At 49.0% G+C, this 144,179-nt stretch overlaps 2 protein-coding genes across 2 annotated transcripts; one reads left to right on the top strand and one right to left on the bottom strand.

Moving 5' to 3' along the window:
- The first annotated feature begins 37,637 nt into the window (after window positions 1–37,637).
- LOC138493111 (ankyrin repeat domain-containing protein 36A-like) lies at window positions 37,638–45,158 on the top strand. The gene is made up of 8 exons (XM_069620322.1): window positions 37,638–38,140; window positions 38,287–39,934; window positions 40,487–41,047; window positions 41,252–41,668; window positions 41,813–42,781; window positions 42,986–43,491; window positions 43,877–44,499; window positions 45,052–45,158. Exons 1-8 carry the CDS (start codon window positions 37,638–37,640, stop codon window positions 45,156–45,158), a joined length of 5,334 nt encoding a protein of 1,777 aa, XP_069476423.1.
- Window positions 45,159–55,781: 10,623 nt separating this feature from the next.
- LOC138493110 (prisilkin-39-like) lies at window positions 55,782–90,878 on the bottom strand. Its single transcript, XM_069620321.1, has 2 exons — window positions 90,744–90,878; window positions 55,782–56,768 (listed from the first exon to the last, which is right to left on the bottom strand). Exons 1-2 carry the CDS (start codon window positions 90,876–90,878, stop codon window positions 55,782–55,784), a joined length of 1,122 nt encoding a protein of 373 aa, XP_069476422.1.
- Window positions 90,879–144,179: the final 53,301 nt, after the last annotated feature.

The following is a 144,179-nucleotide window of genomic DNA, read 5'->3' as shown; positions in this document are numbered from 1 at the left end:
TAGAGATGGTGTTGACGGAGTTTCTCCAATACGGATCGGACGTGCTTAACGTGGTCCTGCTTTGATGCGGAATATACTAGCATATCGTCAATGTACACTAGAGCACAGACATCAATCAATTCCCGTAGGACAACGTTCATGAAGTATTGAAATGCAGAAGGTGCGTTGCAAAGGCCAAAGGGCATTACTTGATATTCGTACAAGCCGTATTTGGTGCGAAAAGCGGTTTTCCATTTGTTCCCCCTGTTTTACGCGAACAAGGTGATATGCCCCTCTCAGGTCTAGGTTGGTGTAGATTTGGGCATCTTTGACTTGATCAAGCAATTCAGGGTTCAGTGGCAGGGGGTAGCGATTTTTTACAGTAATCTGGTTCAGTGCGCGATAGTCGATGCACGTTCTCAAGTTCCCCTCCTTTTTCAGTACGAAGAATAGAGGACTGGCTGCTGGAGACTAAGAGGGACGGATGAACACGTTGGCCAGGTATTGGTCAAGATAGGCCTCCAGGTGCTGGTTTTCTGGTTCTGTGAGTGCGTAAATTCGCCCGCAAGGGATTTGTGCGCCGGGTATTAGGTCGATTTGGCAATCATGTGGTCTATGCGCTGGCAGGTTATTAGCCTGTTCTTTCTGAAAGACATCTTGAAAGTCCTGGTTTTCTCTTGGTAGGGTGCCGCTTGCCACAGTCGCAAGCGTGGAGGTTCTGGTGTCTATTGGTTGTTTCTCTTGGCGATAACATGTGTGGGTGCAAGTCTCGGGAAAGGCCAATTCTTTTGCTCGCCAATCGATTCAAGGATTATGAGCTACCAACCATGGCATTCCCAAAATCAACCGGAACTGTGGTGCCTTAATGAGGTCGAAAACGATAGATTCTTGGTGTCCATCCTGGCACAGAAGGGTTAAAGCTGCAGTGCATTGGGATACTGGACCAGAAGCTATTTCCATGCCGTCGACAGTGGTAACAGTGTCGGTGGTTGATTTAGGGCGTAACGGGAGCCCCATCTTTGCCGCAAGATCCTGGTCGATGTAATTCCCAATGGCTCCACTGTCTATGTACGCGCTTACTGCATGCATCCGAGATGGTTGTTGGTGATTGATCAAGACCACAGATAGTGCAAAATGGGAGGCCTGTAGTTCACTTTCTTCGCTCGACAAGTGGTCCCTACACTTGCCGGGCTGGGGAGTTTTCCGATTCCTTGATGGTATCTTCCTTCTCCATGACCCCTACCGTCCTCCTTGGTTACTTCACAGGACACTCTTTAAGGAAATGACCTGACCTTCCACAGTGCAGACATAACTGCTACTGTCTCCTTTTATCCATTTCCGCTTTAGTCAAGGGGGATCTGACCCCCCCCGATTTGCATTGGTTCTCTTGAACCTTCCGTTGTTCGGGCAGTATTGTCCTTTGAACGCACATACATAGGGCATACATAGGTCCGGTCTGGTTCGATCTGCTCTTCGGTCCTGCAACCTGTGATCCAGTTGAACAACAAGGTCAATGAATTCTGAGCAGTCTTTTGGGGGTTTTACAACTTGTGCAAGATCATCCTTGAGATCCCCCCGCAACCCCTGATGAAATAACGTGGTTCTCTTCTCCATTGGCCATTCTGCTTCAACTACGGGTCTATTGAACGTGGCTATGTATGTTAATAGCTCTTGATTCCCTTGGCGTAGGGACAGAAGTTTGTTGTCTAATGCCTCCCCATAAGTACGACGGGCAAACAGCTTTTCCATCTCCTGCTGAAAGCCCCTGAAGTCATGCAGCAAAGGATCGTCTTGGGCCACAAAGGGTACAGACTAGTCCGCAGCGCTACCACTCAGGTAGGATAGCACAAAAGCGACCCGTGATTGGTCATTCGGAAAGGCCCCTGGCCGAAAAAGGAAGTGCAGGCGGCACTGGTTCATGAACGTTGCAAACCTCTTGGGATCCCCGTAAATCATTCGGGCGGGGCCAAGGGAACTGCCCCAGGAAGGGTTATCTGAACGGGATTGGCTGATGGCGCTGGCATCGAGGGCATGCTTCCCGGCAATGGTGCATGCCCTGCTTGTGACTGGAGAAGTTGCCGGCTTAAATCATCAGTGCGTTCTTTGGCTACTATCAGCTCTCTCCTCAGGGTGTTGGTCTCCTGCCTGGCTGCATGTACTTCGGAACGTAGCTGCCCCAACATGTGGGCTAACTGGTCGTTTTCTGACGTTTCCATGACGCCCAGGTTGATTTTGATGTGAGGCTTTGAGTTCTGTAACACTCACCTGGTATCCACCACGGGGATGTCACTCAGCCTGTTCTGACCTCTTACGACCTCAAACCCTTCCCTGGAGGCTATTTGACTGGAGACTGGGCCTGAAACACAGGATTGGTAGCGTTTAACTCCCTATTGTCTTTGTGTGCTTGTATCCCTTCTTCCCAGAGGTGCAACCTTTCCCTTTGATCCACAGCTCACCTTGTTTTCTTGGATAGTGTGCTCTCCGTCCTCTTTTCAGCGCAGGGGCGCGTTTATTGATGCAGGCTCATTGCTGCCTAGTTACTTCGCTGGCAAGAGTCCGACAGGTAAGTATAATGACTCTTTTGAACAGTTCTATAACTTCATTCCTTTCCTTCCTTAGATGATGGCCGGCGTTCGGGGATGGTGGCGTGCTGCTGAGATGAGTAGCGCTGAAGGTGAGTGAGAGCATGATGCGCGATGCACCCCTTTCGTATTTGTATTGAACTGAGTTCTTTTTCTGTGTCTTTTATGTGCCGCAACGTTTTCAGTGTGGATGCCGGTTATGAAGAACAAATGCGGCGGGTAAGTGCGGAATGCGGCGCCTCTAGATGTTTCCACACTAACCTGGAGTGTCTTTTCCCTCTTGCAGATGGATGAGAAGTTCCGGAGACATAGTTCCCCCAGAGCGGCTGGGATTCAGGTAAGCGTTTGAAGCTCGTACAGTATTTAAAAATAAGCGAAGATTTGCAGAATGCTTAATAATGCCTTTTATCTGTTCTTTCCCCTTTTCCTTAGGAAGCGGCGTGCCGGGATGGGAATGACACCGCCGAAGATGTCCACAGAACAGAAGGAGCGATGAATGATGGGCAGAAGCGCTGCAAGGTAAGGCTGTTCCTAACGGTGTTCTTGTTCTTGCAGGAGCTGAGCGCAGAAGAAAGATGCAGTCCTACTGGAGACGGATCCGAACACGGTGAGTGTCACACTGCAGGTGCAGAAACCGCAAAGCATGTTTCTCAGCCTGGGTGTGGCTTAAATAGTCTCTGGGTATCCCAGGTGTCTCTGGGCTAAACCACACCCAAAAGACTAGACCGCACATGCAGTTCTGGGAACCGAAATATGTGGGGGCATCCATCTTGTCCCCATCAATGCACTACAAGTCCAATCCCCAATGTTATCCTATGGGAGTGAGTGAGTCTGGTGCCACAAGCACCAAGTCTGACACCAAGTGGGTCTTTGGAAGGATGGAGAGGCCCTTGAGGGCCATGTAGGTGATCGTGGCCTGGCTCCAGCCTGACATCTTGGACAGCAGGTTGGTAGGCGGGTTGTGGAGGGAGGTAAAGGCCGCAGAAACCAGGAAATTAGGATCACATGGGCGGGATAGCAGGCGAGGTGGAGGGAGGAAAAGGCAGTGGAAACCGGGAAGTTGGGATCACGGCAGTACTCTAGTGATGGAGAGCGCAGCATGGCCAGAGGTGATGGTCTGGCACTGCTCAGGCCCAGTGATGTAGAGCGCAGCATGGCCAGAGGTGATATCTGGCACTGCTCAGGCCCAGCGATGGAGAGTGCAGCATGGTCAGAGGTGATGACCTGGCACTGCTCAGGCCCAGCAATGGAGAGTGCTGAATGGCCAGAGCTGATGGTCTGGCACTGCTCAGGCCCAGTGATGTAGAGCGCAGCATGGCCAGAGGTGATGACCTGGCACTGCTCAGGCCCAGCGATGGAGAGTGCAGCATGGTCAGAGGTGATGACCTGGCACTGCTCAGGCCCAGCGATGGAGAGTGCTGCATTGCCAGAGGTGATGGTCTGGCACTGCTCAGGCTTAGTGATGGAGAGTGCAGCATGGCCAGAGGTGATGACCTGGCACTGCTCAGGCCTAGTGATGGAGAGCGCAGCATGGCCAGAGGCGATGGTCTGGCACTGCTCAGGCCTAGTGATGGAGAGCAAATCATGGCCAAAGTTGATGACCTGGCACTGCTCAGGCCCAGTGATGGAGAGCGAAGCATGGCCAGAGGTGATGGTCTGACACTGCTCAGGCCCAGTGATGGCTGTACAGCATGGCCAGAGGTGATGACCTGGCACTGTTCAGGCCCAGCGTTGGAGAGTGCAGCATGGCCAGAGGTGATGGTCTGACACTGCTCAGGCACAGCGGTGGAGAGCGCAGCATGGCCAGAGGTGATGACCTGGCACTGCTCAGGCCTAGTGATGGAGAGCGCTGTATGGCCAGAGGTGATGGTCTGGCATTGCTAAGGCCTAGTGATGGAGAGCGCAGCATGGCCAGAGGTGATGGTCTGGCACTGTTCAGGCCTAGTGATGGAGAGCGCAGCATGGCCAGAGGTGATGACCTGGCACTGATCAGTCCCAGTGATGGAGAGTACAGCATGGCCAGAGGTGATGACCTGGCACTGCTCAGGCCTAGTGATGGAGAGCGCAGCATGGCCAGAGGTGATGGTCTGGCACTGCTCAGGCCCAGTGATGGAGAGCGCAGCATTGCCAGAGGTGATGGTCTGACACTGCTCAGGCCCAGCGATGGAGAGCGCAGCATCACCAGAGGTGATGGTCTGGCACTGCTCAGGCCTAGTGATGGAGAGCGCAGCATGGCCAGAGGTGATGGTCTGGCACTGTTCAGGCCCAGTGATGGAGAGTGCAGCATGGCCAGAGGTGATGACCTGGCACTGATCAGTCCCAGTGATGAAGAGTACAGCATGGCCAGAGGTGATGACCTGGTACTGCTCAGGCCTAGTGATGGAGAGCCCAGCATGGCCAGAGGTGATGGTCTGACACTGCTCAGGCCCGGTGATGGAGAGTGCAGCATGGGCAGAGGTGATGGTCTGGCACTGCTCAGGCCTAGTGATGGAGAGCGCAGCATGGCAAGAGGTGATGACCTGGCACTGCTCAGGTGCAGCGGTGGAGAGCGCAGCATGGCCAGAGGTGATGACCTGGCACTGCTCAGGCCCAGTGATGGAGAGTGCTGCATGGCCAGAGGTGATGGTCTGCCACTGCTCAGGCCCAGTGATGGAGAATGCAGCATGGCCAGAGGTGATGGTCTGGCACGGCTCAGGCCTAGTGATGGAGAGCGCAGCATGGCCAGAGGTGATGGTCTGGCACTACTCAGGCCCAGTGATGGAGAGTGCAGCATACCCAGGGGTGATGCTCTGACACTGCTCATGCCCAGCGATGGAGAGTGCAACATGGCCAGAGGTGATGGTCTGGCACTGCTCAGGCGCTGCGATGGAGAGCGCAGCATGGCCAGAGGTGATGAACTGGCACTGCTCAGGCCCAGTGATGGAGAGCACAGCATGGCCAGAGGTGATGGTCTGGCACTGCTCAGGCCTAGCGATGTAGAGCGCAGCATGGCCAGAGGTGATGGTCTCGCTCTGTAGAGGGCCAGCGTGCAGCCTGGTCAGCTGTGATAGTCTGAGAGGCCCACAGATGGAATGGGCAGTACGGGGAGCAGTGGGCAGCAGAGTCAGTGTGACTCTCGTCTGATTCTCTGCGGGCCAGGCTTGCTGATGCTATCGGCGGGTGTAACCCCCACACCGCGCGTAATGTCCATGAGACGTCTTACTGGGGCCCCCGGCTTCCTCGCCCCCGCGTGAGGCACAGCCTGTGCGGAAGGATGTTTTGTGATTAGAGCTGCGGGTGCCTTTTGGAATGCATAGAGACAGGCAGCGCTACCCCCTGCCGGGGAGTTTCCCTTTTGCTGGGTCTTCGGGAGATGGGGACGGATTCCAGGCTATTTTCATATCCTGTCATTTGGCTAAGACGCGGTGGAAACGAATTCACGGAAATCCATAAGTCTAGAATAACAACGTTCCCACCGATCTGCGATATCCTGCACGATGTGTGCCCACCCCCACGGTATGATGCGTCGCCTAGGGGGGCACTTACACACGAAACCAGAGCTCTCCTCCTAAAACGGTGTATTTCCACGTGCATGCCAAGAGTGACCTCCTCTCGGCCAATCAGAATCTTTCGAATACAGTCAATTTTGAATGCTTGAATATCAGCAGTTATTGGGCCTCATTACATGGTAGGCGGTAAGGGTTTACCAATACCGGTATTTTACCGGTACCGGTAAACCCTTACCGCCTTACTACGAGGTCCCTTTGCGGGTTGGTGAATTGCCTCATTACAACCCTGGAGTTAAGGGGTTAACGGTGCTGTAAAAGGCTGCGCCGTTAATCCCTTAACGCCGGATTCACACTTTAACGCCTGCTTTTTGCAGGCATTAAAGTCCAAGGCGCTAAACGACCTTGGTGCTAATTACGGCACCGTAATTTACGGTGCCGTAATTAGCGCCTTCCCCATTCCCATTGTGCCCTATGGGCCAAAAATGGGAATGGGGAAGGGGCCATGGTGAATGGGGAATTACCGCCCCGCCAACCTTGTAATGGGGCGGTAATTCCGCCATCCACCATGGCGGAATCCGGCATGGACCATGGTGCTAATAGCACCATGGTCCAACGCCAGGGTTGTAATGAGGCACTGCCTGCTTTTTGCAGGCGTTAAAAACCAACCCGCAAAGGGACCCAGGGAGCTAATTACGGTACCGCAATTTGCGGCACCGTAATTAGCGCCTTCCCCATTCCCATAGAGCCCTATGGGGCAAAAATGGGAATGGGGAAGGGCAATGGGGGAAAGGGGAATTACCGCCCCGCCAACCTTGGAATAGGGCGGTAATTCGCCTTTCCACCAAGGTGGTGGCAGTATTTTACCGGCATGGACCAAGGTGCTAAAAGCACCTTGGTCCACCGCCTACCGTGTAATGAGGCCCAATAACTGCTGATATTCATGCATTCAAGACATTTTGGCCCTCATTACAACCCAGGCGGTAAGCGAAAAACGATGCCGGTAAATGAATACCGGCATCGTTTTCCGCTAGGTCCGATCATGACCCGTGAAAGTGCTATTAGCGGCATCGCAGTTAACGGTGCCGCTAACAGCACCAAGTTTGCGCGCATGCGACCTTCCACGCCGTAAATACCGGCATCGCGCAAAGGTAGGCAAATCACGAACCAAGCGGACATACTCTTAACGCCATCGCAAAGGCCGTTAAGTACCTTACCGCCATGGTGCTAATTCCGCCATCGCAAACCAACCGTAAATGGCCATTTGCAGTGTTCCCCGCTGCCACAGGTGCACAGAATCAGCACAGGTGGAGGCAATACAGACTCACCAAGTACAAAAAGAGCACACCCCACCCCTTCCCACACCCAGTCACACTCCACAATGATTCCAATACGACTAGCAATGTTGGGGCTGGAGGACCTGATTGCAGTGGAATTGCTACAACAACAACAACAACAACAACAACAACAACAACAGGCAGCACAGAGGAGACGCAGGAGGAGAAGGAGGGCAGGGCAGGGCCAGCAAGCCCCACCAGCACAGCCAGTGGCACCACGCAGGCAGCCCCCGATCCCACGCATCAGAGCCAGTCCATTCAACCACACCGCTGAGCAGATCCACACCTTGTACCGTTTGGACCGGGACACCATCACCACCATCGTTCACATGATACATGATGACATTGTCAGCCTGATTGAAACACCCACCGCCACCCCCCACCCCCCCTACTGAAGGTAGTCTCCTAGCTCCACTTCCTGGCCACAGGCACCTACCAGCACACAGTGGGGCACTTGCATGGCATTTCACAACCATTAATCTCACGTACGCTGATCCAAGTGCTCGATGCCCTCCTCAAGCACACAGACAACCACATTTCCTTACCACGGTCTGCCCAGGAGATCGGAAACACCAAAGTGGGTTTCCATGCACTCGCCGGCATACCTGGTTGCATTGGTGCCATCGACTGCACCCATGTGGAATTGGTGGTCCCACATGCCATGGAGGTACCGTACCTCAACCGTAAACTATTTCACTCTATCAACGTGCAAATGGTCTGTGACTCCAACAGGATCATCACACATTGTTGTGCTTGGTTCCCCGGATCAACCCATGATTCAATGATCCTAAGGAACTCCACAATACCACGCTACATGGAGCGACATGCAGGCCCAAGATCCTGGCTACTCGGTGAGTCTCATGGCATGGCCATGGAAATGTGAAGTGGGTAGGTGATTGACGTAGCAATGCATACTTTACCTGGCTGAAAGGGGGGGGAATGATGCATACTTTACCTGGCTGAAAGGGGGGGGGTGATGCATACTTTACCTGGCTGAAAGGGGGGGGGGATGATGCATACTTTACCTGGCTGAAAGGGGGGGGGGATGATGCATACTTTACCTGGCTGAAAGGGGGGGGGGATGATGCATACTTTACCTGGCTGAAAGGTGGGGGGATGATGCATACTTTACCTGGCTGCGAGTAGCAGAGGCAATGGAGCCAGCTCATACCCTAAAGCAGCACAAACGTCAGCTGACACCTGTACATATAAGGCCCGATGTAAGCAGCCCTACCATGTGAATGAAGGTGTGTCCCAACCATGACCCAACCATCTGCAAGTGCATTGTACCGATTCGGACCACATTGACTTCAACGAAATGCACCTACATGCAATGACTTCAGCCAATACACGGCACCAAACACCATCAACTGAAAGGCCAGTCCCCCATAACTGCGCACAAAGGAGGCACATGACAGACAAAAACATCAATACACCACTACACAGACACCGAGGCCCCAAAAAATTCCCTATCAACATTAGTAGTGCTCAGTGGGGGGCATAATGAGGCTGACAGCAATGTGGCCATGATGAGAGCGTTGATATCACAGGACACCTGCCAGGTCACCAAAACAAACACCATGAACTAACACAGTGGATGGGCACTCACAAGGCACTGGACCCCCCTGCATACACTGGTGGATGGCATGCAAAACAGTCCATGAGAGGAATACACATATACCGGTCACATAGTGTGAATCCATTTGTGCATGTAAATGTGGTACAAAGTAAGAGATGAATGCATGCCATGGTGGCACGTCATGATTTGAGATTTGATGTCATGACTGACACATACATTGTTGCCCACATACATGTGATGCAGGCAATCCCCTGAAGAGGTGGCTCCTTACACCAGTCCGGAACCCACAGAACAGGCATGAGGAGGACTTCAATCGTGCACATACACGAACCTGTGTGGTAATTGAGCAGGCATTCGGCCTACTGAAGGCACGGTTTCGCTGCCTCAGCAGGTCTGGTGGGGCACTCCTGTACCGCCATGAGAAGGTGGCAAAGATCATCATGGCATGTGTCATGCTACACAATATGTGCATCAGACGAAATGTGCCCCTGCCCCCTGACGCAGAACTGCAACCACCTGACGATGAGGATGAGGAGGGTGGGGATGGGGCAGCACCTCAGGGAGGCAGCGATGCACAGGAGGGGCGTGAAATGCGTCAGACTCTGATCAACCAATGTTTCTAGCACACACGGATGGGGGTTGTCACATGGAGATGGCAATTGGGGCACTGTGTGTGTCTGGGATATGGACACTGTGGACTGTTCACCAATAAATCACACATACGCAATGAGCAATGTCCACACATGTGATTTGTGATCAAGAAAAAATATATTGTAAATGTGAATTCAATTAACACACCCACTCCCCCCTCCACTCCCCAACACACCCACTCCCCCCTCAACTCCCCAACACACCCACTCCTCCCTCCCCCTCAACTCCCCAACACACCCACTCCCCCCTCCCCCCTCAACTCCCAGCAAAAGTGCGTGGATCCCTGTGCCGCAGTGCCTAATGTGGAATTGATCCACTGGGTGGCCTCTACTGGCAGCCCCCTCTGCCGGCCCCCGGGGCACCCCTGCCTGTACTCCGCAGGTTCCAGTGGGGGGACATTCTATGTCATCCTCATCATTCCCCACATCACTATCAGAGCAGGCTGCAATGGCAGCAGTCTCCCCAATTGTACTGCTTCCTGCAGACACATCCCCTTCAGTGGCCACCAGTTGTTGTATGTCTGTCGCTGGTGGTACCATGCTGCTTGCCTTGGGGATCATCGCTGCCCTGGGCTGTGTTGTAGCAGTCAATTTTGGCTGCTGTGGTTTTTTTTTGGGTCCAGCAAGGCGGAGGGTTGGTGTGTTGATGCCTCTGCCCTGGCCTTCTTGGCAGGTGTGGTGCCAGTCTCGTCCTCGCCGGGGTCCGAATGGGAACCTGTAGTGGAGCAAAGGAGGGAAAGTGTTATTGATGGGTCTGCGAACATTGAGCAGGCATTGTTATGACTGCCATGAATTTGATGCATAGATGGTGCACTTTGGAGGTAGTGACATACAGGTTGTCTCCCTTTAGGGTGGGTTAAGCATGCAGGAATGTGGGTGCCTACAGTGGAGTATGCATACTGCATGTGTACAGGGTGTAGGTCAATGATGCCTGTTGGCAGTCTTCTGCTGATGTGTTGCGTTAACCCTATTGGGCAACAGTGTGATTCCCATGTAAGTGGACTTCAGGGAGTTTAGCATGGCTTAATTTGAGGCACCTACCTGTGTCACCTGATGTCGGGGCTTCTCTCTCCATTCCACCGACCCCCTCGATGCTCTCGATGCCAATCGTTGTGGCACATATCTCCTCCCACGGCTCCATTTTAATAGGTGAGTCTGCTCCTCCGCCAGTTGCCATGCCCATGTTTCGGTTGGCTGACAGTATGCTCCTTACTCGGAGCCGGAGGTCGTCCCACCTTTTCCGGCACTGTTTGGTGGTGCGGGGTGTTGTTCCTACTGCACTGACCCGTTGTGCAACTAGTTCCCATATGGCCTTTTTCCGTCCTATTGCCGGTCTGGTCATTTCAGTGGAGAATACGATGTCTGCGTTTTCCTGGAGCGTTTCTGCCAACATTGTAAGCTCTTCCCGACTGAAGCGCTCCTTCCGCTGCCGATCGCATGATTTTTTTACAACTTTCGGCATTGTGGGGATGCGTGGATGTGGGTGAAGTTTTGTGCCAGGTCTCGGGGTCAGATGTGCACTGGTTGTGGAGGATTGCAATGGATTGTGTTTTTAAAGATGGCCGCCGTGCTCTTTCCCGTTCCGGTGCGATGGCGTAAGTTCCGGATCCGCTTCTTTATGGTCACCGCTAATAGCGATGACCGCTAATAGCGGTCACTGCTATTTGCGGTTCTCGCTAATATCGGTGGATAGGGTGGCGGTGGTGCAGCTTGCACGGCATACGATAACGTTTTTGGGACGTTACCGGCATGGCGCAGATTACATTACCGGCATGGCGCAATGCTCGTGCCCGAGAGGTCGTAATTTACCGCTTTTAACGGTTCCAGACCAGCAAGGACATGTTAGTTGCGCCATGCCGGTAATGTCCATTACTTACCGCCGGGGTCGTAATGAGGGCCTTTGACTTCTTTGCATTCAAGAAACAGCAAAGCGATTGCACAGCAAAATGTCTTTGAACAAGGCACCCCTGCTAACACGGAACAATGCTTTCACTTTTGTGAAAAAACAAACCTTCACTTTAACATTGCACCTAAAGGTAGATAGGTAGAGCACTTTATTTCAACAAATAATATTGGGCCTCATTACACGGTAGGCGGTGGACCAAGGTGCTATTAGCACCTTGGTCCATGCCGGTAAAATACCGGTACCGCCTTGGAGGAAAGGGGAATTACCGGCCTATTCCAAGGTTGGCGGGGCGGTAATTCCCCCTTCCCCCATTTCCCTTCCCCATTCCCATTTTTGCCCCATAGGGCTCTATGGGAATGGGGAAGGCGCTAATTATGGTGCCGCAAATTGCGGTACCGTAATTAGCACCCTGGTCCCTTTGCGGGTTGGTTTTTAACGCCTGCTAAACAGCAGGCGTTAAAGTACCAACCCGCAAAGGGACCTCGTAGTAAGGCGGTAAGGGTTTACTGGTACCGGTGCCCTTACCGGTACTGGTAAACCCTTAAGCACTACGTGTAATGAGGCCCATTGGGCCTCATTACACGGACGGCGATGGACCAAGGTGCTATTGGCACCTTGGTCCATGCCGGTAAAATACCGGCACCGCCTTGGTGGAAAGGGGAATTACCGCCCTATTCCAAGGTTGGTGGGGCGGTAATTCCCCCTTACCCCATTGCCCTCCCCATTCCCATTTTCGCCCCATAGGGCATAATGGGAATGGGGAAGGTGCTAATTACGGCACCGCAAATTGCGGTACCGTAATTAGCTCCCTGGTCCCTTTGCGGGTTGGTTTTTAACGCCTGCAAAAAGCAGGGTTTAACGGTGCCGACACCTTTTACGGCGCTGTTAACCCCTTAACGCCTGGGTTGTAATGAGGGCCATTGGGCCTCATTACACGGAAGGCGGTAATGGTTAACGGCCACCGTTAATGGTAACGGTGACCGTTAACCATTACCGCCTTACTACGAGGTCCCTTAGCGGGTTGGTGCTTTAACGCCTGCTTTTTGCAGGCGTTAAAAACCAACCCGCTAAGGGACCTCGGAGCTAATTACGGCACCGCAAAATTGCGGTGCCGTAATTAGCACCTTCCCCATTCCCATAGAGCCCTATGGGGCAGAAATGGGAATGGGGAAGGGCAATGGCGGAAGGGGGATTTACCGCCCCACCAACCTTGGAATGGGGCGGTAAATCCCCTTTCCGCCAAGGCGGTGCCGGTATTTTACCGGCATGAGCCATGGCGCTAATAGCGCCATGGCTCACCGCCTTCCGTGTAATGAGGCCCATTGTCTTAAAAAGTGTCACAATTCACAATAATAATAATCAATAAAGAAATGTAACAAACATAAGCACTTTTTAAACATAAAGGGTCTGATTCATGGAGTTAAAAGTGCGGAAAATAGGGACTTTGCGCGCCAAACTGCGTGCAAAATCCTGTTTGTTGATTCATGGAATCAACTGCACAGAACATTTTTTTGTACTTTGTGGGCACTTTGTGGAGGCTCGGCACGTCCGTGCGAGCAGCCGAGTGCCTTGTGCGAGACACCCTGCAGAGCATGGGCGTGGCTTGCCCAGAGGGCAAAGAAGGGGTCAAAACACAGATAATGAGGATGAACATGGGAAAATTTGGCCATTACTTGGGACATCCCGCAGGCATTCCATCGCAAGCCCACTATTGTGTGGAACAATACGTATTCATGGATCTGACTGTGCAACCACTTGGTGGCGAATTGCACAAGCAAAGCCCTCATACTATCCGCCACCTGAAGGCAGGCGTAGAGGTACATTTCCATAGGATTCACTGTGTAGAGGTAAGATCGGGTGTTGGATATGTACACGCAATGGTTCTGATCTAACTTAGGGGTGCGGTGTTACGGGGGTACACCGTCAGATTTTCAGAGTTTATCCCGAGTTACGATAAATCAAACGCATGTTGTTGTGGTGCTTGTAATAGTTATGAGGGAACCTGCGCAGGGTCCCTGTGATGCAGGCCTGCTTGCGAGTGACCCCACATACTGTTTGATACGAGTATGTATTTACACCTGTCGGAGCAAGCAAAGGTGGCTGTTCTGGTGTTTTTGCTTTGTGTGGGGACATGTCGGGGGAATTCCGATCACAACTTGTGTATAGGGTTATTTTGTGCAAACAATTCCATGAATACGTGGAGCGTGCATTTTTCATCCAGGATACCAGGTGGGCTGAGGGACATGAGAAACACACATGTCTGACTTGAGATAGAAATGCCTGACGGAAGCCACTGCAGCACTTTGATTAAGTGTGAGGACGCCAAGAGCTCACACGCGTATGAGGGTGAGGGGAAACATTAATTATTGGCCTCTTTTACCCTCAAAAGACCTACCTCAGGGATCTTCCAGAGCCCACATTCATTACTTACATTGTGCCAGAACTAAGCTTTAACCCATGTGTCTCCATGCAAGTGGCGTGTTAGGCCATAGAGTTTGCCAGGGTCCCAGAACCATCTCCTCTAGTAAGGTACAAGGTGCTAAAATCAGGCCTCCGGCCCACCGGAGTAGGCACTGTCCTACGCAGCAGTTTACCTGGCCTTCTTGGCTCCCGTACAGGTGATGCCATGCCATGGGGGCTTTCACCCTCAATAAGTGGACCCCTTCCCTGACTATAGCACATTTTTAAAATACATCTTCTCATGCAAGTAATCCCAGGCTGAGTCCTTTTGCATCCATAGACAGCGTAGCTTTCACCCAATCAGCATGAACACAAGGATGTGTAAGGCATTTACTGTTAAATGTGCTTATGGACTGAAGTGTACCAGAATGGGGAATGGGTTTCTAGTGGCCATCTTGGGAAGGTTACACATGATGGGTGCTGGGGTTAGACCCTCCTCAAACTGAATGCACATAACTTGTCAGCCTGATCAATGGTTCTAGTATTGCGAAAATCAGAACTGTAGTGCTTTTAAGACAAAAAAGCTCATTTAATATTTAATGGTGATGTATACTTTTAGGGTCAGAATGCCTTACGCAGCGGAAGGCATTTCAAGTAGTACACATATATCATGGATACCAAAAATCTAGGCTGAAAACTGAACAGGAAATGAGTGCTGCTTAAAAGAAGAGCCATCAGCCATTTTGATTGGGACAAGGTCAGGATGATTTTAAAATGGTTGCTAGAAATACATAATGGTCGAATTTCACATAGTCATGCTGAAATAAATAATTCTCTCAGAAGTTCATTAAGAGTTCATTGAAGAAAGACATATCTGGACATTTTGTTCAGACTTCTTGGCAGCAATGTTGTCATCTTGGGAAAGTTACACATGATGGGTGGGAACAAAGAAGGAGTGTGAATAATGATGGATGCAAAAAAAATTAAGCACCATTAAACATAAAAGGCATGAAGCTCGGCCCAAGATACTGACACATGGACAGTTACATGTGCAGATTTATGTTAACATAGAATGATGCCAATCTGTTGTTTATGGTGTGTAATCCAACAGTGAGTTGCATTATGTGTAGAGATATCATATCCTGCTTAAGAGCAGGAAAAGTCCATAAAACATGGGCATGTCCATGTTTATACACCAGTGAAAGACTCATATGTCGTAAATGCATATTATTATAACAAGGCCTTAGGGTATCAGCACATTTCAGTTATTTTGTTTGCGTTATAGTTTTTTGATTTATTACAATTTGTACTTTCTAAGTGAACTTCAAAGGTTAACATTGCCTCTTGCGTATGCACTGAGGTTTCGTCTTAGAGGTATTATGCTTTAACACTGATACCAGCCACTACCACAAGGACGGGTGGATTATTTTATAACAATACCTTCTTGTTACAGGCTCGTCCTGCTCCACACAACACACACTCCAGGTACCCAGACACAAATAATATACAGTGATGAGAAGTAGAGAGAAATGAGAGTAATGCAAAGACACCAGTGCATGGAAGGGCTGCTCACTGTTCTGCCCCTCCCAGGCCTGGCTCTTCCTTATATTCAAACGCAGTGGCTTGATCCATTCTACACCCATGAAACGATACGTATAAGCACGTATAATAACAAAACAGTCAATTTCAGAGCTCAAGGGGAAGCAGTATCCTGCAGTTGCGAAGTGAACTGTCACATCTGTGTAGCAGCCGCTGGCAGCCTCTGGCCTTGGGATCAGAGCCAGCAGTGTCCTCAGCTGTGTACTCAGGAGGGCTCATGCATTGTCCCAGGGCAGCATGAGGCATCACGCATTCCACAGCTCACCTCAGCTCTGGGACCTGGCTTGGCATGGGTGTTCAGCTGTAGGCCAGTCTGTAGGCCAGTCTCAGAGTTGGTAACACTTCCCTCTTGGTAAAGAATTATTCCTGCACAATTTAGCAGGAGAGCAAACCTAGTGCATGCTACGTCTAGTCCATATCACCTATTTAGTGAATGCTGGCATACATGCAGTGCCTGCTGTTTCCAGCCCTTCAGCCAGTAATACTGTGTGACTGGACTCCTGGTGTTACTCGTGCACTGGTTTCAGTCTAGCCCCTCCAGGACCCCGGCCAACACCTAACTATAAATACATGTAAGGTTTCCCTGATGCACAGCTTTCTGAATGCTGCTCACCGCAGGGCCTGAGACTCACATGTAGGTGTCGCTGCTGCACCAGTATTTGCCCAGTCCTTCCTTGCTATACCCTGAATGTCCCCCAGGTGTCACTGTTACACGAGTAAAGCTCACTCCAGAGCCTCCACGTCTGCCTTTTCACAACTTGCCATAAGTGGCCCCAGAATCTGGAGGGGTTATAAGAATATGACCCAATATGGTGCCAGGCCATCAGGGTGCAGTGCAACTGTGCACACATATGCACCCGGAATGTCTTCCAACATGTGGCTGCTTGTACTGAAAGGTTCTCTCACGACTCTGCCAAAGATGGAAGAGAGAGGTGTCATTGGGAGGACAACCTTCTCTTCCATGGTGGAATTAACCCCTCGTGCACATCTGGCCAGCGAAGATATATGCAGGAGTGTGGAGGGTCTGCCGCATCATTGGAGGGACTGCGGATGACGCGTCAGGAAGGCGCGCCGAGTACACGGGTGCTCCCGGCCCGGACCACCCGGAGAAAGGCATCTGTGCTAAATGTCCCTATACTTACAATGGAACTTCCTAACAATCTGTCCATCGGCGCCCCCGAGAATATGAAAAGTCAGCTCTCCTGGCATCGGGGAGACCATCTACTCGGGAACGGGGAGAGGAAGCCAGCATGGCTGACTTTTGCCTGTACAGTCACTGGGGCGAAGCAATATTTGGCGTCCCCCACAAAAAATGAAACACCAACCCTGGTGCACATCTGTATGCAACAATGTAGAGCAACATGACACATCATGGCGTGTCTTCATGTTCCTTCCCTTTGCTGTATTTCATGCAAACAAACCTACAAGCATCAACTTCAAGAAAACACCAGCAAACACATTCATTAAAATGGGAATAAACCCCAAAGGCGATCACAAAGAAAAAGTAGGTGAAATATAACGTCTTTGATTAAAATGCACTTTGAAGGTGCACAGAGAGAGCACTTTGAACCATACGTCTGTTCCGTGTTTAATGAACAAAATGTGCATGTTACATATTTCACACAATTATTTTCTGACAGTGCATGAAAAGGGTACCTATTTCTTTTCTGCAATGTGTGCAGGTTGCCTGCTTTCCAAATAAAGTACGTGTCAGCAACTGGCTCCAGTAGAAGCTAACGGAGATATCAACCTTTGCTGCAAGTAGCCTCTGCTGCTTCATGCTCTATACCTGAAGGCAGGGTTCCTGGCTATAGGGTTCCTGGCTATAGATGTCAGATGACTATTTCCTAATGGTTTCTACAGCATCACTTACCATCTACACATCTCCTGAATCTCTGTCTTGAAAGGTCCAGTGGTGATTTTATTTCATCAGGTCAATTTCATTATTAAAATCCCTATGTCAGACCTGGGTTCAGTAGAAACCATGCACGAGATGTCAATTGAAATGTTCGCTAGCGTGTGCTGCTCACATGGGGCAACAATGGCTCCCCCACCCCTGGCATCACCAGCCTTTGTCGCATCAGGTTCTTCACTTAAAGGTTCTGACAAATCAACTTCCGGGCACCAGTGCTCCGGGGATGAGTATCGGGTTCTAAACCATCAGTTATGTGAAAAAGCCCACAAATGAATTGAAATGGAAAAGGTATTAGAAGCTCCATGTGCCCCCTCAGACCTGGTGCCCTGGGCCACTGCCCAGACTGCCTGTGCCTAAGCAGGAGTGACAGAGAAGACTACCAGCAGTAGATGATGGCAGGGTCATTCCCACTGAACACCCGAAGCCCTCGGATGATGGGCAAGTTCCTGTGCCAGTTCCCATTGACAAACAATTTGCGATTGGTAAAGAACATTGCTCAATGTGTTCTTTCGGGTCTGCATGAATGCTCCTGCAGGAATGTCTGTGGGGGCATGTGGATGGATGTGCCTGATATGCTAGTATGAGAGTTTGCATGAGTGTTCCATGTTTGCTATCTGGAGTGAAAGCTGGCATGGTATGGATGGACCGGTGGGCCTCCATCATGCCAGCTGATGTACATGTGACTGGAACCAAGCTATTAAACTTTCCTTAGTAGTAATTGGTGGGTTCCAAGTCTTGAGGCAGCTTCTGTTACTACAGACATGCAGCAGGTGCTCAAGGCAAGCGAGGATGCAGCTTCCGATACTACAGACATGCAGCAGGTGCTCAAGGCAAGCGAGGATGCAGCTTCCGATCAGACATGCAGCAGTTGCACAAGGCAAGCGAGGATGCAGCTTCTGATACTACAGACATGCAGCAGGTGCTCAAGGCAAGCGAGGATGCAGCTTCTGATACTACAGACATGCAGCAGGTGCTCAAGGCAAGCGAGGATGCAGCTTCCGATACTACAGACATGCAGCAGGTGATCAAGGCAAGCGAGGATGCAGCTTCTGATACTACAGACATGCAGCAGGTACTCAAGGCAAGCGAGGATGCAGCTTCTGATACTACAGACATGCAGCAGGTACTCAAGGCAAGCAATGATGCAGCTTCCGTTACTACAGACATGCAGAAGGTGCTCAAGGCAAGCGAGGATGCATCTTCCGATACTACAGACATACAGCAGGTGCTCAAGGCAAGCGAGGATGCATCTTCCGATACTACAGACATGGAGCAGGTGCTCAAGGCAAGCGAGGATGCAGCTTCCGTTACTAAAGACATGCAGAAGGTGCTCAAGACAAGCGAGGATGCAGCTTCCGATACTACGGACATGCAGCAGCTGCTCAAGGCAAACGAGGATGCAGCTTCCGATACTACGGACATGCAGCAGGTGCTCAAGGCAAACGAGGATGCAGTTTCCGTTACTACGGACATGCAGCAGGTGATCAAGGGAAACGAGGATGCAGCCTCTGTTACTACAGAAATGCAGCAGGTGCTCAAGGCAAGCGAGGATGCAGCTTCCGTTACTACAGACATGCAGAAGGTGCTCAAGGCAAGCAAGGATGCAGCTTCCGTTACTACAGACATGCAGCAGGTGCTCAAGGCAAGCGAGTATGCAGCTTCCGATACTACAGACATGCAGCAGGTGCTCAAGGCAAGCGAGGATGCAGCTTCCGATACTACAGACATGCAGCAGGTGCTCAAGGCAAGCGAGGATGCAGCTACCGTTACTACAAACATGCAGCAGGTGCTCAAGGCAAGCGAGGATGCAGCTTCTGATACTACAGACATGCAGCAGGTGCTCAAGGCAAGCGAGGATACAGCTTCTGATACTACAGACATGTAGCAGGTGCTCAAGGCAAGCGAGGATGCAGCTTCCGATACTACGGACATGCAGCAGGTGCTCAAGGCAAACGAGGATGCAGCTTCCGTTACTACGGACATGCAGCAGGTGATCAAGGGAAGCGAGGATGCAGCCTCTGTTACTACAGACATGCAGCAGGTGCTCAAGGCAAGCGAGGATGCAGCTTCCGATACTACAGACATGCAGAAGGTGCTCAAGGCAAGCAAGGATGCAGCTTCTGTTACTACAGACATGCAGCAGGTGCTCAAGGCAAGCGAGGATGCAGCTTCTGTTACTACAGACATGCAGGAGGTGCTCAAGGCAAGCGAGGATGCAGCTTCCGATACTACAGACATGCAGAAGGTGCTCAAGGCAAGCGAGTATGCAGCTTCCGATACTACAGACATGCATCAGGAGCTCAAGGCAAGCGAGGATGCAGCTTCTGATACTACAGTCATGCAGCAGGTGCTCAAGGCAAGCGAGGATGCAGCTACCGTTACTACAGACATGCAGCAGGTGCTCAAGGCAAGCGAGGATGCAGCTTCTGATACTATAGACATACAGCAGGTGCTCAAGGCAAGCGAGGATACAGCTTCTGATACTACAGACATGCAGCAGGTGCTCAAGGCAAGCGAGGATGCAGCTTCTGATACTACAGACATGCAGCAGATGCTCAAGGCAAGCGAGGATGCAGCTTCTGATAATACAGACATGCATCAGGAGCTCAAGGCAAGCGAGGATGCAGCTTCTGATACTACAGACATGCAGCAGGTGCTCAAGGCAAGCGAGGATGCAGCTACCGTTACTACAGACATGCAGCAGGTGCTCAAGGCAAGCCAGGATGCAGCTTCCGATACTACAGACATGCAGCAGGTGCTCAAGGCAAGCCAGTATGCAGCTTCTGTTACTACAGACATGCAGCAGGTGCTCAAGGCAAGCGAGGATGCAGCTTCTGATACTACAGACATGCAGCAGGTGCTCAAGGCAAGCGAGGATGCAGCTTCTGATAATACAGACATGCAGCAGGTGCTCAAGGCAAGCGAGGATGAAGCTTCTGTTACTACAAACATGCAGCAGGTGCTCAAGGCAAGCGAGGATGCAGCTTCCGATACTACAGACATGTAGCAGGTGCTCAAGGCATGCGAGGAAGCAGCTTCTGATACTACAGACATGCAGCAGGTGCTCAGGGGAGGTGAGGATGCAGCTTCCATTACTACAGACATTCAGAAGGTGCTCAAGGCAAGCCAGGATGCAGCTACCATTACTACAGACATGCAGCAGGTGCTCAAGGCAAGCGAGGATGCAGCTTCTGTTACTACAGAAATGCAGGAGGTGCTCAAGGCAAGCAAGGATGCAGCTTCCGAAACTACAGACATGCAGCAGGTGCTCAAGGCAAGAGAAGATGCAGCTTCTGATACTACAGACATGCAGCAGGTGCTCAAAGCAAGCGAAGATGCAGCTTCCGATACTACAGACATGCAGCAGGTGCTCAAGGCAAGCCAGGATGCAGCTACCATTACTACAGACATGCAGCAGGTGCTCAAGGCAAGCGAGGATGCAGCTTCTGTTACTACAGACATGCAGGAGGTGCTCAAGGCAAGCGAGGATGCAGCTTCCGATACTACAGACATGCAGCAGGTGCTCAAGGCAAGCGAGGATGCAGCTTCTGATACTACAGACATGCATCCGGTGCTCAAGGCATGCGAGGATGTAGCTTCTGTTACTACAGACATGCAGCAGGTGCTCAAGGCAAGCGAGGATGCAGCTTCCGATACTACAGACATGCAGCAGTTGCTCAAGGCAAGCGAGGATGCAGCTTCTGTTACTACAGATATGCAGAAGGTGCTCAAGGCAAACGAGGATGCAGCTTCTGATACTACAAACATGCGGCAGGTGCTCAAGGAAGGCGAGGATGCAGCTTCTGATACTACAGACATACAGAAGGTGCTCAAGGCAAGCGAGGATGCAGCTACCGTTACTACAGACATGCAGCAGGTGATCAAGGCAAGCGAGGATGCAGCTCCCGTTACTACAGACATGCAGCAGGTGCTCAAGGCAAGCGAGGATGCAGGTTCCGATACTACAGACATGCAGCAGGTGCTCAAGACAAGCGAGGATGCAGCTTCTGTTACTACAGACATGCAGAAGGTGCTCAAGGCACGTGCTGTTACTACAGACATGCAGCAGGTGCTCAAGGCAAGCGAGAATGCAGCTTCTGATACTACAGACATGCAGCAGGTGCTTAAGGCAAGCGAGGATGCAGCTTCTGATACTACAGACATGCAGCAGGTGCTCAAGGCAAGCGAGGATGCAGTTTCTGATACTACAGACATGCAGCAGGTGCTCAAGGCAAGCGAGGATGCAGCTACCATTACTAAGGACATGCAGCAGGTTCTCAAGGCAAGCGAGGATGCAGCTACCGTTACTACAGACATGCAGCAGGTGCTCGAGGCAAGCGAGGATGCAGCTTCCATTACTACAGACATACAGCAGGTGCTCAAGGCAAGCGAGGATGCAGCTTCTAATACTACAGACATGCAGCAGGTGCTCAATGCAAGTGAGGATGCAGCTTCGGATATTACAGACATGCAGCAGGTGCTCAAGGCAAGCGAGGATGCAGCTTCTGATACTACAGACATGCAGCAGGTGCTCAAGGCAAGCGAGGATGCAGCTACCGTTACTACAGACATGCAGCAGGTGCTCAAGGCAAGCCAGGATGCAGCTACCGATACTACAGACATGCAGCAGGTGCTCAAGGCAAGCGAGGATGCAGCTTCCGATCAGACATGCAGCAGTTGCACAAGGCAAGCGAGGATGCAGATTCTGATACTACAGACATGCAGCAGGTGCTCAAGGCAAGCGAGGATGCAGCTTCGGATACTACAGACATGCAGCAGGTGCTCAAGGCAAGCGAGGATGCAGCTTTCGATACTACAGACATGCAGCAGGTGATCAAGGCAAGCCAGGATGCAGCCTCTGTTACTACAGCCATGCAGCAGGTGCTCAAGGCAAGCGACGATGCAGCCTCTGTTACTACAGACATGCAGCAGGTGCTCAAGGCAAGCGAGGATACAGCTTCTGATACTACAGACATGCAGCAGGTACTCATGGCAAGCAATGATGCAGCTTCCGTTACTACAGACATGCAGAAGGTGCTCAAGGCAAGCGAGGATGCATCTTCCGATACTACAGACATACAGCAGGTGCTCAAGGCAAGCGAGGATGCATCTTCCGATACTATAGACATGGAGCAGGTGCTCAAGGCAAGCGAGGATGCAGCTTCCGTTACTAAAGACATGCAGAAGGTGCTCAAGACAAGCGAGGATGCAGCTTCCGATACTACGGACATGCAGCAGGTGCTCAAGGCAAACGAGGATGCAGCTTCCGATACTACGGACATGCAATAGGTGCTCAAGGCAAACGAGGATGCAGTTTCTGTTACTATGGACATGCAGCAGGTGATCAAGGGAAACGAGGATGCAGCCTCTGTTACTACAGACATGCAGCAGGTGCTCAAGGCAAGCGAGGATGCAGCTTCCGATACTACAGACATGCAGCAGGTGCTCAAGGCAAGCGAGGATGCAGCTTCCGTTACTACAAACATGCAGAAGGTGCTCAAGGCAAGCAAGGATGCAGCTTCTGATACTACAGACATGCAGCAGGTACTCAAGGCAAGCAATGATGCAGCTTCCGTTACTACAGACATGCAGAAGGTGCTCAAGGCAAGCGAGGATGCATCTTCCGATACTACAGACATGCAGCAGGTGCTCAAGGCAAGCGAGGATGCAGCTTCGGATACTACAGACATGCAGCAGGTGCTCAAGGCAAGCGAGGATGCAGCTTTCGATACTACAGACATGCAGCAGGTGATCAAGGCAAGCCAGGATGCAGCCTCTGTTACTACAGCCATGCAGCAGGTGCTCAAGGCAAGCGACGATGCAGCCTCTGTTACTACAGACATGCAGCAGGTGCTCAAGGCAAGCGAGGATACAGCTTCTGATACTACAGACATGCAGCAGGTACTCAAGGCAAGCAATGATGCAGCTTCCGTTACTACAGACATGCAGAAGGTGCTCAAGGCAAGCGAGGATGCATCTTCCAATACTACAGACATACAGCAGGTGCTCAAGGCAAGCGAGGATGCATCTTCCGAAACTATAGACATGGAGCAGGTGCTCAAGGCAAGCGAGGATGCAGCTTCCGTTACTAAAGAAATGCAGAAGTTGCTCAAGGCAAGCGAGGATGCAGCTTCCGATACTACAGACATGCAGCAGGTGCTCAAGGCAAGCAAGGATGCAGCTTCCGTTACTACAAACATGCAGAAGGTGCTCAAGGCAAGCAAGGATGCAGCTTCCGTTACTACAGACATGCAGCAGGTGCTCAAGGCAAGCGAGTATGCAGCTTCCGATACTACAGACATGCAGCAGGTGCTCAAGGCAAGCGAGGATGCAGCTTCCGAAACTACAGACATGCAGCAGGTGCTCAAGGCAAGCGAGGATGCAGCTACCGTTACTACAGACATGCAGCAGGTGCTCAAGGCAAGCGAGGATGCAGCTTCTGATACTACAGACATGCAGCAGGTGATCAAGGCAAGCAGAGATGCAGCTTCTGATACTACAGACATGCAGCAGGTGCTCAAGGCAAGCAAGGATGCAGCTTCCGTTACTACAGACATGCAGACGCTGCTCAAGGCAAACGAGGATGCAGCTTCCGATACTACAGACATGCAGCAGGTACTCAAGGCAAACGAGGATGCAGCTTCCGTTACTACGGACATGCAGCAGGTGATCAAGGGAAGCGAGGATGCAGCCTCTGTTACTACAGACATGAAGCAGGTGCTCAAGGCAAGCGAGGATGCAGCTTCCGATACTACAGACATGCAGAAGGTGCTCAAGGCAAGCAAGGATGCAGCTTCCGTTACTACAGACATGCAGAAGGTGCTCAAGGCAAGCGAGTATGCAGCTTCCGATACTACAGACATGCATCAGGAGCTCAAGGCAAGCGAGGATGCAGCTTCTGATACTACAGACATGCAGCAGGTGCTCAAGGCAAGCGAGGATGCAGCTACCGTTACTACAGACATGCAGCAGGTGCTCAAGGCAAGCGAGGATGCAGCTTCTGATACTATAGACATGCAGCAGGTGCTCAAGGCAAGCGAGGATACAGCTTCTGATACTACAGACATGCAGCAGGTGCTCAAGGCAAGCGAGGATGCAGCTTCTGATACTACAGACATGCAGCAGGTGCTCAAGGTAAGCCAGGATGCAGCTTCCGATACTACAGACATGCAGCAGGTGCTCAAGGCAAGCCAGGATGCAGCTTCCATTACTACAGACATGCAGCAGGTGCTCAAGGCAAGCGAGGATGCAGCTTCTGATACTACAGACATGCAGCAGGTGCTCAAGGCAAGCGAGGATGCAGCTTCTGATAATACAGACATGCAGCAGGTGCTCAAGGCAAGCGAGGATGCAGCTTCTGTTACTACAGACATGCAGCAGGTGCTCAAGGCAAGCGAGGATGCAGCTTCCGATACTACAGACGTGCAGCAGGTGCTCAAGGCAAGCGAGGAATCAGCTTCTGATACTACAGACATGCAGCAGGTGCTCAGGGGAGGCGAGGATGCAGCTTCCATTACTACAGACATTCAGAAGGTGCTCAAGGCAAGCCAGGATGCAGCTACCATTACCACAGACATGCAGCAGGTGCTCAAGGCAAGCGAGGATGCAGCTTCTGTTACTACAGACATGCAGGAGGTGCTCAAGGCAAGCGAGGATGCATCTTCCGATACTACAGACATGCAGCAGGTGCTCAAGACAAGCGAGGATGCAGCTTCTGATACTACAGACATGCATCAGGTGCTCAAGGATTGCGAGGATGCAGCTTCTGTTACTACAGACATGCAGCAGGTGCTCAAGGCAAGCGAGGATGCAGCTTCCGATACTACAGACATGCAGCAGTTGCTCAAGGCAAGCGAGGATGCAGCTTCTGTTACTACAGATATGCAGAAGGTGCTCAAGGCAAACGAGGATGCAGCTTCTGATACTACAGACATGCAGCAGGTGCTCAAGGCAAGCGAGGATGCAGCTTCTGATACTACAGACATACAGCAGGTGCTCAAGGCAAGCGAGGATGCAGCTTCCGATACTACAGACATGCAGCAGTTGCTCAAGGCAAGCGAGGATGCAGCTTCCATTACTGCAGACATACAGCAGGTGCTCAAGGCAAGCGAGGATGCAGCTTCTAATACTACAGACATGCAGCAGGTGCTCAAGGCAAGCGAGGATGCAGCTTCGGATATTACAGACATGCAGCAGGTGCTCAAGGCAAGCGAGGATGCAGCTTCTGATACTACAGACATGCAGAAGGTGCTCAAGGCAAGCAAGGATGCAGCTTCCGATACTACAGACATGCAGCAGGTGCTCAAGGCAAGCAAGGATGCAGTTTCCGTTACTACAGACATGCAGCAGGTGCTCAAGGCACGTGCTGTTACTACAGACATGCAGCAGGTGCTCAAGGCAAGCGAGGATGCAGCTTCTGATACTACAGACATGCATCAGGTGCTCAAGGCATGCGAGGATGCAGCTTCTGTTACTACAGACATGCAGCAGGTGCTCAAGGCAAGCGAGGATGCAGCTTCCGATACTACAGACATGCAGCAGTTGCTCAAGGCAAGCGAGGATGCAGCTTCTGTTACTACAGATAAGAAGAAGGTGCTCAAGGCAAACTAGGATGCAGCTTCTGATACTACAAACATGCGGCAGGTGCTCAAGGAAGGCGAGGATGCAGCTTCTGATACTACAGACATACAGCAGGTGCTCAAGGCAAGCGAGGATGCAGCTACCGTTACTACAGACATGCAGCAGGTGATCAAGGCAAGCGAGGATGCAGCTACCGTTACTACAGACATGCAGCAGGTGCTCAAGGCAAGCGAGGATGCAGGTTCCGATACTACAGACATGCAGCAGGTGCTCAAGACAAGTGAGGATGCAGCTTCTGTTACTACAGACATGCAGAAGGTGCTCAAGGCACGTGCTGTTACTACAGACATGCAGCAGGTGCTCAAGGCAAGCGAGAATGCAGCTTCTGATACTACAGACATGCAGCAGGTGCTTAAGGCAAGCAAGGATGCAGCTTCTGATACTACAGACATGCAGCAGGTGCTCAAGGCAAGCGAGGATGCAAATTCTGTTACTACAGACATGCAGAAGGTGCTCAAGGCAAGTGAGGATGCAGCTTCTGATACTACAGACATGCAGCAGGTGCTCAAGGCAAGCGAGGATGCAGTTTCTGATACTACAGACATGCAGCAGGTGCTCAAGGCAAGCGAGGATGCAGCTGCCATTACTAAGGACATGCAGCAGGTTCTCAAGGCAAGCGAGGATGCAGCTACCGTTTCTACAGACATGCAGCAGGTGCTCGAGGCAAGCGAGGATGCAGCTTCCATTACTACAGACATACAGCAGGTGCTCAAGGCAAGCGAGGATGCAGCTTCTAATACTACAGACATGCAGCAGGTGCTCAAGGCAAGCGAGGATGCAGCTTCGGATATTACAGACATGCAGCAGGTGCTCAAGGCAAGCGAGGATGCAGCTTCTGATACTACAGACATGCAGCAGGTGCTCATGGCAAGTGAGGATGCAGCTTCTGATACTACAGACATGCAGCAGGTGCTCAAGGCAAGCGAGGATGCAGCTTCCGATACTACAGACATGCAGCAGGTGCTCAAGGCAAGCGAGGATGCAGCTTCCGATCAGACATGCAGCAGTTGCACAAGGCAAGCGAGGATGCAGATTCTGATACTACAGACATGCAGCAGGTGCTTAAGGCAAGCGAGGATGCAGCTTCGGATACTACAGACATGCAGCAGGTGCTCAAGGCAAGCGAAAATGCAGCTTTCGATACTACAGACTTGCAGCAGGTGATCAAGGCAAGCCAGGATGCAGCCTCTGTTACTACAGCCATGCAGCAGGTGCTCAAGGCAAGCAATGATGCAGCTTCCGGTACTACAGACATGCAGAAGGTGCTCAAGGCAAGCGAGGATGCATCTTCCGATACTACAGACATACAGCAGGTGCTCAAGGCAAGCGAGGATGCATCTTCCGATACTATAGACATGGAGCAGGTGCTCAAGGCAAGCGAGGATGCAGCTTCCGTTACTAAAGACATGCAGAAGGTGCTCAAGACAAGCGAGGATGCAGCTTCCGATACTACGGACATGCAGCAGGTGCTCAAGGCAAACGAGGATGCAGCTTCCGATACTACGGACATGCAGCAGGTGCTCAAGGCAAACGAGGATGCAGTTTCTGTTACTATGGACATGCAGCAGGTGATCAAGGGAAACGAGGATGCAGCCTCTGTTACTACAGACATGCAGCAGGTGCTCAAGGCAAGCGAGGATGCAGCTTCCGATACTACAGACATGCAGCAGGTGCTCAAGGCAAGCGAGGATGCAGCTTCCGTTACTACAAACAAGCAGAAGGTGCTCAAGGCAAGCAAGGATGAAGCTTCCGTTACTACAGACATGCAGCAGGTGCTCAAGGCAAGCGAGTATGCAGCTTCCGATACTACAGACATGCAGCAGGTGCTCAAGGCAAGCGAGGATGCAGCTACCATTACTACAGACATGCAGCAGGTGCTCAAGGCAAGCGAGGATGCAGCTTCTGATACTACAGACATGCAGCAGGTGATCAAGGCAAGCAGAGATGCAGCTTCTGATACTATAGACATGCAGCAGGTGCTCAAGGCAAGCGAGGATACAGCTTCTGATACTACAGACATGCAGCAGGTGCTCAAGGCAAGCGAGGATGCAGCTTCTGATACTACAGACATGCAGAAGGTGCTCAAGGCAAGCAAGGATGCAGCTTCCGATACTACAGACATGCAGCAGGTGCTCAAGGCAAACGAGGATGCAGCTTCCGTTACTAAGGACATGCAGCAGGTGATCAAGGGAAGCGAGGATGCAGCCTCTGTTACTACAGACATGCAGCAGGTGCTCAAGGCAAGCGAGGATGCAGCTTCCGATACTACAGACATGCAGAAGGTGCTCAAGGCAAGCAAGGATGCAGCTTCCGTTACTACAGACATGCAGAAGGTGCTCAAGGCAAGCGAGTATGCAGCTTCCGATACTACAGACATGCATCAGGAGCTCAAGGCAAGCGAGGATGCAGCTTCTGATACTACAGACATGCAGCAGGTGCTCAAGGCAAGCGAGGATGCAGCTACCGTTACTACAGACATGCAGCAGGTGCTCAAGGCAAGCGAGGATGCAGCTTCTGATACTATAGACATGCAGCAGGTGCTCAAGGCAAGCGAGGATACAGCTTCTGATACTACAGACATGCAGCAGGTGCTCAAGGCAAGCGAGGATGCAGCTTCTGATACTACAGACATGCAGCAGGTGCTCAAGGTAAGCCAGGATGCAGCTTCTGATACTACAGACATGCAGCAGGTGCTCAAGGCAAGCCAGGATGCAGCTTACGATACTACAGACATGCAGCAGGTGCTCAAGGCAAGCCAGGATGCAGCTTCCATTACTACAGACATGCAGCAGGTGCTCAAGGCAAGCGAGGATGCAGCTTCTGATACTACAGACATGCAGCAGGTGTTCAAGGCAAGCGAGGATGCAGCTTCTGATAATACAGACATGCAGCAGGTGCTCAAGGCAAGCGAGGATGCAGCTTCTGTTACTACAGACATGCAGCAGGTGCTCAAGGCAAGCGAGGATGCAGCTTCCGATACTACAGACATGCAGCAGGTGCTCAAGGCAAGCGAGGAAGCAGCTTCTGATACTACAGACATGCAGCAGGTGCTCAGGGGAGGCAAGGATGCAGCTTCCATTACTACAGACATTCAGAAGGTGCTCAAGGCAAGCCAGGATGCAGCTACCATTACCACAGACATGCAGCAGGTGCTCAAGGCAAGCGAGGATGCAGCTTCTGTTACTACAGACATGCAGGAGGTGCTCAAGGCAAGCGAGGATGCAGCTTCCGATACTACAGACATGCAGCAGGTGCTCAAGGCAAACGAGGATGCAGCTTCTGATACTACAGACATGCATCAGGTGCTCAAGGCATGCGAGGATGCAGCTTCTGTTACTACAGACATGCAGCAGGTGCTCAAGGCAAGCGAGGATGCAGCTTCCGATACTACAGACATGCAGCAGTTGCTCAAGGCAAGCGAGGATGCAGCTTCTGTTACTACAGATATGCAGAAGGTGCTCAAGGCAAACGAGGATGCAGCTTCTGATACTACAGACATGCAGCAGGTGCTCAAGGCAAGCGAGGATGCAGCTTCTGATACTACAGACATACAGCAGGTGCTCAAGGCAAGCGAGGATGCAGCTTCCGATACTACAGACATGCAGCAGTTGCTCAAGGCAAGCGAGGATACAGCTTCTGATACTACAGACATGCAGCAGGTGCTCAAGGCAAGCGAGGATGCAGCTTCTGATACTACAGACATGCAGCAGGTGCTCAAGGCAAGCGAGGATGCAGCTTCGGATATTACAGACATGCAGCAGGTGCTCAAGGAAAGCGAGGATGCAGCTTCTGATACTACAGACATGCAGAAGATGCTCAAGGCAAGCAAGGATGCAGCTTCCGATACTACAGACATGCAGCAGGTGCTCAAGGCAAACGAGGATGCAGCTTCCGTTACTACGGACATGCAGCAGGTGATCAAGGGAAGCGAGGATGCAGCCTCTGTTACTACAGACATGCAGCAGGTGCTCAAGGCAAGCGAGGATGCAGCTTCCGATACTACAGACATGCAGAAGGTGCTCAAGGCAAGCAAGGATGCAGCTTCCGTTACTACAGACATGCAGAAGGTGCTCAAGGCAAGCGAGTATGCAGCTTCCGATACTACAGACATGCATCAGGAGCTCAAGGCAAGCGAGGATGCAGCTTCTGATACTACAGACATGCAGCAGGTGCTCAAGGCAAGCGAGGATGCAGCTACCGTTACTACAGACATGCAGCAGGTGCTCAAGGCAAGCGAGGATGCAGCTTCTGATACTATAGACATGCAGCAGGTGCTCAAGGCAAGCGAGGATACAGCTTCTGATACTACAGACATGCAGCAGGTGCTCAAGGCAAGCGAGGATGCAGCTTCTGATACTACAGACATGCAGCAGGTGCTCAAGGTAAGCCAGGATGCAGCTTCTGATACTACAGACATGCAGCAGGTGCTCAAGGCAAGCCAGGATGCAGCTTCCGATACTACAGACATGCAGCAGGTGCTCAAGACAAGCCAGGATGCAGCTTCCATTACTACAGACATGCAGCAGGTGCTCAAGGCAAGCGAGGATGCAGCTTCTGATACTACAGACATGCAGCAGGTGCTCAAGGCAAGCGAGGATGCAGCTTCTGATAATACAGACATGCAGCAGGTGCTCAAGGCAAGCGAGGATGCAGCTTCTGTTACTACAGACATGCAGCAGGTGCTCAAGGCAAGCAAGGATGCAGCTTCCGATACTACAGACATGCAGCAGGTGCTCAAGGCAAGCGAGGAAGCAGCTTCTGATACTACAGACATGCAGCAGGTGCTCAGGGGAGGCAAGGATGCAGCTTCCATTACTACAGACATTCAGAAGGTGCTCAAGGCAAGCCAGGATGCAGCTACCATTACCACAGACATGCAGCAGGTGCTCAAGGCAAGCGAGGATGCAGCTTCTGTTACTACAGACATGCAGGAGGTGCTCAAGGCAAGCGAGGATGCATCTTCCGATACTACAGACATGCAGCAGGTGCTCAAGACAAGCGAGGATGCAGCTTCTGATACTACAGACATGCATCAGGTGCTCAAGGATTGCGAGGATGCAGCTTCTGTTACTACAGACATGCAGCAGGTGCTCAAGGCAAGCGAGGATGCAGCTTCCGATACTACAGACATGCAGCAGTTGCTCAAGGCAAGCGAGGATGCAGCTTCTGTTACTACAGATATGCAGAAGGTGCTCAAGGCAAACGAGGATGCAGCTTCTGATACTACAGACATGCAGCAGGTGCTCAAGGCAAGCGAGGATGCAGCTTCTGATACTACAGACATACAGCAGGTGCTCAAGGCAAGCGAGGATGCAGCTTCCGATACTACAGACATGCAGCAGTTGCTCAAGGCAAGCGAGGATGCAGCTTCCATTACTGCAGACATACAGCAGGTGCTCAAGGCAAGCAAGGATGCAGCTTCTAATACTACAGACATGCAGCAGGTGCTCAAGGCAAGCGAGGATGCAGCTTCGGATATTACAGACATGCAGCAGGTGCTCAAGGCAAGCGAGGATGCAGCTTCTGATACTACAGACATGCAGAAGGTGCTCAAGGCAAGCAAGGATGCAGCTTCCGATACTACAGACATGCAGCAGGTGCTCAAGGCAAGCAAGGATGCAGTTTCCGTTACTACAGACATGCAGCAGGTGCTCAAGGCACGTGCTGTTACTACAGACATGCAGCAGGTGCTCAAGGCAAGCGAGGATGCAGCTTCTGATACTACAGACATGCATCAGGTGCTCAAGGCATGCGAGGATGCAGCTTCTGTTACTACAGACATGCAGCAGGTGCTCAAGGCAAGCGAGGATGCAGCTTCCGATACTACAGACATGCAGCAGTTGCTCAAGGCAAGCGAGGATGCAGCTTCTGTTACTACAGATAAGAAGAAGGTGCTCAAGGCAAACTAGGATGCAGCTTCTGATACTACAAACATGCGGCAGGTGCTCAAGGAAGGCGAGGATGCAGCTTCTGATACTACAGACATACAGCAGGTGCTCAAGGCAAGCGAGGATGCAGCTACCGTTACTACAGACATGCAGCAGGTGATCAAGGCAAGCGAGGATGCAGCTACCGTTACTACAGACATGCAGCAGGTGCTCAAGGCAAGCGAGGATGCAGGTTCCGATACTACAGACATGCAGCAGGTGCTCAAGACAAGTGAGGATGCAGCTTCTGTTACTACAGACATGCAGAAGGTGCTCAAGGCACGTGCTGTTACTACAGACATGCAGCAGGTGCTCAAGGCAAGCGAGAATGCAGCTTCTGATACTACAGACATGCAGCAGGTGCTTAAGGCAAGCAAGGATGCAGCTTCTGATACTACAGACATGCAGCAGGTGCTCAAGGCAAGCGAGGATGCAGATTCTGTTACTACAGACATGCAGAAGGTGCTCAAGGCAAGTGAGGATGCAGCTTCTGATACTACAGACATGCAGCAGGTGCTCAAGGCAAGCGAGGATGCAGTTTCTGATACTACAGACATGCAGCAGGTGCTCAAGGCAAGCGAGGATGCAGCTGCCATTACTAAGGACATGCAGCAGGTTCTCAAGGCAAGCGAGGATGCAGCTACCGTTTCTACAGACATGCAGCAGGTGCTCGAGGCAAGCGAGGATGCAGCTTCCATTACTACAGACATACAGCAGGTGCTCAAGGCAAGCGAGGATGCAGCTTCTAATACTACAGACATGCAGCAGGTGCTCAAGGCAAGCGAGGATGCAGCTTCGGATATTACAGACATGCAGCAGGTGCTCAAGGCAAGCGAGGATGCAGCTTCTGATACTACAGACATGCAGCAGGTGCTCATGGCAAGTGAGGATGCAGCTTCTGATACTACAGACATGCAGCAGGTGCTCAAGGCAAGCGAGGATGCAGCTTCCGATACTACAGACATGCAGCAGGTGCTCAAGGCAAGCGAGGATGCAGCTTCCGATCAGACATGCAGCAGTTGCACAAGGCAAGCGAGGATGCAGATTCTGATACTACAGACATGCAGCAGGTGCTCAAGGCAAGCGAGGATGCAGCTTCGGATACTACAGACATGCAGCAGGTGCTCAAGGCAAGCGAAAATGCAGCTTTCGATACTACAGACTTGCAGCAGGTGATCAAGGCAAGCCAGGATGCAGCCTCTGTTACTACAGCCATGCAGCAGGTGCTCAAGGCAAACGACGATGCAGCCTCTGTTACTACAGACATGCAGCAGGTGCTCAAGGCAAGCGAGGATACAGCTTCTGATACTACAGACATGCAGCAGGTACTCAAGGCAAGCAATGATGCAGCTTCCGGTACTACAGACATGCAGAAGGTGCTCAAGGCAAGCGAGGATGCATCTTCCGATACTACAGACATACAGCAGGTGCTCAAGGCAAGCGAGGATGCATCTTCCGATACTATAGACATGGAGCAGGTGCTCAAGGCAAGCGAGGATGCAGCTTCCGTTACTAAAGACATGCAGAAGGTGCTCAAGACAAGCGAGGATGCAGCTTCCGATACTACGGACATGCAGCAGGTGCTCAAGGCAAACGAGGATGCAGCTTCCGATACTACGGACATGCAGCAGGTGATCAAGGGAAGCGAGGATGCAGCCTCTGTTACTACAGACATGCAGCAGGTGCTCAAGGCAAGCGAGGATGCAGCTTCCGATACTACAGACATGCAGAAGGTGCTCAAGGCAAGCAAGGATGCAGCTTCCGTTACTACAGACATGCAGAAGGTGCTCAAGGCAAGCGAGTATGCAGCTTCCGATACTACAGACATGCATCAGGAGCTCAAGGCAAGCGAGGATGCAGCTTCTGATACTACAGACATGCAGCAGGTGCTCAAGGCAAGCGAGGATGCAGCTACCGTTACTACAGACATGCAGCAGGTGCTCAAGGCAAGCGAGGATGCAGCTTCTGATACTATAGACATGCAGCAGGTGCTCAAGGCAAGCGAGGATACAGCTTCTGATACTACAGACATGCAGCAGGTGCTCAAGGCAAGCGAGGATGCAGCTTCTGATACTACAGACATGCAGCAGGTGCTCAAGGTAAGCCAGGATGCAGCTTCTGATACTACAGACATGCAGCAGGTGCTCAAGGCAAGCCAGGATGCAGCTTACGATACTACAGACATGCAGCAGGTGCTCAAGGCAAGCCAGGATGCAGCTTCCATTACTACAGACATGCAGCAGGTGCTCAAGGCAAGCGAGGATGCAGCTTCTGATACTACAGACATGCAGCAGGTGTTCAAGGCAAGCGAGGATGCAGCTTCTGATAATACAGACATGCAGCAGGTGCTCAAGGCAAGCGAGGATGCAGCTTCTGTTACTACAGACATGCAGCAGGTGCTCAAGGCAAGCGAGGATGCAGCTTCCGATACTACAGACATGCAGCAGGTGCTCAAGGCAAGCGAGGAAGCAGCTTCTGATACTACAGACATGCAGCAGGTGCTCAGGGGAGGCAAGGATGCAGCTTCCATTACTACAGACATTCAGAAGGTGCTCAAGGCAAGCCAGGATGCAGCTACCATTACCACAGACATGCAGCAGGTGCTCAAGGCAAGCGAGGATGCAGCTTCTGTTACTACAGACATGCAGGAGGTGCTCAAGGCAAGCGAGGATGCAGCTTCCGATACTACAGACATGCAGCAGGTGCTCAAGGCAAACGAGGATGCAGCTTCTGATACTACAGACATGCATCAGGTGCTCAAGGCATGTGAGGATGCAGCTTCTGTTACTACAGACATGCAGCAGGTGCTCAAGGCAAGCGAGGATGCAGCTTCCGATACTACAGACATGCAGCAGTTGCTCAAGGCAAGCGAGGATGCAGCTTCTGTTACTACAGATATGCAGAAGGTGCTCAAGGCAAACGAGGATGCAGCTTCTGATACTACAGACATGCAGCAGGTGCTCAAGGCAAGCGAGGATGCAGCTTCTGATACTACAGACATACAGCAGGTGCTCAAGGCAAGCGAGGATGCAGCTTCCGATACTACAGACATGCAGCAGTTGCTCAAGGCAAGCGAGGATACAGCTTCTGATACTACAGACATGCAGCAGGTGCTCAAGGCAAGCGAGGATGCAGCTTCTGATACTACAGACATGCAGCAGGTGCTCAAGGCAAGCGAGGATGCAGCTTCGGATATTACAGACATGCAGCAGGTGCTCAAGGAAAGCGAGGATGCAGCTTCTGATACTACAGACATGCAGAAGATGCTCAAGGCAAGCAAGGATGCAGCTTCCGATACTACAGACATGCAGCAGGTGCTCAAGGCAAACGAGGATGCAGCTTCCGTTACTACGGACATGCAGCAGGTGATCAAGGGAAGCGAGGATGCAGCCTCTGTTACTACAGACATGCAGCAGGTGCTCAAGGCAAGCGAGGATGCAGCTTCCGATACTACAGACATGCAGAAGGTGCTCAAGGCAAGCAAGGATGCAGCTTCCGTTACTACAGACATGCAGAAGGTGCTCAAGGCAAGCGAGTATGCAGCTTCCGATACTACAGACATGCATCAGGAGCTCAAGGCAAGCGAGGATGCAGCTTCTGATACTACAGACATGCAGCAGGTGCTCAAGGCAAGCGAGGATGCAGCTACCGTTACTACAGACATGCAGCAGGTGCTCAAGGCAAGCGAGGATGCAGCTTCTGATACTATAGACATGCAGCAGGTGCTCAAGGCAAGCGAGGATACAGCTTCTGATACTACAGACATGCAGCAGGTGCTCAAGGCAAGCGAGGATGCAGCTTCTGATACTACAGACATGCAGCAGGTGCTCAAGGTAAGCCAGGATGCAGCTTCTGATACTACAGACATGCAGCAGGTGCTCAAGGCAAGCCAGGATGCAGCTTCCGATACTACAGACATGCAGCAGGTGCTCAAGACAAGCCAGGATGCAGCTTCCATTACTACAGACATGCAGCAGGTGCTCAAGGCAAGCGAGGATGCAGCTTCTGATACTACAGACATGCAGCAGGTGCTCAAGGCAAGCGAGGATGCAGCTTCTGATAATACAGACATGCAGCAGGTGCTCAAGGCAAGCGAGGATGCAGCTTCTGTTACTACAGACATGCAGCAGGTGCTCAAGGCAAGCAAGGATGCAGCTTCCGATACTACAGACATGCAGCAGGTGCTCAAGGCAAGCGAGGAAGCAGCTTCTGATACTACAGACATGCAGCAGGTGCTCAGGGGAGGCAAGGATGCAGCTTCCATTACTACAGACATTCAGAAGGTGCTCAAGGCAAGCCAGGATGCAGCTACCATTACCACAGACATGCAGCAGGTGCTCAAGGCAAGCGAGGATGCAGCTTCTGTTACTACAGACATGCAGGAGGTGCTCAAGGCAAGCGAGGATGCATCTTCCGATACTACAGACATGCAGCAGGTGCTCAAGACAAGCGAGGATGCAGCTTCTGATACTACAGACATGCATCAGGTGCTCAAGGATTGCGAGGATGCAGCTTCTGTTACTACAGACATGCAGCAGGTGCTCAAGGCAAGCGAGGATGCAGCTTCCGATACTACAGACATGCAGCAGTTGCTCAAGGCAAGCGAGGATGCAGCTTCTGTTACTACAGATATGCAGAAGGTGCTCAAGGCAAACGAGGATGCAGCTTCTGATACTACAGACATGCAGCAGGTGCTCAAGGCAAGCGAGGATGCAGCTTCTGATACTACAGACATACAGCAGGTGCTCAAGGCAAGCGAGGATGCAGCTTCCGATACTACAGACATGCAGCAGTTGCTCAAGGCAAGCGAGGATGCAGCTTCCATTACTGCAGACATACAGCAGGTGCTCAAGGCAAGCGAGGATGCAGCTTCTAATACTACAGACATGCAGCAGGTGCTCAAGGCAAGCGAGGATGCAGCTTCGGATATTACAGACATGCAGCAGGTGCTCAAGGCAAGCGAGGATGCAGCTTCTGATACTACAGACATGCAGAAGGTGCTCAAGGCAAGCAAGGATGCAGCTTCCGATACTACAGACATGCAGCAGGTGCTCAAGGCAAGCAAGGATGCAGTTTCCGTTACTACAGACATGCAGCAGGTGCTCAAGGCACGTGCTGTTACTACAGACATGCAGCAGGTGCTCAAGGCAAGCGAGGATGCAGCTTCTGATACTACAGACATGCATCAGGTGCTCAAGGCATGCGAGGATGCAGCTTCTGTTACTACAGACATGCAGCAGGTGCTCAAGGCAAGCGAGGATGCAGCTTCCGATACTACAGACATGCAGCAGTTGCTCAAGGCAAGCGAGGATGCAGCTTCTGTTACTACAGATAAGAAGAAGGTGCTCAAGGCAAACTAGGATGCAGCTTCTGATACTACAAACATGCGGCAGGTGCTCAAGGAAGGCGAGGATGCAGCTTCTGATACTACAGACATACAGCAGGTGCTCAAGGCAAGCGAGGATGCAGCTACCGTTACTACAGACATGCAGCAGGTGATCAAGGCAAGCGAGGATGCAGCTACCGTTACTACAGACATGCAGCAGGTGCTCAAGGCAAGCGAGGATGCAGGTTCCGATACTACAGACATGCAGCAGGTGCTCAAGACAAGTGAGGATGCAGCTTCTGTACTACAGACATGCAGAAGGTGCTCAAGGCACGTGCTGTTACTACAGACATGCAGCAGGTGCTCAAGGCAAGCGAGAATGCAGCTTCTGATACTACAGACATGCAGCAGGTGCTTAAGGCAAGCAAGGATGCAGCTTCTGATACTACAGACATGCAGCAGGTGCTCAAGGCAAGCGAGGATGCAGATTCTGTTACTAAAGACATGCAGAAGGTGCTCAAGGCAAGTGAGGATGCAGCTTCTGATACTACAGACATGCAGCAGGTGCTCAAGGCAAGCGAGGATGCAGTTTCTGATACTACAGACATGCAGCAGGTGCTCAAGGCAAGCGAGGATGCAGCTGCCATTACTAAGGACATGCAGCAGGTTCTCAAGGCAAGCGAGGATGCAGCTACCGTTTCTACAGACATGCAGCAGGTGCTCGAGGCAAGCGAGGATGCAGCTTCCATTACTACAGACATACAGCAGGTGCTCAAGGCAAGCGAGGATGCAGCTTCTAATACTACAGACATGCAGCAGGTGCTCAAGGCAAGCGAGGATGCAGCTTCGGATATTACAGACATGCAGCAGGTGCTCAAGGCAAGCGAGGATGCAGCTTCTGATACTACAGACATGCAGCAGGTGCTCATGGCAAGTGAGGATGCAGCTTCTGATACTACAGACATGCAGCAGGTGCTCAAGGCAAGCGAGGATGCAGCTTCCGATACTACAGACATGCAGCAGGTGCTCAAGGCAAGCGAGGATGCAGCTTCCGATCAGACATGCAGCAGTTGCACAAGGCAAGCGAGGATGCAGATTCTGATACTACAGACATGCAGCAGGTGCTCAAGGCAAGCGAGGATGCAGCTTCGGATACTACAGACATGCAGCAGGTGCTCAAGGCAAGCGAAAATGCAGCTTTCGATACTACAGACTTGCAGCAGGTGATCAAGGCAAGCCAGGATGCAGCCTCTGTTACTACAGCCATGCAGCAGGTGCTCAAGGCAAACGACGATGCAGCCTCTGTTACTACAGACATGCAGCAGGTGCTCAAGGCAAGCGAGGATACAGCTTCTGATACTACAGACATGCAGCAGGTACTCAAGGCAAGCAATGATGCAGCTTCCGGTACTACAGACATGCAGAAGGTGCTCAAGGCAAGCGAGGATGCATCTTCCGATACTACAGACATACAGCAGGTGCTCAAGGCAAGCGAGGATGCATCTTCCGATACTATAGACATGGAGCAGGTGCTCAAGGCAAGCGAGGATGCAGCTTCCGTTACTAAAGACATGCAGAAGGTGCTCAAGACAAGCGAGGATGCAGCTTCCGATACTACGGACATGCAGCAGGTGCTCAAGGCAAACGAGGATGCAGCTTCCGATACTACGGACATGCAGCAGGTGCTCAAGGCAAACGAGGATGCAGTTTCTGTTACTATGGACATGCAGCAGGTGATCAAGGGAAACGAGGATGCAGCCTCTGTTACTACAGACATGCAGCAGGTGCTCAAGGCAAGCGAGGATGCAGCTTCCGATACTACAGACATGCAGCAGGTGCTCAAGGCAAGCGAGGATGCAGCTTCCGTTACTACAAACAAGCAGAAGGTGCTCAAGGCAAGCAAGGATGAAGCTTCCGTTACTACAGACATGCAGCAGGTGCTCAAGGCAAGCGAGTATGCAGCTTCCGATACTACAGACATGCAGCAGGTGCTCAAGGCAAGCGAGGATGCAGCTACCATTACTACAGACATGCAGCAGGTGCTCAAGGCAAGCGAGGATGCAGCTTCTGATACTACAGACATGCAGCAGGTGATCAAGGCAAGCAGAGATGCAGCTTCTGATACTATAGACATGCAGCAGGTGCTCAAGGCAAGCGAGGATACAGCTTCTGATACTACAGACATGCAGCAGGTGCTCAAGGCAAGCGAGGATGCAGCTTCTGATACTACAGACATGCAGAAGGTGCTCAAGGCAAGCAAGGATGCAGCTTCCGATACTACAGACATGCAGCAGGTGCTCAAGGCAAACGAGGATGCAGCTTCCGTTACTAAGGACATGCAGCAGGTGATCAAGGGAAGCGAGGATGCAGCCTCTGTTACTACAGACATGCAGCAGGTGCTCAAGGCAAGCGAGGATGCAGCTTCCGATACTACAGACATGCAGAAGGTGCTCAAGGCAAGCAAGGATGCAGCTTCCGTTACTACAGACATGCAGAAGGTGCTCAAGGCAAGCGAGTATGCAGCTTCCGATACTACAGACATGCATCAGGAGCTCAAGGCAAGCGAGGATGCAGCTTCTGATACTACAGACATGCAGCAGGTGCTCAAGGCAAGCGAGGATGCAGCTACCGTTACTACAGACATGCAGCAGGTGCTCAAGGCAAGCGAGGATGCAGCTTCTGATACTATAGACATGCAGCAGGTGCTCAAGGCAAGCGAGGATACAGCTTCTGATACTACAGACATGCAGCAGGTGCTCAAGGCAAGCGAGGATGCAGCTTCTGATACTACAGACATGCAGCAGGTGCTCAAGGTAAGCCAGGATGCAGCTTCTGATACTACAGACATGCAGCAGGTGCTCAAGGCAAGCCAGGATGCAGCTTACGATACTACAGACATGCAGCAGGTGCTCAAGGCAAGCCAGGATGCAGCTTCCATTACTACAGACATGCAGCAGGTGCTCAAGGCAAGCGAGGATGCAGCTTCTGATACTACAGACATGCAGCAGGTGTTCAAGGCAAGCGAGGATGCAGCTTCTGATAATACAGACATGCAGCAGGTGCTCAAGGCAAGCGAGGATGCAGCTTCTGTTACTACAGACATGCAGCAGGTGCTCAAGGCAAGCGAGGATGCAGCTTCCGATACTACAGACATGCAGCAGGTGCTCAAGGCAAGCGAGGAAGCAGCTTCTGATACTACAGACATGCAGCAGGTGCTCAGGGGAGGCAAGGATGCAGCTTCCATTACTACAGACATTCAGAAGGTGCTCAAGGCAAGCCAGGATGCAGCTACCATTACCACAGACATGCAGCAGGTGCTCAAGGCAAGCGAGGATGCAGCTTCTGTTACTACAGACATGCAGGAGGTGCTCAAGGCAAGCGAGGATGCAGCTTCCGATACTACAGACATGCAGCAGGTGCTCAAGGCAAACGAGGATGCAGCTTCTGATACTACAGACATGCATCAGGTGCTCAAGGCATGCGAGGATGCAGCTTCTGTTACTACAGACATGCAGCAGGTGCTCAAGGCAAGCGAGGATGCAGCTTCCGATACTACAGACATGCAGCAGTTGCTCAAGGCAAGCGAGGATGCAGCTTCTGTTACTACAGATATGCAGAAGGTGCTCAAGGCAAACGAGGATGCAGCTTCTGATACTACAGACATGCAGCAGGTGCTCAAGGCAAGCGAGGATGCAGCTTCTGATACTACAGACATACAGCAGGTGCTCAAGGCAAGCGAGGATGCAGCTTCCGATACTACAGACATGCAGCAGTTGCTCAAGGCAAGCGAGGATACAGCTTCTGATACTACAGACATGCAGCAGGTGCTCAAGGCAAGCGAGGATGCAGCTTCTGATACTACAGACATGCAGCAGGTGCTCAAGGCAAGCGAGGATGCAGCTTCGGATATTACAGACATGCAGCAGGTGCTCAAGGCAAGCGAGGATGCAGCTTCTGATACTACAGACATGCAGAAGATGCTCAAGGCAAGCAAGGATGCAGCTTCCGATACTACAGACATGCAGCAGGTGCTCAAGGCAAACGAGGATGCAGCTTCCGTTACTACGGACATGCAGCAGGTGATCAAGGGAAGCGAGGATGCAGCCTCTGTTACTACAGACATGCAGCAGGTGCTCAAGGCAAGCGAGGATGCAGCTTCCGATACTACAGACATGCAGAAGGTGCTCAAGGCAAGCAAGGATGCAGCTTCCGTTACTACAGACATGCAGAAGGTGCTCAAGGCAAGCGAGTATGCAGCTTCCGATACTACAGACATGCATCAGGAGCTCAAGGCAAGCGAGGATGCAGCTTCTGATACTACAGACATGCAGCAGGTGCTCAAGGCAAGCGAGGATGCAGCTACCGTTACTACAGACATGCAGCAGGTGCTCAAGGCAAGCGAGGATGCAGCTTCTGATACTATAGACATGCAGCAGGTGCTCAAGGCAAGCGAGGATACAGCTTCTGATACTACAGACATGCAGCAGGTGCTCAAGGCAAGCGAGGATGCAGCTTCTGATACTACAGACATGCAGCAGGTGCTCAAGGTAAGCCAGGATGCAGCTTCTGATACTACAGACATGCAGCAGGTGCTCAAGGCAAGCCAGGATGCAGCTTCCGATACTACAGACATGCAGCAGGTGCTCAAGACAAGCCAGGATGCAGCTTCCATTACTACAGACATGCAGCAGGTGCTCAAGGCAAGCGAGGATGCAGCTTCTGATACTACAGACATGCAGCAGGTGCTCAAGGCAAGCGAGGATGCTGCTTCTGATAATACAGACATGCAGCAGGTGCTCAAGGCAAGCGAGGATGCAGCTTCTGTTACTACAGACATGCAGCAGGTGCTCAAGGCAAGCAAGGATGCAGCTTCCGATACTACAGACATGCAGCAGGTGCTCAAGGCAAGCGAGGAAACAGCTTCTGATACTACAGACATGCAGCAGGTGCTCAGGGGAGGCAAGGATGCAGCTTCCATTACTACAGACATTCAGAAGGTGCTCAAGGCAAGCCAGGATGCAGCTACCATTACCACAGACATGCAGCAGGTGCTCAAGGCAAGCGAGGATGCAGCTTCTGTTACTACAGACATGCAGGAGGTGCTCAAGGCAAGCGAGGATGCAGCTTCTGATACTACAGACATGCAGCAGGTGCTCAAGGCAAGCGAGGATGCAGCTTCTGATACTACAGACATGCATCAGGTGCTCAAGGCATGCGAGGATGCAGCTTCTGTTACTACAGACATGCAGCAGGTGCTCAAGGCAAGCGAGGATGCAGCTTCCGATACTACAGACATGCAGCAGTTGCTCAAGGCAAGCGAGGATGCAGCTTCTGTTACTACAGATATGCAGAAGGTGCTCAAGGCAAACGAGGATGCAGCTTCTGATACTACAGACATGCAGCAGGTGCTCAAGGCAAGCGAGGATGCAGCTTCTGATACTACAGACATACAGCAGGTGCTCAAGGCAAGCGAGGATGCAGCTTCCGATAATACAGACATGCAGCAGTTGCTCAAGGCAAGCGAGGATGCAGCTTCCATTACTGCAGACATACAGCAGGTGCTCAAGGCAAGCGAGGATGCAGCTTCTAATACTACAGACATGCAGCAGGTGCTCAAGGCAAGCGAGGATGCAGCTTCGGATATTACAGACATGCAGCAGGTGCTCAAGGCAAGCGAGGATGCAGCTTCTGATACTACAGACATGCAGAAGATGCTCAAGGCAAGCAAGGATGCAGCTTCCGATACTACAGACATGCAGCAGGTGCTCAAGGCAAGCAAGGATGCAGTTTCCGTTACTACAGACATGCAGCAGGTGCTCAAGGCACGTGCTGTTACTACAGACATGCAGCAGGTGCTCGAGGCAAGCGAGGATGCAGCTTCCGTTACTACAGACATGCAGCAGGTGCTCAAGGCAAGCGAGGATGCAGCTTCTGTTACTGCAAACATGCAGCAGGTGCTCAAGGCAAGTGAGGATGCAGCTTCCGTTACTACAGACATGCAGAAGGTGCTCAAGGCAAGCGAGGATGCAGCTTCCGTTACTACAGACATGCAGCAGGTGCTCAAGGCAAGCGAGGATGCAGCTTCTGTTACTACAGACATGCAGCAGGTGCTCAAGGCAAGTGAGGATGCAGCTTCCGTTACTACAGACATGCAGAGGTGCTCAAGGCAAGCGAGGATGCAGCTTCAGTTACTACAGACATGCAGCAGGGGCTCAAGGCTAGTGAGGATGCAGCTTCTGATACTACAGACATGCAGCGGGTGCTCAAGGCAAGCACGATGCAGCTTCTGATACTACAGACATGCAGCAGGTGCTCAAGGCAAGCGAGGATGCAGCTTCTGATACTACAGACATGCAGCAGGTGCTCAAGCAAGCGAGGATGCAGCTTCTGGTACTACAGACATGCAGCAGGTGCTCAAGGCAAGCGAGGATGCAGCTTCTGATACTACAGACATGCAGCAGGTGCTCAAGGCAAGCAAGGATGCAGCTTCCGATACTACAGACATGCAGCAGGTGCTCAAGGCAAGCACGATGCAGCTTCTGATACTACAGACATGCAGCGGGTGCTCAAGGCAAGCACGATGCAGCTTCTGATACTACAGACATGCAGCAGGTGCTCAAGGCAAGCGAGGATGCAGCTTCTGATACTACAGACATGCAGCAGATGCTCAAGGCAAGCAAGGATGCAGCTTCCGATACTACAGACATGCAGCAGGTGCTCAAGGCAAGCGAGGATGCAGCTTCCGTTACTACAGACATGCAGAAGGTGCTCAAGGCAAGCAAGGATGCAGCTTCCAATACTACAGACATGCAGCAGGTGCTCAAGGCAAGCGAGGATGCAGTTTTCATTACTACAGACATGCAGCAGTTGCTCAAGGCACGCGCTGTTATTACAGACATGCAGCAGGTGCTCAAGGCAAGCGAGGATGCAGCTTCCGTTACTACAGACATGCAGCAGGTGCTCAAGGCAAGCGAGGATGCAGCTTCTGTTACTACAGACATGCAGCAGGTGCTCAAGGCAAGTGAGGATTCAGCTTCCGTTACTACAGACATGCAGAAGGTGCTCAAGGCAAGCGCGGATGCAGCTTCCGTTACTACAGACATGCAGCAGGTGCTCAAGGCAAGCGAGGATGCAGCTTCTGTTACTACAGACATGCAGCAGGTGCTCAAGGCAAGTGAGAATGCAGCTTCCGTTACTACAGACATGCAGAGGTGCTCAAGGCAAACAAGGATGCAGCTTCTGATACTACAGACATGCAGCAGGGGCTCAAGGCTAGTGAGGATGCAGCTTCTGATACTACAGACATGCAGCGGGTGCTCAAGGCAACCACGATGCAGCTTCTGATACTACAGACATGCAGCAGGTGCTCAAGGCAAGCGAGGATGCAGCTTCTGATACTACAGACATGCAGCAGGTGCTCAAGGCAAGCGAGGATGCAGCTTCTGATACTACAGACATGCAGCAGGTGCTCAAGGCAAGCGAGGATGCAGCTTCTGGTACTACAGACATGCAGCAGGTGCTCAAGGCAAGCGAGGATACAGCTTCCGATACTACAGACATGCAGCAGGTGCTCAAGGCAACGTTTGTGAAAGATATTCCGCTTGGTAAAGTGGCAGGAACAGTTTCAGGCTGGCTTTTGATGGATTACAATGTGTGGCCCCCAAGACCCCAAGAAAGCAGGTGGGGAGTTCAAAGCTATTCATCAATTCACTTTCCTGTAACATAGGCTTCATCCGAATCGTCAGGGAGGCTAGTCATGAAGAAGGGGCTGGGGCCCTTGTTGAGCAAAGCAGATATCAGGTCTGCATTGTGGTTCCTGATACTCACCACTGACCTTTGCATTGGAAGGCAATCGCTTCAGGGTTTGTAAGGTTATGAAATGGTAAGAAGTATGCATTGATACTCAACCAATTGCCTACACAGTGCTCTCCCGGCCTCGTTTGCTGTCCTCGGTGAACGCATTGTGGCCATGCCTGGGTTCTCCAGTCTACAGAGAGAGAAGGAAGTGGCAGGTGGTAGAGGCTTAGCTGCAGAGGGGAAAGGACAGCCCTCGGGGTAGAGGGTAGAGGGTAAGGATAGACTTTATGAGATGTCAGTAGACTGAGTGCATAATAAGAACAGGACAGGCTCATGGAACCAGTCACAGTGCAAGGGCAAATGAAAGAAAGGTTCGAGAAGCACTCATGGGCCTAATTTTAGACGGGGACAGGGGTGTTTGTCCCCCCCAACTTTCATGGCACACCATTTTGTCCCCATTCATTTGGCTGGGGCACCTTTTCTTCACATGTCTTGTCCCCCCCAACATTTTCAGCAAAGTTACTCCACTGGAAGCAGTGAATTATCAAAACAAAAACAAATGCTTTTCATATTGTTGATAGCGTCCAGGTGGACCTATGCCATGTGCTACTTTTAACCCGTCCTGGCATTTTTGTCAAAAGTGCTTTTTTATGCTGGGAGTAGCCACATGCCTTTTAGAGAACAACTGAACTGCAAGTCCCAGAATGCAAATGGTGTGGGTTAAAAAGTAAGACATGTCTCAATGTTGGCCACTTTTCAGCTTTATCCCTTGTCTGCAGAATTGGATAGTTTGCCACTGTGGAAGTACCAACACATGTAGAACACTAGCACTAAAGCTGAAAGAGGGAAGCTACATGCATACCGTGATCACACACGTGTCCCCAGGCGCTATAGACCCCAAGGAGAAGTGCCGATGATGAGCACTTCACAAGCACTTGCCTCTCTTGTTTTTAAATTGCTGTGTCTGTCCTTAACGAAACTCTTCATATTTTATTTATAATGTATTAATTAATTTATTTTTCATTTAGAGTGCATATTTGGTTTACAATTGACAATGTACAAACTATATAATATATATATATATATATATATATATATTATATATATATATATATATATATATATATATATATATATATATATATATATATATATATATATATATATATATATATATATATTACACTGCCCGCAGTAGCACATGCAAATGGCATTTCTTTGACTGCCATTGGCAATGCTATTTTCTTTTACACTGTGCAAGAAATGTTGACCAGAATTCGGTAAAAAATGTAAGGAGGAGAAGAAAACAGCAACTCATATAAAGAGAAAAAATTAAAAAGGTTCTTTGCAAGCACATTAAAAAAACAACAAAACAACACTGTTTTCAGAGTCACCACTAAAGACCAAATCCCAGTCATTTCAGGATTACACATGTCACTTCCGGACCTCCTCAGGATGGCAGCCATGGCAATGGGACTGTGAAGTCTAAGGCATTTCTCTATAAGGTTTCAGGTTGTTGTGTGTAATTGTAAAGACTGGTAGGGGGTGTCTGTACTTCCGCTCTCTATATGGTAGAGGCGAGGCACAGAGGACCCCAGCCAAGATTCTCTATTTGGTAGCAATGGGCGAGCAGTCAAGGCCTAGCTTCTCAGGAGGTGATGCGGGCTGGTTCTTAAGTACAGTGTAGTCCCCAAACCCCCACAAAGGAATGTCCACACATTGTATTACTGAAAAACAGTCTTTATATAATTAATATTCAAAGGTATGTACACAATCACAATAATGCACTTTGTACTCGGAAGTCAACAATGATAAATATATACAATTCTAAAGTGGTACCACCAATGTTATCGAATCTCATTAAAGTGCATCAACAATATGGTTAAAATGTCACACAGATCAATAACGAGGAAACCAGCAATAGAGATAGGCAGGAACGTAAGATGGTTGAAACGGAAGTCTTATTTCCTCCTATTAAGGTTTTACCCCCCCAATGTACCTGGTGGAGTAGAGTTCTCCGAAGATTCGTCGACCGATCCTTCTTGAGTGACTCCCTGTAAAGCAGGAGCCATGGATCGTCGAGAGGTGTCGAGGAACACACCGTTCGGTGTCGGGGAATCGACGGCCATTCTTGAGTGCCCTCCCTTTAAGGCAGGAGTCACAGGTCATCGAATGTCCGACAGCGAACAGGTTGAACTACCCCCATGAAGCGGCAGCTTCGTTCCTAGCGGTGCTCGTCGACGACAGAGCGTTGGCGTCCTGCAAGGAAGAGGCGTGCGAGGCACCTCGGTGATGATAGTTCTGGACCGCAAAGAGATGATGAAGAACTGCGGCCCAGCAAAGGCGTCGGGTCGTCGGCATCTCTGTGGTCCTCAGGTGGCGGGAAACCCACCGGTGGATGCTCCTCGGCGCGTCGACAGTCGGGCCTTCTCCAGCGGGATAAAGTGGGCGACGATGCAGACAAGAGCGTCCGATGATCAAATGAAGTTCTTAGGCAAACAGGAGCATGGCGGCTCCGCTCGGCGCGGCGTTCCTCGACAGTGGCAGACAACAGTCCGAGTGCTTCTCTTTGAGATTCCGTGGCAGTCCTCGTCTCGGGTCGGCAGCCTGTCGAAGGTCTGTCTAACAGGGAGCTTTGGCAAAGATCAGCTGTGCACGATGGTCCTCCGTAGCTCGGGAAGAGGGCGCCTTACCAGGTCCTCTCTGGGTCAGTCCTTGGAGACAAAGCAACTTTCAGATTGTGAAGGAGAGCAACAGCACTTCTTCTCGTCCAGCGGGGCTTCAAGGTCAAGCTTCAGTTACTCCAGTTACTCGTTGTAGTGGACTTCAGCTTCTGAACACGATTCCTAGCAGTGGGAGGTGCCCAGATATACTGTTGATCTCCCATTCATTCCGCTGGGTCACACACAAGCATCCAATCACGACTAAGGGCATTCATGCAGGCAGGCAGCCAATCAGGCACACAAGGTATTCAGGCCATTCACTTCTCTCCAGACACTCACAACAAGTTATGTGTATTGGGACAAGTACCGAGCCATTCAACACTCCAAACTGCATTCCTACCGGTATCGGGCAGGGCTGTCTCAGTCATTGTGTCAACCACCAGATACTAGACATCCACAACACAGAATGCATATTCGTCACACACTCTATTCACCCGGGTCCCACCCACAGGAGGTACCCACAACATACATAACCGGGAAGGCTCCAGCTAGTCTGGCCGGGCCTTCACAACAACACCATATATGGCATTTCCACCCAATAGCCAGTCAGGGGGAAGGGACAGAGTCAGGGCTTCCCAGGACTTTGGGTAAACAAGGTAATAGGTAATAGAAAGCAAGAGGCCAAAGGGGCCATCTTCTTTTCCATCAGGAATCAACTGATCCCAATGGCAGGGCCGGGGTATCCCCAAAATGGAGGATACTTCGCGCACCTGTCAAATTCAGCATGGAGCTGCCACCAGCCCATACCTTGCTCTGCGGGCCACCCACAGGTGCCCAAAAACATACACTAGGGGCACAGGGTTCTACCCCCACCAATGGGTGCCATAAGGGTATCCCACGGGTCCGTTCACCAAACCAAAAGAGAGAGAGCTACACCACCAGGAGTCCTACATGACCTCCTGCACGGAAAACACGACAGAATACACGATAAAAAGCAGTAAAGGACATGGATACGGAGGCCCTGTCACTCCGATGCATTTCCAGCATCACAGTAATCAAAAAATGTGGCAGAAGGTATATTTGTATAGAGAAATGCAGAAGTCTACGTTTGAAGTGTGCAAGGTAAGGGACGGGCATCCTGTTTGTATGCATGCACTGTATGTACTTGTTTTACGTTGCTAAGATAAATTCAGTGTTGCTTTTGTGCGATATTTTTACGAATTTTGTAGGAAATGGGTTAGTGCGGCAAAACATTCTGTGAAGTGTGCACAGTAAGTGACAGGCATCCTGTTTTCATGCATGCAATGTGTGCACTTGGTTTAAGTTGCTAAGATACATTCAGTGCTGCTTTTGTGCAATATTTTTACGATTATGTAGAAGATGGGTTAGTGCAGAAGAAATGTTGTAGCATTGTCGGAAGGAAAGAAGAGAGTTCTTGATGGATATTACTTCTGTTCAAGAGGTGCTTCTTCTGATGCATTGCTTTCCTTCCCAGTATTTCCTGGTACAGATAAACATATCTGTTAGGTGTATATGAAGCAATACATATTAACTCTCCTACTTTTCAGACTGTGCTGCTTACCAATGGTGTTACTATCATTACTCATTGTGTAAAGAGAGAAATTCTCTTCCAGCCATATTAGGGTGCTTTGCATTGCTGCGTACAAAAAAAAGCTGTGCAATTATAGGAGAATGTTTTGTGTACTTACCACATTGTAGTTACGTGTTGTTCTCAATACTTTGCAGTCCTTACTCTGCCATTTCCTTCCTCATTTCCATATAAAGCAGAAGTGCAGTGATATTGTTGGACGCAGACGTCACTTTGCCTGTTGGTGCATTCTATTATGGTGCACACTCTATGCTTTTGCTCTGTTTCTTTCACAAGTACAGACTTTCCAGACCTACTCCAATTTTCCTTGCAATGCACATACATGGGCACTTTGTACATGTGCCTTCTCCTTGCTTGATGCTATCACTATGTAAGAGAACCCCTGCCTTTTTCATCAATTTGCATGCTAGCCGCTATCTGCAAAGAGACACACAGTCTGCGGTTAGTGTTCCCATCGGCATGCAGAAATCCATTTGGTAGGCTGTATGGTACATCTATACAAACTAAGGGTATCCTGGTAAAAACCTATGAAATTCAGTGAAAAAACGTTGTTAAAGGGACGTTATGGTTAAGTTGTGCTACTAAAAACATATCAAATTCTGTGAAAAAATTTTGTTAAAGGGACGTTATGGTTCAGTTGCCCTAAGAAAAACCTATCAAATTTCGTGCAAAACGTTTTTTAAAGGGACATTGCAGTTACTCTGTAGTAATACCAACCGATCATATTATGGTTACACGTAAAACTGAAAAACCCCAGAAATTGGCTAGTTATGGTAAGCTAAGCAACCATAACTCGTGCCACCACTATACACTGCTCAAACTAACACCCAGGACATGAATGATGACATCACAAATGGTTGCTTCAGGCCCCTGCTCCGGCAGCATTGCCTCCAGATTATGATTGCCAGAGTGATGGTGTAAATCCCCATTCATGTAGTCCCTTAGGACTCTATGAGGGGATTTGCCATCATTATCAGCAGCGGCAATGTCGGTACTGTGTATCCACTATTGAAGGGTGGTATAGAATGCACAGGTGAGCAGCGTAAGCCACAGATACACAAATATGGAGCCGCAGGGCCTTCGTGTTGAGACTGTGCTTAAAAGGAAGAATGGAACAGGCTACTCTGGCATGATGGACAAGCGCGATGCCCCCACTGACCCGTGGGGAGGGCTGATAGCAAAATACGATAATCAGGCAGCAAGGCCTGGACCAAACAATGGCCAGAACTCTTACTAAGCCAGGTTTTGGTAACAACACAAGATCAGGCTTCTGCTCGTGCAGCGGTTCATGGAAAGAAAGAGTATGGGCCCTTGATGATCGTACGTTCAATGAAAAACATTTCACGTGGCCAGGCACCGCCTGTGGAGATACAGAGGTGAAAGGAGCCGGGGGGTCAGGTGTGCAAGCCATGGGGCCAACTAGTAGTGGGGGGAGCCAGATGAATCAAGACATCATGCGAAAAGCCCCCCTGCTTACACGAGGAATCTGCAGGCACAGATGGGCCAGACTTTGGCTTGACTTAGTGCAGAGGAGCGTTTTGCGCTGCGCACGTCCACTGCGCTGCTGGGAGGGTCCTCCACTAAATAGACACATACTGTGAGCCTGAGCCAATTGGGTGTGCTCGCATAGTAGACAGTGAGATAAGATTCGCAGTGCGCGTGGGTAAGAAAAGAAAGACCTGTGAAGTCAGGCAATGCCGTGCACAAGCCACCAGACACCCCAATGAGGCCACGCAACCTTAGCCGCAGTAACACAGCATACAAGGAAAGGTAATACATGTAAATTAAATCACACATCAATTGTAAATAAATTAATTATAATGTAAGCTGCAGGCTAGTGGATAGGAAAACCAGATGCCCAGTGAAACACCCAGGCTCTGTGTAGAAAGCGCAGTCTTTAAAAGGAAAATAAGTCAAAATAAAAGTAAAATAAACCAAACAAGAAGAAACAGACCAGAGAGGGAGCTTAAAACAGCCCTAGCTCACCAGGATGGCGGCGATACGCCGACTACAGGATATAAGCCTCCCGACATGCCATTCGGCTGTGAGCGCGTGGTAGACAGTGAGGTAAGACTTGAAGTGCATGCTGGTCACTTCCAGGAGATTACTGGAGGCAAATAAATAATCTAGTAAATATCCACACGGTTTCATTGGCTGAACGGCCAAGCAACATAAAATGACCCCATTCAGCAAAATAATGTACCCACAAACTGTCTTCCATAGTATGTCTCTTTTGTAACATTTTAGGCACTGGTAAACCCCCACACTCAGGCCCACATATACATTCAGATGCCCAATTTGAAGGACATTTAAAGTTAAAACCATCCACCGAGCTACCACACAAGCCACAGACACACCTCACAAACTCAACACCACCTCTAACAATCTCCAACACAAAGATCTCCCCAAAAAAACAACTAAACCCTTATGAAACTCCAAAACAACCAAGCACATACCCAACCCAGGCAACACACAGCCTCCAGACACCATCTCCACCATCAAAGGGGCACTTATCAATGCACGATCCCTCGGAGCACATGCCATAGAAATTCACAACCTCATAGTGGATAAACAACTTGACATCCTGGTAGTCATCGAAACATGGCTACACCATACTACAGGCCCACTTCTAGCTATTGCTATTCCCCCAGGATACAGCATCCTTAGGACAGATAGGGCCAGCACGCAAGGAGGAGGGGTCACCCTAATAGCCAAAATCACATTGCAAATCAGAACCTGCCCAATAGAACAAAGACAGGGGTATCAACTCCTACTAGTTAAATTCACCTTCAATTCCAAAACCACCACCAACTTCGTGGTAGTGTATAGATCACCGAACAAAAATATCCACACCAACTTAGATATCCCTCTACTACTTACACCCATCATAAAACCTAACAGGAAATGCATCATTCTCGGAGACATGAACATAGGCTTCAACGATCCCCCAGATCCCTATGCATCAGCCCCCCACACAGCTATGCAAGACATGAATTTCGAGCAGTTGATCAATGAACCCACCCACACCAAAGGGAGGGGACCTCACTCAAAACTCACAACTCACCATTGACTCCATCAACCCCGTAGACTGGTCAGACCATTTTGTTATCAGTTTTACACTGAAAAACAACATCACAGATCACACCATCTCCAAAAAACCTGATACTTTCGAATCCAGAAACATCAAAAAGCTCTCAGTAGACAACCTCTCCCCTGCACTGTGTGCACCCCTAGCTAATACTACCCCAGACACTAACAACCCGGCCTACCTAGCAGAATGCTATTAACAAAGCCTCACACACACTATCGACCTACAAGCCCCCATCACTATCAAATCCAGGAAGACAGACAAACGTTCCTGCTTCTGGTTCAATGAGGAAGTAGTTGCCCTGAGACGTACAAAAAGATCACTGGAGCGCCTCCACAGAAAAATTAACACCCCAGAATCAGCGAACGCCTTTGAAGAAGCCAACAAAAACTACAAATCAGCTATAGTCACCCAAAAAGCCAATGCTTTCAACCTTCGCATCACCAATGCTAACTCCAAAAGCAAAGAACTATTCTCCATCCTCAGAGAGCTAGAGAATCCCTGTCAAGTCATAGCAACCACTAACACCATCAAGGCGTGGTGCATCCCCATACAAGATGCCCTAGCATCTACAATCCTACCGCTACAGAAGAGAATGGATAGCAAGAAATCACTTATAGTGGGAAAAACCCTACCCACCATATCAGTGATCCCATCGAACACCACACCTGGCCCTCCCTTTCACTTCACACTGGCCTCACATAAAGAAGTGCTAGACACTATAGCCAAACTCAAAGCCTCCAACTGCAAAGAAGACCAATTCCCCTCCCACGAGTCCAACTCTGCGCCCCTACCCTATCACCTATCATTACCGAATTTGTTAACGCCTCCTTCAACACCAATACAGTCCCCACCAGCATTATAAAAGCTTGGGTGACCCCCCTTCTTAAAAAAACAATGCTAGATCCCACAAACTATCGACCAATTACAAGGGTACCATTTCTCCTGAAAATAATTGACAAAATAGCGTACTCCCAAATACAAAACCACATAGAAAACCACCACTACTGGGGGACCGACAGTCAGAATTCCCACAGTACAGAGACAGCCCTTCTCGACCTAAAGATCCAAATGCAGGCAAACTCTGTCTACTAATGCTACTGGACCTGTTGGCAGCCTTCGACCTGGTCGACCATGACAAACTTTGCATCAAGCTAGCTAATAATTTCAACCTAACCAAGAATGCCACTGACTGGATCAAATCCTTCCTAGCAGACAGGACCTCAAGAATGTCCATCGACAAAGAATCAGCCAACCCCATACCAGTCCCCATAGGTGTCCTGCAAGGTTCATGCCTTTCCCCCATGCTTTATATCGTGTACACTAAGCTGCTATTCACAGCTCTGCATGTCATGGGTGTCATGTACACTAACTTTGCTGATGACACCCAGATCCTCATTCCACTATTAGGCAACCACGAGCAAGACTCACTGCTCATCAACCAAATCTACTCACTAATCCAAAACTGGATGGCCAATAATAGCCTATGTCTCAATGACGATAAAACAGAACTACTCATATCAGGTTCAACCTTCAATATTGAAGCTCTACAGCCGCCTATACCTCATTCATCATCGATGGCACCACAATCTCAGACCTAAAACAAGTCAAGACACTTGGTGTCTACTTAGACGCTACCTTAACTATGTCAAAACAAGTCAAAACACTTTCCTCGTCCATCTCCTACTCATCCAAACTCATCTCCCTTAGTCTCAAATTCCTCACACCCAACAACTGCGTTACATTAGCAAGTGCACTAATACTATCCAAGCTCGACCTACTGCAATGTCCTCTTCCTAGGCACCTCCAACACCAACATATCCAAACTCCAACTCGTGCAGAACAAAGCCCTCCGTGCTGCACAAGGCATAAAAAAGTCTGAACACATCTCCAACATCAGGAGAGACAACCATTGGCTCCCTATCAAAGCTAGGATACTATTCAAAACCCTAAGCATCACACATAAATGCATCGCAAATAAAGCCCCTAAATACTTAATCAAGACAGTCGTGAAAAAAATTCACACTAGACTCAGATCTAATAATGACTCACACCCCGAAATCCCACGATACAAAAGAGAGAAAGCAGGGGGCGGTAGCTTCAAAGTCCTTGATCCCAGACACTGGAATGCCCTACCCACCAACATCAAGAACGAAACATCCTTCGTACAATTTAAAAAATCACTGATAACTTGGCTGTTCAACCAATTCTAAACAGAGCCTTCACGTATGCATGCAGACCAACCTAACCAGACTCCTACCTAATAGTTGTATATACAATGTTAGATACCTCACTATTGTTGTTATTAGGTTTTCTCGTATAATATAAAGATTGTTACTACCCACTGTCTGTAACTACGCCGTGATACCTCCGGGTCTGGGCATATAACAAATGTAGTAAATAAATAAATACCTAAATAAGGTCCCCACCGCATATGATATTAGCTGGCTGGTCGAGACTATGGGGGTCATTACGAGATGGGCGGTAGCATGGTGCTATTAGAACCATGGTTGCCTCCCATACCGTGACCGAGTCCAGTGTTGTTCAATGGGGACTTTCCGGTGTAGTCCGACCCTGGCGGGACCGGTAAGTCCCCATTGAACAAACCATTCTCCATTCCCATTTAAGGCCCCATAGGGCTCAATGGGAATGGGGAGGGCGCTAATAACGGGCTCGCGACTTGCAAGCCCGTTATTAGCGCCCTGGTCCCTTAGCGGGACCTGTAAGGGACGTGTGGTCAGACCACACGTTCCTTTACGGTCCCTGCCAAGGGATCTTGGAATAGGGCAGTAAGGGATTACCGGCACCGGTCTCCTTACCGGTGCCCGGTATCCCTTAAAGCCCACCTCGTAATGAGGCCCTATGACAATTATCTATAATCTTTGAGAGCCCCCGCTAAATCTGTTGGAAATACCTTGTATTTGGGACAATACACGTTAGTAACCAGAAGGCAGTTTTTGCCAGATCACTGTCGCCAGAATCCAGGCATCTGCAATCCCCATTTACACACACGGTTAGGATGACTTCTTAGGCCCCAATATCAGGGAGCGGGTAACCACGAACAATCCTCGGGTAATCACGATCAATCCTTGGGTAACCACCACCAGTCTTCGGGTAAGCATGACCAATCCTCGGGTAACCATGACCAATCCTCGGGTAACCACCACCAATACTCGGGTAACCATGACCAATCCTCGGGTAACCACGACCAGTCCTAAGGTAACCATGAACAATCCTCCGGTAACCACGACCAATCCTTGGGTAACCACTACCAACCATCGGGTAACCACAAACAGTCCTCAGGTAACCACCACCAATCCTTGAGTAACCACCACCAATCCTGGGGAACCACCAGCAATCCTTGGGTAACCACCACCAGTATTCGGGTAACCACAACCAGTCCTCGGGTAACCACCTCCAATCCTCGGGTAACCACAACCAGTATTCGGGTAACCACGACCAGTCCTCGGGTAACCACCATCAATCCTCGGGTAACCACCACTAATCATCGTGTAACCACCGCCAATCCTTGGGTAACCACGACCAGTCTTCGGGTAACCACGACCAGTTCTCGGGTAAACACCACCAATCCTTGTGTAACCACAACCAATCCTCGGGTAATCACAATCAATCCTTGGGTAACCACCACCAGTCTTCGGGCAACCATGACCAATCCTTGGGTAACCATGACCAATCCTCGGGTAACCATCACCAATTGTCGGGTAACCACGACCAGTCCCAAGGTAACCATGAACAATCCTCGGGTAACCACGACCAATCCTTGGGTAACCACCACCAACCATCGGGTAACCATAAACAGTCCTTGGGTAACCCCCACCAATCCTTGAGTAACCACCACCAATCCTCGGGTAACCACCACCAGTATTCGGGTAACCACGACCAGTCCTTGGGTAACCACCATCAATCCTCGGGTAACCACCACTAATCATCGGGTAACCACCACCAATCCTTGGGTAACCACCACCAGTCTTCATGCAACCACGACCAGTTCTCGGGTAACCACCACCAATCCTCGTGTAACCACGACCAATCTTTGGGTAACCACGACCAGTCCTTGGGTAACCACAACCAATCCTCGGGTAACCACCACCAATCCTCGTGTAACCACCACCAATCCTTGGGTAACCTCCACCAGTCTTCGGGTAACCACGACCAGTTCTCGGGTAACCACCACCAATCCTCGTGTAACAACGACCAGTCCTTGGGTAACCACGACCAATCCTTGGGTAACCACCACCAATCCTCGTGTAACCACGACCAATCCTCTGTTGGAATTGAAATAATATTATGCCTCATGTCGCAGTAATTGAATGTGTATTGGCCTACGCCAAGTTGTCTAAAAAATCATGTGAATAGACTCTGCGGCAAGGTCTTGACCTTAACGAAAAGTAATGTAAGTCGCCATCTTGGATTTAGCCGCCATTTTAGGTTCTCTTGTAAATGTGGAAGTCACCCTGAACATCAAAATGGAGGCTGAATGACATTCTGAGTGATATTCTGGCCGTTGTGACCTCCGCACACACGAATAATTAATATGCCTGCAGGCCACTTGCCGGGGTCGCGAACTGAGACCTTGTCCTATTGCTGACCTATGTGTAAATGAACAACTATATCAGCGAAACTGATCAAAATACATACATTATAGGATTGACCTGGCAAGGAACCCTAGACCTGATCCCAAGAATGGTTAACCCGCGAGAAGGTTGGCCAAGAGCTGGACAAACCATATAAAAGACTCAAGTATTTCAATGTACGGTCTCTCTACTAATGCATCGAACCCTCGTTGAAGTTTGTTACGTTACTCTGAGAGCCGAATAGCTATCCGTTTGTCAATTGACTTTGGTAACTGTTGTAGCTTTTAAATAAAGCACTTGTATGTCCTTTGTAACCTGTGTTGGTGTGTTTCTTTTGGGCTTCCCAGCCTCATATCGATTTTTATGTTTTCACAGTTGGCGCCCGAACAGGGACCCTCAAGATTGATGCCGGATCATTGAAGGTTGACGCAGACTATCGAACCGGGATCGGACGGTGTGATACTGCGGGCCCGACCGAACGAGACGCGATACCTCGGCAGCGCTGCACGATCTGATCCTTGGACGATAGTCGTGTGGTCTGACACGGCATCTTGACGAGGGTCCACTTTTTGAGGCGGGCAGATTTGTCGAAACCACCAAACACAAGGTAAAATTTGTTAGGTAAGTTCTTTGGTAAACTGTACGGTCCTCCTTAGGTTTGGTCAGGTGCAGTCGTGACCCGGCTCTTAATTTAACCCTGACAATTTGAATTTGGCATATTGTATCTGCAGACACAATTATTGACCAGGTAACACCAATTTTTTGTGAAATGCCTGGGAAATTGTCTAGCTGCTTTAGGGCTCTGTTCCGCAGCGATCGTCAATCTTTGGAATTTAGCCGTCCGGCACCACAGGAGGGGTCGCCGGCATGTACTATGTACTGTAAGTATGGCATTGGTAGTATAGTATTTAATGATATTTGGCACAGACAGACCAGACATGCCTCCGAATTTCAGTGGCCAATCAATGGCAGTTTTGAGATCCCCCGTATTGAATACCTAGAATCGGTCTTGCTAAAAAAGAAGACTAGACCTGCAGCCTTTGATGTTTTACAGAATTGAAAAAAAGAAGCATTGCAGCAGCTTAAAAGTAGGGATAAACATGCACGCCGTCATAAAACAAATGCCGAAAAAGCATTGTTATATGATAAGGAAAAACATTCAGAGTCAGTTAAAAATATGAATAGGGCTTTTTCACTCGGAATCCAGAAAATGTACCCCTCTAAAGATTTCCATGATTCTGAAGAATTTATTGAAAAATTGTTAAATGAACGCAGGCCTGGTGCCTCTGCGCCACCTCCGTATGATCCTCTCTTGGGTGCTTTGCCCATTCCTGCTGTTGTCCCTGCTATTATTCCTGTTCCCCCTGTACAACCTATTGTTCCTATTCCTCTAGTTGTTGCTCCTCCACCTATCGCACCGCCCCTTCCTCCTGCGCCGATAGTTGCACCCTTATCAAATTTACCTGCACCTCCGCTCCTGAGTGGTCCCGTATTGACTGAAGTTGATCAAGGTGCAGGGTCAAAGATTGTCACTTGTAATACTGTGTCTGCAGATAAGAAACAGGAATTGTTTGCATGGGCTAAGCACTGTATGGAGAAAGGTGATCAAGTTAATGTTTTTTCCACATTATCTAATTTGAACAGTTTTCCCAAGAAAAATGTTTTTATCGAAGGTTAGGGGACTCATTTATGGGTGATGTGGGGTAGATTACAAAATTCGGATCTTCCACAAGGGGTGAGCTCTATTACTTAGTAAGCGGTCGGAGTTACCTATATCTCAGTTGCCTATGAGAGAGGTTCCTCCGACCTTCGTCCCAAAGGTTGAGATTCCCGCTAACGCTGGGACTGGTGCACCAGCTGTGGATATCCCTGCACATTATGTATCACAATTTGTTCACGTCCCGTTCTCACGACAGGAAGTGAACACTATTAGACAATCAGTTCCCGATATCAGGAAAAACCCGACAGGGTTTTACAAAGAGATAGAGTCCGTCTTGCAGTCCTCTGTGTTCACCTTAAGTGATATTGTCTTGCTATTCCCTGTACTCCTACCCGTGGATGTATGGAAGCAGGTTCGGACAATAGACGATGTGCCAGGGTTGGGAGATATGTGGGCTAATATGATTAGGGTTGATGGGGAAAGACCAGCAGGTGAGAAACCACCTCAGGTAATACTTACTTTGCCTGATAGAATTGTCGCAAAATTAAAAATTATAATTCCAGAGAAAAGAATTGTTTGGGACAAGCTTACGGCCTGTGTTCAAGGGAAAACTGAAGGCGCCACCAAATTCTTTAACAGATTCTAGCAGGTATTTTCTGACTTCAGTGGGCAGGACTTGGGTTCAGAGTCTGGGAAAAGGTTGTTTGTGGACAAATTTGTGCGCGATTGTTGCCCGACATCCAGTCACAGATGATGTCCTCTGAGAGTGCTTGGCAGGCAAAATCTCAATCTGAAGTTTTGCACATGGCTCAGTATTATGAGAACCGTGTTAATAATGAGAAGGAGAAAATAGAAAAGAGGAAAGGAGATTTGAAAACCAAAGTATTATTACAACAAATTGTTAGAAACCCCAGAAGAGGCACGACACAGACCATAGGTCAGTATGTCCCAAAAGGAAATGCTCCTTTGGGTTCTGTGAATAGTAATCAATGTGCTTATTGCCGCCAGGAAGGTCACTGGCGAGCACAGTGCCCCGTCCTTCGACAAAGGTCAAACAGTGCGTTTGGGAGTATGGGTAGACGACCTAGGGGCCGCCCTGGAGCAGGGGGCCCTGATAGAGGTCAGTTTTTGCAAGATCCTCAGCAACCTTTTTCACGGGAAAATCAGACCTCGAGTGTGGACTCGAGGAACATATTTGATCACCCTTCTGCTGCCTACCTTTCTGAAGAGCTTCCTTCCGACGATACTCTATCTCATTAGGACTGCCCGAAGCAGGGTTTGGAACCTTCACCTATTCCCGTTAATCAGAAAAGCCCCTACGTTGAATTATTAGTAGGGAATAGGAAACACCAGTTTTTGATAGACACCGGAGCACAGAAGTGCTCCATTTTTCATTCTCGGGTTCCAAACATTCCACTGTCAGGGCAAACGAATGTTTCCGTAGGGTTTTCTGGTATACCAATTGTCTGTCCGGTTTCTTCACCGGTGTCTGTTTCTTTGGGTCCCTTTACAGACCATTGCCCTTTTCTTCTGACTTCGAACTGTGGATAGAATTTGCTGGGGTTAAATTTGTTAAAGAAATTGAATGCAGTAATTCATTGTTCCTCTGATGAGTACGGCTGACGGTTTCACCACAGCAACTTCCTAATTCTCAGTTTCTGATTTGACCTTTGCCTCCTGAGTTTAGCATTGTCCCGGAATGTTTATGGGCGGTTGACGACAATGATGTCGGGGTACTACAGATTGAGCCCGTTAAAATAGTTTTGAAACATGGAGTTAAACTACCACGCATTCCGCAGTATAAAATATCAGTTGAGGGCAAGCGTGCTTTGAAATGCATTGTCTCCGATTTTGTGCATCGTGGGGTGATCGAGGAGATTACAGGTAGTCTGTGTAACAGTCCGATCTTGCCTGTATATAAGAAAGGCGACAATGCAATCCCATACTGGTTCATAATTGATCTTCGTGCTATTAACAGAGTTATCGCCCCACAATTTCCAATCGTGCTTGATGTAACGACGATATTGACAATGATCCCTGCTACGGCTACGCACTTCAGCGTTGTGGATTTAAAAAACGCTTTCTTTAGCATTCCTATACATAAGGAAAGTAGATATTTGTTTGCGTTCACCTTGGGGGGACGTTCATTTACATTTACTAGGGCACCTCAAGGGTATACTGAAAGTCCAAGCATTTATAATAGAGCTTTAAAAGAGCAGCTCGACACCCTTGAATTGCCACCTACTTGTACACTGCTTCAATATGTTGATGATTTGCTTTTGGCTGCAGACTCTGAAAATGCTTGTAAAGAAGGCACTGTACTGTTGCTTGTTCATCTAGCTAAAAATAGTCATAAAGCTTCGCTCAAATAATTTCAATATTGTTGTCAGGAGGTCGCCTATTTAGGCTACCTCCTGTCAAAGGAGGGGAGAAGATTGACACCTGAAAGAATAAAACACATTTCTGGCATGTCTGTTCCAAATACACAGAAGGAAGTCAGAGCCTTAATAGGTATGGCTTCTTACTGTAGGTTGTGGATCCCGAACTTTTCACTAGTGATAAAACCGATGTTGGCTTTGACGAAGAAGGGCATTTCTCTGCCACTGCTATGGAAATCGGAACATCAACGATCATTTGAGCTTCTCAAAACTGCGTTATGCTCTGCACCGGTTCTGGGTACTCCAAATTATGACAAGGCCTTTGTGTTGTTTGTGCATGAATGTGATGGATGTGCTTTGGCTGTGTTAACACATGAACACGGAGGGAAGACTAGGCCGTGCGGCTACTACTCCTCCGCCCTTGATCCTGTCGCATGTGCTTTGCCAAGATGTTTGCGAGCTGTCGCTGCTGCTGCCGCGTCTGTAAAACAGAGTGAGGGAATGGTTCTAGGCCATGATTTGATTTTGATGGTACCTCACTCTGTAGATATCCTATTGAACAAAACCCAAACGCAACACCTCACCTCTGCACGGCTAACAAAGTATGAATTAATTCTGTTTTCCCCTCACATTCAAATTAAGAGGTGTTGTGTTCTTAATCCGGCTGAACTCTTACCTTTCCTGCAAAACACTGTTTGCGGTGACGAAGAATTACATGACTGCCTGTATACCACTGAGCAAGAAACAAAGGGTAAGATAGATCTTATAGATACTCCTTTGGACAATGCGGAAGGGGAGCTGTTTTGTGATGGCTCCTGCTTTAAACTTTCAGATGGTACATCTACAGCTGCTTACGCAGTTACTACGTTGAGTAAAGTTGTTGAAACTAAGAGAATTTCGTATAACTCCGCACAGGCCGCAGAGATTATAGCATTGACCCGAGCTTGTGAACTCTCCGAAGGGCGTATAGTAAATATATATACTGATAGCCAGTACGCCTTTGGGGTGGCTCCCAACTTTGGGAGGCTCTGGTCGGAAAGAGAGTTCTTGACCTCACTTGGGACCAAGATTCAGCATGGCCCCTTGATAGTGCAATTGCTCTCGGCACTCTCGCTGCCTAGGCAGTTAGCGATCATGAAATGTGCAACACATCGTAAGGTCATAGATGATGTGGGAAAAGGGAACGCTTTTGCAGACCTGATAGCCAGACAAACGGCCACAGACCTTAGCACGGACATGTATGCTCTAAGGGAAACAAAAGATGCCTATGTAATGGATGAAGGTATTGGGTCTGTGCGAGATATTCAAACTGATGCCACAGTAGAAGAATCTAAAAGGTGGGCCGAAGGAATGGGGAAACTAGATGATGATGGGTGTTGGGTGGATACATCTGAAGGAAAATGGTTGCTCCCTGATTCATATGTACTGGCAATGCTTACAATGGCACACGGTCCTACACATGTGTGTGCTCAGCAGATCACGAAAATGTTAGAACAGGTTTGGGTGAATAACAAGATTCTGGAGACTGCAAGACGTCTCGTCCGGAACTGTATGATCTGCTTACAGCACAATTTGGGCAAGGGGACAGTAACTCCAAGGGGAAGCTTTGGGCCCCCTTCTGTTCCCTTCGAGGTCATTCACTTTGATTTTATTGAGATGGAACGGTGTAACAATCTAAAATATGTTCTTGTAATTATTTGTGCTTTTAGTAAATGGGTCGAGGCTTTCCCCGTTAAAGATGCTACTGCCATGACCACTGCAAAGACTACGGTAAAAGAATTCTTTCCTCGATTTGGGCTCCCAAGGGTAATTTGGTCGGACAATGGTCCTCATTTTGTTGCAGCAGTAATTTTGCAGAAATGCACAGCGTTACACATTCAGAAACGATTTCACTCAGCCAGACATCCTCAAAGTGCTGGGTTGGTGGAAAGTCATAATGGTATCTTAAAGAATAAGCTTGCAAAAACATGTGCCGATACCAAACTGAAATGGCCAGATGCCTTACCTATTGTACTATTAGCTATGCGTACCACACCTCAAACTAAGACTGGGCTTTCTCCATTTGAGGTAGTGATGTGGAGGCCTGCTAACATTTGGGGTCTCCCAAAGCCTAAAGCCCTGAGAGAGGTGGAAAATGTATTGTCTTGTAGACTACTGTAACCAGTTAACTAAAAACCTGTATTTCATTTATCACCAGGTTTATTCAGCTTTACCTGTACGGTTCACAGGCCCAGGACATGATATTCAGCCTGGAAGTTGGGTCCTAGTGAAGGCCTACGAAAGGTCTTCCTGTCTCGCTCCTCGTTGGAAGGGACCCTACCAGGTGCTGTTGATCACCCGGACAGCAGTGCGGGTGGCTGGGAAGAAACACTGGATCCACGTGACGCATGTCAAGAAACTTCCTCACCCAACGCCACACGGTACAGAAGAAGCAGAACCCCTCGCTGATGCTACAGTCTCTGATATTGGAATAGCAAACAGCGCTGTGAGTGCGTCGGAGAATTTCTCTGAGCCCATGGAGCTTGGGGAACAGTCCATTTCGTCTCTGCACTCGTTTGAAAAATCACTTCCGGAAAACACTGTTTCAAGTTCTGCGACTTCCATCGCCTCCGATACGTCGCTTCCCTCAGGAAGTGACAACACCTTATTTTCGGATCAAACAGTCTTGGGTACCACCAGGTACAACCTTCGAAGAAGAAAATAGAACTACGGCACAGGTCTTTCCGTGCATTTGGAAAAGAGAAGTGGTTGAAAGTTTTTCTTTTGTATAAGAAAGTTTCTGTTGAACAAAAGAAAAAAAAGGGATTCTGCTGGCTAGGGTTGGGAAGGACTAAGAAATCGCGCGACCGTAGCGTCGCCAGCAACGAACATTGGGGTCGTCGATTGAGGAACTACAATGCCTGCCACCTCCACTGCTGCTCCCCGCACTGGACTTGTGAATAGGGGGGTGACCAACTTGGACAATGAACAATGTGCCTGGGCCCCGAAAACGTATTACTGTGTTTTGATAATGATAATTGGTATTTTTGCAATTACTGCTGTAGGACTTTGGTACTTTGAAGAAATGTATCCTCTAAAACCTTTACTACCGATCGAAATTGTACCAACTGCTTTGACTCCCTCTGTACACCTTCACACTCTGTCCCCGAGAGACTCCCAACATGGACGAAAGTATCATAATAACACTCTAATGATAGTAATGAATGCAACGCATGCCATTTTTAATAAGAGTAATTGTTGGATTTGCACTCTTTTACCGCAACATGGGAACAAGGGGCTAGGATGGTATATTAACCCTTTACCTTTAACGACTGCTTGCTATGCCTCTCTTAGAGCACTATTCTTTGGCCGTTGGAATGATAGTATCTCAGGGAACTTTGATAGAACTAATTTGAATGATTTCGAGAAACGTGAATTGACTCCCCTGGGATGCTCGCTTTTTGCAAATAGAAGTAAACCTAACGTCGCTTCTATTAGGCCGTCTGATAAACTATCTCTTCCCTTTCAAACTCTAATTTCCTTTAAAATGGCTCCGATAGGCAATAAGGACGCCGTGCCTCCTTCCTACTCTATAAATCATAGCCCTGATTCGGTCCCCTTTTGTGTACAAAGAAATGGCACTCGGCCAATGGGAGATTTTGAAGGTTGTGTGAACATTGTAAATTTGACTGGAAAAAACAGGCCTCTGTATGTAGGGGGACCTGTTTATTTTGTTTGTGGTAGTTTAGCATTTCCCTGGTTGCCCAAGGATTGGCAGGGAACCTGTTATTTAGGAATCCTGTTACCTGGGGTATTTGTAGCTAGTACATTGGAGGTTTCTAAGGCTCGCCCAGGCGGGACGAGACCAGAGATACCCCTGGGCAAGTATTGGGAGATATAGCAAAATCAGTTGTGCCCTTTTGGGGACAGATAACAAACTCTGAGAACATTAGGGGATTAGCAAGGGTACTGGAGAGAACGATCAACCGGACCACGGACATACTCTACAATATGACACTAGAACAAAAAGCAATAAGATTGGTAGCACTCCAAAATCGGATGGCATTAGATGTCATTCTGGCAGAACGAGGTGGAGTATGCAAATTGGTGGGGTCCGCTTGCTGTGTTTTCAATCCAGATTCCTCGCCGTCAATTTTTAAAGCAATACAGAACTTGCATATCCTTAGTTTTGAAGTGGATATCCCTGTAGGAGATTGGAATCTTAGCACCTGGTTTTGGGATTCTTTACGATCTTGGGGCTGGAAGGTGCTTTCTGTCATTCTGGTTATTTTGGGGATCCTGCTATTCCTTTGTTGCTGTTTTCAATGTCTTACGAGTATATGTGGAATGCTAAGGGGATGTTGTGCTCAAGCAGTGAGCACAGTAGGGCACAGAATATATGCCCCAGATACAGCATCTAAAGAGTTCGTGTTACAAGAGGTTCTGATGAACGACCTAATGGCTATAGACATTACAGACAATGATTCGGGATGTATGGATGACAATGCATGGAGTTATTTTCAAAAGTATTAGAAATGATATTAGCTCTTGGCATAGGCCAAAAGGAGGGTCTGTTGGAATTGAAATAATATTATGCCTCCTGTCGCAGTAATTGAATGTGTATTGGCCTACGCCAAGTTGTCTAAAAAATCATGTGAATAGACTCCGCGGCAAGGTCTTGACCTTAACGAAAAGTAATGTAAGTCGCCATCTTGGATTTAGCCGCCATTTTAGGTTCTCTTGTAAATGTGGAAGTCACCCTGAACATCAAAATGGAGGCCGAATGACATTCTGAGTAAAATTCTGGCCGTTGTGACCTCCGCACACACGAATAATTAATATGCCTGCAGGCCACTTGCCGGGGTCGCGAACTGAGACCTTGTCCTATTGCTGACCTATGTGTAAATGAACAACTATATCAGCGAAACTGATCAAAATACATACATTATAGGATTGACCTGGCAAGGAACCCTAGACCTGATCCCAAGAATGGTTAACCCGCGAGAAGGTTGGCCAAGGGCTGGACAAACCATATAAAAGACTCAAGTATTTCAATGTGCGGTCTCTCTACTAATGCATCGAACCCTCGTTGAAGTTCGTTACGTTACTCTGAGAGCCGAATAGCTATCCGTTTGTCAATTGACTTTGGTAACTGTTGTAGCTTTTAAATAAAGCACTTGTATGTCCTTTGTAACCTGTGCTGGTGTGTTTCTTTTGGGCTTCCCAGTCTCATATCAATTTTTATGTTTTCACACCTCGGATAACCACCACCAATCCTCGTGTAACCACGACCAATCCATGGGTAACCACGACCAGTCCTTGGGTAACCACGACCAATCCTCGGGTAACCACCACCAGTCCTCGGTTCTTCTAACTCCTTGCTCTTTTCTTTGGGTAGATGTCTTATGACTCTGGAGCCATCTCTTGATATAACTGCTTGGTTTCCTGAGCATTCCCAGGATGCCCACCGACTATTGGACTTTCCTTTGATCCTTTGTACGTCATATCCATGTCTCCACAGTAAGGTGTCCTTCCAGTGTTACTCTGTTTAGCACCGAATAATCATGGAAGATCACGAGACTGATGTTTCCCAAGATGAGGGGTCTAAGCAGGACATTTAGATGCACCGGGATTTAGCTAAAGGTCTGCGTTTGCCTCCAAATATGTCCTCCAGAATCAGGTGGTGGTTATGTGCAGGTGCAAAGAGGGTTTCAGGCCTGCAGCCCTGTCCCTATTCATTCTGCAATCTAAGGATTGTGGTTTGGGTAAGGGGCTGTCCAGTTCTTGGAGAATACTGCTGTTTGCATGTGTGGCCAGATCTTCACCCGTCACTAGTGGCATGTTTCCCTGTTCATCAATTGGATGTGAAGTGTCCGGGGTGGTCCCCGCCGCATCTCCTTGTTTCGGCCTGCTTTCTTGCCTTTCCCACAGGCGCGATTCATTCCCATTTTGGCTTTTCTTTTTCTGTTTTATTTTTCCATTTCATTTTTCCTTCTTGTCCGTCTTTTGATTCAGTAAATCATGGGTTCCCCAACTGGTTGCTATGAGAATATAATCTGGGGCCCTGGGGATAGTGTGCCTTGCCATAGCTCCAGGAAAGCTGCTTCTAGTGCACCTCTTCCTTTTGCATGGCCTTCCTGTTTCTGTTTCTTTTTCCCCGTTATCATGTTGTTCCCCTTGGCAGGGGGGGCACAGGGTCTTGCAAATCATCATGTGTTCTCTGTCATCATCACTTCCTGACCGCCCATGCTGGGTCTGCAGCACAGGACGTCACAGGGAATTATAGACTGAGAAATGTATAGTATTTATTGTAATTGTAATTGTTTATTTGTAAAGCGCTTATACACAAGTGAAGTGCTTCAAAGTGCTTAATCACTGAACTTTCAGTGAAAGAGGAAAAGAGGACCTTCTGAAGGCACATTGAACTTCTACTAGGGTTGCAATCCCGGGAGTCATGCAGTGAGGCGCGTGAGCAAATAGCACTGGTCCCTAGAAAGTACATCTGGTATGCGTTGCAGGATAATAACAGCATCACAGATGCTCGCGCATGCTCAGTACGTCATCATTAAGCAGCAAAGCGCGTTGTGTGCCATAGAATGGGAACTGTCGGGAAATCGTTTTATTTAAAACATTACATCAATTAACAGTGAGATCTTGGGGAACACTAAAGGCCTTTATTTATCTACACTAAATTCTAAAGCGCTAGGAGCTTCAACGGACATCAAAGCGCTTCACAGATAAAGAAGCGGGTGTTGGCTTAGAACAAAAAGGTTTTTAGTTTCTAATTGAAACCCACCAGTTCTTCTGCCAGAAAGGAGGAGACTTTAGCAGCCAGGATCTGAAACTATGTACCCATGGACATTGCAGCGTCTAGAAGTTAAGAACGGCCAACAAAAGGATTATCAGGAAAGTAGCAAGTTGTTTTATCAGGCCGCTATCTTGGCGGATGATTCAGAGACTTGTCAGGGCGCCCATCATGGCATCAGGCCACTCTCCTGGCGGATGATTCAGAGACTTGTCAGGGCACCCATCAGGGCATCATGCCACTATCCTGGCGGATGATTCAGAGACTTGTCGGGGCGCCCATCATGGCATCAGGCCACTCTCCTGGCGGATGAGTCGGAGACTTGTCAGGGTGCCCGTCGGGGTATCAGGCCGCTATCCTGGCAGAAGAGTCGGAGACTTGTCAAAACGCCCATCGGGGCATCAGGCCACTATCCTGGCGGATGATTCAGAGACTTGTCAGGGTGCCCGTCGGGGTATCAGGCCGCTATCCTGGCAGAAGATTCGGAGACTTGTCAAAACGCCCATCAGGGCATCAGGCCGCTATCCTGGCGGATGATTCAGAGACTTGTCAGGGCGCCCATCATGGCATCAGGCCACTCTCCTGGCGGATGAGTCGGAGACTTGTCAGGGTGCCCGTCGGGGTATCAGGCCGCTATCCTGGCAGAAGAGTCGGAGACTTGTCAAAACGCCCATCGGGGCATCAGGCCACTATCCTGGCGGATGATTCAGAGACTTGTCAGGGTGCCCGTCGGGGTATCAGGCCGCTATCCTGGCAGAAGAGTCGGAGACTTGTCAAAACGCCCATCAGGGCATCAGGCCGCTATCCTGGCGGATGATTCAGAGACTTGTCAGGGCGCCCATCATGGCATCAGGCCACTCTCCTGGCGGATGAGTCAGAGACTTGTCAGGGTGCCCGTCGGGGTATCAGGCCGCTATCCTGGCAGAAGAGTCGGAGACTTGTCAAAACGCCCATCGGGGCATCAGGCCACTATCCTGGCGGATGATTCAGAGACTTGTCAGGGTGCCCGTCGGGGTATCAGGCCGCTATCCTGGCAGAAGAGTCGGAGACTTGTCAAAACGCCCATCAGGGCATCAGGCCGCTATCCTGGCGGATGATTCAGAGACTTGTCAGGGCGCCCATCATGGCATCAGGCCACTCTCCTGGCGGATGAGTCGGAGACTTGTCAGGGTGCCCGTCGGGGTATCAGGCCGCTATCCTGGCAGAAGAGTCGGAGACTTGTCAAAACGCCCATCGGGGCATCAGGCCACTATCCTGGCGGATGATTCAGAGACTTGTCAGGGTGCCCGTCGGGGTATCAGGCCGCTATCCTGGCAGAAGAGTCGGAGACTTGTCAAAACGCCCATCAGGGCATCAGGCCGCTATCCTGGCGGATGATTCAGAGACTTGTCAGGGCGCCCATCATGGCATCAGGCCACTCTCCTGGCGGATGAGTCGGAGACTTGTCAGGGTGCCCGTCGGGGTATCAGGCCGCTATCCTGGCAGAAGAGTCGGAGACTTGTCAAAACGCCCATCGGGGCATCAGGCCACTATCCTGGCGGATGATTCAGAGACTTGTCAGGGTGCCCGTCGGGGTATCAGGCCGCTATCCTGGCAGAAGAGTCGGAGACTTGTCAAAACGCCCATCAGGGCATCAGGCCGCTATCCTGGCGGATGATTCAGAGACTTGTCAGGGCGCCCATCATGGCATCAGGCCACTCTCCTGGCGGATGAGTCAGAGACTTGTCAAAACGCCCATCAGGGCATCAGGCCACTATCCTGGCGGATGATTCAGAGACTGTGACGGTGCCCATCGTGGTATCAGGCCACTATCTTGGGAGATGATTCAGAGACTTGTCAGGGTGCCCGTCGGGGTATCAGGCCGCTATCCTGGCAGAAGAGTCGGAGACTTGTCAAAACGCCCATCAGGGCATCAGGCCACTATCCTGGCAGAAGAGTCGGAGACTTGTCAAAACGCCCATCAGGGCATCAGGCCGCTATCCTGGCGGATGAGGCGGAGACTTGTCAAGACGCCCATCGGGGTATCAGGTCACTATCCTGGCGGATGATTCAGATACTGTGACGGTGCCCATCGTGGTATCAGGCCACTATCTTGGGAGATGATTCAGAGACTTGTCAGGGTGCCCGTCGGGGTATCAGGCCGCTATCCTGGCAGAAGAGTCGGAGACTTGTCAAAACGCCCATCGGGGCATCAGGCCACTATCCTGGCGGATGATTCAGAGACTTGTCAGGGTGCCCGTCGGGGTATCAGGCCGCTATCCTGGCAGAAGAGTCGGAGACTTGTCAAAACGCCCATCAGGGCATCAGGCCGCTATCCTGGCGGATGATTCAGAGACTTGTCAGGGCGCCCATCATGGCATCAGGCCACTCTCCTGGCGGATGAGTCGGAGACTTGTCAGGGTGCCCGTCGGGGTATCAGGCCGCTATCCTGGCAGAAGAGTCGGAGACTTGTCAAAACGCCCATCGGGGCATCAGGCCACTATCCTGGCGGATGATTCAGAGACTTGTCAGGGTGCCCGTCGGGGTATCAGGCCGCTATCCTGGCAGAAGAGTCGGAGACTTGTCAAAACGCCCATCAGGGCATCAGGCCGCTATCCTGGCGGATGATTCAGAGACTTGTCAGGGCGCCCATCATGGCATCAGGCCACTCTCCTGGCGGATGAGTCGGAGACTTGTCAGGGTGCCCGTCGGGGTATCAGGCCGCTATCCTGGCAGAAGAGTCGGAGACTTGTCAAAACGCCCATCGGGGCATCAGGCCACTATCCTGGCGGATGATTCAGAGACTTGTCAGGGTGCCCGTCGGGGTATCAGGCCGCTATCCTGGCAGAAGAGTCGGAGACTTGTCAAAACGCCCATCAGGGCATCAGGCCGCTATCCTGGCGGATGATTCAGAGACTTGTCAGGGCGCCCATCATGGCATCAGGCCACTCTCCTGGCGGATGAGTCGGAGACTTGTCAGGGTGCCCGTCGGGGTATCAGGCCGCTATCCTGGCAGAAGAGTCGGAGACTTGTCAAAACGCCCATCGGGGCATCAGGCCACTATCCTGGCGGATGATTCAGAGACTTGTCAGGGTGCCCGTCGGGGTATCAGGCCGCTATCCTGGCAGAAGAGTCGGAGACTTGTCAAAACGCCCATCAGGGCATCAGGCCGCTATCCTGGCGGATGATTCAGAGACTTGTCAGGGCGCCCATCATGGCATCAGGCCACTCTCCTGGCGGATGAGTCGGAGACTTGTCAGGGTGCCCGTCGGGGTATCAGGCCGCTATCCTGGCAGAAGAGTCGGAGACTTGTCAAAACGCCCATCGGGGCATCAGGCCACTATCCTGGCGGATGATTCAGAGACTTGTCAGGGTGCCCGTCGGGGTATCAGGCCGCTATCCTGGCAGAAGAGTCGGAGACTTGTCAAAACGCCCATCAGGGCATCAGGCCGCTATCCTGGCGGATGATTCAGAGACTTGTCAGGGCGCCCATCATGGCATCAGGCCACTCTCCTGGCGGATGAGTCAGAGACTTGTCAAAACGCCCATCAGGGCATCAGGCCACTATCCTGGCGGATGATTCAGAGACTGTGACGGTGCCCATCGTGGTATCAGGCCACTATCTTGGGAGATGATTCAGAGACTTGTCAGGGTGCCCGTCGGGGTATCAGGCCGCTATCCTGGCAGAAGAGTCGGAGACTTGTCAAGGCGCCCATCAGGGCATCAAGCCACTCTCCTGGCAGATGAGGCGGAGACTTGTCAAAACGCCCATCAGGGCATCAGGCCGCTATCCTGGCAGAAGAGTCGGAGACTTGTCAAAACGCCCATCGGGGCATCAGGCCGCTATCCTGGCGGATGATTCAGAGACTTGTCAGGGCACCCATCAGGGCATCAGGCCACTATCCTGGCAGAAGAGTCGGAGACTTGTCAAAACGCCCATCAGGGCATCAGGCCACTATCCTGGCGGATGAGTCGGAGATTTGTCAAAACGCCCATCAGGGCATCAGGCCACTATCCTGGCAGATGAGTCAGAGACTTGTCAGGGCACCCATCAGGGCATCAGGCCACTATCCTGGCGGATGATTCAGAGACTTGTCAGGGCACCCATCAGGGCATCAGGCCACTATCCTGGCGGATGATTCAGAGACAGTGAGGGTGCCCATCGGGGTATCAGGCCACTATCTTGGGAGATGATTCAGAGACTTGTCAGGGTGCCCATTAGGGTATCAGACCACTATCCTGTTGGATGATTCGGAGACTTGTCAGGGTGCCCGTCGGGGTATCAGGCCGCTATCCTGGCGGATGACTCGGATACTTGTCAAGACGCCCATCGGGGTATCAGGTCACTATCCTGGCGGATGATTCAGAGACTGTGACGGTGCCCATCGTGGTATCAGGCCACTATCTTGGGAGATGATTCAGAGACTTGTCAGGGTGCCCATTAGGGCATCAGACCACTATCCTGTTGGATGATTCGGAGACTTGTCAGGGTGCCCATCGGGGTATCAGGCCGCTATCCTGGCGGATGATTCAGAGACTTGTCAGGACGCCCATCAGGGCATCAGGCCACTCTCCTGGCAGATGAGTAGGAGACTTGTCAAAACGCCCATCAGGGCATCAGGCCACTATCCTGGCAGATGAGGCGGAGACTTGTCAAAACGCCCATCAGGGCATCAGGCCACTCTCCTGGCAGATGATCCAGAGACTTGTCAGGGTGCCCGTCGGGGTATCAGGCCACTATCCTGGCGGATGATTCAGAGACTTGTCAGGGCACCCATCAGGGCATCAGGCCACTATCCTGGCAGAAGAGTCGGAGACTTGTCAAAACACCCATCAGGGCATCAGGCCACTATCCTGGCGGATGAGTCGGAGACTTGTCAAAACGCCCATCAGGGCATCAGGCCACTATCCTGGCGGATGAGTCGGAGACTTGTCAAAACGCCCATCAGGGCATCAGGCCACTATCCTGGCAGATGAGGCGGAGACTTGTCAAAACGCCCATCAGGGCATCAGGCCACTCTCCTGGCAGATGATTCAGAGACTTGTCAGGGTGCCCGTCGGGGTATCAGGCCGCTATCCTGGCGGATGTTTCAGAGACTTGTCAGGACGCCCATCAGGGCATCAGGCCACTATCCTGGCAGATGAGTCGGAGACTTGTCAAAACGCCCATCAGGGCATCAGGCCACTATCCTGGTAGATGAGGCGGAGACTTGTCAAAACGCCCATCAGGGCATCAAGCCACTCTCCTGGCAGATGATTCAGAGACTTGTCAGGGTGCCCGTCGGGGCATCAGGCCACTATCCTGGCAGATGAGTCGGAGACTTGTCAAACGCCCATCAGGGCATCAGGGCACTATCCTGGCGGATGAGTCGGAGACTTGTTAAGGCGCCCATCAGGGCATCAGGGCACTATCCTGGCAGATGAGTCGGAGACTTGTCAGGGCGCCCATCAGGGCATCAGGCCACTATCCTGGCAGATGAGTCGGAGACTTGTCAAAACGCCCATCAGGGCATCAGGCCACTATCCTGGCGGATGAGTCGGAGACTTGTCAAAACGCCCATCAGGGCATCAGGCCACTATCCTGGCAGATGAGTCGGAGACTTGTCAGGGCGCCCATCAGGGCATCAGGCCACTATCCTGGCGGATGAGTCAGAGACTTGTCAAAACGCCCATCAGGGCATCAGGCCACTATCCTGGCAGATGAGGCGGAGACTTGTCAGGGCGCCCATCAGGGCATCAGGCCACTATCCTGGCTGATGATTTGGAGACTTGTCAAGGCGCCCATCGGGGTATCAGGCCACTATCCTGGCGGATGATTCGGAGACTTGTCAGGGCGCCCATCAGGGCATCAGGCCACTATCCTGGCGGATGAGTCGGAGACTTGTCAAAACGCCCATCAGGGCATCAGACCACTATCCTGGCGGATGATTCAGAGACTTGTCCGGATGCCCATCAGGGTATCAGGCCACTATCCTGGCTGATGATTTGGAGACTTGTCAAGGCGCCCATCGGGGTATCAGGCCACTTTCCTGGCGGATGATTCAGAGACTTGTCCGGATGCCCATCAGGGTATCAGGCCACTATCCTGGCTGATGATTTGGAGACTTGTCAAGGCGCCCATCGGGGTATCAGGCCACTATCCTGGTGGATGAGTCGGAAACTTGTCAGGACATCCGTCGGTGTGTTAGGCAGAATCCTGTGCAGTGCCCTTAGGGACCACTACACACAATTAAGACTACAGGTGGCAATACAAGTTTTACCTTTGGTACAAGCCTGTACTACTATGTTAAAGTGGTAGCAGTAGCGGAGCAGCCAGGCTTATCTCAAGAGTACATGAGCAGTAGCAGAGATTACACAAAGGGACCACAATTTCTGTGACTCAAGCAAACACTGACTCATGGTTGCAGGTAAAAATATAAGTACATTTATTTTTAAACCATCAGTTATAAACACAACACCTCTATTAAACTTTAAACAAAACCACACGTTAAATATACTACAACTAACCAATTCACTTTGTACAGTAAGTCTCAAGGTAAGTACCCTGTGTTTGAATGAACCGGTGTTATGAATAAAACACGATACCACAAATACGATTGCGATCACTTTGACAGTTCGGTCTACTAAATAAATGCGTATCCGTGACATGAAATGCTACCGGGGCAAAAACACACTTAGCACCTGAGATACCCAGAGGGAGTTGGAGGCAAAAATCGCAGGCAATATTTAGGTTAGGCAGACAGGATCGAGAAAAACTCAGAAACAGGAGTTCAAAAGTGAAAGGCTCGGAGCCAAGTTTAGATGACACCGGAGGCCTGTGCCGAAGATGACACCGTGAGACAGTTCACGATTCCGTAGCAGCGACAACGAAAAGGTGTGCTCCTTAAAAACAGGAGAGACTCAGCAGGTGGCTATCCGGACCACTACAGCAGTGTGCAGCGATTTCGACCACGGCGGAAATCTCTGGCTGAAGAAGATGAGCTGTTTATCCCCACCAGGCTCAAGGAAAGAAGACTCCGGACTGGATCTTCTCTTAGTCGTCGAAGGGTAGATAGCTCAGGACTGCAGCAGGGCTTCACCGGGACGGCGTAGTTGCAGCAGCCGTCATTCTCTCCGCTTCTCTTCGGTTCCTTGTAGTTCCAGAGGCGACTCTGACTTCTAGCCAGAGAGACCTGCCTTTTATGCGCAAAACCCCATTCACACAGCCTGGCTGTCAATCACGCAGCAGGGGGGTTGTCCAGCTGGGACAACCACCTCAGCCAATCATGGCAAAGTGCGACTTGGGTTTCCTAGGATACCCTGTGCAGGGGGTGACTACACCCCTCCCTCACATTCAGCCCACCTAGACACCCAGGCGCCTTGAGGAGGGCTTCTCTGCAGAAGCCTGCCAAAAAGACGGTAAACAAAGAAGGCAAACCGAGTTTGCCGCGAAAAGTAAAACACAAGAAGGACTTTAACAAAAAGAAATGGTGAATAAACCCAACCGGAGCTAAAAGAAAGACGATTTGGTCAAGCGGGTTTGTGTTCGTGGCTAATATAATAGCCAAGAACAGTACGCATTTAATATAATTGCGGTAGAAAAGTTAGGGTAGATACCACTGCCACCAGCCAAGTCTAAATGTTAAAAGAGCGAAACAATGCTCAGGGGGGTACAGACAGAGACGGGGTACAAATTAGCCCTTTCCAGTACTCCATGTAAGATGGGGTGCACTGGGTCTGTGGTAAAAATGACTATGTAAAGTAAATGGCAACTTTACCTTTCTCTGGGGGACAGTAGTCAGCCCCAGAGAAATGGAGTCAGGGGGGAAGTCTTAAAGACAACCCTGGGTTACTGCACTAAAGGTGCTGTGTAACCCATAGAACAGGGGCACTTGGAGTGGTGTGTTCCAGTGCCGAAGATCACACAATGAGTAACAACACAAAGGCCAAAACACATGTAAGAGTGGAAAAAAAGATGTACACTCTTACCAGGTTGAAAAAATAAACTCCAATTTGTACGCCCACCTGAACTCTCAAGGGGAAGAGGTTAGGTGGCCATACATGAGGAAATGGGAGGAGACACTGGGGAAGGCAATCCGGCGATCCCATTGGGAAGAGGTCTGGCAAAGTATCGCTTCATTGACAAGATCCATCCACCTGAGGGAAATGTGGCAAAAGGTCCTAGTGCAGTGGCATTTAACACCAAAGAGGCTGAAAGAAATGTTTCCCAACACGGATGGCCTCTGCTGGCGTGGATGTCGTCAGGTGGGTGACTGGAGACACATTTGGGGGACCTGCCCGAACATTACACGCTTCTAGAACGAGGTCAAGGCCCAAGCCGGGAAAATGGTTCATGGATTGGACAATCTTGGAGACGAAGTCTGGCTGGCGGGCATATGGGACCCCACGGTAAAAACACACACCAGGCACCAGCGGAAGGTGATCATGGTCCTGGTGAAAGCTGCCTGGCTGGTGATAGCTCAAGGGTGGAAGCAACAGCCACCCCCGACACAACTCCAGTGGCTCAGGAAGGACTGTCACTTTGCAATAATGGAATGGATGACATGCAAGATACAAGGGGCCACCAAGAACTTTCAACTGGCCTGGGGCCCAGTTCTCCAATACTTGCAGAGTGGCTATGTGCTCCAATGGTGTCCCCACAACATCCGTATCCTTAATCTATTTTTAAAATGTAACTCTGTGTTGGTCTTAAAAGACTGGCAGTCATGTCTTAGTCGTATCGAGTCTCAGGGAATAAGAGGAAGGGGGTTTGGGGGAGGGAGAGAAGAGGGGTTGTTGATGTTGACTTATGTTGTATCTTAAAACCAATAGAAAGAGTTAAAAAAAAGATAAATAAACTCCATAAATCCAGCAAAGCTGCTGGGGGCCTCACTAGGTGAGGGAAATTAGCCATAGAAGGAGAATTCTCCCTAACACTCGCCACTCCCCTTAGACTAAGGGACATGAGGATTTAATCCACTCCTGGATGGATCTCATACCTCTAGTCGGTTATAAACATCCTAGAGAGGCCATCAGCATTTTGGTGGTGACTTCCTGCTCTGATGGAAAAATCAAATCCTTGCAGGCAGATCGACCATCTGAGTAACTTTGGGTTTTCCACTTTCATTTGCATCAGCCATCTCTAGGGTTGGTGGTCAGTCTTTATGATGAAGATAGATCCATACAAGTATGGTCTAAACCTTTTCAGTGCCCACACAATAGCAAAGCATTCTCTTTCTATTGTTGCCCACCTTGTCTCAGCATCCTTTAACTTCCTGCTGATGAAACAAATGGGGTGTTCCCTACCTTTCTCATCCAGTTGACTAAGGACTGCACCTATACCTACATTAGAAGCATCCGTTTGTAAAATGAAGGGTTGGTGATAGTCAGGAGCTCTTAGGACTGGAGCTTGACAAAGGGCTTTCTTAAGACCTTCAAATGCTTGATTGTACTCTTCATTCCACTTGACCTTTTTTGGAACTTTGGGAGAAGAGATGACATTCAAGGGAGAAGCTATAGTCCCATAGTTCGCTATGAAGTTCCTATAGTACCTAGTAAGTTTTTTTTTTTATTTTTTATTTTTTATTTTTTTTTTATTTTGTTTTTGATGCAAACGCATCTTTACAAAATTAATTTACAACAATTACAACCAATTACATTTCACATTAATACATATTATTTAAAAACTAACATTTACATAAAACAAGCATTTATATTCCCTTACTGTTCCTTAACCACAAACATATTCTTTACTTAAACAAAGACCACAAAACCCATCACATCATATAAACACATCAAACGTAAAAACATAAAACGCAGAAACACAGGGACTCAGCAACGGCCTCAAATTGTCCCAACCACACATTTACCATCAACACAGAGAAAAAAGTGCGGACTCAATTATTTTCACTAATCGCACCGTTGCCAAAATTATGGAATTACTAGAGCCCCACATACAACGGGTCCAGATTAATTCTCTTCCCATGTGGGTATTAGTAGTACTGAATAATGAAATGTTTTTTACTCTCGCCAATTCAAAAACTGTACAGAACAAAAAAAGGTGTTTCAAAGTCTCTGTGCATTCAAGTTTTTTACAAAATCTACAACTAATATCAACCTCTTCTCTGACTCTGGTGCCCCAATGTTTCGTTCTTGCTTTCGTGTGCAGTAAGTCCAGTCGAAAGCGCATGTAATCTGAGCGGGTTTCAGCACTCGGACTAAGAATGAGATATTGCTGCCGAGGTACCTGAGCGTGCCTAAAACGTGCATATTCAGAAAAAGAAGAGTAGCTCGATATTTGAGTGCAAGTCTCTGCCCAGTCATTCAAAAAAACACGCTTATGTGCAATATGAGATCTGCTTTGAAGATCTTCAGCAGAAATATTAATACTTTCAAGGACAGACAATATACGCTGCTTAAAGTCAGCAATAGATCTCGGCTGTGATGCTCTTAGCATATGACAAAAGTCCTCATACAGCGAATTTTCCTCTGGGAAACTCATTTTTAAATAAGTTTTCAGAAGACGCCAATTATAGCGTGCTGCCAGTGAGTTTAAACCTAGCTCATGACGAAGTATTGCATTCGGAAGAAAAGAAGGAAGACATAACGTTGTTTTCCATAGCTTGGCTTGCAGTTTATTCAAAAAGCTTGCTAGATCGTTTAAATTCATGTCCAAACCATAAAGAATGATAGATTCAACTTTTATTGAATAAAATTCAAATAGTGGACTTAGAGAAAATTTACAAAGTTTACGGAAAATAATTCTCATTTGATTCTGTAAAGGTATCACTTTTTCTGCAATCGCACATTGCCAAAAAAGTGCAGATGAATTGTTTGCCAGATTATATCCCAAGTAGGTTATCTGGACTGCAATTTGAATGATAGAGGACTCTAAGTGCCATCGAAACTTCCGAATCTTTTTTTTCGAAGAAAGTATCAGGATATTTGATTTTGAGGGATTTATAATAAGATTATTTGTTCTACAATACAACAAAAATGTCTCTAATTTATTTTGCAGCCCAGATTGCGTACTATCAAATAGTAATATGTCATCGGCATAAGCCAACCACGAGAGATGAATCTTCCCCAACTTCACAGAGTAAGATTTAGAAGAATCCCAAATACCTTCGATATCATGGAGGTATAAGTTAAAAAGCACTGCTGCGAGATTGCATCCCTGTTTAACGCCAATTGCCGTTGGAATAGAATCTGTTAGAATACCTTTACTTGAAATACGTACTCTGATGGAAGTATGTTGGTGCAAAAGAGCAATGAGCGCCACCAAACTTTGTGGAAAATTAAGATTTATCATTTTTTTCCACAACCTATTACGAATTACAGAATCAAATGCTGAAGATAGGTCGAGTGATGCAATAAAAATCGGACCATGTGCAGAATTATGAGCCTCCGCAAGTAGGTGAGCAAGGACGGAAGCATTCAGCTGAGTCCCCATATTTTTTCTAAAACCCGTCTGTACTTTATTTAGAGTTTTTTCTGTTTTGATGTGTTTCTCAACTTCATTGAGTAGAAGAAGGGCAAAAAGCTTGGCAGCGACATCAATAAGGGCAATTGGCCTAAAGGAATTGGGATCGGTGCAGGGTCCTTTTTTATGTAAGGGAATAATAATCGACTTGACCCAGGAACTCGGAAGAGATTTGGTTAAAAAAATAGATCTAAATATCCTCAAAAAGACATTAGCCCAAAAAATAGGGTAATCTTTTATGACACATGGCGGTAAACCGTCAGGGCCAGCACACTTTGACGGTTTCAGCTTCTCAATTGCTGCTATGACATCATTGAGCACCCACGGACAGTGCTCGGGTATATATTTCAATAGATATGACATATCTTCCTCACAAAAACTCTTCGGAAGACGATATTTTTGTTCAAAGAATGAAAACCATGTGTTACCATCAATTGCAGGTTCCATATGGGCTACGTTTGAATTGTCTGGTGTTCTAAGCATTTTCCAAATATCACGAATGTTGTGATTACATAATAGCTGAACCATGTTTTGATTCATAGACAAGTGAAAAGCGCACCGAGTAGCCTTTATCTTAGATTTATATAATCTGAGCACCTTCTTTTTTGCGCACAAAGCCAATCGCTTGTGCTTGAACTCAAATTCTTTTTTTAGCGCACGTAATGCAGTGTTCTTTTCGGATTTCAATTTCGAGAGTTTATTTGACAATGCATTAAAAGGATGTAGATTCTGGGTATGATTCAAAGCTTCATCAGCAAGATCCTTAAGATGAAACTGTATCATTTGCATGTTCCATTCGAGGATTGTGCCCAGCGACGTGTCACAAACAAACATGTCGGGCCACCAATCACGATTGACTAAAAAAGACCTAGGAAGGCTCTTACTTGGGTCTGAGTAGTAGGGGTGGCCCCGTTTTGTACAGCTTGTACTTTGCTAGGCAATGGCCTTATTTCACCTCCTCCTACCTCATGTCCAAGGTAGACCACTGTACTCTGACCAATTTGACATCTGCTTGCCTTTATGGTCAGATGGGCCTGTTCCAGAGCCTGCAATCCATAACCTAGGTGTTCAGCATGTTCTTTCCATGTAGGGCTGAACACTGCAATGTCATCCAAGTATGCCATGCAGAAGTCCTCCATCCCATTCAGAACTTGATTGACCATCCTCTGAAATGTAGCAGGTGCATTCATTAACCCAAAAGGCATTACCTTGAATTGGTAGAGGCCAGCTGGAGTGGAGAATGCAGTTTTCTCCTTGGCATGGTCTTTCAGGGCTATTTGCCAATAGCCTGACGTTAGGTCAAATGTACTGAGGTACTTGGCTGCACCAAGTTTGTCCACCAGCTCATCTGTCCTAGGCAAAGGATGGGCATCAGTCGTTGTGACTGCATTTAGATCTCTATAGTCCACGCAGAATTTCAACTCCTTGGATCCTGCCTTTGGTACAAGCACAACTGGGCTAGACCATGGGCTAGTAGAGGGCTCTATTACCCCGAGATCAAGCATCTTGTTGACCTCATTCCTTATGTGGGATCTGATATTGTCAGACATTCTGTACCCCCTGCTTTTGACAGGCAAACAGTCACCAGTGTGTATGTCATGCTGGCCCCAAGGGGTCAAGCCTGGTGAAAGTGAGAACAGGGAGGCAAACTGATTTAACAGTAGCACACTCATCCTGCTGGTCAGATGTGAGACTGGAAGAGAGATTAACTCCTTCCACTTGCTCATTTAAAGGTAAGCCTCTGAGGAGGTCAGAGAGAGGTTCACTCTCCTCCTCCTCCTGAGCTGAAGCTAGAAGCAGAGCTCCTATGTCAGGTCTAGAGACATAAGCCTTTAAACAGTGGGTGTGAAAGACTCTGGGAGCCTCCTTAGGGTTGCCTAAGTCCACCAGATAGTTCACCTTTCCAAGTTTACCCACAACCTTGAAGGGTCCTATCCATTTGTCCTGCAAGGCCCTCTGCCTTGTGGGGACCATAACAAGAACAAGCTGGTCTTGAGTAAACTCAACCATGCTTGACCAGAGCTAGACCAGCACTCAATTTATCACTTGCTTCTGCCATCATGTGTGACATTCTCCTGCGGAGACCTATCACATAGTCACTCTGACTGGCTTGGGGGAAGGAGCACTCTCCAACCCCTCCTTAATCAGGGCCAATGGACCTCTGACTGGATGGCCATAGAGAAGTTTGAAGGGACTAATTCCTACTCCCTCCTGAGGGACTTCTCTATAAGCAAGAGAAGGCATGACAGTAGAAGGTCCCACTTTCTTCTAAGGGGTTCTTCTAAAGCACATATCATGCCCTTCATAGTTCTGTTAAACCTCTCTACCAGTCCATTGGTTTGGAGGTGGTAGGCAATTGAGAACTTGTAGGTAACTCCACAGGATTTCCACATGGTTTGCATGTAGTGGGACATAAAATTTGATCCCCTGTCAGATATCACCTCCTTAGGAAAACCTACTCTGGTAAAAATACCAAGTAGGACCTTAGCCACAGCCGGAACGGTAACAGTCCTCATAGGTATGGCTTTAGGGAATCTAGTGGCATGGTCCACTACAACCAGGATAAACATGTTGCCTGAAGATGTGGGAGGGTCAAGAGGACCAACAAGGTCAATCCCCACCATCTTAAAGAACCTCCCACCACTGGGAGAGGCACTAAGGGTGCCACATTCATGGATCCACTCTTGCCAGAGGTTTGGCAAGTGTGGCAGCTTCTGCAGAATTTGTCTACTTCTGTACCCATTTTAGGCCAGTAGAAGTGCAAAGATAGCCTTTCTTTGGTCTTGTTAATACTTAAGTGACCAGCCAAAGGTACCTCATGGGCTAACTGCAGAACATGGAGTCGGTTCACTAGAGGTACTACAGGTCTTTTGTAGTCTCCAGGGGTTGACTCAGTTGGTTCACTGTAGAAGAGGCCATCTTCCCAGTACAACCTATACTTCCCAGGCTCAGTCCCATTGAGCTGAGAAGTGGCCTGTTGGCGAAGACCTTCCAAGGTAGGACACTCTCTTTGTCCCTTGCTGAAATCCTCCCTGTTGGGTCCACCTTCTGCCAGTAAAGACTGCAGCTCAGGATGGTCAACAGGGTCAAGATCTCCTACCAAGGTAAGACCCTCTTCCAGAACTGATTCCTCAGTATCTAGTTTGACCATACAGGGTGGTACCTCACATTCGGCCTCAGCTGGTGTGGGAGTCACAGGTGTGACTTTGGACAGTCTCGCAGATGTCCTTCTGGGCACAGGAGTGCTTGCTGGTTTCTTGCTGTCAGATTTAGGTTTCCCTTTTGTCTTTTCTTGCCCTGCAATGGCAGTAAGTAAGTCCTGTGGACTTGGGGTGATAGCTTCCTCTATCATGTCCCCAGGAGAGCCTCTTAAGGTTATCTCCCTTGCAGACCTTGTGAGCTCCTGCTTCCTTCTGCCTGGGGACCTGGGGGTACTAGACACAACTCCAAGAGTTTTAAGGTCATTACCCAACAAGACCCTCCCAGGTATGTTATTCTGCACACTTACAGGTATTCTGACAGTCATGTCATTACACTGGATGAGAGCTGGTAACTGGGGAACCATTTGCACAGGGCCTCCAGCTAACTTGGTTAGGTGTTTGGGTGCTTTAGCAACATCCTCCACCTTGAAAAAACATTCATCAACCACAGTTATGCTGGCTCCAGTGTCTCTGATGGCAGGGGTCTCCTGACCATTCACAAGAACACTATCTTTGTAATACTCTTTAGTATTATCTGGGATTGAGTTATAGACATCTAATTTCTGTTGTTCCCAAAGACCCAAGGACACTAAAGAAACACTAGCTGAGACTCTCTTGGGCTCATTAGCTAGTAGCTGAAAGTTTCCACTTGTCATAGGTACTTCATCCACCTGGGAGAATGCTAAGGAGACAGTGTTGATCCCTGAAGGTTTACCCTTACACTTGGGATCTCCTTTCACATGGCCAGGCAATCCACAAACAAAGCATTTCCCAAATGCTCTCTGGAATGGGGGTTTGCTCTGACCTCCATCTCGTGTGAAACCAGGTGGGACACTAGCCTGATTTGGTTTACCTTGTGGCTTACCCTGGTTATGTTTGTGGCCCTCTTTTGGATTGGAATTATTGGAATTCTCCTTGTTGTCTTTCTTGGACTGCTTTCCCTCTTCCTTCTTCTGAGTTTCCCCAGAATCCTTGTGAGTAGCCCTGTTGGCAACCCACAAGTCAGCAGCCTTAGCTAACTTCTTAGGATCTATCTCCTTTGAATCAGCCAAGTGCTGTCTAAGCTCAGTAGAGCAGGCATCAAAAATAGACTCCAACATTACAAGATTCCTCAAACCTTCATAAGTGTTCACTTTGTAACCCTTAACCCAACCATCTACGTTTTTCCAACAGTCACACACTCAGGTAGTCCAAGGGGTACCATCATGCTTTTTGAGGGTTCAAAACCTCTTGAGATACTGGGAAGGGGTCTTCCCAAACCTAGCTGTTAATGCAAGTTTCACACACTCATAATCCTGTTTATCCTCCTCCCCCAACTCCATTACAGCATCACTTGCAACAGGGGGAAGCCTAGAGAAAAGCCAAGGAATCAACTGATTCCCTGAGATACCCTGAATCCCATGATTGTACTCAAACATTGCTAACCAATCCAAAACATCAAGTTTAGTCTCATACATACAAATCATTTCCTTTGGCATGCGGGGTATCTTGGGGCTGGAAGACCTAGAAGACTCTGGGAGAGAAGCATTTTCTAGAGACAGTTTCTTCATTTATAGTTCATGATTCAGCTCCATTTCTCTGAGCCTTAACTCTTGATGTTTCATGGCAGTTTGTGCATCAATATGTTTCACTTCTAATTCAAGTCTCACTTTCTCAAGTGCAATAAATTTAGGAGTAAGTGCAAGACCTGTGGGGGTCCCAGTGGACAGATGTTGTGCATTCTGAGCAGGCAAAGGAGTTGTAGGGTTTCCTAGCAACGACTCATCTACTTCTTCTAAATTAACACTCTCAGAATCGGAAACATCAAAATCCACATTGGCTGGAGTGGTAGGCCCTTCTGACCCACTCACCAGACTTTTTCCCATTAACTTTGCAACCTGTTCAGACTTTTTTCCTTTACCAGAGAGATTCTTATCTCTGCACATGGTTCTAAGAGCCTCAGCAGTGTAGTTCAAAATACCTTCTTCAGTGTAGCTTTCCATATTTGGCATGATTTCTTAGTTCAAATAGAATTAGTGGTGTTAGCCTTGTGGTTAGTTGAACCCAAGCAACAGCAGCACTCTGTGTAATCACTCTACTTCCAAATCCTCACCGCTGTACACCAGTGTTAGGCAGAATCCTGTGCAGTGTCCTTAGGGAGCACTACACACAATTAAGACCACAGGTGGCAATACAAGTTTTACCTTTGGTACAAGCCTGTAATACTATGTCAGAGTGGTAGCAGTGGCGGAGCAGCCAGGCTTATCTCAAGGGTATATGAGCAGTAGCAGAGATTACACAAAGGGACCACAATTACTGTGACTCAAGCAAACACTGACGAAAGGTTTCAGGTAAAAAATATAAGTACATTTATTTTTAAACCATCAGTTATAAACACAACACCTCTATTAATCTTTAAACAAAACCACACGTTAAATATACTACAACTAACCAATTAACTTTGTACAGTAAATCTCAAGGTAAGTACCCTGCGTTTGAATGAACCGGTGTTATGAACAAAACACGATACAGCGGACACGGTTGCAATCCCTTTTTGACAGTTCGGTCTGCTATATAAATGCGTATCCGTGACATGAAATGCTACCGGGGCAAAAACAGACATAGCACCTGAGATACCCAGAGGGAGTTGGAGGCAAAAATCACAGGCAATATTTAGTTTATGCAGACAGGATCGAGAAACACTCAGAAACAGGAGTTCAAAAGTAAAAGGGTAGGAGCCAGGTTTAGATTACACCGGAGGCCTGTGCCGAAGATCACACCGTTAGACAGTTCACGATTCGGTATAGCCCAAGAGTACTTGAATATTGTCAATGTTCGGAAGCAAAAGTTATAAGAAGGAGGGAAGACAAGGACGAGCCTTGAAGATGAAGAAAAGGGGTTCACCCAGTTTCCTCGAGTAGAGCACAATACCTTATTCCAATGATGCAGCTGGAGCCCTGGCAGTTGTTCCTATTGGTTTCCCGCAGACCCACGATTTCTGGAGCTTCGTTGTGAAGGAGGACGTCTGAAGGCGGTCTGCACCATGCAGGGATGAAGCCAGTAGCAGCGACAATGAAAAGGTGTGCTCCTTAAAAACAGGAGAGGCTCAGCAGGTGGCTATCCGGACCGCTACAGCAGTGTGCAGCGATTACGACTATGGCGGAGATCTCTGGCTGAAGAAGATGAGCTGGTCATCCCCACCAGGCTCAAGGGAATAAGACTCCAGACTGGATCTTCTCTTAGTCGTCGAAGGGTAGATAGCTCAGGACTGCAGCAGGGCTTCACCGCGACGGGGTAGTTGCAGCAGCCATCGTTCTCTCTGCTTCTCTTCGGTTCCTTGTATTCCAGAGGCGACTCTGACTTCTAGCCCAAGAGACCTGCTTTTTATGCGCAAAACCCCCATTCACACAGACTGGCTGTCAATCATGCATCAGGGGGTTATCCAGTAGGGACAACCACCTCAGCCAATCATGGCAAAGTGCGACTTGGGTTTCCTAGGATACCCTGTGCAGGGGGTGACTACACTCCTCCTTTACATTCAGCCCACCTAGACACTCAGGCGCCTTGAGGAGGGCTTCTCTGCAGAAACCCGCAAAAAGACGGTGACTAAAGAAGGCGAACTTAGTTTGCAGCGCAAAGTAAAACACAAGAAGGACTTTAACAAAAAGAAATGGCGAATAAACCCAACCGGAGCTAAAAGAAAGCCGATTTGGTCAAGCGGGTTTATGTTCGAGGCTAATATAATAGCCAAGAACAGTACGCATTTATTTAATATAATCGCGGTAGAAAAGTTAGGGTAGATACCACTGCCACCAGCCAAGTCTAAATGTTAAAAGAGTGAAACAATGCTCAGGGAGGTACAGACAGAGAAGGGGTACAGATTAGCCCTTTCCAGTACTCTATGTAAAATGGGGTGTACTGGGTCTGTGGTAAAAATGACTATGTAAATTAAATGGCAACTTTACCTTTCTCTGGGGGACAGTAGTCGGCCCCAGCGAAATGGAGTCAGGGGGAAAGTCTTAAAGACAACCCTGGGTTACTACACTAAAGGTGCGGTGTAACCTATACAAGAACAGGGGCACTTGGAGTGGTGTGCTCCAGTGCCCAAGATTACACAATGAGTAAAACACATAGGCCAAAACACATGTAAGAGTGGAAAAAGGACGTACATTCTTACCAGGTGGAAAAAATAAACTCCAGAAATCCAGCAAAGCTGCTGGGATACTCACTAGGTGAGGGAAATTAGCCCTAGAAGGAGAATTCTCCCTAACAGAGACTTGTCAGGGTGCCCATTGGGGTATCAGGCCGCTATCCTGGCGGATGACTCGGATACTTGTCAGGACGCCCATCGGGGTATCAGGTCACTATCCTGGCGGATGATTCAGAGACTGTGAGGGTGCCCATCGGGGTATCAGGCCACTATCTTGGGAGATGATTCAGAGACTTGTCAGGGTGCCCATTAGGGCATCAGACCAATATCCTGTTGGATGATTCGGAGACTTGTCAGATTGCCCGTCGGGGTATCAGGCCGCTATCCTGGCAGATGATTCAGAAATTGTCAGGGTGCCCATCGGGAAATCAGGCCACTATCTTGGCGAATGATTCAGAGACTTGTCAGGGCGCCCATCAGGGTATCAGGCCATTATCCAGGCTAATGATTTGGCGACTTGTCAGGGTGTCAGGCCACTATCCTGGCAGATGATTTGGAGACTTGTCAGGGTGCCCGTCAGGGTATCAGGCTACTATCCTGATGGAAGATTTGGAGACTTGTCAGGGCGCCCATCGGGGTATTAGGCTGCTATCCTGCTAGATGATTCAGAGACATGTCAGGGCACCCATCGGGGTATCAGGTCACTATCCTGGCATATGGTTCAGAGACTTTTCAATGCGCCCATCGAAGTATCAGGGCACTATCCTGGCCGATGATTGGGAGACTTGTCAGGGCACCCATTGGGGTATCAGGCCGCTATCCTGGCATTTGTTTTGGAGACTTGTCAATGCACCCATCGGGGTATCAGGCCACTATCCTGGTGAATGATTCAGAGACTTGTCAGGGCGCCCATTGCGGTATCAGGGCACTATCCTGGTGGATGATTTGGAGACTTGTCAGGGCACCCGTCGGGGTATCAGACCACTAACCTGGCAGATGATTCTGATGCTTGTCAGGGTGCCCGTTGGGGTAACAGGCCACTATCCTGATGGATGATTGAGAGACTTGTCAAGGCGCCCATCGGGGTATCAGGCCACTATACTGGCCGATGATTGGGAGACTTATCAGGGCACCCACCGGGGTATCAGGCCGCTATCCTGGCGGATGATTCAGAGACTTGTCAGGGCCCCCATTGAGGTTTCAGGCTGCTATCCTGGCAGATGATTCAGAGACTATCAGGACACCCATCGGGGTATCAGGCCACTATCCTGGTGCATGATTCAGAGACTTGTCAGGGCACCCATCGGGGTATCAGGCCACTATCCTGGCATATGGTTTGGAGACTTTTCAATGCGCCCATCGAAGTATCAGGCCACTATCCTGTCCGATGATTCGGAGACTTGTCAGGGCACCCATCGGGGTATCAGGCCGCTATCCTGGCGGATGATTCAGAGACTTTGTCAGGGCCCCCATCGAGGTACCAGGCCGCTATCCTGGCATATGTTTTGGAGACTTGTTAATGCGCCCATCGGGTATCAGGCCACTATTCTGGCAGATGGTTCAGAGACTTGTCAGGGCGCCCATCGCGATATCAGGGCACTAACCTGGCGGATGATTTGGAGACTTGTCGGGGCACCCGTCGGGGTATCAGACCACTATCCTGGCCGATGATTCTGAGACTTGTCAGGGTGCCCGTCGGGGTATCAGGCCACTATCCTGATGGATGATTGAGAGACTTGTCAGGGCGCCCATCGGGGTATCAGGCCACTATCCTGGCAGATGATTTGGAGCCTTGTCAGGGCAACCATCCTGGTATTGTTAAACAATATTCGCATAAATACTGCCTAATTATGAACATTGGCCTAAGACATTTGCATTTGTATTGAAACCTATGATTAACTAGATTTAGATAGAATTTACTTTGCCGCCATCTTGAAAACATCTGCCATTTTGATCCCAACTCCTAATACCTAGCCGGTCAAGTGGCACAGTGAGTAGAGCGCTCACTTTGACATTCGTGCAGAGCCTGCTAACGCAGCTTCGAATCCCGGCGGGGGCCAAAATCAGCCTTTCATCCTTCCGAGGTCGATAAATGAGCACCACACACCGTGGGAAATAATAAGCAGCGCTCAGATACCTGAGGGTTCGTAGCGCTATATAAATGCCAAATTATTATTATTATTACCTGTTCAGAAATTATAAACCATCTTTTCAGCTGCCACTGAGCAGAATGACCTTTGAGCCTATATTAACACTAGGACTGCCAAACACAGAAATGTTTGTCCTGTGCAAAGAGACCTTGTAGTCAAAATGAACTCCCATTCAAAGTGTTATCTGTGCCTACAGACTCATCCTCTTTCAAACAACAACACACAAAGCAAAGCAACTACAACCGTGTTTTGGAAGAAATCCTGTATGCATATCTTGGAACAGGACTTATCCTAAAGCTCAAGAACAAGGCAAGATCTACACAGCTGAATGCAACAAAGTTTGCCAGTATTTTTTTTTATTTATTTTGGTTGGTTAAATTAGATTAACCTTTCAAAACATATTTTTACATAGATAATTCATTATAACAAAAGTATAAAATACATAATGTCCATTATAATTTACATTACATTTAAAAACCATCTTTAAATTTTGAGAAAACATCTTTACATTTTGAGAAAAGAGAATCATAAGTACAAAAATTTAAATCATTATCAAATTGACAAATCAAAAATTACGTCATCAAAATATTTAACTAACTCATATCATATGTAATCTACATACAGAATCAGAGCAAGTTTGTACAAATCTCAAGGCCTAATGGTTAGGATAAGTCACATTGTGAGATTAGTTGAATAATCAAACCATAGGTAATATTGCATTTAAAAATTGCATAGCGGCTATTCTTAACAAGATTTTAGATGAAGCAAATAATTCATACCATAGTTCATCAACAGAGCAAGAAACGTAACGTGACTCAGTTAGTTTATGAAGAATAGATTCTCTCTGCTTCTCTAAAGCTACACACACAATCAGTATATGTCTGAGGGTCTCTTCTGTTCCACCAAGTTTACAAAACCGACAGTGTGAAGCTTCAGTTTTTATTAAGCCTCTTCTTAATAGAATTTGATTTGTTGGCCATAAATTCATGCAAAATCTTAAAATTAGATGTAGCTGATGGACATTTCAATAGATAATCGGCTCTCTGCAAAAAACATTTTGTGACCAAAACATGCTCTGTCGAAATCTTTTAGTTCCAAACATTTTTGTTGTGTACAGCGCCAGTCAAGTTGATATCATTTTAGTTTCGCTCTGTTTGGATTGTTAAGCAACAAATCCAGCGATATGTTTGCTTCGGTCATATCCGAGGTAACAGTGGTTCTCCAATTTATCGCAAACAAATGTTGAGAGCGTAATAGATAGTCTGCCAATATTGTCAACAAATTATTCGCTGCCAGTCCCAAGAGACATTTTCGAAAAAGGCAACATCTTTTCCAGGATACTTGCGTATATATTGACAGGGCGCCTAACTCAAATTGCAAAAGAGCATTTGGTGTAGAGTTCGGAAGGTTAAGTGTTTTTTTTCCAGAATTAGGCTTCAATTCTATTCCAATACCCTTTCTTTGGACGGTACCAACTTTCGGCCCCATAAGTGAAGATGGGGATTACCTTTTGTTGAAAAATGGTTAAAACATGGGCACAGGAAAATTTACCATACTTTGTCAGAAGTATTTTGGCCTGCAAGATTAAAGTTGTACGTTTCCCAGTTATACGACTTTGCTGAGGCTTATTCGTGGATGAGTTGCTGAACATGACCCCAAGATATTTATATTAATTAACTAACACTAGTTTTTGATTTTGTAAGAACCATTCATAGTGTTTCTTATTTTTCAAGTTGGTATTTCTCAGTTCCATCACTTGGGTTTTCTCTTAATTAAGTGTTAAAATTGTTTTTGGCAACAAAAGATTCAAGCTGATTAAGCAGCATCCGAAGACCACTTGGCGTTTGCGAAATAAGAACCAAGTCATCCGCATAGAAAAGCCATGCGATGGCCTGCTTGCCGAGCTTAGGGGTATCGTTAATTACCTTCAGAAACTCAACACCCAGGTCAGAAATGAACAGATTAAATAGGGTTGAAGCAAGAATGCGGCCTTGCTTAAGGCTGCGTTTAATGTGAATAACTTCTGATAGCAGTCCATTCAGGTTCAATTTGACCTGCATCGTGGTGTTAGTGTGCAGTAAATTTATTAACGAGATGAGAGAAGATGGACAACCAAAGCTCAGCAGTTTGTTGAGTAGTAATTGACGGTCTACAGAATCAAATGCGACACGAAAGTCGACAAAGGCCAAGTAGAGAGGTTGATGTTTGGTTACGTAGGCTGCTTTAATAGTGTTAAGCGTAGTAATATTAATGGCAGTACCTAGTCCCGCAACAAAGCCTGTCTGAAAGGGATCTCATCGATTTTCATTAGAAGCCCAGATATTGAGATCTCTTAGAATAATTCTGGTAAAAACCTTCCCCGGTGCATCAAGAAGTGCTATCAGGCGATAGCTCGCTGGATTCGTACGGTCCCCTTTTTTTTTTTATAAATGGGGACTATCACAGCTTTGTACCAAGAAGGAGGAATACTTTGTTTTATCTGAATGGAAAGAAATACAGTATATAAAATGCTGGCCCACAGATCCGGATTCTGTTTTAGAATGTAATTTGACAAACCATCCGGGCCCGGGGCTCTAGATGAGCTTGCTCTGTTTATATAGAACAGCACATCATCTCGATCAAATTTGAGAGAAAAAGGAGGGTTAGCCGACCTCAACGGCAGATGGTCAAAGCTATTTTGTGGGAAATCATACATGTTTGTGAAATACTCCACCCAACATTTTTCAGATACACCATTAGTTTGAGATGATAGTTGAGAACATGTTGTGCCTGGATTAATTAGCTTCCAGATTTGCGAAGTGTTTTTGGTCTGTGCCGCATGAAGCCACCGTTCACCATCCTTTTGATATATTTCTGCTTTATACGCCTGTGTCCAATTTTTGTAATCAGTCTTTAACTTACGTAAGGCAGAATCACGATATTTTGGTGGAAGAAGCATAGCCTGCCTTTTTTGTTTACGAAATAGAGACTTTCTATGTCTGACCGATTGATCGATTACATGAGTAGGACAGATATTATTAGATGTTTTACCACTGGATGTACTAGACGATGCAAATAAATGCATTTTATCATAGTATTCTAGTGGAACATGTGCCTTCGCTGAAAGGAGTCGATGATCATTCGCTAGGTCCATACCAAACGCTTCTAAAGCAGGGTTAGACCAATGTAATCTGCTCTTCTGGGAGTTTACATTCAGATTTTTCAGCTGCTATTGTCGTAGCTGTGATTTTCCTTGCACATGAACCATAAGTGCCATCGTCAGTATCAGATGATCACTAGATTTGGAGGGCAAGATGACAAATTTCGAGATTTTACTAAATAGTGCTCTATCCACATAAACACAGTCAATGGTTGCTTTGTTTAATCCACTTGGCCAGGTGTGAGAGGGTGTGGTGTCATTTTTAAAAGTACCATTCAACGATATCAGATCCCATGTTTTCAGAAAACAAGACCACCGAGTGATCCGTTCCGAATTTCCTTTTTTGGATGACATGAAAAGATGAATATTCAGGTCTCCAGCGAGGATAATATGTGCGATGTTAGAGGTGGCAGCGATGTTTCCATAATTGCATTGAGATCCTTAAGGAAGGTAGTAGTTTGAATAGCCACAGGATTCCAATAAAGATTAACAATTGCAATGTTGATATTCTGAAACAAAATTATGGAGCATTGCATAAAGGAATTCGGAGAGGGGCAGTCAGCTACATTTGTTATGGTGGAAATATTAGAGATTATTGCTAAGCCAGACATTGGTCTACCTTTCTGACATTTCAGTGCAGGGACCAGATGAATATGGTGGTTATCCCAAGAGGGTGGCTCCAACAACCACATTTCTTGTAGAAGCACTACATCATAGTTTGTTTATAAGCAATTTGAGTTGTTCAATAGGTGCTAATGCCCTCCAGTATTCCAACTCAAGATCCTGATGGTATGTGTCAGGGGGCATGATCCACCAGATGCTAGTTATGCATTCTTACAGCAGAAGCAGTTATTACATTTTGTTGTAGATGTTATATTTTCCCTTGCGAGAGTTGTAGCATTTTGTCCCGCATTCTCAGCTATCTCAGGCTGTTGTAAGCTTCCAGTTAAAGGGCTTTCACCAGTGGTAGGTATTAATCTAAATCCCAAATCAAAGAGAGAAGATCTCGCAGACCAAATGATATTAAGAATGGCCCGAGATGTAATCCACAGACAAGAGACAGTTAAGTCCTTTTCATCAGGAAATTCAACCCTCTCAATATCTCCTTAGGCAAGATCTCCCAGCATTGGGATGTCAGAAAATATCTCCATAATACTTTTCCTATTCATGATATATGTTGGAAAAGAGCCACCTCGGCAGCTAAGAAATATTGAGTATGGTTGAGTGGGCTTTTTACTTCTAGTATCAAGAATTATTGAAACCTCTTTTCTACTACGTGGTAGAATTCAATTTCTCAATCACTTTTGGTAATTTAAATGAAACATTCCTAGGGATCACCCTCCGATCAACAATTGCAGAAGAATCATGATTAGAGCTGCATGTAAGTGATTTAATGGCAGATTTAAGTGTCTTCTGTTCTAAGGTTAATGCCACCAAACAATCCTTAATTGAGGATAAAATATCAACTTGCGTATTCGTCTGTGGTACCGATGTTGCCGGTATAACAGGCCGATTTTCTGTGCTTGTAGCATTCACCTCACATCGAGACGGCAAGATGCTTGATTTGTCACTTACTTGCAAACTCTGCGTTGGAGTTTTCAGAGAAGAGGCGGTAGGTTTCATCAGCGGATGGGACACCGCCGGGACTATTTGTAGTTGACGCATATAGTCATCCACAGCTTTCCTAAGTTCCTTACAAGTGTATGATGAATCAGAGTGATCAGAATTATTCACAGGCGGGGACTTAGATGTAACTATCGGGTGAGCCTCAGAAGGAGAATCCTCCGATTCATCTTCCATTCTTCCACCGCTTGAAATAACTCATCCAATGGAGAGTGATTCAAATCTATCTGCGAGTCACTCACCCCGTCCTTTACAGTTCTTTTTTTTCCTTGTGCTAGAATAGAGTATTTTTTAGTTACAGCATTAGAAGCCAATATTGAACAACTCGCTGGTTTTGAGAGTCATTAGACGAACTGTTTTGTTTGGCCAGTGGATGCCACTCGTTTAGATTTTTGATTCTTTGATTTTTTCAAGCACATAATATGTTCAGAGTTTTGTTTCTTTTTGGAGTTTTTGGCAAAAACCGTGTACGGTTCTTTATCTGGCTGTACATTTTCTGCTATAGGTGGTATCTCAGCAGCGGAGGCTACAGGTAATTCATCAGTAGGCATCGATGACAGCACAGGTGCTGCCACCGGCGTCTCCACAGATGTCTCGCACATGATACCCGCTACAAAAGGAACAGCAGCCTTTAGGCATTAAGTAGTTTTGTGAGCTGAGCATCGATTACATTGAGAGCAAAGCTGATCCGTTGTCAGTTTTAACATGGCAGCAATCTCTAGTATCTGATTTAATAACGACAGGGCAACTCCATCGTCGAGCACCTGCCTCTGGGCCAGGGAATCAGTAATTGTTTTTTGCCAACTGCCACTGTGTTTGAGATTATCAACAATGGAGTTTACCTTGGAATCAAGGACTTCAAATAATTTAGCAAAAGACATTATAGCAATGTTCATCAATTCTAACGTTACCATGGGGGATTTCTTTGAGAGCGACCCCTGGTTTTGGCAGAGTTGTCTCGATCTGGCCTTCTTGGAGTAGGCGGAATGAATGATGTAGAGGTCTCAGATTCAGAAGAGAGGGGATTTAGAAAGATCATGATCATCTTCCCTGGCCGAGAAACACGAGTTTCACGAATGGAGGTCAATAACAGCATCATCAGCATCATTAATAACACTTTTAGACTTATTTGATGAAGGTACAATATTACCTGTGCGGGCATTTTGCAAAATCATAGTACCAGACAGTGAAATGTTACATGGTTGTTTACAGCCCTTATTACTAATATTCGAGTCTGAAACTGTAGGAGAACTCATTAAAGGTTGTTTTGTAGCCAAAGATTCTTGGTTACCAGAAAGCGGCTGAGCCTCCACCTTTGAGACACTTAAGTTTGTTAATTCCGGCATCTTTGCCATCAAACGACTAATATGTAGTGCTCCAAACCCAAAATCTCTAATATCACCAGCCAGGGTGTTGGAGCAGGTACGTTTTTCCCCAACTCGTCTGTCTGAATGAGGGCCTTTGGTAAGAAGGCGAGATGATTTTGGAGTTAGTAGAGGACTATCTCTTTTTGGAGAATCACGGAGCGCACGTACGAGTAAAGGGCAAGGCATATCCGTGCGCAAGGTGTACATTTTAGTTCTTTTGTCAGCCATGATTTAGAAAAAGGAAACAAAATTATCCAAACACAGTGTAATCAGTCAAATATAAATAGAGGCATTTAAGGTATGTTATCACACACCAACCAGCAGCACATTAAATATGACAGCAATTTCAGGCTGCTCCACGATTTTAGCAATAAGCACCAAAAAAAAAGAAAAAAGTTGCCAGTATTGCCAGTATTGTATCTTGGAGCCACCGTGAACCTCAATTCAAGTGTTGTCTGCATCAATAGCTTCAGCCATATACAAACATCAGAACTGAATGGCAGACAAACTAAAACCATGTGCCTTTGCAATAAACTATTGAATTTGTTTCTTGAAACTGGGCTTAACTTGAGCTGGAGAACCAACATCACCATTGAATCTCCAAGGATGGGACAACATATCAAAAGTGTAAACTAATATTGTTATATTTGTCATGTGAACTGGGCACAAACCCAAATGTGTAACTTATTAGTTTGGAGAAGAGCTGGGCTATGGCCAGGACTGTGTATAAATACTGTATGCTTTGTGATGACCAGTACTCTCACTCCTCACTGTGTCTGCTGGTACACACTGCGAGGTGCTTGGGAGCCAGATAGCTATCTGCTTTGATATTTGTATCTGTACAGAATAAAGTTATATTCATTTTTGGTGGTACTAAGCCTCAATATTCCTTTATGATCTATCAGTATCAGTCCACTATCCTGGCAGATGATATGGAGACTTGTCAGGGCACCCATCAGGGCATCAGGCCACTATCCTGGCAGATGATTCAGGGACTTGTACGGATGCCCATCAGGGCATCAGGGCACTATCCTGGCAGATGAGTCGGAGACTTGTCAGGGCGCCCATCTGGGTATCAGGCCACTTTCCTGGCGGATGATTCAGAGACTTGCCAGGATGCCCATCAGGGCATCAGGCCACTCTCCTGGCTGATGAGTCGGAGACTTGTCGAGATGCCCGTCGGGGTATCTAGCCACTATCCTGGCGGATGAGTCGGAGACTTGTCAGGGCGCCCATCAGGGTATCAGGCCGCTATCCTGGCAGATGATACAGAGACTTGTCAGGGCGCCCATCAGGGCATCAGGCCACTATCCTGGCAGATGAGTCGGAGACTTGTCAAAACGCCCATCAGGGCATCAGGCCACTATCCTGGCGGATGAGTTGGAGACTTGTCAAAACGCCCATCAGGGCATCAGGCCACTATCCTGGCAGATGAGTCGGAGACTTGGCAGGGCGCCCATCAGGGCATCAGGCCACTATCCTGGCGGATGAGTCAGAGACTTGTCAAAACGCCCATCAGGCCACTATCCTGGCAGATGAGTCGGAGACTTGTCAGGGCGCCCATCAGGGCATCAGGCCACTATCCTGGCGGATGAGTCGGAGACTTGTCAAAACGCCCATCTGGGTATCAGGCCACTATCCTGGCTGATGATTTGGAGACTTGTCAGGGCGCCCATCAGGGCATCAGGCCACTATCCTGGCGGATGAGTCAGAGACTTGTCAGGGCGCCCATCAGGGCATCAGGCCACTATCCTGGCGGATGATTCAGAGACTTGTCAGGGCGCCCATCAGGGCATCAGGCCACTATCCTGGCGGATGATTCAGAGACTTCTCAGAACGCCAATCTGGGTATCAGGTCACTATCCTGGCTGATGATTTGGAGACTTGCCAGGATGCCCATCAGGGCATCAGGCCACTCTCCTGGCGGATGAGTCAGAGACTTGTCAGGATGCCCGTTGGGGTATCAAGCCACTATCCTGGTGGATGAGTCGGAGACTTGTCAGGACGCCCATCAGGGCATCAGGCCACTCTCCTGGCGGATGAGTCAGAGACTTGTCAGGACATCCGTCGGTGTGTTAGGCAGAATCCTGTGCAGTGCTCTTAGGGACCACTACACACAATTAAGACTACAGGTGGCAATGCAAGTAGCCTGTACTACTATGTTAAAGAGGTAGCAGTAGCGGAGCAGCCAGGCTTATCTCAAGAGTATATGAGCAGTAGCAGAGATTACACAAAGGGACCACAATTACTGTGGCTCAAGCAAACACTGACTCATGGTTTCAGGTAAAAAATATAAGTACATTTATTTTTAAACCATCAGTTATAAACACAACACCTCTATTAAACTTTAAACAAAACCACACGTTAAATATACTACAACTAACCAATTCACTTTGTACAGTAAGTCTCAAGGTAAGTACCCTGCGTTTGAATGAACCGGTGTTATGAATAAAACACAATACCACAAATACGATTGTGATCACTTTTGACAGTTCGGTCTACTAAATAAATGCGTATCCGTGACATGAAATGCTACCGGGGCAGAAACACACTTAGCACCTGAGATACCCAGAGGGAGTTGGAGGCAAAAATAGCAGGCAATAATTAGGTTAGGCAGACAGGATCGAGAAACACTCAGAAACAGGAGTTCAAAAGTCAAAGGCTCGGAGCCAAGTTTAGATGACACCGGAGGCCTGTGCCGAAGATGACACCGTGAGACAGTTCACGATTCCGTAGCAGCGACAACGAAAAGGTGTGCTCCTTAAAAACAGGAGAGACTCAGCAGGTGGCTATCTGGACCACTACAGCAGTGTGCAGCGATTTCGACCACGGCGGAAATCTCTGGCTGAAGAAGATGAGCTGGTTATCCCCACCAGGCTCAAGGAAAGAAGACTCTGGACTGGATCTCCTCTTAGTCATCGAAAGGTAGATAGCTCAGGACTGCAGCAGGGCTTCACCGGGACGGCGTAGTTGCAGCAGCCGTCATTCTCTCCGCTTCTCTTCGGTTCCTTGTAGTTCCAGAGGCGACTCTGACTTCTAGCCAGAGAGACCTGCCTTTTATGCGCAAAACCCCATTCACACAGCCTGGCTGTCAATCACGCAGCAGGGGGGTTGTCCAGCTGGGACCACCACCTCAGCCAATCATGGCAAAGTGCGACTTGGGTTTCCTAGGATACCCTGTGCAGGGGGTGACTACACCCCTCCCTCACATTCAGCCCACCTAGACACCCAGGCGCCTTGAGGAGGGCTTCTCTGCAGAAGCCTGCCAAAAAGACGGTAAACAAAGAAGGCAAACCGAGTTTGCCGCGAAAAGTAAAACACAAGAAGGACTTTAACAAAAAGAAATGGTGAATAAACCCAACCGGAGCTAAAAGAAAGACGATTTGGTCAAGCGGGTTTGTGTTCGTGGCTAATATAATAGCCAAGAACAGTACGCATTTAATATAATTGCGGTAGAAAAGTTAGGGTAGATACCACTGCCACCAGCCAAGTCTAAATGTTAAAAGAGCGAAACAATGCTCAGGGGGGTACAGACAGAGACGGGGTACAAATTAGCCCTTTCCAGTACTCCATGTAAGATGGGGTGCACTGGGTCTGTGGTAAAAATGACTATGTAAAGTAAATGGCAACTTTACCTTTCTCTGGGGGACAGTAGTCAGCCCCAGCGAAATGGAGTCAGGGGGGACGTCTTAAAGACAACCCTGGGTTACTAGACTAAAGGTGCGGTGTAACCCATAGAACAGGGGCACTTGGAGTGGTGTGTTCCAGTGCCGAAGATCACACAATGAATAACAACACATAGGCCAAAACACATGTAAGAGTGGAAAAAAAGATGTACACTCTTACAAGGTTGAAAAAATAAACTCCAATTTGTACGCCCACCTGAACTCTCAAGGGGAAGAGGTTAGGTGGCCATACATGAGGAAATGGGAGGAGACACTGGGGAAGGCAATCCGGCGATCCCATTGGGAAGAGGTCTGGCAAAGTATCGCTTCATTGACAAGATCCATCCACCTGAGGGAAATGTGGCAAAAGGTCCTAGTGCAGTGGCATTTAACACCAAAGAGGCTGAAAGAAATGTTTCCCAACACGGTGGCCTCTGCTGGCATGGATGTAGTCAGGTGGGTGACTGGAGACACATTTGGCGGACCTGCCCGAACATTACACGCTTCTAGAACGAGGTCAAGGCCCAAGCCGGGAAAATGGTTCATGGATTGGACAATCTTGGAGACGAAGTCTGGCTGGCGGGCATATGGGACCCCACGGTAAAAATACACACCAGGCACCAGCGGAAGGTGATCATGGTCCTGGTGATAGCTCAAGGGTGGAAGCAACAGCCACCCCCGACACAACTCCAGTGGCTCAGGAAGAACTGGCACTATGCAATAATGGAATGGATGACATGCAAGATACAAGGGGCCACCGAGAACTTTCAACTGGCCTGGGGCCCAGTTCTCCAATACTTGCAGAGTGGCTATGTGCCCCAATGGTGTCCCCACAACATCCGTATCCTTAATCTATTTTTAAAATGTAACTCTGTTTTGGTCTTAAAAGACTGGCAGTCATGTCTTAGTCGTATCGAGTCTCAGGGAATAAGAGGAAGGGGGTTTGGGGGGAGGGAGAGAAAAGGGGTTGTTGATGTTGACTTATGTTGTATCTTAAAACCAATAGAAAGAGTTAAAAAAAAGATAAATAAACTCCATAAATCCAGCAAAGCTGCTGGGGGCCTCACTAGGTGAGGGAAATTAGCCATAGAAGGAGAATTCTCCCTAACACTCGCCACCCCCCTTAGACTAAGGGACATGAGGATTTAATCCACTCCTGGATGGATCTCATACCTCTAGTCGGTTTTAAACATCCTAGAGAGGCCATCAGCATTTTGGTGGTGACTTCCTACTCTGTGCTCAATGGAAAAATCAAATCCTTGCAGGCAGTTCGACCATCTGAGTAACTTTGGGTTTTCCACTTTCATTTGCATCAGCCATCTCAAGGGTTGGTGGTCAGTCTGTATGATGAAGATAGATCCATACAAGTATGGTCTAAACCTTTTCAGTGCCCACACAATAGCAAAGCATTCTCTTTCTATTGTTGCCCACCTTGTCTCAGCATCCTTTAACTTCCTGCTGATGAAACAAATGGGGTGTTCCCTACCTTTCTCATCCAGTTGACTAAGGACTGCACCTATACCTACATTAGAAGCATCCGTTTGTAAAATGAAGGGTTGGTGATAGTCAGGAGCTCTTAGGACTGGAGCTTGACAAAGGGCTTTCTTAAGACCTTCAAATGCTTGATTGTACTCTTCATTCCACGTGACCCTTTTTGGAACTTTGGGAGAAGAGATGACATTCAAGGGAGAAGCTATAGTCCCATAGTTCGCTATGAAGTTCCTATAGTACCTAGTAAGACCTAGGAAGGCTCTTACTTGGGTCTTAGTAGGGGTGGCCCCGTTTTGTACAGCTTGTACTTTGCTAGGCAATGGCCTTATTTCACCTCCTCCTACCTCATGTCAAAGGTAGACCACTGTACTCTGACCAATTTGACATCTGCTTGCCTTTATGGTCAGATGGGCCTGTTCCAGAGCCTGCAATCCATAACCTAGGTGTTCAACATGTTCTTTCCATGTAGGGCTGAACACTGCAATGTCATCCAAGTATGCCATGCAGAAGTCCTCCATCCCATTCAGAACTTGATTGACCATCCTCTGAAATGTAGCAGGTGCATTCATTAACCCAAAAGGCATTACCTTGAATTGGTAGAGGCCAGCTGGAGAGGATAATGCAGTTTTCTCCTTGGCATGGTCTTTCAGGGCTATTTGCCAATAGCCTGACGTTAGGTCAAATGTACTGAGGTACTTGGCTGCACCAAGTTTGTCCACCAGCTCATCTGTCCTAGGCAAAGGATGGGCATCAGTCGTTGTGACTGCATTTAGAGCTCTATAGTCCACGCAGAATTTCAACTCCTTGGATCCTGCCTTTGGTACAAGCACAACTGGGCTAGACCATGGGCTAGTAGAGGGCTCTATTACCCCGAGATCAAGCATCTTGTTGACCTCATTCCGTATGTGCGATCTGATATTGTCAGACATTCTGTACCCCCTGCTTTTGACAGGCAAACAGTCACCAGTGTGTATGTCATGCTGGCCCCAAGGGGTCAAGCCTGGTGAAAGTGAGAACAGGGAGGCAAACTGATTTAACAGTAACACACTCATCCTGCTGGTCAGATGTGAGACTGGAAGAGAGATTAACTCCTTCCACTTGCTCATTTAAAGGTAAGCCTCTGAGGAGGTCAGGGAGAGGTTCACTCTCCTCCTCCTCCTGAGCTGAAGCTAGAAGCAGAGCTCCTATGTCAGGTCTAGAGACATAAGCCTTTAAACGGTGGGTGTGAAAGACTCTGGGAGCCTCCTTAGGGTTGCCTAAGTCCACCAGATAGTTCACCTTTCCAGGTTTACCCACAACCTTGAAGGGTCCTATCCATTTGTCCTGCAAGGCCCTCTGCCTTGTGAGGACCATAACAAGAACAAGCTGGTCTTGAGTAAACTCAACCATGCTTGACCAGAGCTAGACTAGCACTCAATTTATCACTTGCTTCTGCCATCATGTGTGACATTCTCCTGCGGAGACCTATCACATAGTCAGTCACTCTGACTGGCTTGGGGGAAGGAGCACTCTCCAACCCCTCCTTAATCAGGGCCAATGGACCTCTGACTGGATGGCCATAGAGAAGTTTGAAGGGACTAATTCCTACTCCCTCCTGAGGGACTCTCTATAAGCAAGAGAAGGCATGACAGTAGAAGGTCCCACTTTCTTCTAAGGGGTTCTTCTAAAGCACATATCATGCCCTTCATAGTTCTGTTAAACCTCTCTACCAGCCCATTGGTTTGGAGGTGGTAGGCAATTGAGAACTTGTAGGTAACTCCACAGGATTTCCACATGGTTTGCATGTAGTGGGACATAAAATTTGATCCCCTGTCAGATATCACCTCCTTAGGAAAACCTACTCTGGTAAAAATACCAAGTAGGACCTTAGCCACAGCCAGAACGGTAACAGTCCTCATAGGTATAGCTTCAGGATACCTAGTGGCATGATCCACTACAACCAGGATAAACCTGTTGCCCTAAGATGTGGAAGGGTCAAGAGGACTAACAAGGTCAATCCCCACCATCTTAAAGGACCTCCCACCACTGGGAGAGGCACTAAGGGTGCCACATTCATGGATCCACTCTTGCCAGAGGTTTGGCAAGTGTGGCAGCTTCTGCAGAATTTGTCTACTTCTGTACCCATCTTAGGCCAGTAGAAGTGCAGAGATAGCCTTTCTTTGGTCTTGTTAATACTTAAGTGACCAGCCAAAGGTACCTCATGGGCTAACTGCAGAACATGGAGTCGGTTCACTAGAGGTACTACAGGTCTTTTGTAGTCTCCAGGGGTTGACTCAGTTGGTTCACTGTAGAAGAGGCCATCTTCCCAGTACAACCTATACTTCCCAGGCTCAGTCCCATTGAGCTGAGAAGTGGCCTGTTGGCGAAGACCTTCCAAGGTAGGACACTCTCTTTGTCCCTTGCTGAAATCCTCCCTGTTGGGTCCACCTTCTGCCAGTAAAGACTGCAGCTCAGGATGGTCAACAGGGTCAAGATCTCCTACCAAGGTAAGACCCTCTTCCAGAACTGATTCCTCAGTATCTAGTTTGACCATACAGGGTGGTACCTCACATTCGGCCTCAGCTGGTGTGGGAGTCACAGGTGTGACTTTGGACAGTCTCGCAGATGTCCTTCTGGGCACAGGAGTGCTTGCTGGTTTCTTGCTGTAAGATTTAGGTTTCCCTTTTGTCTTTTCTTGCCCTGCAATGGCAGTAAGTAAGTCCTGTGGACTTGGGGTGATAGCTTCCTCTATCATGTCCCCAGGAGAGCCTCTTAAGGTTCTCTCCCTTGCAGACCTTGTGAGCTCCTGCTTCCTTCTGCGTGGGGACCTGGGGGTACTAGACACAACTCCAAGAGTTTTAAGGTCATTACCCAACAGGACCCTCCCAGGTATGTTATTCTGCACACTTATAGGTATTCTGACAGTCATGTCATTGCACTTGATGAGAGCTGGTAACTGGGGAACCATTTGCACAGGGCCTCCAGCTAACTTGGTTAGGTGTTTGGGTGCTTTAGCAACATCCTCCACCTTGAAAAAACATTCATCAACCACAGTTATGCTGGCTCCAGTGTCTCTGATGGCAGGGGTCTCCTGACCATTCACAAGAACACTATCTTTGTAATACTCTTTAGTATTATCTGGGATTGAGTTATAGACATCTAATTTCTGTTGTTCCCAAAGACCCAAGGAGACTAAAGAAACACTAGCTGAGACTCTCTTGGGCTCATTAGCTAGTAGCTGAAGGTTTCCACTTGTCATAGTTACTTCATCCACCTGGGAGAATGCTAAGGAGACAGTGTTGATCCCTGAAGGTTTACCCTTACACTTGGGATCTCCTTTCACATGGCCAGGCAATCCACAAACAAAGCATTTCCCAAATGCTCTCTGGAATGGGGGCTTGCTCTGACCTCCATCTCGTGTGAAACCAGGTGGGACACTAGCCTGATTTGGTTTACCTTGTGGCTTACCCTGGTTATGTTTGTGGCCCTCTTTTGGATTGGAATTATTGGAATTCTCCTTGTTGTCTTTCTTGGACTGCTTTCCCTCTTCCTTCTTCTGAGTTTCCCCAGAATCCTTGTGAGTAGCCCTGTTGGCAACCCATAAATCAGCAGCCTTCGCTAACTTCTTAGGATCTATCTCCTTTTAATCAGCCAAGTGTTGTCTAAGCTCAGGAGAGCAGGCATCAAAAATAGACTCAACATTACAAGATTCCTCAAACCTTCATAAGTGTTCACTTTGTAACCCAACCAACTAAGTTTTTCAAACAGTCACACACCCAGGTAGCCCAAGGGGTACCATCATGCTTTTTGAGGGTTCAAAACTTCTTGAGATACTGGGAAGGGGTCTTCCCAAACCCAGCTGTTAATGCTAGTTTCACACACTCATAATCCTGTTTATCCTCCTCCCCCAACTCCATTACAGCATCACTTGCAACAGGGGGGAGTCTAGAGAAAAGCCAAGGAATCAACTGATTCCCTGAGATACCTTGAATCACATGATGGTACTCAAACATTGCTAACCAATCCAAAAAATCAAGTTTAGTCTCATACATACCAATCATTTCCTTTGGCATGCGGGGTATCTTGGGGCTGGAAGACCTAGAAGACTCTGGGAGAGAAGCATTTTCTAGAGACAGTTTCTTCATTTATAGTTCATGATTCAGCTCCATTTCTCTGAGCCTTAACTCTTGATGTTTCATGGCAGTTTGTGCATCAATATGTTTCACTTCTAATTCAAGTCTCACTTTCTCAAGTGCAATAAATTCAGGAGTAAGTGTAGGACCTGTGGGGGTCCCAGTGGACAGAGGTTGTGCATTCTGAGCAGGCAAAGGAGTTGAAGGGTTTCCTAGCAAGGACTCATCTACTTCTTCTTAATTAACACTCTCAGAATCGGAAACATCAAAATCCACATTGGCTGGAGTGGTAGGCCCTTCTGACCCACTCACCAGACTTTTTCCCATTAACTTTGCAACCAGTTCAGACTTTTTTCGTTTACCAGAGAGATTCTTATCTCTGCACATGGTTCTAAGAACCTCAGCAGTGTAGTTCAAAATACCTTCTTCAGTGTAGCTTTCCATATTTGGCATAATTTCTTAGTTCAAATAGAATTAGTGGTGTTAGCCTTGTGGTTAGTTGAACCCAAGCAACAGCAGCACTCTGTGTAATTGCTCTACTTCCAAATCCTCACCGCTGTACACCAGTGTTAGGCAGAATCCTGTGCAGTGCCCCTAGGGACCACTACACACAATTAAGACCACAGGTGGCAACACAAGTTTTACCTTTGGTACAAGCCTGTAATACTATGTCAGAGTGGTAGCAGTGGCGGAGCAGCCAGGCTTATCTCAAGGGTATATGAGCAGTAGCAGAGATTACACAAAGGGACCACAATTACTGTGACTCAAGCAAACACTGACGAAAGGTACATTTATTTTTAAACCATCAGTTATAAACACAACACCTCTATTAATCTTTAAACAAAACCACACGTTAAATATACTACAACTAACCAATTAACTTTGTACAGTAAATCTCAAGGTAAGTACCCTGCGTTTGAATGAACCGGTGTTATGAACAAAACACGATACTGCGAACACGGTTGCAATCCCTTTTTGACAGTTCGGTCTGCTATATAAATGTGTATCCGTGACATGAAATGCTACCGGGGCAAAAACAGACATAGCACCTGAGATACCCAGAGGGAGTTGGAGGCAAAAATCACAGGCAATATTTAGGTTAGGCAGACAGGATCGAGAAACACTCAGAAACAGGAGTTCAAAAGTAAAAGGGTAGGAGCCAGGTTTAGATGACACCGGAGGCCTGTGTCGAAGATCACACCGTTAGACAGTTCACGATTCCGTATAGCCCAACAGTACTTGAATATTGTCAATGTTCGGAAGCAAAAGTTATAAGAAGGAGGGAAGACAAGGACGAGCCTTGAAGATGAAGAAAAGGGGTTCACCCTGTTTCCTCGAGTAGAGCACAATACCTTATTCCAATGATGCAGCTGGAGCCCTGGTAGTTGTTCCTATTGGTTTCCCGCAGACCCACGATTTCTGGAGCTTCGTTGTGAAGGAGGACGTCTGAAGAGGGTCTGCACCACGCAGGGATGAAGCCAGTAGCAGCAGGGCTTCACCAGGACGGGCTAGTTGCAGCAGCCGTCGTTCTCTCTGCTTCTCTTCGGTTCCTTCTAGTTCCAGAGGCGACTCTGACTTCTAGCCCAAGGCACCTGCCTTTTATGCGCAAAACCCCCATTCACACAGACTGGCTCTCAATTACGCAGCAGGGGGGTTGTCCAGCCGGGACAACCACCTCAGCCAATCATCGCAAAGTGCGATTTGGGTTTCCTAGGATACCCTGTGCAGGTGGTGACTACACCCATCCCTCACATTCAGCCCACCTAGACACCCAGGCGTCTTGAGGAGGGCTTCTCTGCAGAAGCCCGCAAAAAGACGGTGACCAAAGAAGGTGAACTTAGTTTGCCGCATAAAGTAAAACACAAGAAGGACTTTAACAAAAAGAAATGCCGAATAAACCCAACCAGAGCCAAAAGAAAGACAATTTGGTCAAGCAGGTTTATGTTTGAGGCTAATATAATAGCCAAGAACAGTACCACGTTTATCTAATATAATTGCGGTAGAAAAGTTAGGATAGATACCACTGCCACCAGCCAACACTGCCACCAGCCAAGTCTAAATGTTGAAAGAACGAAACAATGCTCAGGGAAGTAGAGACAGAAAAGGGGTACAGATTAGCCCTTTCCAACACTCCATGTAAGATGGGGTGTACTGGGTCTGTGGTAAAAATGACTATGTAAAGTAAATGGCAACTTTACCTTTCTCTGGAGGACAGTAGTCAGCCCCAGCGAAATGGAGTCAGAGGGAAGTCTTAAAGACAACCCTGGGTTACTGGACTAAAGGTGCTGTGTAACCCATACAAGAACAGGGGCACCTGGAGCGGTGTGCTCCAGTGCCCAAGATCACACAATGAGTAAAAACACATAGGCCAACACACATGTAAGAGTGGAAAAAGGATGTACACTCTTACCAGGTGGAAAAAATAAACTCCAGAAATCCAGCAAAGCTGCTGGGATACTCACTAGGTGAGGGAAATTAGCCCTAGAAGGAGAATTCTCCCTAACAGAGACTTGTCAGGGTGCCCATTGGGGTATCAGGTCACTATCCTGGCGGATGATTCAGAGACTGTGAGGGTGCCCATCGGGGTATCAGGCCACTATCTTGGGAGATGATTCAGAGTCTTGTCAGGGTGCCCATTAGGGCATCAGACCACTATCCTGGCGGATGATTCAGAGACTGTGAGGGTGCCCATCGGGGTATCAGGACACTATCTTGGGAAATGATTCAGAGTCTTGTCAGGGTGCCCATTAGGGCATCAGACCACTATCCTGGCGGATGATTCAGAGACTGTGAGGGTGCTCATCGGGGTATCAGGCCGCTATCCTGGCAGGTGATTCAGAAATTGTCAGGGTGCCCATCGGGAAATCAGGCCACTATCTTGGCGAATGATTCAGAGACTTGTCAGGGCGCCCATCAGGGTATCAGGCCATTATCCAGGCTGATGATTTGGCGACTTGTCAGGGTGTCAGGCCACTATCCTGGCAGATGATTCGGAGACTTGTCAGGGTGCCCGTCAGGGTATCAGGCTACTATCCTGATGGAAGATTTGGAGACTTGTCAGGGCGCCCATCGGGGTATCAGGCCACTATCCTGGCAGATGGTTCAGAGACTTGTCAGGGCGCCCATCGCGATATCAGGGCACTAACCTGGCGGATGATTTGGAGACTTGTCGGGGCACCCGTCGGGGTATCAGACCACTATCCTGGCCGATGATTCTGAGATTTGTCAGGGTGCCCGTCGGGGTATCAGGCCACTATCCTGGAGAATGATTCAGAGACTTGTCAGGGTTCCCATCGGCATGGGTGTAATTTTAGGGGGGGGACCGGGGTGTTTGTCCCCCCCAACTTTCATGGCACACCATTTTGTCACCATTCATTTGGCTGGGAAACGTTTTCTTCAGATGTCAGGGCGCCCACAAGCACCACCATTCATTCCATAGGGCCTCATTACGACCCTGGCGTTAAGGGTTTAAAGGCGCCGTAAAAGGTGTGGGCGCCGTTAAACCCTTAATGCCTAATTACGAGGTCCCTTTGCGGGACCTGACCTTAACGGCTGGTTTTTCCAGCCATTAAAGTAGGGACCCGCAAAGGGACTTTGGTGCTAATAACGGTACCGCAATTTTCCGGTACCGTACTTAGCGCCTTCCCCATTCCCATTGAGCCCTATGGGGCAAAAATGGAAATGGGGAAGGGCCATGGCGGCATGGGGAATTACCGCCCCACCAACCTCGGAATGGGGTGGTAATTCCCCATTCCGCCATGGTGGACTCCAGCATGGACCATGGTGCTAATAGCACCATGGTTTAGCACCGGAGTCCTAATGAGGCCCATAGTCTATCTTTGCATAAATAACGGCACGGCTAAGGTAGCACAGTGCTCTTGGGGTTTAACACGCTCTCATATGTTATGCTATGTTATGCTGTTTTATACTGTGTACCGCTCCCACACAGGGTTGGTTTCCAGTCACGCATATGCCGCAGTTGCATCAGGTTGTAATCAGTACTACTTACAATGGTGCTGACGTGAGGTTCCTGGGGTAGAGTGGAATCACAGAAGACACCTCTGAGAGATGATGGCGTCAGCTATATAAACATTGAGGGACCTGTGTTTAAGTGCCATGCCATCGTGAGTTGAGTGGACGAGACACACAGTCTTAAACAGTCAAAGACTGTGCAGTTGTTGCATACCTGGCCTTCAATGGTGATGAAGAACTCTTTTACCTTCATTTTATTTGGGACTGGGGTGCCAGTAAATCTGAAAATAATGTGTGTGCTGTCAGGGTAATAGAGAAATGTGCCCCGTCCTCTAAGAGTAAGTCATGTAGGGGCTTGTGAATCTGCGGACCCAACGTACACAAAGAGGGCGCACGTTCAAGCTAAAGAAGTAAGACAATAAGGAGAAAAGTAACGTGAAGGGTGACATCACGACGCAGGTATATCACACTTACCTTGCACCTAGTGCACCACACTTCAGAGAGTAGGGTGATGTGCAGGGAAGTACACGCGCGACAACACAGAACGTATATGTATTTGTAACTAGCAGGTCACTAGGGATAGCTAAGCACAGCAGCAATAATAAGATATGTATATGTTTTTTAAATGTAACTTAGAAGTGTAATGAGTTTAAGGGTTAGGTGTATTAATGAATAGCAGTTTGGCCATATTTCAGTAGTCTCAGGGCAGACTAGACAGAAGCCATGTTTTAGTTGGGTTGCAAGTCCACTGCTCACAGTAGAATCGCGGTTCTACTGGCACTTGCAGAAATGCTAGATCAGCCCACCAAGGGGGAGACACCAAGAAGCACAAAGTATCTAATTATTTGTTTATTTATCTAGAGCTGGCACGATACACAAGAAGAGACGTGGAGAGAACAAGCGCAAGGGGGGCGAGGGAAGAGGGGAACCAATCAGGGGACTGGGATACAGTGTTTCAGAGACTGTCCAATCCACATTGGTGGATTAATCAATTTGTAGTGGTTGCCAACCAATGGCAGGCCAGAGTTTCTGCAAGTCAGCAGAAATGATGTCATTGAGGGGAGGGATGCTTGAGGGTCATGATGTCATGAAGGGGTGTTGAGGGTGGTTTTCAAGGAAAGGTTTGTTTCCAATTAGAACATGTCATGTACACAAATGTATAGGGATCCCGTGATGACCCACCATTATGTATTAGCAAATCCCCAACATTGTAATGATTGACAAATTATGTTAACAAGTGATAATCTTCTGCATAAGAACAGTAGCCCTTCTGGTGGGAGTTGAGAATGTATTACAGTTCAAGTCGACAGAGCTGTTTGTTCTCCCTGTCGACTGTTCCATAACGCTGGGTCTTCTTGCACAAGGGCCTCGTCTATTGGATTACTCTTGTGTTTTTCCTCGATTGCCCCTGGAGATCCCTGCTCTACAGGCTTGATGTAGATGGTGAAAAGAGATGCCAGAGGCTTGACCCCTGGGGTACACCACAAGCCACATTAGACAGGCACAAATTAAATCCACTTAGGAAAATAGAGTACTGAAGTCACCTCCAGAAATACTCTGTCCAATTCTGAGACTCCATTGACAACAGTGGATTTTTTTTTTTTTTATTTTATTTTATTGTTGCATGAATAGTTTACATAAAACCTTATACAACATAAAGTACATTCCAAACAAATAGCAAAATATATTTCATTTTACGAAAAACAAGAACATTTTTAACACATTTATCAGTTTTTTAAAATCATTCCCAGCCGTAAAATCAATATTCCATATGTTTATATACAAATTACATTTCATATATCATTTCATGTACCATTGGATCTATCTAGTCTTTACTCGTTGAATTCATTATTTTTAACTTCCAGTTCCTCCTGAATATTAAGAAGGAGTGAGTTCAATGCGAGGATTAGGGAGATATTTGCACCCCACATGCAGCGACTCCAGAACAGATTCTTCGACATTTCCCAGTCCCCCTCAAATCTATCTGCCAGGTAAAGAGATCTTTTATTCCCAAAATGGGTGCATGTCAGAAGAAGGTGCCTGAGAGTTTCTGTCATGTCGGTCGCTCCACAAAATCGACATGCGAGATTTTTAAGATTATCCTTCAATCCTTTTTCTCTATGGTTCCAATGGTAGATTCTTTCTAGAGTGGGTATCTGATTTAGTCTGAAACGCATAAATGTATTTCTCGCCTTCTGGCAAGGAAATCTTTGAATATATAGAGGAATTGATTCCCTTGCATGAAAGAATTTAGCGTACTCTTTGTAGGTAACATGGGATTCAATATCATTTACTGTGTCTACCCAGTCTGACCTAAATAAAGATTTTTTGACTAGTCCCGGTCGTTGAATCAGATCGTCTAAGCAGAGTCCCAGCGATTCCAACAACAAGAGCATTCTATCGCTGAAACTCTTAATGGATGGTACCGTCCCTGTTTTGACAACCCTATTCAACAACTCATATAAAGTATTTATCGGAGGATCATATATTTTTCTAAAAGAGGAGAGTTGCCTCCACAAGTATCTGGCTTTAAGAGATATGAGACATAACTCGTGCCGAATAATGGAATTGGGGATAGCCCTAGAAAGGCCCATAGCTTCCTTCCACAATTTCCCCTGGATCACATTAAGATGAGAGCTCAAGTCTTTTGTACAAATATCCAAACCGTATAAAAGAACCGGTTCACATTTCGCAAGGTAAAATCGTCTAATAGGCAGAAGCGAAAATTTACAGACCTTTCCCCTCAGAAACTTCATCTGATTCTTTAGTTTACCTGTTTTATTCCCAAGATTCAGTTTCCACATCTTTAAGCTAGATTGGCTGGAAAAATTATAACCTAGATAGGTTATGGCCTGAACCTGATCCACCGAGTTATCTCCCATCTTCCAGATACAAGGTTTGGCAACTCTTTTCCTAGAAATTACAATCATTTGGGATTTCGAAGCGTTGGGAGAGAGATTATTCGCCAGAGCATATTGATAAAAAATATCCATCTTTCTGCGAAGGCCCCTCGGGGTACGATCAAAGAGGATAAAGTCATCTGCGAAGGCCATCCACTCGATCGCCAAGCTACCCAACCTGACCGGAGTAATAGAAGGGCCCTGCCACAGGTCCTCCACATCGCTGACGTACAGGTTAAAGAGCGTGGGTGCAAGGGAGCAGCCCTGTTTGACCCCAACCTCAGTAGCAACTGCCTCGGAAAGGGAGCCTTCTTGAGATAAGCGTACCCTAACGGTGGTATTCCTGTGTAAGAGGGCCAAGATTTGGACAATCTTGCGTGGGACGTTCATAGCTAACATTTTTGTCCACAATCTAGCTCTAATGACCCCATCAAAGGCATTAGAGAGGTCCAGGGAAGCCATGTATACATCTCCCATTTTAGTTTGGTGGACTGTATCCCTTAAATGAGCCAAAATCATCCCATTTAGGTTGGTTCCCAAGCCCTCTCTGAAGCCCACCTGAAATTTACTATAGCAGGCCTTCCCTCTAATAACCTTATTAAGGTCCCTCAATAGCAAAATGCCAAAGACTTTGCTCGCTGCATCTAACAGTGCAATAGGCCTATAGTTCTGTGGATTTAGGACATCCCCTTTTTTGTAGATGGGAATTATAATGCTCTGCGACCAGGTTTTAGGGATAGTGTGATATGTAAATACATCATCAAATATGGGTTTGAGTAACTTAGCCCACATTTCTGGGGCCGCCTTTATAACAAAGGGGGGAATACCATCGGGGCCCGGTGCTCTAGAAGGTTTGAGCTTGTTAATGGCCCATTTGATATCTTCTATATCCCACAAACACTCACTTACAACCGGAGGGCCCAAGTTCACATCCTGTTCCCTAGCGAGATTAGCGGGTAGAGCGAACTTTGCTTTATAAAAGAGAGTCCACACATCCGCTTGAATGGGGCAATCTAATTTGTCTTTAGAGGGCGTTAATATGGAGTTGATGGTAGACCAAAATTTAACCTCTCTGCCCTTACATAGATTATACATCATCAGTTGATGTGTTTCTTGATAGTGATCCATTCTAAGAGACTTGATAAAGTTTTTATAGTTCTGAATTATTTTTTTCTTTTTCAGCCTAAATTCCTCGAGAGGAATAGATCCTTTTTTCAAGGCTTTAATTTCCCTATATTTAGTATGCTTGGCTGTTTGAATTCTGGGATCAGCCACCCGCACCCTCAGTATCGGCACCTCCATATCTCTGGCCCTACTAATTTTATAGACACATAACAAAATAATGTTATAGTAGGAACCTCCCAGCTCAGTGTCATCCTTCCTAATACTTTGAAGCTGCACCTGTGACAAATTTTCCAACACCATGGTATTAAATTTCTTAATTATTTTCTTATTCCAAATAACTCTTCTCCCATTGTTTCCCACCTCTAAACCTTGCAACATGGGATTGACAGAAATACTCCTGACGGGGATCAAGAGAGAAAAACATAAGGGAACGTGGTCGCTTAATTCAACCTCCATATGTGATAGTTTTCCACAGGCTTGCTTCCAGCCATTAGATACATAGAAGAAATCAATTCTAGAGCACTTACTTCCTCTTTTCCAAGTATGTTTAGGAAGATTCCAATCTAAGGCGTAGTCTAATAGACCCAAATCCCAGTTATCTAAGTAGTTGTCCCACCTTATACCTCTTTTTGTCGTCGTACTAAGAAGTCTAGGTAATACCCCTCTTTCATTAAGCACCGAACCATCGGCACAAGCTGAGTTGAAATCTCCTCCCAAAATAATGCGATTTCCTAACCCTTTCTCAAACCAATTTCCCAAGATTATATCTAGAGAGTCCTCCACTTCCTCAATGTCTACTTTTAGCGGATTCCAGTAGAGGTTCAAAAGAAGAATCGGCTCTAGATTATTCTCCCTAGATAGCATAAGAGCCAGGATCCAGTTACTCCTAAATATCACCTCACCTACTAACCCCAAATTGCGATCGATTGCAATAACCAGGCCTCCGCTGGGCCTGCCCAGCTGACCCCTGGTAGCTACTGAAGAAAAAGTGTAGAAACCTTCTATGTGCATGTCTGAAAGCATCATAGTTTCCTGTAAGAAATAGATACGGGGGCGTACATAATTTTCCCTTTTATTCAAAAACGTGTTGAGATTGATTCCCCCACAAGAGTTCCAAGAGATCACCTCAATCTCTATATAGTTAGGAGCACCTCTTGTCTTGTCTAAATGTTTCCAGGGTTTTGAGTGCCGGTTGTAACCATGACCAATCCTGATTATTATTCAGGAGGCTTGAAATCAATGCCAACCCTGGGCCCAAGTTTTCAAATTTATTATTATCAAGTTGAATAATTTGTTTGATTTGACTGTTATTCGGTTCCTGATATTCAAGAAAATTAGTGGCCTCTTTCTTATCTGCTAATGAGAGTAGATCATAGCCCAAAGAATTAAGATTTTTTTCTTGGGCACGCACCATATCTGCCACCATTTCTGAATGAAAGCAATTTACCATTCTGTGGTTGTTGCAGTTGGGAAGAGATATGGCATCTATATCATCTGTAGTTATAGCTCGTAACAAAGGGATCTTTTTAAACAGATTTAAAAGATGAGTTCTGTTCAAGTTAACATGTGAGTCTGTTATATTATTGTTAATCCAACCCACTATTTTCCCTGTACAGAGCTTAGTAGGGGCCTGAATCACAGTGGATTGTTTCTTTGTATGATCTACTCTAAAAGGGCTCATAGCTTCCTCTTCCGGATCTTGTGTTTTAGGGGGTTGTATATTTTGAGGATTTCTTTCCATAATATTAGCGGTAGAACTACTAGCCCCCCCACACGATTCGGTCAACCCCTCAACGGGATTGGCATTAATATTTACAGCCGGCTGAGTTTCTTGGGAGACCGTGGGGAATTTAACCTGTTGTGTGCCTAAAGATGTTCTGGCGTGTTTAGTGCTAATTATTGTGCCAAAAGCTGTCATCTTTGTTTGTTTGGTTTGAATAAGTTCCAATCCGCTTTTCGGCAAGTTATTCTTTTCCTTATTAGCATCTATAGTAGTTTCCCCACAAGCCACCGGGCCTTTATTTTTCTTACCCTGGACTGAATTATCTTCCTTATGGGCATTCTTGGGATCCCCCCTCACTTCCGTCTCTTCCGGACACACGATGTTTCTAATTCCTTTAAGGTTTGCATTTCTACCTATAATTTTTGTATTGGGCATGTTTTTACTTTTTTTAAGTGTCCTCCCTTGCTTTTTAGTTTTATTGCGCTTACCCACTGCGGATTGGGGCACCTCATTTATATTGTAATCAGAAATATTCACAGGCACTTTTCCGTCCTTATTACTCTTTGCCTCCAATTCCATCTCTTGAGTTGGTGATTTATTATCTCTATATTTGGTCTTGTGTTTGCTTTTTAGCCCTTTAATTGGTGTAGTGTATTGAGGGGATCTTGTATCTTCACTGCTGATGTTCAATAGTTCTATGTCATTGAGGGATACTCTCGTATGCATCTGTGTACTATGCTTATCCAACTCCTGATCTTCGGAGCCTCCTTCAGTTGCCATCATTATTACATCTATGAGTGTTGAAGGACTATCGGGAGAAACCATTTTCTTTCCGTAATTATTATTATTGTCCTCGTTATCTTTTTGGCCCTGGGAATCGCGTTCTCCTAACTCTCTCCTAGACGAAGTGGGGCGGTCTCCTGAAAGCATAACCTCCAACAGAGTGGTAATTTTTGCATCCATTGTAGTTAATCTTATGTCCTGTTCCTTTCTAAATTTGTCACATCGACTCTGTTCTTTAATGATGTGCTCCTTCATGGTCTTGCCCTCTACTATTCCCTCCAAAAATGCCAGACGAGACACCAACTGATTGAAAGCCGCCTGTTGCCCTATCATAGAGCCCGCCATGGTCTCTTGAGACTCCCCCAGTGTTTTCAAGGCCAGATTGAGACTAATATGTAGGTTCGATAGGAGTGGTAACAAATAATCTCCATTCTCCTTCCTACTTAAACCAGGTGTTTCTTGTTTGTTTTCCTCTACTACCTGGATTTCTCGTAGAAATTGCTGGGAATCCGTAGCTTTGTCTTCCATTTGCACTATATTTTCCTCCCCTTTATCTGTTTGGGTAGAGGCTGTTTTGTTGTGTATAGACGAATTGACCATTTCTAGGGGCAATTTAACCAAAGATTGTTGCGTACCCACTAGTTGATTCCCAGTTATGTAGTTGTTTTCATCACCTGGATTAGAATAAGAAGGTGCTCCCTCCGATAGGCTCCTTGTCCCCTTTCCATTATGCACAGCTCTACCTGCTGGAATCTCTAAATCCACAATTTCTTTAAGCAAGACACCCGTAGCATCTGCCATAGTAAAGAAAGAGTCATCTAAGTCGCTTTCCCCAATAGGTTGATTCGGATTATACTTAGGCCGACTAGAGGTCCCTTTAGGATGCCCTCCCCCCTCATTTAGTTTAAGGGTTTCTATCCTTGGAGAATTTATGGGAGACTGCACATTATCGTTATTCTCCTTTCCAAAAATGAATGTAGCTGGCGAAATATGTGAAAATTGCATGAATCCGGATGGGTTTATACCCTTCCAGGGTAACGATTCTGAACTTTGTCCAGCTTGTGATTTAGTATTCAGAATCTTCCTTTGAAGGGGGGTAGAAGCGTGATAGCGGACTACCTTTTTAATACCAATAAAACTTTGTTGGAGGCATTCTTCATCTGTGAGTTCCTGTCTGAATTCTGGTTTGTCCCTATGGACCTCATATAATTCAGAATCTACTGATTCCATAACCCCATTACCAGGGGCTACGTTATCGGACACTACGAGGTCGGTAGTAGAGGAGCTCCTTTGACCCCCTTCAATACTTAAAATAGACTTTTCTTTAGTCTTATCCACAATTAAAATAGGATTAAGCATATTTCCAGTGAGATTTGTGTGCACAGATGTGTCGCTAAGCCTCCCTAAGTCGGGTTGAACCTCCATTGTAGGTGCTTGGTTCTCAACAGTTTCAAACCCACTTCTAAGTGCGGGCATGTTGAAGGTAGATACACAGGTATTAGGTTACTTACAGAGGGGAGCACAGCTCGCAGCCTCTAGGTATATAAAATGATCCCTCCGAAAAGGCTCTGAGTAAAAGCAATAAAAGCCGTAGCTGGGAACAAAAGATATGCGATTATCAAGTACTTTTAAAATCAATATCACAATCATATGAAAGCATCACCTTGGGAACGCCCGATGGCTTGAGGAGCAGCCAGAGTCCGTCTCTCCTCCCCAGTGTCCAGCTAAGAGCAACAGTTGACCCCGATAGATAATACTTTATAAATGAGACCCAGCCGGGCTTCCTGCGCCTCCCAGAGCCAAACAGCAGCAAAACAGTACAGCTAAAGACAGACTGCAACGCCCTTTACTCCGCGGACGGGCTTAACGCCGCAAGGGCGGTTTGGGCTGGTCTATCAGGCTGCACAAAGTCACGTGATTGCCCACGTGATCGCCGGTTGGCTCCGCCTCCTCCAGGAAGCGAGCGTGCCTCAGCAAGAGCCCTCCGTGGCTCGCAGTGCCAAGGATACAGTTTTCCCAGAGAACGTTCGTGCAGGTGTAGTAGCTCTCTCCTCTCACAGCAAAATGCGCCACAAGGGCGGTTTGGGCTGGTCTATCAGGCTGCACAAAGTCACGTGATTGCCCATGTGATCACCGGTTGGCTCCGCCTCCTCCAGGAAGCGAGCGTGCCTCAGCAAAAGCCCTCCGTGGCTCGCAGTGCCAAGGATACAGTTTTCCCAGAGAACGTTCGTGCAGGTGTAGTAGCTCTCTCCTCTCACAGCAAAATGCACCACAAGGGCGGTTTGGGCTGGTCTATCAGGCTGCACAAAGTCACGTGATTGCCCACGTGATCGCCGGTTGGCTCCGCCTCCTCCAGGAAGCGAGCGTGCCTCAGCAAGAGCCCTCCGTGGCTCGCAGTGCCAAGGATACAGTTTTCCCAGAGAACGTTCGTGCAGGTGTAGTAGCTCTCTCCTCTCACAGCAAATACAGTGGATTACATTTGCTGAAAATCTTGGGGGTCGGGGGCATGAAATATAAAGGAGCCTGTGCCAAATGAAGGGGACAAAATGTGCGCCACGAATGTTGGGGGGAACTCCCCCCCCCTTAAAATTACGTCCATGCTTGACACCGTGGTCACCTTGTCAAGTCTAGAGAGTAAGGCCACGTGATCAAGGATGTCACGGGCTGGCGGTAGAGCTAGCAACTTCAAGAGGCATAAATCACTCACAGCAACTCATCTCTGGCATCCAAGGTGGTCTCTCTACCTCACTGAATTCCAATGCTCTTCAGTCAAGGTCTGACGTTGCATTGATGTGGCCTTGTCTAGAATCTTCCAGAGGAAGGGCACGTGTGTAATCCGCCTATGGATACCTGGCTTCGTCAGGGACGGGGGGATTGAGATGTCTTTGAAGGCGAGATTCATACAATCAGTAATGTGGAGAGATAAGGATGTGATACATTTCTTGTTTACTGAGGATGGCCCAGAGCAACCACGACATATATTAATGTTCAATGTGTAGATTTGGGTGATTTAATATACGAACAAGGCTTTGCGCTGTATGAGATTACAAGGGCGTTGAGAAAAATGGCCTTAAGGACCTGAGAGGGGCGTGAGCAGATGTGCACTGTCACTGTTCCTTTCTCGCGTCTGAGTGACTTGTCTGACTCACGGCACCGGTGACCCTGGGCCCATCAGAAGCAGGAGGGTCTTCTGCCCTTGAGTGAGCATCAGTGGCCTTGAGTCAGAGGCGCAGGACATAATGAACAATGTCTACATTTCTCAAGCAGCTTCTTGAACATGTTTAAATATCCCAAAAATCTATCCAGTGGGCTCATGGGGAGTCATCGCTCTACTCTCCCTCCTTAGTAATACTTTTGTTTATTGTTCGTTTTCATTGTTCTTCCTATTTCTTTTGAAGGATTATTTTCATTGTTTTCTTCTTTTCTTCATTTCCATCTACTTTCTTTCTTTTCATTTTTAACTCCTTTCTCCCTTTCCTTTCTTTATTTCTTTGCTACTTTGCATTCCTTATTTCCCTTTCTCTCCCCTTTCCACTGTTCGTCTTCCCTTCCTTTCTCGCTTTCTTCCTTCATTTGTCTCCTTCCATCCTTACCTCATCTTCCCCTCCACTCTAACCCCCTCCACCTCTCCCTCCTTCCCTCCCTCTCTAACTCCCTCCACCTCTCCCTCCTTCCCTCCCTCTCTAACTCCCTCCACCTCTCCCTCCTTCCCTCCCTCTCTAACTCCCTCCACCACTCCCTCCTTCCCTCCCTCTCTAACTCACTCCACCTCTCCCTCCTTCCCTCCCTCTCTAACTCCCTCCACCTCTCCCTCCTTCCCTCCCTCTCTTACTCCCTCCACCTCTCCCTCATTCCCTCCCTCTCTAACTCCCTCCACCTCTCCCTCCTTCCCTCCCTCTCTAACTCCCTCCACCAATCCCTTCTTCCCTCCCTCTCTAACTCCCTCCACCTCTCCCTCCTTCCCTCCCTCTCTAACTCCCTCCTTCTCTAACTCCCTCCACCTCTCCCTCCTTCTATCCCTCTCTAACTCCCTCCACCTCTCCCTCCTTCCCTCCCTCTCTAACTCCCTCCATCTCTAACTCCCTCCACCTCTCCCTCCTTCTCTCCCTCTCTAACTCCCTCCACCTCTCCCTCCTTCCCACCCTCTCTAACTCCCTCCATCTCTAACGCCCTCCACCTCTCCCTCCTTCCCTCCCTCTCTAACTCCATCCACCTCTCCTTCCTTCCCTCCCTCTCTAACTCCCTCCACCACTCCCTCCTTCCTTCCCTATCTAACTCCCCCCACCTCTCCCTCCTTCCCTCCCTCTCTAACTCCCTCCACCTCTCCAGCCTTCCCTCCCTCTCTAACTCCCTCCACCTCCCCCCTTCCCCTCTACTCTAACTCCCTCCACCTCTCCCTCCACCTCTCCCTCCTTCCCTCCCTCTCTAACTCCCTCTCTAACTCCCTCCACCTCTCCCTCCTTCCTCCCTCTCTAACTCCCTACACCTCTCCCTCCTTCCCTCCCTCTCTAACTCCCTCCATCTCTCCCTCCTTCCCTCTCTCTCTAACTCCCTCCAGCTCTCCCTCCTTCCCTCCCTCTCTAACTCCCTCCACCTCTCCCTCCTTCCCTCCCTCTATAACTCCCTCCATCTCTCCCTCCTTCCCTCCCTCTCTAACTCTCTCCATCTCTCACTCCTTCCCTCCCTCTCTAACTCCCTCCACCTCTCCCTCCTTCCCTCCCTCTCTAACTCCCTCCACCTCTCCCTCCTTCCCTCCCTCTCTAACTCCCTCCACCTCTCTAACTCGCTGAACCTCTCCCTCCTTCCCTACTTCTCTAACTCCCTCCACCTCTCCCTCCTTCCCTCCCTCTCTAACTCCTTCCACCTCTCCCTCCTTCCCTCCCTCTCTAACTCCCTCCATCTCTAACTCACTCCACCTCTCCCTCCTTCCCTCCCTCTCTAACTCCCTCATCTCTAACTCCCTCCACCTCTCCCTCCTTCCCTCCCTCTCTAACTCCCTGCACCTCTCCCTCCTTCCCTCCCTCTCTAACTCCCTCCACCACTCCCTCCTTCCCTCTCTCTCTAACTCCCTCCACCTCTCCCTCCTTCTCTCCCTCTATAACCCCCTCCACCTCTCCCTCTTTCCCTCCCTCTCTAACTCCCTCCATCTCTAACTCCCTCCACCTCTCCCTCCTTCCCTCCCTCTCTAACTCCATCCACCTCTCCTTCCTTCCCTCCCTCTCTAACTCCCTCCATCACTCCCTCCTTCCCTCCCTATCTAACTCCCTCCACCTCTCCCTCCTTCCCTCCCTCTCTAACTCCCTCCACCTCTCCCTCCTTCCCTCCCTCTCTAACTCCCTCCACCTCTCCCCTTCCCCTCCACTCTAACTCCCTCCACCTCTCCCTCCTTCCCTCCCTCTATAACTCCCTCAACCTCTCCCTCTCTAACTCCCTCTCTAACTCCCTCCACCTCTCCCTCCTTCCTCCCTCTCTAACTCCCTACACCTCTCCCTCCTTCCCTCCCTCTCTAACTCCCTCCACCTCTCCCTCCTTCCCTCCCTCTCTCACTCCCTCCACCTCTCCCTCCTTCCCTCCCTCTCTACCTCCCTCCACCTCTCCCTCCTTCCCTCCCTCTCTACCTCCCTCCACCTCTCCCTCCTTCCCTCCCTCTCTACCTCCCTCCACCTCTCCCTCCTTCCCTCCCTCTCTAACTCCCTCCACCTCTCCCTCCTTCCCTCCCTCTCTAACTCCCTCCACCTCTCCCTCCTTCCCTCCCTCCCTCCACCTCCCCCCTTCCCCTCCCTCTCTAACTATCCTCCACCTCGCCCTCCTTCCCTCTCTCTCTAACTCCCTCCACCCTTCCCTCCTCTCCCTCTCTAACTCCATCCACCTCTCCTTCCTTCCCTCCCTCTCTAACTCCCTCCATCACTCCCTCCTTCCCTCCCTATCTAACTCCCTCCACCTCTCCCTCCTTCCCTCCCTCTATAACTCCCTACACCTCTCCCTCCTTCCCTCCCTAACTCCCTCCACCTCTCCCCTTCCCCTCCACTCTAACTCCCTCCACCTCTCCCTCCTTCCCTCCCTCTATAACTCCCTCCACCTCTCCTTCTCTAACTCCCTCTCTAACTCCCTCCACCTCTCCCTCCTTCCTCCCTCTCTAACTCCCTCCACCTCTCCCTCCTTCCCTCCCTCTCTAACTCCCTCCACCTCTCCCTCCTTCCCTCCCTCTCTACCTCCCTCCACCTCTCCCTCCTTCCCTCCCTCTCTACCTCCCTCCACCTCTCCCTCCTTCCCTCCCTCTCTAACTCCCTCCACCTCTCCCTCCTTCCCTCCCTCTCTAACTCCCTCCACCTCTCCCTCCTTCCCTCCCTCCCTCCACCTCCCCCCTTCCCCTCCCTCTCTAACTATCCTCCACCTCGCCCTCCTTCCCTCTCTCTCTAACTCCCTCCACCCTTCCCTCCTCTCCCTCTCTAACTCCATCCACCTCTCCTTCCTTCCCTCCCTCTCCAACTCCCTCCATCACTCCCTCCTTCCCTCCCTATCTAACTCCCTCCACCTCTCCCTCCTTCCCTCCCTCTATAACTCCCTACACCTCTCCCTCCTTCCCTCCCTAACTCCCTCCACCTCTCCCCTTCCCCTCCACTCTAACTCCCTCCACCTCTCCCTCCTTCCCTCCCTCTATAACTCCCTCCACCTCTCCTTCTCTAACTCCCTCTCTAACTCCCTCCACCTCTCCCTCCTTCCCTCCCTCTCTAACTCCCTCCATCTCTCCCTCCTTGCCTCCCTCTCTAACTCCCTCCACCTCTCCCTCCTTCCCTCCTTCTCTAACTCCCTCCACCTCTCCCCTTCCCCTCCCTCTCTAACTCCCTCCACCTCTCCCTCCTTCCCTCCCTCTCTAACTCCCTCCACCTCTCCCTCCTTCCCTCCCTCTCTAACTCCCTCCACCTCTCCCTCCTTCTCTCCCTCTCTATTTCCCCCCACCACTTTCTCCTTCCCGTCCCACTTTCGTTCTTTGTATGTCTTTCTTCCCTTTTTGTATCTGTCCTTTTTTCTTTCCCCTTCCCTCACTTTTGTTCTCTCTTTCTTTTTTGTTTTCACTCTTTCTTTCTGCTGTGCTTTTCTTTCTTTCTTCCAGCTGTTGGCATGAGTGGAGTTATCTGGTGATAATGCATTAGAGCGTCTGTTAAATTGAACAAACGTCTTTGCCACTCACGCTTCTAAAAAGGAAGACCCCAACCTGACTTCCGGCCCCTAAAGAAAGTGACCAGAATCCCCACATATCACCACTGGCAGCAAAGTATTTGCCCTCTTCCAGCCTGGAAGTGTCACAGCTGAAGGGAGGCTCTAGGAAATACCATTTCTCCATTAGTGATTATTTATTTATTTATTCTTTCATTTCTTCCAGCGCACTGAACCCTTAGGTATCTAGGCGCTAGGTGCATTGCGTGAGGAGCCAAAAGTACAGTGGGGAGGGGAAGAAGGGCGGTGGCATCAGACATGGGCACAGGTAAAGGTGTGGGTTTGTCCATTTGGGAGAGTTTGCAGGATCGATGGAACCTTCGGGGGAAAAGTCAGGCCTCTCTTTCCTGGTATTCAGACTGCACGGCTGGGCAAAGGTTCTCTCTGTAGAAACCAAGACTCATAGCACTGTGGGAAGTCTGGCAAACCTCACTCAACCACAGCACGCAATCCAAAGCCCCCTCCCCCCGCCCCCGCCCCATCACCACTGAAGGTTCTCAATAAGAACATGAACGAGTTCGCCATCAGGCGTACAAGGGGCGGTAACAGTCACCTTCACATAACAGTGGCCAGAAACTAAAGGAGGGAAAGAAGGAGAGTGAGAAGCAACTAAGAGGAGGGGGTGGGGGGAGTAATCACTTATAGGACAGGATCTTGGTAGAGTGGGAACGGGTCTCTCATCAGCTCTGAACCTTCCAGAGGGGCTGTTAGTGCCCGTTAGAGGAGTGCAAAGGCTGGGCTGCAATGAGAGGACCCGTGGCCAGTGGGAAATCACAGGGCGAGACAAGGTTGTTAGGCAGAAACCTGTGCAGTTCCCTTAGGGAGCACTGCAAAAAGTTTAAGACTACAGGTGTTAGCAGTAAACCCAATTGGTATCAGTCTGTACCAACCGGATTCCCCTGGTAGCTGTGGCTGAGCAGTCAGACTTCTCTCAAGAAGAGTTAGGTAGTATATAGAGTATACACATTAGGTACAAAAAGACAGTAGCACAAGCAAACACTGACCAGAGCTTTGGTATAAAAGTATGTAATTATTTATTTAAAAACACACTTGTAAAAATACACTGGCACTAATATGTCAAGCAAGTTCCAACACAGTCACTAGAAATATATATACCTCCCTGATTAATTATTCGACAAGTCTTAGGAAAAGAGCACCACTTATTATCAGCACAGAGGTGAGCGCTTAACCAAGATGGCACTCCAATAATTATTTAAAAAGGGGGGAAAAGGCAGAAATAGGAAAACACACAATACCAACACTTTTTAAAGAACCACAGCAAGTCAAGAAAGGCCGGGTCTACTGTAGAGCAAAAAGTTCATAGGCCAGGCCCACTCTTGGAGAGAGCAAGGCGGAATATGTCCAAGATCACACAGTTGAAGTACAATTTAAAAGTATTTGCAGATAGTTCAAAAGTGAGTTAGATCAGTTCAGAAAAGTTAGTTAGCAGGTCCCAAGTCACCCCAGGATAGAAAGTCAAGGATTTACGGGACACCTTGGACAGTCTGCTGCAAGGGAGACCAGACGGGACACAGTACCTGAAATGGTGAGAAAGCTCCAGCGGGGGCAGTTGTTCCTGCCAGCGGGTGCAAGTCGGTGCTTCTTCCAGGGGAAGAGAAGATCTCAACGTGGAGGAAAGGTGGAGGTCGTTGCACTGCCAGGGAAGAAACCAGCAGCGGAGTTTACCGGTTAAAAGGTACTACCCTTTTATTCACGGTAGTGGTGAAGCGTGGCTATCCGGCCGCTTGACCATGAGACGATCCAGGAAGGCGAAAAGAGGGCGAACTGGTTAACCCCACCAGCTCAAAGGAAGAAGACTCTCCTGGAAGAAGATCTCCTCTGTCATTGGGAAGTGGTGAGTCGGTTCAGCAGGGCTCCACCGCTGGTGTCATCGTTGTAGATGGCTCAGCTTCTCCCTCTTCGGATTCTTTAGGTCCTGTGGCGACTTCTGAAGTTCCAGTCCCCAAAGCCCTGCTTTTATGCAGAAAACCCCCATTGACCAGTCGTAGCTGTCACTCAAACATGCTAAGTGGTGAGCCGGGCGGCTCACCACTGGGCCAATCACACAAGAGTGCGACTTGAGTTGCTGAGGGAACTCAGTCCAGGGTGCCTATTCCCCACTCCCACACATCCTGTAGACCCAGACAGAGTGGCACCACTTTTGGAGGTTTCTGTGCAGAAGCCCGGCAAAAGTGGAACAAAGGGCTCGACTTGGGTTGGAGTTACAGAGGTGAACACAAACGCCATTTTAAAACTGCGTCCTGGCAAAAAGACCCAACCGGGGAATAAATATTAAATAAATAACCCGGCGGTATCTTTAACATTGCACCAAAAAAGTGGTGTGTTTAAAATGAATGGGAAAATCCCATAGGAAATATTCAGGTGGAATATTTTGCGTGGTAACCACTGCCACCAGCCAGAAACTCGACAAGGGGGACTGGACAGTGCCCCCTCAAAAAACAGACCCAGGGGCAATCTAATTACCCCTGCCAGTACTTCCACAATATGATGGTTTGTACTGGTTCTGTTCACAATTTAAGACTAGTAAAGTCAATGGTGACTTTACATGCCCTGGGAGACAGTAGTCAGTCCCAGGGTATGAAGTCTATGTTTGGGGGTCACTATGACACCCCTGTGTTACGGCACTGAGGGTGCTGTGTAACACACATACCAAAAACACATGAAGCCCTATGGAGTAAAAGACCCCATAGCCCACAAAACACATTACAAAGTCAAAGGACATTCTCAAATCATGCCTAAGAGTGGGAGAAAAAGAGTCTCACTCTTAGCAGGAGAAAAAAATAAACCCCAAAAATCCAGCAAAGCTGCTGGGGGACTCACTAGGTTTGGGAAATTAGCCTATACAGAGAATTCTCCCTAACAAAGGTGTCGAGATCCCCTTCAAGAGACTGCACTGCTGGGGCAGGGGCCGTCACAGGAAGGCTCACTGCTGAAAGGCAGAACTGCGGGGAACTACGGGGAAGGGCCAGTCACATCTCCAGAACGACAGGGAAGGGCCGGTCACATCTCCAGAACTACGGGGAAGGGCCAGTCACATTTCCAGGACTACGGGGAAGGGCCGGTCACACTTCTGAAAGGCAGTACTACAGGGAAAGGCCGGTCACACCTCTGAAACTCAGTACTACGGGGAAGGGCCAGTCACATCTCCAGACCTACGGGGAAGGGACTGTCACATTTCTGAAAGGCAGAACTACGGGGAACTACGGGGAAGGGCCAGTCACATCTCCAGACCTACCGGGAAGGGCCAGTCACATCTCTAGAACTACGGGGAAGGGCGAGTCACATCTCCAGAACTACGGGGAAGGGCCAGTCACATTTCTGAAAGGCAGAAAACTACGGGGAACTACGGGGAAGGGCCAGTCACATCTCCAGACCTACCGGGAAGGGCCAGTCACACCTCCAGAACTACGGGGAAGGGCCAGTCACATCTCCAGAACTACGGGAAAGGGCCAGTCACATCTCCAGAACTACGGGGAAGGGCCAGTCACATCTCCAGGACTACGGGGAAGGGCCAGTCACATCTCCAGAACTACAGGGAAGGGCCAGTCACGCCTCTGAAAGGCAGTACTACGGGGAAGGGCCGGTCGCATCTCTTAAAATGTGTACTACGGGGAAGGGCCGGTCACATCTCCTACTATGGGGAAGGGCCGGTCACACCTCTGAAAGTAAGTACTACGGGGAAGGGCCAGTCACATCTCCTACTATGGGGAAGGGCCGGTCACATCTCTGAAAGTAAATACTATGGGGAAGGGCCAGTCACATCTCCTACTATGGGGAAGGGCCGGTCACACCTCTAAAAGTCACTACTACGGGGAAGGGCCGGTCACATTTCTGAAGGGCAGTAGGTCTTAGGCAGCAGCAAAGTAAGATTGGGGCCGGAGCAGCCACATGTAAGGTTTATTTATTTATTTATTTATTTTTTAAATCTTTTCTACAGTGCCCAGACCGTAGGTATCACAGTGCTAGTACATAGAATGGTCAGATAGAAAGCAAGTAGTGCCATAGGCAAAGGTGCACAATGTTAGTGCTGGCAAAGCTAGAAGACTTGGCATAGTCTTGGTCGTATTTATTGAACAACCAGGTTTCCAGACGTTTCCTGAAGAAGGTCCACCAAGGCTCTTCCTGGATGGAGGTTCACCTCTGAAAGGCAGTAGGACTTGGGCAGAGCCGAGGTGGTGACAAGTCATGCTCATTTTGAAAGGCAGTAGGAATTGGGTAGTGGCCGTATGTCAAGGTCACTGCTGAAAGGCTGAGCAGTGCTGCGTAGAGTCAGTCACATGCCCGCTCACTCATCAAAGGATGAACAGTGCCAGGGAGAGTCAGTCACATGCCATGCTCACTCACCAAAGGATGAGCAGTGCCAGGGAGAGCCAGTCACATGCCATGCTCACTCACCAAAGGATGAACAGTGCCAGGGAGAGTCAGTCACGTGCCATGCTCACTCATCAAAGGATGAACAGTGCTGCGTAGAGTCAGTCACGTGCCATGCTCACGTCTGCTAGGCTGAGCAGTGCTGCGTAGAGTCAGTCACATGCCATGCTCACTCACCAAAGGATGAACAGTGCCAGGGAGAGCCAGTCACATGCCATGCTCACTCACCAAAGGATGAACAGTGCCAGGGAGAGCCAGTCACGTGCCATGCTCACTCACCAAAGGATGAACAGTGCCAGGGAGAGTCAGTCACGTGCCATGCTCACTCATCAAAGGATGAACAGTGCTGCGTAGAGTCAGTCACGTGCCATGCTCACGTCTGCTAGGCTGAGCAGTGCTGTGTAGAGTCGGTCACATGCCATGCTCACTCATCAAAGGATGAACAGTGCCAGGGAGAGTCAGTCATGTGTCATGCTCACTCATCAACGTAAGAACAGTGCAAGGGAGAGTCAGTCACGTGCCAGGCTCACTCATCAAAGGATGAACAGTGCCAGTGAGAGTCAGTCACGTGACATGCTCACTCACCAAAGGATGAACAGTGCCAGGGAGAGCCAGTCACGTGCCATGCTCACTCACCAAAGGATGAGCAGTGCTGCGTAGAGTCAGTCACGTGCCATGCTCACTCATCAAAGGATGAAAAGTGCTGCATAGAGCCAGTCACGTGCCATGCTCACTCATCAGAGGATGATCACTCATCAAAGGATGAACAGTGCTAGGGAGAGCCAGTCACGTGCCATGCTCACTCATCAAAGGATGAACAGTGCCAGGGAGAGTCAGTCACGTGCCATGCTCACTCATCAAAGGATGAACAGTGCCAGGGAGAGTCAGACACGTGTCATGCTCAATCCTGGAAGGTTGTACATTGAGTCAGCCACATGTTTAAAATCAAGCTTGAAAGGCTGAGTGTCATGCAGAGTCCAGTGCTAGAGTGAGCCAGTCGCATGTCAGGATCCGCCCTGAAAGGCTGAGCAGTGGTAAAGTGAGCCAGTCACATGTCAGGATCATTGCTGAAAGGCTGAGCAGTGTTAGAGTGGTCCAGTCGTCGCATGTCAGGATCACCTCTGAAAGGCTGAGCAGTGTTAGAGTGAGCCAGTCACATGTCAGGATCACCTCTGAAAGGCTGAGCAGTGCTAGAGTGAGCCAGTCGCATGTCAGGATCACAGCTGAAAGACTGAGCAGTGCTAGAGTGAGCCAATCGCATGTCAGGATCACCTCTGAAAGGCTGAGCGGTGCTAGAGTAAGTCAGTCACATGTCAGGATCAACTCTGAAAGGCTGTCCAGTGCTAGAATGAGCCAGTCGCATGTCAGGATCATAGCTGAAAGGCTGAGCAGTGCTAGAGTGAGCCAGTCGCATGTCAGGATCACCTCTGAAAGGCTGGGCAGTGCTAGAGTGAGGTAGTCGAATGTCAAGATCATCTCTGAAAAGCTGAGCGATGCTAAAGTGAGCCAGTCACATGTCAGGATCACCTCTGAAAGGCTGACCAGTGCTAGAGTGAGCCAGTCACATGTCAGGATCACCTCTGAAAGGCTGAGCGGTGCTAGAATAAGCCAGTCACATGGCAGGATCACCTTTGAAAGGCTGAACAGTGGTAGAGTGAGCCAGTTGCATGTCAGGATCACCTTTGAAAGGCTGAACAGTGCTAGAGTGAGCCAGTCACAGGTCAGGATCATCTCTGATAGGCTGAGCAGTGCTAGAGTGAGCCAGTCACATATCAGGCTCACCTCTGAAAGGCTGAGCAGTGCTAGTGTGAGCCAGTCACATGTCAGGATCATCTCTGATAGGCTGAGCAGTGCTAGAGTGAGCCAGGCACATTTCAAGATCACCTCTGAAAGGCTGAGCAGTGCTAGAGTGAGCCAGTAACATGTCAGGATCACCTCTGAAAGGCTGAACATTGCTAGAGTGACCCATTCACATGTCAGGATCATCTCTGAAAGGCTGAGCAATGCTAGAGTGAGACACTCACATGTCAGGGATCATCGCTGAAAGGCTGAGCAGTGCTAGAGTGAGCCAGTCACATGTCAGGATCAACTCTGAAAGGCTGAGCAGGGCCAGTCTGAGCCAGTCACATGTCAGGATCACCAGTGAAAGGTGGAGTAGTGCTAGAGTGAGCCAGTCGCATGTCAGGATCACCTCTGAAAGGCTGAGCAGGACCAGACTGAGCCAGTCACATGTCAGGATCACCTGTGAAAGGCGGAGTAGTGCCAGAGTGAGCCAGTCGCATGTCAGGATCATCTCTGAAAGGCTGAGCAGTGCTAGAGTGAGACAATCACATGTCAGGGATCATCGCTGAAAGGCTGAGCAGTGCTAGAGTGAGCCAGTCACCTGTCAGGATCACCTCTGAAAGGCTGAGCAGGGCCAGACTGAGCCAGTCACATGTCAGGATCACCTGTGAAAGACAGAGTAGTGCTAGAGTGAGCCAGTCACATGTCAGGATCACCTCTGAAAGGCTGAGCAGGGCCAGACTGAGCCAGTCACATGTCAGGATCACCTGTGAAAGGCAGAGTAGTGCTAGAGTGAGCCAGTCGCATGTCAGGATCTGCCCTGAAAGGCTGAGCAGTGTTAGAGTGAGCCAGTCACATGTCAGGATCACCTCTGAAAGGCTGAGCAGTGCTGGAGTGAGCCAGTCAGATGTCAGGATCACCTCTGAAAGGATGTCCAGTGCTAGAGTGAGCCAGTCACATGTCAGGGTCATCGCTGAAAGGTTGAGCGGTGCTAGAGTGAGCCAGTCGCAAATCAGGATCACCTCTGAAAGGCTGAGCAGGACCAGACTGAGCCAGTCACATGTCAGGATCACCTGTGAAAGGCGGAGTAGTACCAGAGTGAGCCAGTCGCATGTCAGGATCATCTCTGAAAGGCTGAGCAGTGCTAGAGTGAGACAATCACATGTCAGGGATCATCGCTGAAAGGCTGAGCAGTGCTAGAGTGAGCCAGTCACCTGTCAGGATCACCTCTGAAAGGCTGAGCAGGGCCAGACTGAGCCAGTCACATGTCAGGATCACCTGTGAAAGGCAGAGTAGTGCTAGAGTGAGCCAGTCACATGTCAGGATCACCTCTGAAAGGCTGAGCAGGGCCAGACTGAGCCAGTCACATGTCAGGATCACCTGTGAAAGGCAGAGTAGTGCTAGAGTGAGCCAGTCGCATGTCAGGATCTGCCCTGAAAGGCTGAGCAGTGTTAGAGGGAGCCAGTCACATGTCAGGATCACCTCTGAAAGGCTGAGCAGTGCTGGAGTGAGCCAGTCACATGTCAGGATCACCTCTGAAAGGATGTCCAGTGCTAGAGTGAGCCAGTCACATGTCAGGATCATCGCTGAAAGGTTGAGCGGTGCTAGAGTGAGCCAGTCGCAAATCAGGATCACCTCTGAAAGGCTGAGCAGTGCTAGAGTGAGGTAGTTGCATGTCAAGATCATCTCTGAAAAGCTGAGCGGTGCTAGAGTAAGCCATTCACATGTCAGGAGCACCTTTGAAAGGCTGAACAGTGGTAGAGTGAGCCAGTCGCATGTCAGGATCACCTTTGAAAGGCAGAACAGTGCTAGAATGAGCCTGTTGCATATCAGGCTCAACTCTGAAAGGCTGAGCAGGGCTAGAGTGAGCCAGTCGCATGTCAGAATCCGCCTTGAAAGGCTGAGCAGTGGTAGAGTGAGCCAGTCACATGTCAGGATCATCGCTGAAAGGCTGAGCAGGGTTAGAGTGAGCCAGTCGTCGCATGTCAGGATCACCTCTGAAAGGCTGAGCAGTGTTAGAGTGAGCCAGACACATGTCTGGATCACCTCTGAAAGGCTGTCCAGTGCTAGAATGAGCCAGTCGCATGTCAGGATCATCACTGAAAGGCTGAGCAGTGCTAGAGTGAGCCAATCGCATGTCATTATCACCTCTGAAAGGCTGAGCAGTGCTAGAGTGAGGTAGTCGCATGTCAACATCATCTCTGAAAAGCTGAGCGATGCTAAAGTGAGCCAGTCACATGTCAGGATCACCTCTGAAAAGCTGACCAGTGCTAGAGTGAGCCAGTCGCATGTCAGGATCACCTCTGAAAGGCTGACCAGTGCTAGAGTGAGCCAATCGCATGTCAGGATCACCTCTGAAAGGATGAGCAGTGCTAGAGTGAGTCAGTCACATGTCAGGATCACCTCTGAAAGGCTGAGCGGTGCTAGAGTAAGTCAGTCACATGTCAGGATCAACTCTGAAAGGCTGTCCAGTGCTAGAATGAGCCAGTCGCATGTCAGGATCATAGCTGAAAGGCTGAGCAGTGCTAGAGTGAGCCAGTCGCATGTCAGGATCACCTCTGAAAGGCTGGGCAGTGCTAGAGTGAGGTAGTCGAATGTCAAGATCATCTCTGAAAAGCTGAGCGATGCTAAAGTGAGCCAGTCACATGTCAGGATCACCTCTGAAAGGCTGACCAGTGCTAGAGTGAGCCAGTCACATGTCAGGATCACCTCTGAAAGGCTGAGTGGTGCTAGAATAAGCCAGTCACATGGCAGGATCACCTTTGAAAGGCTGAACAGTGGTAGAGTGAGCCAGTTGCATGTCAGGATCACCTTTGAAAGGCTGAACAGTGCTAGAGTGAGCCAGTCACAGGTCAGGATCATCTCTGATAGGCTGAGCAGTGCTAGAGTGAGCCAGTCGCATATCAGGCTCACCTCTGAAAGGCTGAGCAGTGCTAGTGTGAGCCAGTCACATGTCAGGATCATCTCTGATAGGCTGAGCAGTGCTAGAGTGAGCCAGGCACATTTCAAGATCACCTCTGAAAGGCTGATCAGTGCTAGAGTGAGCCAGTAACATGTCAGGATCACCTCTGAAAGGCTGAACATTGCTAGAGTGACCCATTCACATGTCAGGATCATCTCTGAAAGGCTGAGCAATGCTAGAGTGAGACACTCACATGTCAGGGATCATCGCTGAAAGGCTGAGCAGTGCTAGAGTGAGCCAGTCACATGTCAGGATCAACTCTGAAAGGCTGAGCAGGGCCAGTCTGAGCCAGTCACATGTCAGGATCACCAGTGAAAGGTGGAGTAGTGCTAGAGTGAGCCAGTCGCATGTCAGGATCACCTCTGAAAGGCTGAGCAGGACCAGACTGAGCCAGTCACATGTCAGGATCACCTGTGAAAGGCGGAGTAGTGCCAGAGTGAGCCAGTCGCATGTCAGGATCATCTCTGAAAGGCTGAGCAGTGCTAGAGTGAGACAATCACATGTCAGGGATCATCGCTGAAAGGCTGAGCAGTGCTAGAGTGAGCCAGTCACCTGTCAGGATCACCTCTGAAAGGCTGAGCAGGGCCAGACTGAGCCAGTCACATGTCAGGATCACCTGTGAAAGACAGAGTAGTGCTAGAGTGAGCCAGTCACATGTCAGGATCACCTCTGAAAGGCTGAGCAGGGCCAGACTGAGCCAGTCACATGTCAGGATCACCTGTGAAAGGCAGAGTAGTGCTAGAGTGAGCCAGTCGCATGTCAGGATCTGCCCTGAAAGGCTGAGCAGTGTTAGAGTGAGCCAGTCATATGTCAGGATCACCTCTGAAAGGCTGAGCAGTGCTGGAGTGAGCCAGTCAGATGTCAGGATCACCTCTGAAAGGATGTCCAGTGCTAGAGTGAGCCAGTCACATGTCAGGGTCATCGCTGAAAGGTTGAGCGGTGCTAGAGTGAGCCAGTCGCAAATCAGGATCACCTCTGAAAGGCTGAGCAGGACCAGACTGAGCCAGTCACATGTCAGGATCACCTGTGAAAGGCGGAGTAGTACCAGAGTGAGCCAGTCGCATGTCAGGATCATCTCTGAAAGGCTGAGCAGTGCTAGAGTGAGACAATCACATGTCAGGGATCATCGCTGAAAGGCTGAGCAGTGCTAGAGTGAGCCAGTCACCTGTCAGGATCACCTCTGAAAGGCTGAGCAGGGCCAGACTGAGCCAGTCACATGTCAGGATCACCTGTGAAAGGCAGAGTAGTGCTAGAGTGAGCCAGTCACATGTCAGGATCACCTCTGAAAGGCTGAGCAGGGCCAGACTGAGCCAGTCACATGTCAGGATCACCTGTGAAAGGCAGAGTAGTGCTAGAGTGAGCCAGTCGCATGTCAGGATCTGCCCTGAAAGGCTGAGCAGTGTTAGAGGGAGCCAGTCACATGTCAGGATCACCTCTGAAAGGCTGAGCAGTGCTGGAGTGAGCCAGTCACATGTCAGGATCACCTCTGAAAGGATGTCCAGTGCTAGAGTGAGCCAGTCACATGTCAGGATCATCGCTGAAAGGTTGAGCGGTGCTAGAGTGAGCCAGTCGCAAATCAGGATCACCTCTGAAAGGCTGAGCAGTGCTAGAGTGAGGTAGTTGCATGTCAAGATCATCTCTGAAAAGCTGAGCGGTGCTAGAGTAAGCCATTCACATGTCAGGAGCACCTTTGAAAGGCTGAACAGTGGTAGAGTGAGCCAGTCGCATGTCAGGATCACCTTTGAAAGGCAGAACAGTGCTAGAATGAGCCTGTTGCATATCAGGCTCAACTCTGAAAGGCTGAGCAGGGCTAGAGTGAGCCAGTCGCATGTCAGAATCCGCCCTGAAAGGCTGAGCAGTGGTAGAGTGAGCCAGTCACATGTCAGGATCATCGCTGAAAGGCTGAGCAGGGTTAGAGTGAGCCAGTCGTCGCATGTCAGGATCACCTCTGAAAGGCTGAGCAGTGTTAGAGTGAGCCAGACACATGTCTGGATCACCTCTGAAAGGCTGTCCAGTGCTAGAATGAGCCAGTCGCATGTCAGGATCATCACTGAAAGGCTGAGCAGTGCTAGAGTGAGCCAATCGCATGTCATTATCACCTCTGAAAGGCTGAGCAGTGCTAGAGTGAGGTAGTCGCATGTCAACATCATCTCTGAAAAGCTGAGCGATGCTAAAGTGAGCCAGTCACATGTCAGGATCACCTCTGAAAAGCTGACCAGTGCTAGAGTGAGCCAGTCGCATGTCAGGATCACCTCTGAAAGGCTGACCAGTGCTAGAGTGAGCCAGTCACATGTCAGGATCACCTCTGAAAGGCTGAGCGGTGCTAGAGTAAGCCAGTCACATGGCAGGATCACCTTTGAAAGGCTGAACAGTGGTAGAGTGAGCCAGTTGCATGTCAGGATCACCTTTGAAAGGCTGAACAGTGCTAGAGTGAGCCAGTCACCTGTCAGGATCACCTCTGAAAGGCTGAGCAGGGCCAGACTGAGCCAGTCACATGTCAGGATCACCTGTGAAAGACAGAGTAGTGCTAGAGTGAGCCAGTCACATGTCAGGATCACCTCTGAAAGGCTGAGCAGGGCCAGACTGAGCCAGTCACATGTCAGGATCACCTGTGAAAGGCAGAGTAGTGCTAGAGTGAGCCAGTCGCATGTCAGGATCTGCCCTGAAAGGCTGAGCAGTGTTAGAGTGAGCCAGTCATATGTCAGGATCACCTCTGAAAGGCTGAGCAGTGCTGGAGTGAGCCAGTCAGATGTCAGGATCACCTCTGAAAGGATGTCCAGTGCTAGAGTGAGCCAGTCACATGTCAGGGTCATCGCTGAAAGGTTGAGCGGTGCTAGAGTGAGCCAGTCGCAAATCAGGATCACCTCTGAAAGGCTGAGCAGGACCAGACTGAGCCAGTCACATGTCAGGATCACCTGTGAAAGGCGGAGTAGTACCAGAGTGAGCCAGTCGCATGTCAGGATCATCTCTGAAAGGCTGAGCAGTGCTAGAGTGAGACAATCACATGTCAGGGATCATCGCTGAAAGGCTGAGCAGTGCTAGAGTGAGCCAGTCACCTGTCAGGATCACCTCTGAAAGGCTGAGCAGGGCCAGACTGAGCCAGTCACATGTCAGGATCACCTGTGAAAGGCAGAGTAGTGCTAGAGTGAGCCAGTCACATGTCAGGATCACCTCTGAAAGGCTGAGCAGGGCCAGACTGAGCCAGTCACATGTCAGGATCACCTGTGAAAGGCAGAGTAGTGCTAGAGTGAGCCAGTCGCATGTCAGGATCTGCCCTGAAAGGCTGAGCAGTGTTAGAGGGAGCCAGTCACATGTCAGGATCACCTCTGAAAGGCTGAGCAGTGCTGGAGTGAGCCAGTCACATGTCAGGATCACCTCTGAAAGGATGTCCAGTGCTAGAGTGAGCCAGTCACATGTCAGGATCATCGCTGAAAGGTTGAGCGGTGCTAGAGTGAGCCAGTCGCAAATCAGGATCACCTCTGAAAGGCTGAGCAGTGCTAGAGTGAGGTAGTTGCATGTCAAGATCATCTCTGAAAAGCTGAGCGGTGCTAGAGTAAGCCATTCACATGTCAGGAGCACCTTTGAAAGGCTGAACAGTGGTAGAGTGAGCCAGTCGCATGTCAGGATCACCTTTGAAAGGCAGAACAGTGCTAGAATGAGCCTGTTGCATATCAGGCTCAACTCTGAAAGGCTGAGCAGGGCTAGAGTGAGCCAGTCGCATGTCAGAATCCGCCCTGAAAGGCTGAGCAGTGGTAGAGTGAGCCAGTCACATGTCAGGATCATCGCTGAAAGGCTGAGCAGGGTTAGAGTGAGCCAGTCGTCGCATGTCAGGATCACCTCTGAAAGGCTGAGCAGTGTTAGAGTGAGCCAGACACATGTCTGGATCACCTCTGAAAGGCTGTCCAGTGCTAGAATGAGCCAGTCGCATGTCAGGATCATCACTGAAAGGCTGAGCAGTGCTAGAGTGAGCCAATCGCATGTCATTATCACCTCTGAAAGGCTGAGCAGTGCTAGAGTGAGGTAGTCGCATGTCAACATCATCTCTGAAAAGCTGAGCGATGCTAAAGTGAGCCAGTCACATGTCAGGATCACCTCTGAAAAGCTGACCAGTGCTAGAGTGAGCCAGTCGCATGTCAGGATCACCTCTGAAAGGCTGACCAGTGCTAGAGTGAGCCAGTCACATGTCAGGATCACCTCTGAAAGGCTGAGCGGTGCTAGAGTAAGCCAGTCACATGGCAGGATCACCTTTGAAAGGCTGAACAGTGGTAGAGTGAGCCAGTTGCATGTCAGGATCACCTTTGAAAGGCTGAACAGTGCTAGAGTGAGCCAGTCACAGGGCAGGATCATCTCTGATAGGCTGAGCAGTGCTAGAGTGAGCCAGTCGCATATCAGGCTCACCTCTGAAAGGCTGAGCAGTGCTAGTGTGAGCCAGTCACATGTCAGGAACATCTCTGATAGGCTGCCCAGTGCTAGAATGAGCCAGTCGCATTTCAAGATCACCTCTGAAAGGCTGAGCAGTGCTAGAGTGAGCCAGTAACATGTCAGGATCACCTCTGAAAGGCTGAACATTGCTAGAGTGACCCAGTCACATGTCAGGATCATCTCTGAAAGGCTGAGCAATGCTAGAGTGAGACACTCACATGTCAGGGATCATCGCTGAAAGGCTGAGCAGTGCTAGAGTGAGCCAGTCACATGTCAGGATCACTTCTGAAAGGCTGAGCAGGGCCAGACTGAGCCAGTCACATGTCAGGATCACCAGTGAAAGGCGGAGTAGTGCTAGAGTGAGCCAGTCGCATGTTAGGATCACCTCTGAAAGGCTGAGCAGGACCAGACTGAGCCAGTCACATGTCAGGATCACCTGTGAAAGGCGGAGTAGTGCCAGAGTGAGCCAGTCGCATGTCAGGATCATCTCTGAAAGGCTGAGCAGTGCTAGAGTGAGACAATCACATGTCAGGGATCATCGCTGAAAGGCTGAGCAGTGCTAGAGTGAGCCAGTTACATGTCAGGATCACCTCTGAAAGGCTGAGCAGGGCCAGACTGAGCCAGTCACATGTCAGGATCACCTGTGAAAGGCAGAGTAGTGCTAGAGTGAGCCAGTCACATGTCAGGATCACCTCTGAAAGGCTGAGCAGGGCCAGACTGAGCCAGTCACATGTCAGGATCACCTGTGAAAGGCAGAGTAGTGCTAGAGTGAGCCAGTCGCATGTCAGGATCTGCCCTGAAAGGCTGAGCAGTGTTAGAGTGAGCCAGTCACATGTCAGGATCACCTTTGAAAGGCTGAACAGTGGTAGAGTGAGCCAGTTGCATGTCAGGATCACCTTTGAAAGGCTGAACAGTGCTAGAGTGAGCCAGTCACAGGGCAGGATCATCTCTGATAGGCTGAGCAGTGCTAGAGTGAGCCAGTCGCATTTCAAGATCACCTCTGAAAGGCTGAGCAGTGCTAGAGTGAGCCAGTAACATGTCAGGATCACCTCTGAAAGGCTGAACATTGCTAGAGTGACCCAGTCACATGTCAGGATCATCTCTGAAAGGCTGAGCAATGCTAGAGTGAGACACTCACATGTCAGGGATCATCGCTGAAAGGCTGAGCAGTGCTAGAGTGAGCCAGTCACATGTCAGGATCACTTCTGAAAGGCTGAGCAGGGCCAGACTGAGCCAGTCCCATGTCAGGATCACCAGTGAAAGGCAGAGTAGTGCTAGAGTGAGCCAGTCGTATGTTAGGATCACCTCTGAAAGGCTGAGCAGGACCAGACTGAGCCAGTCACATGTCAGGATCACCTGTGAAAGGCGGAGTAGTGCCAGAGTGAGCCAGTCGCATGTCAGGATCATCTCTGAAAGGCTGAGCAGTGCTAGAGTGAGACAATCACATGTCAGGGATCATCGCTGAAAGGCTGAGCAGTGCTAGAGTGAGCCAGTTACATGTCAGGATCACCTCTGAAAGGCTGAGCAGGGCCAGACTGAGCCAGTCACATGTCAGGATCACCTGTGAAAGGCAGAGTAGTGCTAGAGTGAGCCAGTCACATGTCAGGATCACCTCTGAAAGGCTGAGCAGGGCCAGACTGAGCCAGTCACATGTCAGGATCAACTGTGAAAGGCAGAGTAGTGCTAGAGTGAGCCAGTCGCATGTCAGGGTCTGCCCTGAAAGGCTGAGCAGTGTTAGAGTGAGCCAGTCACATGTCAGGATCACCTCTGAAAGGCTGAGCAGTGCTAGAGTGAGCCAGTCGCATGTCAGGAACACCTCTGAAAGGATGTCCAGTGCTAGAGTGAGCCAGTCACATGTCAGGATCATAACTGAAAGGTTGAGCTGTACTAGAGTGAGCCATTCGCATGTCAGGATCACCTCTGAAAGGCTGAGCAGTGCTAGAGTGAGGTAGTTGCATGTCAAGATCATCTCTGAAAAGCTGAGCGGTGCTAGAGTGAGCCAGTCACATGTCAGGATCACCTCTGAAAGGCTGAGCAGTGCTAGAGTGAGCCATTCGCATGTCAGGATCACCTCTGAAAGGCTGACCAGTGCTAGAGTGAGCCAGTCACATGTCAGGATCACCTCTGAAAGGCTGAGCGGTGCTAGAGTAAGCCAGTCACATGTCAGGATCACCTTTGAAAGGCTGAACAGTGGTAGAGTGAGCCAGTCGCATGTCAGGATCACCTTTGAAAGGCAGAACAGTGCTATTGTGAGCCAGTCACAGGTCAGGATCATCGCTGAAAGGTTGAGCGGTGCTAGAGTGAGCCAGTCGCAAATCAGGATCACCTCTGAAAGGCTGAGCAGTGCTAGAGTGAGGTAGTTGCATGTCAAGATCATCTCTGAAAAGCTGAGCGGTGCTAGAGTAAGCCATTCACATGTCAGGATCACCTTTGAAAGGCTGAACAGTGGTAGAGTGAGCCAGTCGCATGTCAGGATCACCTTTGAAAGGCAGAACAGTGCTATTGTGAGCAGGTCACAGGTCAGGATCATCTCTGATAGGCTGAGCAGTGCTAGAGTGAGCCTGTTGCATATCAGGCTCACCTCTGAAAGGCTGAGCAGGGCTAGAGTGAGCCAGTCGCATGTCAGGATCCGCCCTGAAAGGCTGAGCAGTGGTAGAGTGAGCCAGTCACATGTCAGGATCATCGCTGAAAGGCTGAGCAGTGTTAGAGTGAGCCAGTCTTCGCATGTCAGGATCACCTCTGAAAGGCTGAGCAGTGTTAGAGTGAGCCAGTCACATGTCAGGATCACCTCTGAAAGGCTGAGCAGTGCTAGAGTGAGCCAGTCACATGTCAGGATCACCTTTGAAAGGCTGAGCGGTGCTAGAGTAACTCAGTCACATGTCTGGATCACCTCTGAAAGGCTGTCCAGTGCTAGAATGAGCCAGTCGCATGTCAGGATCATCGCTGAAAGGCTGAGCAGTGCTAGAGTGAGCCAGTCGCATGTCATTATCACCGCTGAAAGGCTGAGCAGTGCTAGAGTGAGGTAGTCACATGTCAACATCATCTCTGAAAAGCTGAGCGATGCTAATGTGAGCCAGTCACATGTCAGGATCACCTCTGAAAGGCTGACCAGTGCTAGAGTGAGCAAGTCGCATGTCAGGATCTCCTCTGAAAGGCTGACCAGTGCTAGAGTGAGCCAGTCACATGTCAGGATCACCTCTGAAAGGCTGAGCGGTGCTAGAGTAAGCCAGTCACATGGCAGGATCACCTTTGAAAGGCTGAACAGTGGTAGAGTGAGCCAGTTGCATGTCAGGATCACCTTTGAAAGGCTGAACAGTGCTAGAGTGAGCCAGTCACAGGGCAGGATCATCTCTGATAGGCTGAGCAGTGCTAGAGTGAGCCAGTCGCATATCAGGCTCACCTCTGAAAGGCTGAGCAGTGCTAGTGTGAGCCAGTCACATGTCAGGATCATCTCTGATAGGCTGGCCAGTGCTAGAGTGAGCCAGTCGCATTTCAAGATCACCTCTGAAAGGCTGAGCAGTGCTAGAGTGAGCCAGTAACATGTCAGGATCACCTCTGAAAGGCTGAACATTGCTAGAGTGACCCAGTCACATGTCAGGATCATCTCTGAAAGGCTGAGCAATGCTAGAATGAGACACTCACATGTCAGGGATCATCGCTGAAAGGCTGAGCAGTGCTAGAGTGAGCCAGTCACATGTCAGGATCACCTCTGAAAGGCTGAGCAGGGCCAGACTGAGCCAGTCACATGTCAGGATCACCAGTGAAAGGCGGAGTAGTGCTAGAGTGAGCCAGTCGCATGTTAGGATCACCTCTGAAAGGCTGAGCAGGACCAGACTGAGCCAGTCGCATGTCAGGATTACCTCTGAAAGGCTGTCCAGTGCTAGAGTGAGCCAGTCGCATGTCAGGATCATCGCTGAAAGGATGAGCAGTGCTAGAGTGAGCCAGTCGCATGTCAGGATCACCTCTGAAAGGCTGACCAGTGCTATAGTGAGCCAGTCAAATGTCAGGATCACCTCTGAAAGGCTGAGCGGTGCTAGAGTAAGCCAGTCACATGTCAGGATCACCTTTGAAAGGCTGAACAGTGGTAGAGTGAGCCAGTCGCATGTCAGGATTACTTTTGAAAGGCTGAACAGTGCTAGAGTGAGCCAATCACATGTCAGGATCATCTTTGATAGGCTGAACAGTGCTAGAGTGAGCCAGTCGCATATCAGGCTCACCTCTGAAAGGCTGAGAAGTGGTAGTGTGAGCCAGTCACATGTCAAGATCACCTCTGAAAGGCTGAGAAGTGCTATAATGAGCCAGTCACATGTCAGGATCACCTCTGAAAGGCTGAACATTGCTAGAGTGAACCAGTCACATGTCAGGATCACCTCTGAAAGGCTGAGCGGTGCTAGAGTAAGTCAGTCACATGTCAGGATCACCTATGAAAGGCTGTCCAGTGCTAGAGTGAGCCAGTCGCATGTCAGGATCACCTCTGAAAGGCTGAGCAGTGCTAGAGTGAGGTAGTCGCATGTCAAGATCATCTCTGAAAAGCTGAGCGATGCTAGCGTGAGGTAGTCGCATGTCAAGATCATCTCTGAAAAGCTGAGCGATGTTAAAGTGAAACAGTCACATGTCAGGATCACCTCTGAAAGGCTGACCAGTGCTAGAGTGAGCCAGTCGCATGTCAGGATCACCTCTGAAAGGCTGACCAGTGCTAGAGTGAGCCAGTCACATGTCAGGATCACCTCTGAAAGGCTGAGCGGTGCTAGAGTAAGCCAGTCACATGGCAGGATCACCTTTGAAAGGCTGAACAGTGTTAGAGTGAGCCATTTGCATGTCAGGATCACCTTTGAAAGGCTGAACAGTGCTAGAGCGAGCCAGTCGCATATCAGGCTCACCTCTGAAAGGCTGAGCAGTGCTAGTGTGAGCCAGTCACATATCAGGATCATCTCTGAAAGGCTGAGCAGTGCTAGAGTGAGCCAGGCGCATTTCAAGATCACCTCTGAAAGGCTGAGCAGTGCTAGAGTGAGCCAGTAACATGTCAGGATCACCTCTGAAAGGCTGAACATTGCTAGAGTGACCCAGTCACATGTCAGGATCATCTCTGAAAGGCTGAGTAATGCTAGAGTGAGACACTCACATGTCAGGGATCATGGCTGAAAGGCTGAGCAGTGCTAGAGTGAGCCAGTCACATGTCAGGATCTCCTCTGAAAGGCTGAGCAGGGCCAGACTGAGCCAGTCACATGTCAGGATCACCTGTGAAAGGCGGAGTAGTGCCAGAGTGAGCCAGTCGCATGTCAGGATCATCTCTGAAAGGCTGAGCAGTGCTAGAGTGAGACAATCACATGTCAGGATCATCTCTGAAAGGCTGAGCAGTGCTAGAGTGAGACAATCACATGTCAGGATCACCTCTGAAAGGCTGAGCAGGGCCAGACTGAGCCAGTCACATGTCAGGATCACCTGTGAAAGACAGAGTAGTGCTAGAGTGAGCCAGTCACATGTCAGGATCACCTCTGAAAGGCTGAGCAGGGCCAGACTGAGCCAGTCACATGTCAGGATCACCTGTGAAAGGCAGAGTAGTGCTAGAGTGAGCCAGTCGCATGTCAGGATCTGCCCTGAAAGGCTGAGCAGTGTTAGAGTGAGCCAGTCACATGACAGGATCACCTCTGAAAGGCTGAGCAGTGCTGGAGTGAGCCAGTCGCATGTCAGGATCACCTCTGAAAGGATGTCCAGTGCTAGAGTGAGCCAGTCACATGTCAGGATCGTCACTGAAAGGTTGAGCGGTGCTAGAGTGAGCCAGTCGCAAATCAGGATCACCTCTGAAAGGCTGAGCAGTGCTAGAGTGAGGTAGTTGCATGTCAAGATCATCTCTGAAAAGCTGAGCGGTGCTAGAGTGAGCCAGTCGCATATCAGGCTCACCTCTGAAAGGCTGAGCAGGGCTAGAGTGAGCCAGTCGCATGTCAGGATCCGCCCTGAAAGGCTGAGCAGTGGTAGAGTGAGCCAGTCACATGTCAGGATCATCGCTGAAAGGCTGAGCAGTGTTAGAGTGAGCCAGTCGTCGCATGTCAGGATCACCTCTGAAAGGCTGAGCAGTGCTAGAGTGAGTCAGTCACATGTCAGGATCACCTCTGAAAGGCTGAGCGGTGCTAGAGTAACTCAGTCACATGTCTGGATCACCTCTGAAAGGCTGTCCAGTGCTAGAATGAGCCAGTCGCATGTCAGGATCATCGCTGAAAGGCTGAGCAGTGCTAGAGTGAGCCAGTCACATGTCAGGATCACCTCTGAAAGGCTGAGCAGTGCTAGAGTGAGCCAGTCGCATGTCAGGATCACCTCTGAAAGGCTGACCAGTGCTAGAGTGAGCCAGTCACATGTCAGGATCACCTCTGAAAGGCTGAGCAGTGCTAGAGTAAGCCAGTCACATGGCAGGATCACCTCTGAAAGGCTGAACATTGCTGGAGTGAGCCAGTCGCATGTCAGGATCACCTCTGAAAGGCTGAGCAGGACCAGACTGAGCCAGTCACATTTCAGGATCACCTGTGAAAGGCGGAGTAGTGCCAGAGTGAGCCAGTCGCATGTCAGGATCATCTCTGAAAGGCTGAGCAGTGCTAGAGTGAGACAATCACATGTTAGAGATCATCGACGAAAGGCTGAGCAGTGCTAGAGTGAGCCAGTCACATGTCAGGATCTGCCCTGAAAGGCTGAGCAGTGTTAGAGTGAGCCAGTCACATGTCAGGATCACCTCTGAAAGGCTGAGCAGTGCTGGAGTGAGCCAGTCGCATGTGAGGATCACCTCTGAAAGGATGTCCAGTGCTAGAGTGAGCCAGTCACATGTCAGGATCATCACTGAAAGGTTGAGCGGTGCTAGAGTGAGCCAGTCGCAAATCAGGATCACCTCTGAAAGGCTGAGCAGTGCTAGAGTGAGGTAGTTGCATGTCAAGATCATCTCTGAAAAGCTGAGCGGTGCTAGAGTAAGCCAGTCACATATCAGGATCACCTTTGAAAGGCTGAACAGTGGTAGAGTGAGCCAGTCGCATGTCAGGATCACCTTTGAAAGGCAGAACAGTGCTATTGTGAGCAGGTCACAGGTCAGGATCATCACTGATAGGCTGAGCAGTGCTAGAGTGAGCCAGTCGCATATCAGGCTCACCTCTGAAAGGCTGAGCAGGGCTTGAGTGAGCCAGTCGCATGTCAGGATCCGCCCTGAAAGGCTGAGCAGTGGTAGAGTGTGCCAGTCACATGTCAGGATCATCGCTGAAAGGCTGAGCAGTGTTAGAGTGAGCCAGTCGTCGCATGTCAGGATCACCTCTGAAAGGCTGAGCAGTGTTAGAGTGAGCCAGTCACATGTCAGGATCACCTCTGAAAGGCTGAGCAGTGCTAGAGTGAGCCATTCACATGTCAGGATCACCTCTGAAAGGCTTAGCAGAGCTAGAGTGAGCCAGTTGCATGTCAGGATCCCCTCTGAAAGGCTGACCAGTGCTAGAGTGAGCCAGTCACATGTCAGGATCACCTCTGAAAGGCTGAGCGGTGCTAGAGTAACTCAGTCACATGTCTGGATCACCTCTGAAAGGCTGTCCAGTGCTAGAATGAGCCAGTCGCATGTCAGGATCATCGCTGAAAGGCTGAGCAGTGCTAGAGTGAGCCAGGCGCATGTCAGGATAACCTCTGAAAGGCTGAGCAGTGCTAGAGTGAGGTAGTCGCATGTCAAGATCATCTCTGAAAAGCTGAGCGATGCTAAAGTGAGCCAGTCACATGTCAGGATCACCTCTGAAAGGCTGACCAGTGCTAGAGTGAGCCAGTCGCATGTCAGGATCACCTCTGAAAGGCTGACCAGTGCTAGAGTGAGCCAGTCACATGTCAGGATCACCTCTGAAAGGCTGAGCGGTGCTAGAGTAAGCCAGTCACATGGCAGGATCACCTTTGAAAGGCTGAACAGTGGTAGAGTGAGCCAGTTGCATGTCAGGATCACCTTTGAAAGGCTGAACAGTGCTAGAGTGAGCCAGTCACAGGGCAGGATCATCTCTGATAGGCTGAGCAGTGCTAGAGTGAGCCAGTCGCATATCAGGCTCACCTCTGAAAGGCTGAGCAGTGCTAGTGTGAGCCAGTCACATGTCAGGATCATCTCTGATAGGCTGAGCAGTGCTAGAGTGAGCCAGTCACATTTCAAGATCACCTCTGAAAGGCTGAGCAGTGCTTGAGTGAGCCAGTAACAGGGCAGGATCATCTCTGATAGGCTGAACAGTGCTAGAGTGAGCCAGTCGCATATCAGGCTCACCTCTGAAAGGCTGAGCAGTGCTAGTGTGAGCCAGTCACATGTCAGGATCATCTCTGATAGGCTGAGCAGTGCTAGAGTGAGCCAGTCGCATTTCAGGATCACCTCTGAAAGGCTGAACATTGCTAGAGTGACCCTGTCACATGTCAGGATCATCTCTGAAAGGCTGAGCAATGCTAGAGTGAGACACTCACATGTCAGGGATCATCGCTGAAAGGCTGAGCAATGCTAGAGTGAGCCAGTCACATGTCAGGATCACCTCTGAAAGGCTGAGCAGGGCCAGACTGAGCCAGTCACATGTCAGGATCACCAGTGAAAGGCGGAGTAGTGCTAGAGTGAGCCAGTCGCATGTCAGGATCACCTCTGAAAGGCTGAGCAGGACCAGACTGAGCCAGTCACATGTCAGGATCACCTGTGAAAGGCGGAGTAGTGCC

This window comes from Ambystoma mexicanum, chromosome 10, assembly GCF_040938575.1.
Source record: "Ambystoma mexicanum isolate Mex_15411 chromosome 10, UKY_AmexF1_1, whole genome shotgun sequence".
Taxonomy (NCBI): Eukaryota; Metazoa; Chordata; class Amphibia; order Caudata; family Ambystomatidae; genus Ambystoma; species Ambystoma mexicanum.
This window is presented reverse-complemented; position numbering and strand designations above follow the sequence as displayed.

Bases quoted from the DNA above. Each gene is read 5' to 3' on its own strand.
- LOC138493111 (XM_069620322.1), top strand. From the start codon at position 37,638: ATGCAGAAGGTGCTCAAGGCACGTGCTGTTACTACAGACATGCAGCAG. The intron at 39,935-40,486 runs GCAAGCGAGGAT...GACATGCAGCAG, and splicing joins ACATGCAGCAGGTGCTCAAG to GTGCTCAAGGCAAGCGAGGA. The intron at 44,500-45,051 runs GTGAGAATGCAG...CCTGTAACATAG, and splicing joins GCAGCAGGTGCTCAAGGCAA to GCTTCATCCGAATCGTCAGG.
- LOC138493110 (XM_069620321.1), bottom strand. From the start codon at position 90,878: ATGCAGGTCAAATTGAACCTGAATGGACTGCTATCAGAAGTTATTCAC. The intron at 56,769-90,743 runs GTAATTAACGAT...CAATTCCAACAG, and splicing joins TGGGTGTTGAGTTTCTGAAG to AGGATTGGTCGTGGTTACAC.